Source organism: Sinohyriopsis cumingii, chromosome 2 (genome assembly GCF_028554795.1).
Source record: "Sinohyriopsis cumingii isolate HCF-2022 chromosome 2, ASM2855479v2, whole genome shotgun sequence".
In the NCBI taxonomy this organism is placed as follows: Eukaryota; Metazoa; Mollusca; class Bivalvia; order Unionida; family Unionidae; genus Sinohyriopsis; species Sinohyriopsis cumingii.
The window spans coordinates 76,929,781-77,073,959 of NC_142962.1; the positions used below are offsets into that span (position 1 = coordinate 76,929,781).

At 35.7% G+C, this 144,179-nt stretch overlaps 1 protein-coding gene across 3 annotated transcripts; it reads right to left on the reverse strand.

Annotated features, from left to right (window-relative positions):
• Positions 1-50,886: 50,886 nt before the first annotated feature.
• Positions 50,887-111,876, reverse strand: LOC149805226 (uncharacterized). Of its 3 annotated transcripts, none has more exons than XM_089948650.1 (4): positions 111,633-111,876; positions 78,152-78,543; positions 62,109-62,256; positions 50,887-55,204 (listed from the first exon to the last, which is right to left on the reverse strand). In XM_089948650.1, the coding sequence occupies exons 1-4, from the start codon at positions 111,654-111,656 to the stop codon at positions 54,473-54,475; spliced, it is 1,296 nt and encodes a 431-aa protein (XP_089804776.1). In that variant the 5' UTR covers positions 111,657-111,876; the 3' UTR covers positions 50,887-54,472. The 3 variants fall into 3 exon arrangements, with proteins under 3 accessions (XP_089804776.1, XP_089804784.1, XP_089804790.1); XM_089948658.1 differs by lacking the exon at positions 111,633-111,876 and adding an exon at positions 97,614-97,800; XM_089948664.1 differs by lacking the exon at positions 111,633-111,876 and adding an exon at positions 78,709-78,848.
• Positions 111,877-144,179: the final 32,303 nt, after the last annotated feature.

The window sequence follows — 144,179 nt, forward strand, 5'->3', positions numbered from 1 at the left end:
ATCTGTCTTCAATAACTTTAACTGAAAACAATTATATTTTTTTCTCCTAATAACATTTAAAAAAACAAAAACTTTTTATTCTATTTTTATTTATTGAGGTACATAATACAAATTGACTTCATAAGGATGGTTCGTATCATTTACGATTAAGTTAATATAAATGGAATTTACATCATTTCTTGGTTGGATGTTTAGGTTTATTAAAGTTAAATATATACCTGACTTATTTATTAATTATCCTGCTCGGATCTCCATATTATAACTAATTTTCTGGAAAACTTGATGGCGCATTGTTAAATTCATTAAGTAGTTACTGACGGTGGTATTGTGAAACCAAAAATATATCCAAAGAAAATTAAAGTAAATGCAGTGCATATTTCATATCTAGAATACACATACTGTTTTCTTTCGTTATTAACTAAGGTAACAGTGTTTTTGGTTTATTTCCAGCATAAAGTTTATTTTAAGTTCTGATCGTTTTAAGTTCTTTTGTTATTTAAATTAACAATTGGTAAATCTAAGATTCTTCTCATAAATCCGAAATTGTCTCACCCACATTATTCTTATTATTTACGACCTCTAAAAATAACGAATAATGATTACATGCTAGTGTATCGCCCAACTTAATCAAACCAGATTTAAATTCCACCAATAATGTTTTACTATTATCCTCCTTCTGACTTTTCTCATCGCTTAATTCTTGCTTCCATGTAACTCTCTAATGCTGGTATTTCAGTAATTATCCTTATTCAATCGGTAACTGTTGCATGTTTTCATCAGATATTATGTTTGGTACTGCTCGAACTGTTTGTAAAGCGGGTAAAGCAGTTGATAGAGTACAATCAATCTTAAGCATTCCAAATCTTATGTTATCTTCTTTCTTGTGCCCTTATAAGAATTTAATAGATCATATTGTGAAATTCTGATCCACATTTATTTTCATTTTTTTATCATCTCTCCATCTTTGATATCTTCCAAATATTTATCCTCAGAAGTCGTAGGCATCTCGGCGTCAACACGCTGTTGAAAACCGTTATTAGCAGCCTCAGATTTATCTCTAGGATTGCTTATATTTGTAATACGGTTTTTATTCATATTGAAGGCGCAGTTTAGTGTTTGACCTAATGCGTCTTCTTTCTTATCCTTCTCTGTGAATTTAAACTAATATCACCATTAACTTGTACAGATATTAACACTATGGTCAACCATTTAGCCGTCCTTGATTTAACGAAAGTAAATTAAATTGCTTGATATATTCTAAAGTTATATGAATTGACATGCCATTAAAATGTATTACTGTGGAGTGTTTTCATCTTTAATGCTGATATTAAATCTATTTATTGTGTTTCTTGGCCGTTGCTAATATGCGATATATATATATATATATATATATATATATATATATATATATATATATATATATATATATATATATATATATATATATATATATATATATATATAGTATGATAACAAATGGAGGTGAACTATATTTCAAAATGAAGCCACCCAATCAGAACATTAGGAACCGTGACAATAATGTTTGTGTTGTTTGGTGCTTAGTTGTTAGGTGTTGAAAGAAAGATACATGTATATGTTTTAGACCTTAAGCATTTATTGTCTATACGTATGTCTCTCCCCTCTATCTATGTATCTATGAAGTAGATTATATACAGTGTAATGTTGCAAAGATGTTAGTCATGTTGTTAAAATTCAATATATATATATATATATATATATATATATATATATATATATATATATATATATATATATATATATATATATATATGTCTCTGTGTGTGTGTGTGTGTGTGTGTGTGCTTTCTGCTTTGCCGTTATGAGCGGTCAATAACTCTTGCGCTATTTTAAAGAACGAAAATTATTTACAGAAACAATTAGGTTTGTGTTTCTGTCTTCGTTTTGTTTGTTTCGGTAAGACCATATATTGTTTTGCTTTTTTTTTCGTTTTTATTATTTGAAATATTTGAAATATTGTAATTACCAACCGAATGTGTTTTTATGTAAAGAAATTTGCGATTGTCCATCTCCGTTGTCTATAAGCTTGGGAAAATAAATTTCTTTATCAGACTGTCCTTTCTCCGTTATGTAACTTCTAAATAGGGTTCAACAAATGGCTAACGTATTTCCATTTTCCACAGACTTCTAATAAAGTAATTAGAATTCTTTACTGTCCTAGGTAAGCAGTCCTGGTTTTAGCAATGCTAACGTTCAACCCCATGTCCAGATCATGTGCTCACTATCACATTAAATTCATAGTGACTTACTTCATTTACGTATTATGACTTTATGGTCTTAATCGAAGTAACAAAAACGGGTGAAAGCGAAAAAGCTTTGTAAAATTCAACAAATAATTAATTTGTATAGAATACAAAGTGAAAATTTAAAATAACGTCACAAAATTCTTAATTAAATCCTAAAGAGTAACAAAAGTTCTAACACAAGTCCAACAGTATAGAGTTCCATGGGTGTTCCAAATGGATTCAAATATTGAACGTGCTGATGTACTAATATCCTGGAATGTGGCCATGTGTTAAGCGTCTTGACGTATTTCAGTGATTTAATCCAAAATGTCATCGATAAAATTTACAGTAATCCCAATATAATGATATAGTCCAAAAATTAGTAATGAGCACTTTGTAATACCAGTGAATAACTTAAATAATACATCCTTTCAAATTAAAATTGAACAGAACTGTAAGACCTATTACAATTAAGGTATAAATGAGTAATTCCAATATAATCAATCTTAATATAAAATCAGAAGACACAATCTCAGAACCAGGAGGTGGGTCAAAGGTTCATTTCCAGAATATTCTAAGTTATAGCCAATCTGATATAGTTCCCCACTACTCTATCGTCTTAATGTAAATTTCCATCCAATTGAAAATATAACTTTACTTCTAAAAGATTATTAGGTCAGAATAAGGGTAGTATCCAGAACGCAAACATAGTAAACATGTTATCCTCCATGGAATTAGACATGTATGCCCAACTCCTGTCTTCAATTATGTAATAAAGGTCAATCATACAATACAATGGCTTTTATTGCTATACACGCCGTTTCGTCGATAGTATTCAAAATATCTTTTAGCAGGGGTTCCAATCTTGTGTCCTTTTCAACTTAATTGTATAATAGTTGGTCTTTTCAAGCTTCTGCAACAAACCCATTTAGAACTGTGCCAAACGATCTAAAAACATTGAGGAATAATAATTATATTAATGTGCACAACGCATAATCTAGCATCCGGCTACAATTGTCACAGAAACCTATAAAGAGGATACAATTGTTCATGCTATTTGTCACTGCTCTCAGAAACCGCCATAATGTTTTGTCCCTTTAACTAAATAATGTCTAATCCCATTAATCTTTATTAACTTAAACTTAATAACATAGCCTGTACGTAAATTCATCTATCTTTAACTAACTCATGGATATTAGAATAGAAAATGTGTCACGCTTCTTCTGTGCACATGTTAGTTGGTGAACCTATTTTATATGTCTTCTTCATAAGCGTACTGTAACGTAATCTATGTGCTGATTATAATTACGTATAGGAAATATTCTTAATTATGTTACTCATTTGGTTTTCCATTTATTAATATAAATTGTACAAAATGTACTCGTCACTCCACTATTATTATACAATATTTCTAGAAATGATTTGCTTTTTTACTCTTTGGAAGATTTCTTAGTAGTCTGTCGGAGCAGTCCTAATGCTCCACTCATTGTTCTTTTATAGGCTTTATTTTAGAAACAACTATGCTAGCTATCAATTAATACCATATTATACCTGATAAATATGCTAATCTGGCATTTAAAAAAATATCATATACTTTGATGATATGTTTTAAATCAATTTTATCCAACTCTTTTTGGGTTAAGTTTTTACATGTCATTGCCTTTTATGTTTTATTTACAATGCTAATATGTAATGTTATTCCGTCTTCATATATAATACGCGTGTCAATATCTTGCTTAGATTCTAAAATACATATTAGTTTCTTAAGTTAAATTTGATTCATTTAAATTTTAAATAGAGTGTAATCGAGGCGAGTGCTTTCAGTTTAAAAGTTGAAGAAATTCTTAAGGTACCTGATCCTGAACCTTGCCATCCTCCTCCAGATCCTATTAGTATTCATTATTCTGCTCCTGATAATAATGGTCCTACCTTAACAGTTCAGAATCAGGTTATTGAGCAACTACACAAAACTATCGAACCAGTGGTAAGATGAACATAATAATAATAATAACAATGTTTCCAAATTATCAATAAATTATTTTTTATGAAGAACTTGGTAAAGCTGAATTTCTTCCTTCTGAGATTGGTAGTCTATCCACGCCCACAACCATAGAGACTTTTATTCTGAAGCTAGAAAGGTGGAAGTAGGTTTTGGGAATTAAAATGCAGGAGCGAAAGAACATTGATGAAGTAAGGCAGAATACATTTGACATAATTTGGTGGTGTTATAGCAGAGATGCATGCAAATTTACAAAAGGAAAATATATATTCTATGAATCAAATTATAGAACTGGAAATGACAAAATATTCATGACCATAGTAGATAATGTTTCCTGATTTTTTCTTGATCACGACGAATAATAATTAAGAGAACACAAGACTGTTGCAATAATGGGTTTCAAATCAATTTTGATAATACAACGTTTACCGGCCATTTTCACGTGATGCCTAGGTTTTTGGAAAGAGCTGTGAATACTCTTCATGATAATTTCATTTTATTTTTACAATGCCACTCTCACCAGTTCGGCAGACCAAACCGATCTGCAAAATAACTATTAAACACAGAATACATGCGTCAAAATAAAAGAAACTTTTATAGCAACTACTATACAACCAACGATAATAACGTATGAATGTGTCTTCACAACTACTTTACTCACACTATTAAATTCATATGACAGCAATCATTCTAGCCACAGCACCAACATCAACCATTACAACACCTCATCAACAGACGTTTGTACATATAGAAATGGGCTAATGGTTCACTATAATGATTTTGTGCTCTCTTAATATGTTACCTCCAAATCTATATCCTATGCTTTAGAAATCAAGATGACACTTGTCTACCAACGCTTTGACTGCTTGTAGTTTGTAATCCCACACCGTTCCTTCTCCTAGAAACTTCATTTATTTCATATGTCCGTGGCTATATTGGATTTCTCGAACACAAGAAGTGAAACTTTGCCAGCCTTATGAAGAATTATATTTTTCCAAGAGGAGAATGCAACATGTTCTGTTATTCCCCATTATGGTGGCGCTCTACAGTTTCGTATTTTGCATTGGGATAGAATTTTAAGGAAAAAGAATTTCCCATGATTTCTTCGCTGGTTATACTGGCTATATAATAAAGACTTTGTATATCTTAGGTGCTGTTAAAAGAACTTTTAATTCCCTTTATTTTGATATATGATTGATGGGTGTAATGTAGGTTCTAGAGTATACAGATTGGGCTCACTTAAGATGTGCTCGTATAAAAAAATTGCTAGCTCCGCATGGTCATTTTCACTTACTGGACTTCAGAAGTAAATTGTAAAAAAAAGAGCCGATAACTTCTTTTACTTTTCAGATATTTTGTACTTGGTTCATTGCACTTTCAGTAAATGCTATTGTCTACTTCAGCAAAATTCGTTTTCCCATTTTAATAATTGCTAAAGTTAGTGTACTTTTGATTAATTCTGGTTAATTTGTCAAGCACAGGGGAGCATCCATTTTGTTGTACCGTGTGCTTAGATCATGTACAATTTCCACAAGTACAGTATGCAAAGAAATGTCCAGCCACATTACATAAAAGTAACATAGAGGTATGCCAACATTATCTCCATTGTGCATGTTACAAATGCAAACAAATTCACCTTACCTACGTCACTCTCTCAAAAGTACAAAATAACTGGTGAGCGCCCCTATAAGTCTAAAAAAATAAATATCCTCGCAGACAACATTAAATAACGCCCAACACCAAAAATAACCAAACATAAAACAGAAACGGAACCTAGTAGGTAGCACAAGGGGTCTGATTACCCTATATAGTTGAATAATAGATCTGAGGACATGGATAGAGAAGAAACCTTTTCCTCATGGCGGTTCAAGACCTAAATACAAAATATTTAACACCGTACATTCTTGATGAAAAGCAGATGGAAGTGTTCCCACTGGAAAAGTCTAACCCAATTACTACACCATCGCTACTTTGAATTTATAATTAAAAACACCATCGTACAATGAAATTGTATAGGACTTTAAACCAACTACAATGATATTCTTCTGCCTGAACACGATCCTGCAGTGCTGTGTCTGCAGGGAATCTTTTAACAAGATACGGAAATCACTCTGTAAACTTACATCGTTTTTACACTTACTCTCAAAATGTTGACAAGGACTCAGGAGGAGCTACTGTCGTTGTGAACACTAGGGCACTTCATCATGTAATTCGTTTAAACGCAAATTTACAAGTTATCTACTGCAAGAGTCACTCTTCCTTGAGTGATTAAATTTTGTTCCATTTATATATGACCAAACAGTAACGAACAAATGAATTCGTAAAGCTCATTCAACCCGTTTGTTCTACTCGTATATTTAAATGTCCATAACATTTAATGGGATCAAAGTACATAAATGACTGAGACAAAAGGTAGAGATTTCATTTCCAGACACAGTTTGTGTTTACATAACGAAAGGTCACCCACATATACAGGTACATATACGTGCACAGATTAGACAATTTGTTCTCCTTCACTGCTTTGGGATTATAATTGGAAGGTCCTGTTGACATTCGCAACAGTGACCACTTCCCAAACTCTTTAAAGAAAATTAACTCTACTCGGTGAGCTAATTCCACAGTGGAATTTAAAGGGCTGAGTTTGCAAAACTAGGCTTAACAGGAACATCTTTATAAACGCCAATGATCCTGTTCAACATTTAACATCAATTACAGAAATGTATATTTCCAATGTCCTCGTCTAGATTTAAAAGAGGTAAAATAATCCCACGGTTCACTAAAGATTGTATATAACCATTAAGATAATGCCGTGAAGCATTAGGAAGCAATGGCTCGACGCCCGCACATTATGTAGGTGCCCCATATTCCGTGCTAAAACTCCCCATACAATTAAATGATGTGATAGAGCTTCATGGAAAACTGTTTCTACTTTAAACTCTCGTTCCTCTATAAAGAATGTATGAGACACGATTAGCAAAATAAATGCTAACGGAAACAACAACTCTTTCTGCCATCTAAAAATAAAGAATAAATAAAAGTCCCAAACATGACATAAAATGTACTGACTGATATTTTTTTCCTAATAATTAATCATCATCTAATTATTCAGCAGATTTTCCAAGGCTAAAAGGTGAAGAAGAGAAGAAACATTTAAAATAAAATTCACATTAGATAATTCAGAAAGTTATAATCAACCGTTTTCACTGTTGGAATTTATGGTGGCTTTAAACAATGTCCATGATACACCCACAGGGCTTGAGGAATTAAATTAAAAAGCTTTTGTAGCACCTATCGGAACCTTTATGACTATATTTTTGCAAACATTCAATAATTTATGGACCACTTGTAATATATCATAAACTACGGTAACAAATGTTCCCAAATAAGTAAGGAGAGAACAGATCCAATCAAGTGCCATATGTTTGTCAGTCTGTGTCTATTAATCGATGGAATGAGTGATCAATGTAAGGCTTGTTTGGCGTTTGGAGACTATCAGTATAATAACTCCTTTCTATTGTGGCTTCTGATATAGGAGTTGTGCTAGCTATCATCGTGTCAAACTTGAAACGTGCATTTTTGGGATGCTTTTGTCAAGAAAGAACACTCAGTTGCTTCGACTTGGAAATGGTTTATGATAAAAATGGAAATACGTTATAAAGAAGGTTTGTACGATGTGGGTGAAAATGGCCACATTATATTGAAATGTCATTAATATAGGGAATTCCAAGTACGAGTGTACTCAGCTCTCTGATATGTACGAGCAAGAGATGGGTGTGCTACAGGGCAGTATTTTATCCGTTACGCTTTTTGATATCAATTTTAAAAAAACATTGCCAAGTGTTTAGCTCCAGATGTAGATTGCACCCTGTGTTGATGGGTTACTAATATGTTGTCGACTGAAACACAGGCATACAATTGCAAACAAAATTGCAATATAATTTAAACAAGATTCGAGTCTGGTCTACTCTCAATGATTGCAAATTATCATAACCAAAGAAAACATGCGTGCATTTCTGTCAGCTACGAAAATAACTAACTATATGATACTAAACACACGCTGGACGGAACAACAACTACGGATTGTGAAGAAACAGAGGTGTATGTCTTGTCTAAGAAAGTTCTCCGTTCCATACATTATCCAATTTAAATCTAAACTCTTGAAAGCTATTGATTTACTTAAAGTAGTAACGCATACTAACTTTGGCACTGATGAAAAATTTTCTTAACCTGTACAGAACCTTTATTAAAAACAAACTGGACTGTGGTTGTGTTGGCTATGATTCAGCCACAACGCCATATTGAATGATGCTTGACACAAATCGCCATCAAGCAATACGAATCGCATCGGAAGCGTTTAGCACATCCCCATATGAAAGCATTTTGGCCGATGCGACTGGATCACCTAGCACAGAGAAGCAATGCCTTTACAATATGTCCTAAAATTATTACCCAACACTTTAAACTAAGGTTTTGCATCTGTTTTCCAACTCAAATACAAAACATTAAACCCAAATAAAGCAAATGCCTTCCTAATGTTGGCAATGTAATATCTTCCAGGCTTGACGATACAAAATTAAGTTTTCACAAATCCAAATGTCTTTTATTTCTGTAACACGAGACCTCCATCTTATAAAATTACATAACTTATCTTTGCACTTCATGAAGGAAAACAATATGACAAATCCTTATATTTTTCATAACTGTTATAAGAATTTACACTGACAGCCCAAAGAATGGCGAAAATACGGTTGCGGCCTTCATTAGAAGAAATCACACTACAAAAGATAGTTCGCTTTCCAAATGTTGTATTGATATTTTCAGCCGAAATCAGAGCTTTATACCTGAAATACATCGATTGAAAATACATTTCAGCTATATCATATTCTCCTAGTCGCTATCGGAACGTCAGCCACTACACAATAGGAAATGAAAAACCATTATTAAACAATATTATCGTGAAACATACAGAAGTAGTGAATGGAGACACCCTAGGGACTAAGGGGCTTCCATGTTAAAAAGGGTATATCCACTCTGGGGACTATGTAAAATTTAACATAGGAGAAAAAAATATCCACTCTGGGGACTATGTAATTTAACATGGGAGAAAAAAAATATCCATTCTAGGGACAAGGGGAATTTAACATGGGAATAGAGTGTGGGTCTGTCTAGGGACAAGGGGAATGGAACAGGGGACTAGAGTGTGGGTCTGTCTAGGGACAAGGGGAATGGAACAGGGGACTATAGTGTGGGTCTGTCTACGGACAATGGGAATTTAACATGGGGAATAGATCGTGGGACTGTCTAGGGACAATGGGAAATTTAACATGGGGAATAGATCGTTCGAGACCACAAATAACATCTAGGCAACAGCCGACTATACCTAACAAACAACCCACCCCGGAAAGAGTGGTGGCAGAACAAAGGGCCAATTATGTTAGACAAACGGTATGGCAAACTCAGACTCAATTATCGGAGGCACTACGTTCTTCTCTCAAGCCGATACTACAGGCAATCCCAGCTGAAATAACAACCACAACAACAATACCAGCGACAGACACCATAGCAGCGGATTTGAAACTATCTACCTCAATTGAAGAATTAGTATCAGAACCAGAAGAGGAAATAGAGGCGGTTGAGGAGGAGGAGGGGGACGCTGACCCTCGTTGGGAAGTAGACAGAAATGGGGCTAGATCAAGCATTGTATGACGTCAACAAAGCAAGACAGTGTATAAGAGCCATACAATACGTTGCCTACAAATCTCTAGACACCTTTAAACCAAGACCTTCTCAATGGGGATTTAGGGTCAGAGTTCTCCCCCCAGTTCTACAGACAAGCCTACACTGGATACCCCCTCAGTCAACTTGTAGAAGCCGCTGCTTACATTGTCGCCCATCATGGCTACGCAGTTTCTGATATCAAGAATCATGAGACTAGGAGTGCGGGAAAGATCGTGAGGGCGAAAAAGAGACGTGGTACCTTCTAGCAAAAAAAAAAACAGCCCTTTTTAGGGCTCCAAAAGATTGCCTTTTACTAAATAGGGAACCGTATTTGGCTTGGTATCCCTCCTTGACTAAACTATTCTCGAAACAAACTTGACCCATTGGAACACCACAACAAACTTAACTTGTTAAACCTAACAGTGACAAAACTTGTATATGTCGCTTAGACATATTAATTTAAATAAGACCAGTATGGTTATTTTTATGTATACTAAGTGCTAATATTAGATAGATACGTTAGGAAGTAGGAAATTTAACAGACTCGTTAGATTTGAACTATTTGCACAGGTGGAAAACACATTATTGGTACTTTTTATTGTCCATTAGCAAAAACGGGACTTAATTTGAAATAAGCACGGGCTGGCGTTTTGGGGAGTACTTAACATCCATCGCTGGCTTGCTATGCACCTTTTTCCCTCCTTTACCACGCTCGGACATCGTACACGTGGCAGAATGTGGAACGATCTCCACCTGCCACATGCCCATGTGTCCTAATGTGACGTCATCGCTACCGACCAATCGTAGCGGGCTTTACATACTGCTTGGGTTGACACCTGAAGCATTTCAAACCAACTAAGAAAAATGAGTGTGTGGTGAGACTATTCCCACTCATGTTTAAAGCCTTTCCGCCAGGTTGTTAAGGACAGATTACATTCGCCTACCTTTCCAAGGTAAGAGACATTTCTTCACATGTCATTGCCTTTGTTAAATTCGGTTTCATTGGTTAGTTATCGTTAATCTTTATTTTTTTTTATGCATTTCTTTTTGATAGAAGATTTAAGGCTTTCTGGTGTTGTAACGGTATTTACGTTGTTTAGTCTGTTGATGAAATTATGTATAGCAAAGTGCTTAAGATTTTTCAGTTTTTTTTATTTCAAGCCCTACAAAAGGAGACCAAGTTTGTCTTGAAAGAGGATTGAAACTCTAAATTACACGGACGTGAAGGAAAACATCGTTGTGTTCATTCTAATTATGCTTGCCGTATCTCTTTGTGTTTTAGAGGTCATATTTCTTCTTAAGTAAATACACGCATCATAGACAGACAGATTGGGTCATCATCCTTGAGGTTCACTGTACTTTCGGTTCTTTACTTCATACAAACCCCAAATTTATTAGTTTGAAGAAAAACAAAAAATAACATGCCTCTCAATACTGTAACACGTCTGTTCTGACTCTACCGATGTGAGTGCGAGTGTTTATGTTAAAATGTTTAAGTAAGATATAAAAAAATGGTCAGCTTGAAAACGCGAACCAATACTGTGACGCTCAGTATTTTGATGTGGTAAGAAGAAATGGTACAATACACAAAGAGGGCTTGTAAATTCACATTCCAGTCTGTCTGCACTGTAATGGTAACAACGCAAGAGCGTAGGGATTATTATGCCACACAGTCCTAGAACAAAACAATGCATCACCCGTTGTAAGCCATTTCATTGGCTATACTTATTTTCTTCGAATTGACTTGAGTAACTATTCACACAGTGACGAGAATGGCCATGCTTTACTGGATCTGTCCTATAGGCGATTTATATAAAAAATATTTTTAAAAATTAAACTAATGCGTGAACAATGGTACCATGGGCGATCCCATGGAAATTGTGTCCGTCTTATTGCAAAATACATCAACATTTAATTTAACCGTGCAGATCGCTAGAACAAACCTCTAATAATACACATTTTGAAAAGTGTTGTGTGACACGGATCGCCATTGTCGCTTGGTGTCTGCTTTCTTCTTCGAAAGGAGATCGTTTCGTCTTGACTATAAAAATTTAATTTGACTAAGTGTTACGCACTACTTGAACTCATACATTTCACGTTGTAGGTGTAAGCCGTCGTTCTCAGTTTTCTAGAAGTTCGTTTTTGCGTTTCTCAGATGTGATACTATTTTTTATGGACCGAAAGAAATTTCTTTTGGCGTGAATCAGGACTCGTGGTTTTGTGGCATAAATGGAGAGCATTGATTATAGCTCAGTTATGTCGTCTTCGAAATCGCTGACACGGATTTGAGCTAACACTTCAGGTCTTGTGTGAGGCGACACGGCACGTCATTGCCTTTTACTTTCTCAATGAAATCGTTTCATCTTATTGCAAAATCACATTTGACTAGGTTTCATACGCAGCAGGTCCCTGTATATAGGGAGAGTGTCTTAGCGTCAGAGTATTCATTCCACTCTCAAACGATCAAGAAGATGGAAGAGTCAGCACAGATCGACCTGCTGGTCAAATATATGCTAAAAGTCATACGAAAGCATAATTCACAGGCGAAAGTGGCAACAAAACTTACTCTTTTGGTCGTTGATTTGATGAGAGTCATACGAAAGTGTGTAAGTGCTGATGAAGTTTGCTATATCTGCAAATGTAAATGGGTATTTGTCTCCAAAATACCTGCTTCGTCTAAGAAAGAGAGACAAAAGTCAAGATACCTAATATCGTTGTCAGGAGAAAGGACACTGAGAATCAGAGTGCCCTAAGAGAAAAGAGAAGAAACAGAAACAAGACGAAAAAGAGAAGAGGGATTCAGAAGAAGAAGAAATTGAAGATGAGGAAGAACTTGTGCCAGTGAAGACATGGAAATGGAAAAATTGACAATGTGAGCCGATGCGTTGGCCCTGATGTGAAATTTCATACTACCTTCTAAAAGAGAATAGACCAGAAAGAAAACGTAAGTGTCTCTTGGTCTTGATATTGTATAATAAGGATGGCGTGTTTTGTTTTTACTCACACTTTTTGAAATTGTGCTCTTTCACCTCTGTCTATCCCTCTGGATCATGTTTTAGTTGGAATTGAAATGGAAGGATGTTTTCCTTCACGCACGCTCTTTAGGCATGCAAGTCGGTAAACAATAGTCAGTCTATTCATCCATCATTTTGTGTCTTGATGTTTCCTAAATCACACAATGATGCCATAAAATAACGGGTTAAATGGGTTTTGTAGTGTTGTGGGTGGAGTGTGGGGTGTAGGTGTTTGGCAGAGTTGGTCATTGCAGGTGAGGGCTTAGGTACTTTCAAAAAACCTTTTCTTCTTCACTCTGTGTTGATGGAATATAATGGATTATTTTCTTCACTCTCTGTTGATAGCATATATAAAGGGTTACATGTATTTCTTCACTCCGTGTGGATAGTGTATACTGGTTTTCTTCTTCCCTCTGTGGGGTGTGTGTGTGTGTGTGTGTGTGTGTGTGTGTGTGTGTTCGCGTACGTTGTGTAGATCGTATACTTGGTTGTTTTTTTCTTCTTCCTCCCGAGTGTGGATAGTATATTCGGGTTTTGTATGCGTTAGCGACGTTGTGTGGATAGTATATTTGGGGTTTGTTTTCCCTCCCTTCCGTGTGGATAGTATATTTAGGGTTTGTTTTCCCTCCCTTCCGTGTGGATAGTATATTTTGGGTTTGTATGCGTTAGCAGCGTTGTGTGGATAGTATATTTGGGGTTTGTATGCGTTCGCGTACTTTTGTGTAGATAGTATATTTGGGGTTTGTACGCGTTAGCGAGGTTGTGTGGATAGTATATTTGGGGTTTGTATGCGTTCGCGTACATTTGTATGGTTGGTATATTTGGGGTTTGTACGCGTTATCGACGTTGTGTGGATAGTATATTTGGGGTTTGTATGCGTTCGCGTACGTTTGTATGGATATTATATTTGAGTTTGTATGCGTTCGCGTACGTTTGTATGGATAGTATGTTTCGGGTTTGTATGCGTTAGCGTACGTTTGTATGGATAGTATATTTGGGGTTTGTATGCGTTCGTGTACTTTTATGTAGATAGTATATTTGGGGTTTGTACGCGTTAGCGACGTTGTGTGGATAGTATAATTGGGGTTTGTATGCGTTCGCGTACGTTTGTGTGGATGGTATATTTGGGGTTTGTACGCGTTAGCGACGTTGTGTGGATAGTATATTTGGGGTTGGTATGCGTTCGCGTACGTTTGTATGGATAGTATATTTGGGTTTGTATGCGTTCGCGTACGTTTGTATGGATAGTATATTTGGGGTTTGTATGCGTTAGCGTACGTTTGTATGGATAGTATATTTGGGGTTTGTATGCGTTAGCGTACGTTTGTATGGATAGTATATTTGGGGTTTGTATGCGTTGTGTACTTTTGTGTAGATAGTATATTTGGGGTTTGTACGCGTTAGCGAGGTTGTGTAGATAGTATTTTTGGGGTTTGTATGCGTTCGCGTACTTTTGTGTGGATAGTATATTTGGGGTTGGTATGCGTTCGCGTACGTTTGTATGGATAGTATATTTGTTTTTGTATGCGTTCGCGTACGTTCGTATGGATAGTATATTTGGGGTTTGTATGCGTTAGCGTACGTTTGTATGGATAGTATATTTTAATTTTGGTTTTATTCTTCGATCTGTCTGTGTGTGTGTTAGTGTAAGAACGTCTGGATAGTATATTTGTTGGTTTTTTCCTCTTCCCTGTGTGAATAGTATATTTTGGGTTTGTTTTTTCTTTTTCCCTCTGTTGTGTGAGTGTGTGTGTGTGTATTGGTCACTGTTTGTCCCTATAAAACTCACTTTATCCCTATCAAATACATTCTACCTACCTACCTACAGTAGCGCGTATTCAGGTCAGCCACTTGCAACACTGTTGCCTTTTATCCCCTAGTTTCCAGTACAGTGACCTCACTGACGCTGGAAATTTTGAGACTATAAATATGGACTTGGGGTTTTCCACAGGTTGTATCTATACATATGTACTAGAGTTCATAAACAGGAACGTCACTCAAGCTGAGGCTATGATAAGATAGTGGGGTTTTCCAAAGGAATAACCCACAAGTTGTAGTATAAATAGATAGTGAGATTTCATAGGAATTTCAGCTGATTATAGCTATAAATAGATACATGGGTGTTTATCCACGCTCGTCACACAAGTTGATATTGTAAGTAGTTACTGATTTTATCCATTTTAGTCTAATTCATTGTTACTTAATTTTCGGGGATATGTTTATTTTCCTTTAAATTCTGGGATAATTTCGTCATTTTAGCGTTACTTTTAGTCACATCCATTTTGTCGTTGAGCATTTCCTTGATTATAGCTATTTATAGCATCATTACAATTATGCAAATTTTTGAACACCCCAGCAAGATTTCAGGTCTTGGTAATGCTTTATATGTAAATCTCACGCTTGTACTAGTGCATGTATGTCTCTGTCTCTGTTGTGTTTGACCCTCTACCATCATTGTCCCTAGACAGTCCCACCATGTTCAATTCCCCTTGACGCTATACAGACCCACCATGTTCAATTTCCAAATATTAAATTCCATTGAGGCCATATCCCCCCAGGGGTTTCCGTAATGTTAAATTTCCCATGGTCCCTAGACAGTCCCACGATCTATTCCCCATGTTAAATTTCCCATTGTCCCTAGACAGTCCCACGATCTATTCCCCATGTTAAATTCCCATTGTCCGTAGACAGACCCACACTATAGTCCCCTGTTCCATTCCCCTTGTCCCTAGACAGACCCACACTCTATTCCCATGTTAAATTCCCCTTGTCCCTAGAATGGATATTTTTTTTCTCCCATGTTAAATTACATAGTCCCCAGAGTGGATATTTTTTTCTCCTATGTTAAATTTTACATAGTCCCCAGAGTGGATATACCCTTTTTAACATGGAAGTCCCTTAGTCCCTAGGGTGTCTCCATTCACTACTTCTGTATGTTTCACGATAATATTGTTTAATAATGGTTTTTCATTTCCTATTGTGTAGTGGCTGACGTTCCGATAGCGACTAGGAGAATATGATATAGCTGAAATGTATTTTCAATCGATGTATTTCAGGTATAAAGCTCTGATTTCGGCTGAAAATATCAATACAACATTTGGAAAGCGAACTATCTTTTGTAGTGTGATTTCTTCTAATGTTAAATTTCCCATTGTCCCTAGACAGTCCCACGATCTATTCATCATGTTAAATTCCCATTGTCCGTAGACAGACCCACACTATAGTCCCCTGTTCCATTCCCCTTGTCCCTAGACAGACACACACTCTATTCCCATGTTAAATTCCCCTTGTCCCTTGAATGGATATTTTTTTCTCCCATGTTAAATTACATAGTCCCCAGAGTGGATATTTTTCTCTCCTATGTTAAATTTTACATAGTCCCCAGAGTGGATATACCCTTTTTAACATGGAAGTCCTCTAGTCCCTAGGGTGTCCCCATTCACTAGTTACAGAGCTGTGTACATCTCACTATATTCTATCATTTTGGTTACCCAGGCATGTTGGTATTGAAGGTAATAAAAGCGCAGATGGCGCTGATAAAATAGCTATATCTCTACAATTATCTGATTTTAAAATACCAAACACTGAATTTAGACTTGATATAAAACTACCTTATTTAGTTAGTGACTGATATCTTGGAATGGCATTTTAGATTTCTTCAAATACGCGGACGTTTATTCTATAATAAAGCTTGTGTGCAACATATTTTGTTTGAGTATTTTTAACCAATCCGTTGGTTGGAAGCGTTCATGTATTGTCTGTCTTCGCCATCGCATCGTTATATTTTGTTTGCACTTTTCTCACTTTTTGTTAATAAACCCCTTTTAGAATCTTTATCATATAACCTTTCTTTTGGCACGATATAGCCATACAGTGCTGGTATGCCGTAAATCTACAACCAATGAATAGTTCCATATATATGCATCAACGTTTGCACAACCGTTCAAAATCCAAAAGTGGCAAGTCAAGACTGATTTTATCCGTCTAACTTCACGCTGGTTACCTCTGTAACTTTCAACATATTTTCAAATTCGTCAAAAACGTTATGGTGTGCTTCTAATCGCACAAAATCTTTTGGGAACAAAATGAAACTCGCTAATGAAGTCTGGATTGAAGTTTAAAAATCTTTATGTATCTGACTTGAAAAAAGAGATGCGTCTATTATGAATTAAACGTCTACTGTGAGGAGCGGTTCAAAAGGATATGAACATGATTCTTGTACTTCTGGATGAAATCTAATGATTTATGCTATTTGTCTCCTACGATAAGAAATGTATCTGACAAGAGGATGTATGGTTTTCGCGATAGCTTAGCAGCTTAGAAAATTGAAAGCTATTCTTATCTGTCAACAAGTTTGAAAAATTGTCCAGCCTTGCACAACAAATTGAAGACGAACAATATAGATACACTTCAATACTGAACTCGACCGCAAATCCGTCAAACCAAGGTTGCAACAAATTACTTTTGCGCACCAGAGACTATCAGCATCTTGTATATTTGAAAGTAAATAGTGATATAGATAAATTTAAAGAATACATATCCTTAAGAAATAACTTCAAATCAAGCGATTTCATTCATTCCTTTCCATGACCTCTTAACGTATGGTTGTCAGGCAATACAATTCTCAGAAACTCTTGCACTCCCGTCTGATTTAATTAATGTCTACTAATTGGAAATTCGTTCCCTGTTTCCACCTGCAGTATCTCTCTTGGATATTGATTTTATGAAAACATTACAATCTCAATAGACGATAAACGAGAAACTAGCAGACATTTGACTCCCATCCCTGAGATAAAATTCTAACGTGAAGAATTGCTCTGATAAGAGTTAACTTCTGGTCAGTAACAGTTTATTTTTCCGATATTTTGGAGCCATGTTTAGTTGTGCCTGCAATTACTGTGACAGAATAGATATTCCTGCGTGTATTGATAGTATTGAATAGGTAAACAATTTCTTGTAAATGAGCATTTGGATGTTTTATGAATAAAATAATATTGATCTATTAGAGGAATATAAAAACATTATAACAGACCATTTCATTATGGCTTTCAACAGTGTTGGAGAGCCACTGAAGCAAGTGAAGGGCGAAGCAAATTTTGACAAAAAGTAATTTCTGCAAAATCCAATGCTTGAATTGAATTTTGTCACATTCAGTATTGTAGGAGGACAGGTTCAGATAAGTTTCTGGCTGTTGCCATACCGCTATAGTTTTATGTTGACAATGTATATAATACAGGCCAGGGCCGTACTTTTCAAAGCAAAACAAACAGCGCATACATTTAATTTGTTAATACTGCACTCTCCAATAGATGCTGCTAAACGTGTACTGGATGCATGACTTGACCGCTGAATATTTAAACCGATTAACATTAAAGTTACTTGTGATTTCCCACCGTACTAAATTAATTTTAATATTGCACGTGTAGACTGTGTTTCTATAATGGAAGGCATATAATGACTCATTACTAGATGTGCAGCTGGCTATAAACCTTAATACTTGCAAGAAATAACATGTACAGTAATTAAAATCTAAACAATATTGAATGTAATGCTTTTGTCCAAATTTCTGTGGTGTATCGTGTTTTAACTGTTCATATCTATGACGGTATGACTATTTTATATGTATAAATGTCTTCATGTCGTTTTCTCTTTGTGTTTGATTCTTCGGTAATCAGTATGCTTTACGTACGAGGAATGTTAGTTATACATTTTGCATTTACTGTTGCAGTGTGACTTTACCTACCTTTGCCTTCCAACCCCCTACCCAAGTTGTTATAATTGTTCCCTATGCATATCCATTATAATCTTTTTTATGTACTGTTGTCATAGGTACGTTGCACATCTTTTTTATGGAACATCTGAAATACAACTGTTTTCCAATTAACAGGGTATTTAATATGAAATCTATTGAAATTCGGCTTTTTATTTTGTTTCTTGTGTTTAATTTTCATTAAGCAATAAATCACGTAAAAATAGACGATGCATACAATTTAATTTAATTTTTTTAAAGACAGCCAACATAAAATAATTGCATACGATACAATTTGTATCTTAGCCATAATTGTTGTTGTTGTTATTTGTGTTTAAGGCCATTTTGCAACTCAATATAGGCTATACATGGCAGCCAGCATTACTGGTGGAGGTGGAACCCATGGAAAGCTGGTAAGAGCCACCGACTCAAGGGAAGCTACTGGCAGCTTTCTTAAATGACCACATGTGCCGAGCCCGAGGTAATGATCGGTAAAGTAAAGATCTTTAGACCACTCGGACACCCGGGGCCCCGTAGCCAGCCATGTGTTACCTGTTGGACATTATCGAAGGTCCCGACAACAGCTCGATTATTCTCATTGGCATAAAGAGAACCTCACCACATCATCATAAACACCTCTCATATACTCTAATGTTATGCTAATAGCATACAAATTTGCTAGAGATATTCTGACATCCATTAATTTTAGGAGTAAATATACAGAGAGATGCAACAGGATTTATGTTGCATATAATTTTCACGTGACCAAAGCCAATGTTTCGCTGAGCAGAGCTTATGAGAGCAGGGAGAGCTGGTATTAACCTTTAGGAACTCAGTTCCGGCCTGTGGACTCATGCACTTCATATACTTGATAACGTGAGTGCGCAGTTGTCTTGGGCCTTAGATTATCCCAGAAGTATGAAGAATGTAAGGAATTTTATTTCAGTAGTTGCTAGTTGGTTCTATTGTTTCCCATGAATAAGTTTGTCATCAACGTTTTATAAGTAGCATTCCTTCAACCTTCTCAGTAACAAAGTCAGTCTAGGTCAATTGCTTGTTATCAGTCACGCATCTTTTCGGCTGCATATCTTTTTTTGTATCTGTTGGGAGAAATGCATATGGTCTTTATTAGTATAAGCGCTATTATTGCTCTCACTGCTTTAATAATGTATAGCCTGGTGTATATACGGTGATCTACGTTCATTCCTTGTCGCAAAACAATTTGTGTGTGCACAGCCTATTTGGACAGTCATTTGCTGTATGATTGCATATATTATCACTGATGTGTGATGTGTTATATTAGTACTCAAGCAATACATTCAAGATATACAAGAGTCCCAATGTAAGAATACAGCGAATTATATCTAAATCATGGCTTATACAACAATCAATTACTAGAACTTATTGCGGTGGAATATTTTGAGCACATGATGTGAAAATAGTATTTCATGAGCAACAGTATACTAATTTTGGTCTCATATGAGTTGTACCTAGCAGATTATTGAAGCAATATAACATTTGTGTTGGTTAAGAACAATAACAATAACACGGCTGATCATAATACATATTTAGGTGGAAGCTGTGTTACTTGGACTTGATAAATCCAGTGGTATTGTAGCAGTTCTTTCCTTTTAGTCAAACACGTCATCCAAGAAATCGTGCCATACTTGCTGCAGAGTGGAAAGTAGGATTCCCAGGGCAATGCAAAGGACTGCATAACTGACGCATACTAGAATGGGGCCTTGCTACTGATTCAAGTAGCAGAGGATGGTTTCATAAATTGACCCCTGTCAAATTTCTTAACTTAAGGCTATGGTGTGACCTTTTAAAATGGTATTGTTTACTAATTAAGGATATGGATATATTTGGGAACTATGCATTTCGGGTTTGTATCATTCTTGAACTTAATGTGAGTCATGTACACCTCCCGCAGTTACTCTGCAGTATTTAGATAGTAAATTACCAAAGGTCAGCTAGAAAGAAGACCTACCCCCCTAGAGCAGCAACAGTTGCGTTCAGAACTAGTAGAATATCTCAGAAACGGCTTCGATGGCAACTATTTTCAATTGCATCAGCCTCTTGAGTACATGGTTTCGCAGAATTATCACTTAGGAAGAAGGCTTGTGTTTCAACTGTGAGCATCACATGGTGTCAATAATGACCTTCGGATGCGGCAAATACAGGTATACATTTGGGATTGTGGTTCATAAACTTCTTTTGCTATGAACTGCCATTGACCTCTCTGGTCAAGTGGATAATATTATTGTTTTGTTTTAATGTAGCTGTCCAAAAATATGGACCTTTTGGACCTCACTTATGTATTGTGTTTGTTTCACGATTTTTTGTATACTAGACTATTGAATGCGGCATTAAATTTCTGCATTAAAACTCTCCATTGCATCATCAGCAGAGACGAAACAAGAGTCAGAGGCTACACAAACTCAGAATACACCGGATCCATCCTCAGAACAACAGATATCAGACGGTCAGCTGCTTGCTGTATCTATTCATGCTGGAGAGGCAACGGCTGAACGTTCTCGGCGACTAGCCAGTGGTGACAGCTGTGTCGAACCTGCCCAGACGCTGCATCCCTCAAATATTCGATCATATAAGCTTAAAATAAGAGCACATATCTCATTAGTTCTAATATTTGTACCCCTACCTCGTGGACAGTGTACTAACATGAACATATATGAGTCAACGGAGCAAGCCGGGTGTGAGTCACACCCGGCGCTCATTTAGCCTAATATCAACAATTTGAACATATTCCTTGTATATAATGAAAAGAATGGAGTAGTCCTCTTATTTAATACCGGAAGTATCGTAAATCATTGTAGAAATAGTTGTAAAATCTCGTTTACTTTTCTTATCCGATAATTTTGTTTAGATCGTCCGCCATATTAGTTCTAATAATGATTACTTACGTTCTCAGCCTCGTTTATCTGTGTGCCATATATGGCCATTGAGGCCTTATTTGGAAACGTAAACAACTCATAGTAAAAATATGGCCCTGTTTGAATCAGAAATTCTGCGCATTAAAAGTAAATACGGTTTATCGGCAAATTTGAAATTCCACCAATAAGCCATTTATTCCCCACTTGATTGATAATAACATAGCGTAGAATATCCTAATATGGACTGGCAAGCCTCGCATAGAAAAAGGGTCACATCGAGAGTCTCGAGTTATCTGCCATGGCGAACACGGTACGGTTAGTGTAACCATGCCAATAAATTCAAAATAAGCCAAACTTCTTTCACAACATGATAATACTTATGTAGTAGATTTCTACATTATTTGTTTTTCTGACTTTAGTGATGATTTGTTTTGCTCCATTACATGATATAGGATCAGTTCGTAGCCTCACCCACACCAAATCAAGTTGAGGCTACGACCTCGTAGCTAATATCTCCTAGGAGGTCATGACTATTTTGGGAGAAAACATTTGTTCCGATGTCTGTCATCAATCCTAGATTGGAACCTAATAATGATATTGCCTTTAATATAAAGGGATATGGAGGTGCTGTAATTTTAGCTTCAACTTTAACACAGACTGCGACAGAACTCTCAATTATTCATTTACTGACAGCATATACAAAAAAATAAAATCTTCACTAATGTTTATGTGATGATTTTTCATGTGCATTTGTGACCTTCTAGCCTATGCCAGACCCATCAGGGAACTGCAAAGGTTTGATGGCAGGAAAATAGTTCTATTATTATGACATGATGTGTGGGTCGCATAAACATTCTGTAAATCAAGCATTGAGGAGGCGAGGGAGTGACTGACGTCACAAAATTTGTAAAATGCGTTTGGGATTAGTATCATCACTGTAATGCGTCCTCGTTGGCTGTTAATTAATATGAGGTCCAACAAATAACATTTGGTATCAACAACTGACATTGGAACCCATCTTATTTCGTTCGTATTCGGTCTTCTAACAGATAATAGTTTAGCTTTCCTTTGCACTGGTAAAAATGACAGATGCTCGATCCAGTACACAATGAAAGACTTAGTATTTGTATATCAGCATACACAAGATGACCTTTAATATGTTTTAAAATAGAGACGAATCACTTTACCTGAGACGGATGAAATTTGCTCTTTGGTACCATTCAAACAAATCTTGTAATCCATCATATCCCGCACCAGAAATCGTCCTGGCACTTTGAGATCGGAAACCAAACTGCACTGGGCCTCTCGGCACACGAATCCGCAGTTATATTCTACAACACAACAACAATTCAATCTAGGCCAAAATTCTCCATACATTCATTGCCACCTTGGCAATTAAAGTCCTCCAAAATAATATTGGATCTTTACCATTATAAAAAGTGATAAACAAAGTCGTATGTGTTTTTCCCGAATAAATTAAATAAAATCAGTGTTTTTTCTCGTGATCACGCGTCCCTGTATACCGACGGTTCGAAAGATGGTGACAAGGTTTCAGCTGCCTTAGGAACAATCCATGGCACATTTTCGTGTCGGTCGTCGGATATTACAACCAGACTCAAATCTTGACATATTTGAACTATATCAAAACTGCTAGCATAATCTTTTCGGATTCTTATTCCACAATAAAATCCTTGCAAAAATTTATATTTGACAACCCTTCAGTATCCAAGTCTAAAAATAACACCAGTTCTTCATGAGATCTGTTAATGATTATCTTCCACTGTTTGCTACCTAGTCACGCTGGTATTACAGGTGATCAAAAGAGCAGATACAGCAGTCAAACCTTCATTCTAATCAACAATTTTTAAACGGACGATTCCTCATAGCTACTTCAAATATAATGAATTCGGAATATTTTATAAACGTGACAAATTATGTGGAATGAAGACTAAATAAGCTATGAAGCATTGTTCATTGGAGGGGTAAATCATCATACGGAACAAATCGCAGAGATGGTTCATTGGAGATGTCAACCTTCATACGAAACAAATCGCAGAGGTCAACCTTCATACGGAACAAATCGCAGAGATGATGTTATTAGCAGACATATCCTACCCATTTATACCTCTTGAACAAAGAGCATCGACAAGAGTGCATAACCTGTCAGTGTCCTCAGGAATTATGCTACATTCTTATAAAATGTATGACTTTCATCCCGTGAGACAGATTTTATAACATGAACTCGATGAAAAAGATTTGTAATGTTATACCACCAGAGAAGAGTTTAAACCTTTTAAAAGAATGAAGTGTGGTCTTTAAAACAAATTAAGACCTTTTTATTAAGGATTTATTTTATATGTGTTTGTTCTTTTTATTCTCCATGTTTTATATCTTCAGAGAATTTTAATATTAGTATAGTTTGGTATTTACCTTCTAGGACAAGTCTTTACGTTTATTTGGAATGTGAAAGCTTCCTAAAGATTTTCCGAACTTTACGTTTTCATTTATTATCCTTAACCTTTAACAGGATTGTGCTGACAACCACCTGAATCCTTTGCACACATACACACATACGTACGTACGTACTTACATCCATCCATTCATACATACTCCATCCATACATCCATCCATCCAAGACCAGATTTGTTTCCACTATTACAAGGCCGATGGAGGGGGTCTTGAGAATATGCTACACCCTGGAATACATTTTAGCGCATTTATCTGGAAATACGAATTCCCATCAAATATTCACAAAATTGTTACAACCCACACCTTGTAAGAAAATAAGTGGAACTGAAATTTATTTTGACCACATGGTAGCTAGTTTACAAAGTATCAAAGATGAGACACATTTGCGTCACTTTTACCAAAACTGCGCATTACACGAGTTGCAGTTTCCCTACGGTCATTTTAATTTTTTGCTTTCTTAGTGGTTGCTCCAGGCAATCAATTTTGCGTCGCGTGTACAACCTTACCCTCGTGTATCAGAACCATGTTCAAGCCTCGGTTTATCAGTGTGGCACTAGTTGATCCGTCACCTTGGAAAATAGGTATGACCTGTTTCGCTGGGAAGTCAATGTTTCTGCATGGTCATTATATCTCTTCAGATATATTCTCCAATTTTTGATGATGCCTTTCCAAAGGGTTTTGAAGCAGAACAGTTGCGGCAATAAATAAAAGGATGCATAGTTGCTCGTAAGGGACGAAACTTGTGAAGCCATAAACCATACTGATATTTTCAGCAGTTTATACATTCCTTTCAAATTAAACCTACGTTTTGATAATCTCTCGCTTTTATAATTTCAGGAAGATCGGAAAAAAGCGCAAAGGCAGGATGACGCAGGTTTTACCATTCATATTCCCGTCGACGAAATTCTCTTTTGCCATTTATTTAGCATTTGTGTTTCACCTTGGTCTTAATCACAATACCCTGTTTCAGATAAATCCATTGCATCATTTGTTCACACAATTCCGGACAACAAAATTCATTCGTGTTGATAAATTGCTTAAAGGTGTAAATACAATGAATATCAGTCAAGAATAGGCTAAATTTGACGAAACATATTTTAAAGAGAATAACTGATTAGTTGCTTTTCGTAATGTACTTTCTATTATTTATCAGAACCTGCTAAAGGCAATCTTCGTCTACTTACATTATCTACCTTTTTGCATATTATCATAAGTTGCTTACCATGTGGTTCTGCCACTCAGTGTTTGATGCAGCGATCTGACGATATTCGATTACAGAGCCCATTCTGGATTCCTGTTAGGTTTCACTTTGATACAAAGCATTATATAAACAATATAGCTCACACTTCAGTGCCTAGGTATTTCCCTGCAAACATTCTGCACACTAATTGCTTCCACATCCAAGCATTAAGGAACCACCTAGCCGTACATCCCAATGATTATGATCTCATCTGATCAATCTGCAAATGACATTCCTAACTCATATGCAATTCTTGCCGCGGAGATGCATTACATTTTCCACTTCTCTGCAAAACTATCTCTGAATAGGAACAAATGCTTTAAATGTACGCTGTTCAGAGGAAGCCATTCAGCGTGGGTTGAAGAGAATCCCATGCAGCTCAGCGTTATAGTTATATTACGAGCTTTAATTTCAATGCGCTTAACAAAACTTCGCCTTTGCTAGACATAATCTTTGCGACTGGAATGCCATGATACATACCTCTTTCCTAATACATTTGCTCATTGTGTACTGCAACAAGTTCATCAGATTGATGGGATGCCACTGTGAGACTGGTCCGGCATAACTTATTAACGCAGTTTTAAACACTTATCAAACCAACGCATTTTGCCTGCACTTTCTGGCATGCCAGAGTAACGTTTTTCTCCCAATTCATTATGTCTTTGTTTCAAGGGATATGTGTATGACGAAAACACTACCATGTTTCCTGCATACAGACGTTACTGTGATCTATTGATAGACTGTTTAAGACTATCACTCTGAATTCGCCATTTTGTGCAGGTGTTAGGGAAAGCCTTGCCTACTGAAAACAATGTATATACTCATGCTTCTTTCCACTGATTGGTATAGGTTCCGGAGAGTCCATTTTGTGCAGGTGTTATAAAAGTCTGACCTCTGAAGAAAAGTGTATATACTCGAGTTACTTACCATTGACTTGAATCTGTTCTTTGGAGATTATGATGATGATTTCAATTTCAGATCAGTCAATATGTATTCTTGAAGAATGTGCAACGAAGATGCGAACAATGGTAACGTCATCTAAGCCTCCGTTTAAAACTCAATACCCTTCAATATATATATTTATCGGTTGCTTTGTTGAATTTCTGTTATGTTAAATGGTTTAGAAATCGTACTCTTGGCTCGTGCAACCGGCTTGTGTATCAGATTTTGTTCTTATTTTACGACTTTTCTTTATAGACTAAAAGTGTCTAAATGTAATTTCTACATTTATAACAGTCTGCCATTTTCTGGTCACATCATAACAAGTTTTGACATTTCAGATACGATTTACATAGACTGGTATTGTGTTGCATTATTTTATTAATTGGGTGGCAATCTGATTTCATTATAAACTCTTCTTGCGTCAAATATGCTTATAATTGCATGATTGTTTCATTTATTTGCTTCTTCATTTTGGTGAGCTGGGGATGGTGATGGTAGTGGTTGGATAGGTCCTTGGATTGGTGAGCCATAACATTTTACGGAACGTAGCCAGTGGAGGAAATGTGCATTCCCTTTGTGAAGTTCTATGTGACCCACTGTTATGAGTTTGGGTGGGATGCTCCCAACATTTATTTGAAATGCTGTGGAATTCCCACCCTGGCTCATTTTGTAGGAAGTGAAATTAGTGATAGAGAGAGGTAAAGCTCCGAGCCCCCAGTCAGCAATACCGATAATTAAATTATTAAGAACACAAAGGTGAAATTCAAGAGAATAACAATTTAATGCAAATTAAACGATATTAATTTCTCAACCAATCTTCTTCCTCTCGACCATGTAACAACCTATTTCATCACGTGATTATAGTGTGAGATGGCTTTCCCCTGTACTTGGTTTCTACTCATCTGTGTTTACTTCGCCAATTCATTTCCTCCTTCCGGCGTTCTCCGTACTACGTGATTCCTGTACGCTTCCCTTTCTTGTTCCTTTTTCTCCTACTCCTTCTCTCTCTCTCTCTTTCTCCTGCAACTAGGCTTGTTCTCGGCCTAATACCTTGTTCTATCCTGTCTCTCTGAGACTCGGGACTTGACTACCCGGCAGTTCTGTTCCCAAAAGCTTCCTTTACGAAGCTTTCTGTCCTTTAGAATGTACGAAGTGTTTTCCCGCCAAATCACGAGTGGCTCCCGGAGTGAGTATATTTCTGCTTGACCAGTACGATGGCTTACAATCACTAATTCGTTCCCAGCCCAAATGACTGTTAAATTCTGGTTCGAATTGATGGCCCCACCCTTTCTCAGTTCTGATTGGATATCAATTCTACCCCAGTCGGTCCAGATTAACAGACGAGCCTCAGGCCATCTGTCAACGCGGGGAGATTTACAACAGCAACAAGGGTCCTTTGTTCTAGCACAAAGCTTCTAAAGTCTACATGTTAGTTTTGACACCTAACGAAGAGAACTCTTGTACAAACACGAATCGCCACGACAGTGCAGGGTCGACATACTCATGGCGCTAACCCATTCCTTTGTTCCTGACTTACGTAATCGCGGGCAGGCAAACGTGACACCCTTTTAGATAAGTTGAAGTTACATAATTCATGCCATAATTGATATAATTCATGGTTATGTTACACATTTGTCCCCTTATTGTTACCTTACTAAATCCATCTCAAAATAGCAAGGACCTTTCTAATTATTTTTAAATGATTTCAACACATAAATAAAAAATATTTTGTAGGTGAGTATGCTGCGCACGGTTGCCTATACATACGACGTTGCACATTAATTTTTGGCTCATGTGTACATGGTCCAGATGGTATAGGAGTCAGTGCTTACAGCCAAGGCGACTGGTGCCGTTTATCCGCTGACCCGGTTTCGAATCTCCGGAAAGTACGAATTTGAAATTTACTACTTTACGGCTCCACGACCATATTTCAGGATAAAAAATTCAGTGGTGATGAACGAAATTTCGGAACAAGTACAAGTATCCATATTCTCCCCAGCAAATATAATTACCTAACTGTAACCCTCTGCAGTATGCATTATATTCATATAACCTTGGACAAACATGTTTCTTGTCCAATTTATTTTGTTCCAGAACATAAATTCATGCAATTTTCAACATGTAAACAGCTGAGCAAAATATTGTATCCAGGATGAAATATTACATTCAGAATGTGAAATTTTTTTGATTGGGCAAACAATTAATTTCTGATCTACTAACACCATCGAATTGGGATCAGTTGCTACAGGTTATCTTGCCTTGCTAACACTAAACGTAACAACACTGAACAGCGTTGACATTTTAAGTTGCAAATAATTGTATATATTTACAGCAAACACAATGTAGACTTTGGTCAGTACTCGCAATTTTGTGCCTTGTTATGTTTTGGTTTGTTTGTTGTTGCTTTTTTTGTAATTGTTCTGTTGTGGTTTTGTGCCTTTGTTAACGGAATAAGTAGATTCCGAAAGCTCTTGAGCCGGTTTCGCTAGATTCCGAAAGCGCTTGGGTTGGTTTCGCTAGACTCCGAAAGCGCTTGGGCTGGTTTCGCTAGATTCAGAAAACGCTTGGGCTAGTTTTTCAATAGTTTTGCACTGTTGTTTGTCAGCTTTTCTGCCACATCGATTATGTTTTTAACACGATATTTTCTTAATCCAGTGCCACTGTGTGTGTGTGTGTGTGTTGTGTGTGTTTTACACTGGAAAACATGCCTTCCTTTTCTCATATAAGCCGATGACATTTTGATACAAATTTAATTGCTAGCCATTGTCTAAGAATACATTCTTTGTCTCTTCGTCTTAAAGTACTTAAATTTCATAGGTCAGTAATTTGTTACCTTGCAAATCATAAGTACTCTATCTGCCCAACATATGTATATGTTTTCAGGATAGTTGTTTTCTGTGGTGATATCTTATATTTAATACGGCCGAAACATACGCACGTCCTTTCCTTGAGCTGGTGTTAAATAAGTGATCACATCCTGAATGATAACTTCATAGTAAAGATGTGAAATTGTATATTTCATCATTTTGAATAAATGACATGTATCTATAGTTAGTCAGCACCAAGCAAGAGTATCGGCAATTATCATTTAAGCAATTGCGAAACACAAATAGAAGCGTGTCAATCGATTTGCTTCCTAGTTGTATATATTAATGCCACTGAAATATTTGCTGTAATGTTACTTCGGTAAATTTTGATCAGTTAATGACTTTACTGCAAGATACCTTACTAATATCGACATCAACGATCTGACACTCTCTCCATTGCAAATTCAATAAATTGGAAACTCTGACATTTTGACAGAAAGTTTTTAGCTTTGTTAAACAGGATAAACTGATCGCATACATTTTAATTAAAATTGTAATGGCCAAGTCAACATGTTGTGGAACTATGCTGGACTAATATAGACCCGATTCTCATAATCCGACGGTGTGGTAGAATATGAGTGCACAAATATGAATATAACTATGTCTTCTGAACGTTGGGTTTTGTGTCTGCCTGGAGAAAGTAAAAACTGGCCTTTGTTTAGAGACTAAGTTCTGTTTTCATTAAATCAGAAGAAGCTCTTCAGAAGGTACGCCTTGCGTAATTAGAAAACGGTAAGCTCAAATTCAGGTTCAAAACTTTAACAGGACCACTCCATGGTGGGTTCGAACCCCGACCGAGTCATATAAAACTTTTAAAAGTGGTGCTCACAGCTGCCTCGCTTGGAGCTCAGCATTAATAATAATAATAATAATAATAATAATAATGATAATAATGAGGACTCTGTATAGCGCCTAATCTTTAGAAGCTCTATGCGCTTTACAACATTAGACAACACCTATAAGATAAGAAACATAATAATATTATTACAAAAACAAACAACACGAAATTAGAAAAACATTAAAAAATAAAAAACATGCTGAGAATATTTCAGGTAGGAAACATTATTAGGTCTTTAAGTTTGTTCTTGCAGTCGAAATAAGAAAGTTTTGAGAGCCCTCTTGAATGTGATCACTGTGTCTTTGTGTCTATGTTTAGTGGGCAATTCATTCCACGTTGCTGGGCCCTGGTATGCAAAAGAACGCTGTCCATATGACTTTGTTTTCATAGTGGGAATAATGAGTATACGATTGTCAGAAGAGGAGCGTAAGTATCTTGCTGGTGTGTACACATGGGTGAGGTCAGATAGGTATGTTGGACTAGAGTCCGACAGTGACATGTAGCACAGAGAACAAATTTTGTGTTTGATTCTGGATCGAATGGATAGCCAGTGTAGGGTACAGAGCAGCGGGGAAGTTAGGGTTAGGACAGTTTGGCCTGGTGTCAGGATAATGTTTGTTTGCGGCATGATGCCCAGTGCTGTGAACTGAAACACTGCAGACATCGTAACATATGACTGAAATGTTTTTAGAAGCTACGTTAAAATTCCAAATAACACACACACACACACACACACACACACACACACACACTCACGCACACACCGTTAACGATCTTTATCCTGGTAGTGAATACCACTCGAAGGCGGTAGAGAGCGACTACTTGCGGTAGCCATCTACTGTTGGTGTCAGCTGAAGTTGGGGTTGGTGAGTGGAGTGTGTATGGTTGAGAAGCTTTATATCACTGGTTAGATTGATTTGACCAATATATTACACTTTATTTTACTTGGAAAATAATGTAAGCCGTTTTTTTTATGTCTGGGTCAAATTAACAGATACGTGCAGGTGTGCTGAATTTGATCAAACAGTTCGAGCTTTGGGTCAACGATAATGAACCTGGCCCGTCTGGTGGCTGCGTTATAGGTTACGAGCTTTTCAGAATCGGAAGCCTGATTTACCTTTTCGTGTTTATTGTTTGTTTTAATACCAAACAGGAACAGCGAGGGTGGTCGGTTAGAATTTGGGGGTGGAGTATTGGCTTTCCCTGGTTCTTCCTCCACCAGTTATACTGGCCGCCATGTATAACCTATCTTGTGCTGAAAAGTGGCGTTAAATCTCATGACAGCAACAAGAACAACAACCACGTGCACCAGTATACCACCCTGGGCTGTACGAAATCTGCAGAATCTGTGCACGTGTACATGCACTGATGCGTCACCTATCCTAGAGGCACTGGCCCAACTAGAGTATTAGTCATTGCGACACAGTTTGATAGCGACGCGAAATATAGTTCCGTCTGCGACTTTAACTACAGTTACTCTAATAGAACAGCTATGCGATATCTGATTTCAACCGACATATTCATATTAAATGGCGTCTCTATGTCCAATAAAAATATCTTTTGAACCGTTCGTCTGAAAACATGATGTTGTTTGGCTAAATTAGTTGATCCTTGCCGTCTAGAGCTCAACCCCGACCAATGTTCGCGTAGTGAATAATTACCTAAAAGCTTTATACTGACTTTGCAGCACAGGAGATGGCAACAACTTTGCGTTATTCATGCTGGACATGTGGCGAGGCTTTAAACGAGTTGGTTAGAGCAACTCAGCGAGTGTGTTCGGGCATATGTGATGACACTCCTTGGCTCGCAAAGTCAAATAGTAGATTCGATAATAGGGGTATGACCCAAAAACAGTTCATTGTAAACGTAAACGTCGAAGATATGGGTGCCCACAAAGAAGACTCAACAAAGTCAATATAACAGTACCAAGATGAGATCCGTTATGCTAACAACAAGCGAAATTACTTCTTTTGGGCACCCATTCATGATTACAAGCGACATAGATCTTGGCGTTGGCGCTTATGTGGGGTAGATACAACAACATATAATATTGTGACAGCCGACAACTTAAAGTTAGGCACCAACGTCGATAAGACACAGCAATCTACGGAGCCTGACGATAGAAGCAAAACGTCACAACAACGTATGAGGACGTCGAGTTGCGTCTGCGTCACCTGTGGTCGTGAGTACACTTGTGCTAATCATAAACCCCACCGAGCTGAGAATCGGGGTTATATTGGTTGCACTGTTGAAATAAGAGTGTTCGCAGTCACTCGTCTAGGGTTGTATCCTCATGGAGAATTTTGCCGAGGTTCTCTGAAAGCCAGGAAATTTGCCTTCGAAGGGCTTCTCGGTTAGCTCTGGCAATCTCTCCCTTCCCACTGGTACACAATGACAGAACATTTTTTCTCAACAAGTTTAAACACCCCATGTGCGATGCGTAACTTCCAATGTAATTATGTTTTGCCGTTACAAAAACATAAGCAGAAAATGATGCAGTAGGAACTTGAGCAAATATCTAACACACTTATCACTATCAATTTTTTAGAAAGCAGTTTTCTCGCGATAAAGTGAAATATTTGTTATTATCGCCAATAGAGGACAGTGGTCTGCATAATTTTACAGCCCAGACTAAAGCAGCAACGAATGTCATTTCCACCTTATCAACGGAGGCCAGATGTGTGTGGAACTTAAATTTGCCCTGTCTCTAGTGAACACAGTGGAACGTCATCTCGTTTGCAGAATTTATTATTATTCAGGAAATCGTAAGTTTGAAATATGTGATAATAGACTAATGAAAACTTTGAAGATGATGTTTTGTATTTAGAGCAGCTGACACAATCTACTAGTGAACAAGAGAGAGACAGAGAGACAGAGGGACAGAGACAAAGTGAGTGAAACAGAGACAGAGACAGCGAGAGTTATTGAGAGACAGTGTGGTGTCTCTATGGTTAGAACCAGAACAACGCATAATCTGTTCTTTGGCTCTCGACTTGGCTGAATGAATTACACACCTGACAGGAGAACATTATTATTGTTGTGAAATCAACCATCCTTTTCAAGCGCAACACAAGAAATCTTTGGAATGAACTCAGGAGAAACGTTAGGAGAGTATCTTAAGGAAGCATGGACACTCATCTTATATGAGAAGATTTTGAAAGAGTGGTATAAAAACATAAGTGATAATTCCCGACTTTCACTGTCCTTTTTGGAGACGGAAATCTTCGAGGCTCTCTACCATCAGGGTACCGAGATTACCCATTCGTAGGCTTTTATGACAGATCTTTTCAAGGAAAAGTCAAGTGTGAACTCTTTTCTTAACCATTACCGGTGAAAACTAATCCTTGGGAACTTCGTTCACAGCTTCTTGGAATCAACTGGTGTGTATTACAAATGAACTTCCTTACTGAGAACCTAAAGACTTTAGGCTTATGTCATCTGTGCAGAGGACAGTCATCGCCCGAGAATCTATATACTCATGAAATGTGTGACAATAAAGGTAACATCAGGTAAACTGGAGTGTATTTCACGTTCGTCTATGTCATCCTGCCTTGGCTTAGTAACCAGAATGGTCCATAGTCATAATGTATGTAGGAGACAAAATGTAGAATGAATATCTGAAAGATGTACCAAATGATGAACCTTTTGGCTTTCTTCAGCACTGATACGTAGTGCGTATCGATGACACAATGACACTGGACTAGATCATTGGAAGTCGATTGTTACTCCACATCCTTGCAAGTTCATGTTTCATATTTTGGTATGCATAGTTGAAAAGGAGTTAACCTTAATCGTATCTCTTCATTTATTAATGTTTTAGTGAGCAGGGTTTATAAGACATTTGATTTGAAAGACCAGGGGTGCAAACTATTTAATGTTGTTGTTTAGAACATTCTTTAACGTAATTCTCTCTCTCAATCTTTTTGTGGCAGAACAATGTAACAAAATAACTATGTTCTCTAGTTAACTTTTCACGTGGCGCATTGAATAAGCCAATTCGAGTCAGGACTAGTTCTGGCAAATGTGTAACAATGGGCACCAAAACTGATGAATTAAACTTTGAATGACTTGATACTAAAACAATTTGCTATCAGTAACATACATAGCAACTGACAATGAGAAGTTCAAATTTAGGAACGTGAGAATAAGTAGTACAGCTGTATTTAGGCAATTCAATAATTGCAGGGATAGGATGTAATACAGTAGTACAGCTGTATTTAGGCAATTCAATAATTGCAGGGATAGGATTTTAATAGTGTGTGTGGATACGATTTCGATTAGAACATGTACTGACGCAGACAAAAATCAAAACCTGTGAAACAAATTAAAGAACAAGAAAGAAACGGTAAGAAAAGGGAGAAATGGACACTTGTGATCAGTGTTTGAAATTACATTAGTGAATTCTATTCCAGAGATTATACCAAGAAACATAAGCGTTTCTATGTCTCAAATTGTTTTTCATGCACGAATAAGTTAATGAACACACATGCACATTTATAATGAAGGGATTTGTCTTATTTTTAGTTTGGTAAGAGTATTAGTGTGATTTGGATTTTAACGTAGCTTTTTAACAATATTTGTTACTTCGCTACGGTGTATGCTGTGTCACAGTTTATAATGACCTCTAGCAGACATGTAGCATGATGTCCCACCCAGTCACATTATCCTGACACCAGGCCGACCAGTTTGGTAAGAAATCTAGGCGGTCAGTGAAAAGTGACATTTTGGCTTTCATAAATTATGGACATGGCGCATTGAATAGTAAGTGTGATTGTAAAATTCCATTTCCCGTTAGAAGCTATAGAAAACCACACATTAAACTACGTTCATCCCGTTAAAGGTAATAGAGTCCCATTTGATATCAGCCATTCTATCAATGATCCGCTCTCTATATAGATGTCTATATACATGTCTATAAAAAATACATTAAAGAACTCGATGTTGGATAGTAGATAGCCAGGAATAGTAGTGGAATATGAACCATGGTGTCATTTAAAAATACAGTGTTAAATTTCCTACCAAGCAGATTTGCACAATTCCATCCCCCACCTCTTCATATGGTACATTTCGCTAATCCTATTAAATAAAGAGTTAAATGTCACAGGTAATACTTTCACTCCTCCTTTAAAATCTAGTTTGGAAAATGTAACATCAGGTAAACCAAAGAAAATCCAGTGTAGGCAGGTATAATCGGTAGCATCTATAACTAGGACACAAAACTGACTTCCGTCGTATTCTGATTTTATTCGACAATGGTGGTAACTGGAAGGTAACTCTGGTTTAAACATCATTAGTTTCGCTCAGAACATTGAGTAAAACAAGGTCAAGTGAGTGTAGGGATTTAAAATGTGTAATACAGTCCCATCATCAATATTGAGTAAATAAAGGTCAAGTCAGTAAAAGGCCTGGTACATTTTCAACATTTGTCACCAAATCTGATTAATTAAAATTTGCTTGACTTGATAATCAATGTGTCTGAAATACAACAGGCTGCCAATTACATTCGTAGCAATTATTAGTGAGAATCTTATAGTCAGAACTCTACCCATCCCTATTCCCTCTTGGGCGTCATTCATAATTTACAAAGGATACCACCATTAATATTTCTAACGCAGGATTTCCACTTGTATCCAGAAACCCACAAAATGGTGTACCAATATTAAATTCCCGCTGTTTCTATAATCCAGAGGAATTTTTCTAAATAGTATTTCCTTATGCTCCAAATCGCCATCCTGTACTACTCATATTGACAATGCAAGAGCAGTTTAATATTCATACGTGCCATTACATTGTATCTCATCCTTATTGCCCCTATCTGCGATCACTGACGCTCGACTCAGATAACTATAGTATAGTAGACATTTGTCCTAGATTTAATTAGCTATTTTACCGTCCCAAAACAGTTTAGCAAAACTCCAATTTTCGCGAACATTTCTGAAACAAATCTCAACAGAGCAATAGGACCAACAAACTTTTAAGGAATTTTAACTCGAGTATATATCATGTTTATATTATACGAACTATATTTCTGGAAGAATCAATAGCCACAAATTACCCGAATAAAATGAATTATGTCATTATAGCTGTTTAGTTTGATTTCTAAAACTGCCGAGTAGAACACGTGTGAAAACAACTTTTTATTATTATTGTTAATGCTGTAATATCATTCATGTAACTTTGATGCTAATTTTTTTAAATGTTCATATAAATAGGCTTTTTAAAATGATCGTTCTAAAATGTTGCTTTATTTAACTCGTTGATAAAACAAAACTTTTATTTTTAAAACAGTTAATGGTCTTAGCAATATAAAATAAGTTGAAAATGCATATTTGTTCCGTATTTTCTTGCGCTAGTCATAGCTGAATATCTACTCCCCCCTCAGTAATCGTACTTTTGCATAGAAAGTTATGGGAAATATAACGTTATTAATTTCTCACAAGATATAATCTGAATGAGTGTATCAGATTCATTATATTTATAGTCCGAATATCATAAACTACTCTTATCTAATATAAAAAGAAACGGGTACAGTAAGACACATTTATAGAGGTCACCTCAGTTTTACGACAGGTCGTAAATCTCAAAATATTTCCTAAAGGTATCGTATGCTTTTCGTTCACTATTCTTTTCTTTCTCATGATTGTTATAAACACTATTAAAATTGTATTGGAATTGTTCTGTTGCATTATTTAATTTCAGGCAGAAGTCGCAACCATATCATTTCCGCTCATTTTCTCACAGAGTTCTTAGTGCAGACAGCTTACTAGTGCGGACTGGGGTGATGCAAGGCTGCTTGCTGTTGCCGTTTCTCATCCTTCTCGCCTTCGGCTGGATTATGAAGATGTCCACCAATGGGCGGAGAAATGGCATCCAGTGGACATTGTGGAGTCTATTTTAGGACCTGGACTTTACCGATGACCAAGCGCTCTTCTCTCATAGTCAGCAGCAAATACAGGACAAGACCGACATACTGTCAGCCACAATAGCATAGATTGTGCTCAACATCCACGAAGACAAGACCAAGATCCTCAAGACCAATTATGTCAGTAACGACCCAGTCACACTGTAGGGAAGTTACCCTGGAAGAGGTGGAGTCTTTCACGTACCTAGGCAGCATTATGAACCAGCAGGGTGGCACAGACCCATACGTCAAGGCAAGGATCGGAAAGGCGAGAGCAGCTTTCATACAGCTCAAGAGCAACTGGAGCTCAAAAAAAAAAAAAAAAAAAATCAAAATCCGTGACTACCAAGATCCGATTGGAAAAAACCGAATACTTCCAGCGTACAGACGTGCATAATTTATAACTGTTGTACGTACTACCACGTTCATTTTTGTATATGTGCTAGGTAGCTTCGGCTTACGCATTATAGTGCAAATATTTTCTAATCTTGTTTGTGACTTAGCAAGAGATTTTTATTAGCAGTATAAAGTTGCATTTTTAAGAAATGTTTAGTTCCGTAGAATTCTTATCGGGCACTGGTAGGTTCACTTCTGAACGTGTTTATTTTTTTTTATATTATTATTGTGCCGATAATGTAACCTGTATAACTTACGGTATTTAACGTCATTACGTTTCAACGTATATGCTCGTGTCATGCATAGCACACGGTGTCAGATGTATTTCAGCTGATCGGAGTCGACGTTGTACCAGATGTAGAGCTAGAAACAAAGTTGACCATAACAGCTCTAAAGCTGAACCATAGCAGCCGTAGAGCTGAGTGAACAGTTCTGCTGGTCGAGTAGGAGGTGATCGGGCGTTGCTGACCAATTGGTGGGCGCTGATTGCTTGATTGACCAAGGAATTGAATGGTGGTCGGTGACTACCTTGAATATTGACTGCTTGATTGACCAGTGTGACTGGTAGCCAAGTGTGCTGGTGACGGAGAGTGTAACTCATTACATGTAATATTTTAACCGTGGGCTAATTGTGTGGTTTGTAATACCCAGTGTTTTGGGATTCTAAAGATATTTTGTATGATATTTGTCATTTTACTATTTGAGTAAAATACCTCATTTTTTCACTATCTGAGTGAATTCATTTGTACTAATTTGTGTAAAACAGATCATTCATTCTGTCGTGTGAAATTACTTTGAATGATTCACCTTTGTCCTTGTACTGTGTAAGGTCATCTATTTGTACTTTCATTTGTTGCATTATTAGTTCCGTGCGGATTATGTTAATTTGTCCAATATTTGGATCTTATACACGCACGTATTAATCATAATTCTTTTCTCATTAAAGTCATTCATCATGAAACGTTGTATTTGTATCACCATCAAAGGTAGTCTGTTATAAATTCGACATCCAAACCAGTTATCTTGTTACAATTGTTCGTTTCATAGCGAATCGTGTAAGTTGGGGTTGGGGAGGTGGTAAACCAGAAGCATGGAATCCACCCTATATACAAACATGGTTTAAATGTTAACTTTCAGAAGTAAATAAACTCGCCTCTGTTCACAGAAGAACGTGGACATAAACCAGTCTCCAAACTGACAGAACTTATCCAACCACTACATGTCCACTACATAGCCAACCACTACATATTTACGCGGGAAATATGTGATGCAATTCTGACTCGAAATGTGTTTACATAGTCTGTAGTCTGCTGTTCCAAATAAATTACTGTTCCAAATCAAATACTGCAAATATCCGGTTACAAATATATTACAGTAAAAAAGGAAAGTTCAGCATCTAAGAAACCTTCTTTCAAATGAAGATTGCAACAATGTAATGTTTAGTTGTGAAAGTGTCGTTAGGTTCCGTAAACATGGACAGCCAACCGCATTCTAACTGCTACTTTATCAAACAATGTGGCATTACGAGCATTGGGCATTTTGTTGAAAATGATTTTGTCTGTGTAAAATGATCTGTTTATTCGCAAGGACGCTTGTTTTTTTACTTATAGATTGTAAGAAACGTATAATCTACTTTTAAACGTTAATACTAGTTCAACTTCGTTTGAGACTATTTTTTACGCACAACAAATGAAAGGTGCGTCGTCTGAGACCTCGTTTAAAATCCTTTCTCTCTCTTTCTTTCTCTCTCTCTCTCTCTCTCTCTCTCTCTCCGCATATATATCATCGACAACAGCAGCGGAATAACAGTTGAATGGAGTAACATTTTTCATTTGTCTTCCTTGATTATCATAGCAACAGGGAAGGAATAACAACCGCAACCACACAGACTAAAACAATGGTCTCGGTTCATCGCAAGAACCAGTGATATTTTAGAAAGAGATACTATGGAATGACATGAAAACAAATGATAAAGAAAAATACAAGATGGTATATAATGAAAATTTACGAAAATAATAATGGATTCATATAATTAATACAAGCATACATATTGTTTAATTCTTAGAAACAACATCATCAACAATCGACCATTTAACTGGGAAGTGCATTTTCATGGCAGTAACCAAGTATTCACCACAACATGAATTTCTATCCGATTGGACAACAAAACATATTCACTACATCACAGCCTCCCACATAAGCATCAAACATCGATCGCACTTGCATGTGCGTTGGAGCCCATCAATTCCACTGACTTTTCGGAGTAAAATTAACTTCAGAACATGAGATGTGCATTTTCACATTCCATTAAATGTGACAGTTATGGTCTTATCTGACAACTTATTTGATGGTCATGTATAAATATTGTATTCGTTGCAGGGATCCATTTTGTAAATGGTAATATCTTTACACCGTCTATCTATATTTTTCTCCGACTGTATATCCAAAATTTACCCAGTTTTAATCTCTCACATTTGTTTCGTAAAATTAGGTATACACACACACACACACACACACACAATATATATATATATATATATATATATATATATATATATATATATATATATATATATATATATATATATATATATATATATATATATATATAAAATCTACATCTGAGATACGCACATCAGTGGGAGAATAGTGAACAAATAAACATTCCTTTTACATAAATCTGTCGTCCAAAGATCGAAAAAAATATCCAGGAGGAGGTTGCAGACGGAACAGTTGTGACAAAATGCCAATGCTCATATTCAAGCAAAACAAATAAGCACTGATATGCTATATTGTGATACCAATGTGCAATTTGATCTTTAAACAAGAGATACTCCTTGAAAGACCGATTAATTCAGCGAAATCGTACAGCAAACTATGTAACTCTTGGTAACACACACGCGCGCACACACACACACACACACACATATATATATATACGCACACACACACGCACGCACGCACGCACACACACACACACACACACACACACACACACGGAAATGCCTTGAAATCAGATGCAACAAAATACAGTATTCACTGGATTATGAGCAGAGTTCTTGATTAGTCTCTTTTATAGCACATACATTCAGGCGTTGATAGAGCCAAAATAGGTATTATTATTTTGGTTAGCACTTACATGATTTAGGCTAGAGGATCATGTGCTTCGTAGCAGAACGTTTAACCTATGTTCCAAGTGGCTATTCAAAGCAACATTTGCTGTCAATGCTTTTGTCTTTCTTTAAAGAGTATGGATACCATCATCCAGATCCATGGCTCCAACCAGTAGCAATTTCAGTCTATGCAGTAGTCCAGTAATCATTCGATCTCAGTTTCCAGTTTTGTATAGATGTAGTAATGTCAGCCTACATACTTTCCCAAAATGATAGGATTTCATGTTCCAGTTTTGTAGACCTATAAAAACTCTTAGGACATTAATAGCCTTATATTTATATAACAATTAATATTCCAGCACGAGTGGATAAATATTTTCACTACAAGCAGTTTAGATTCTTTACGTTACTTGGTATCGCAGTAGGATCTGTTGTTTCACCTCAAATTTTATTTTGTAATATGCATGTATCCAGGAAGATAATTTCAAAGAAGTAATGTAGTTCGAAGGCATTGTTTCAATCAGATGTTCTTTCTGCGTTTATATTTACATAATATTTACCTGGAAGCTGTTCTTCTTTCTGTGTTTCCAAAGAGGAATCATTATCTCAGAAATAAGGTCGTATTTCATACTTGCCATGTTCATAACTATATGTGGTGTCAAAATGTGCGATATTAAATGATAACAACAAACCCAAACCTAAGGCCATTTTCTTTCGTTAATCAAAACCATAGTTTTAAATACATTTGTTAGTTGAATCTGTTCTGGACTGCCCATTTTGTGTTTAGTGACATAGTTAAACTATGTGAAACATAGTGTCATCGTTAAACTGGCATGTAAAAGGCGCTATTGTTCTCTTCAACCCTGGTCCCGAGTATCGTAAGGCGCTATCGTTCTCTTCAACCCTGGTCCCGAGTATCGTATGCTACACCACGTTTGGTGGGGTATTTTATCCTAATATGTCACACGTATTTATCTTCTGGCTTGAAGGAGTATCTTGTTCCTTATTTTTAATTAAACCAGTTTTCCAACTTGCAGTTGATGAAGCAAGCATAAACACGGCTACAGCAATATTGGGTTTTGTGGATTTATTCTCAAAAAACACATCGAAATAAATAATTATTAATGATGTACGAGGTCATTAATAGATGTAACAATTGTCAAGTGAAAAATATTTTTTTTTAATAAATCACCTTCCAAAAAGACATTATTTATAATTCACGCATCCTCTCTTCAAAACTGTACTTTAGTAATAAATTAAACATGTATATCTGTGTGTGTGTGTGTGTGTGTGTGTGTGTGTGTGTGAGAGAGAGAGAGAGAGAGAGAGATTTCATTGCCATAAAAAAAACTAAGGTCACGCGACTATAAAAGTAGAGAGAATTAGTGTTAACGTGTCATTAATTTGTACAGGAAACTAATGGCTGGGGTTGGTATCGTCTAGTCCGTCAAGAAATAAATGTTAGATGCTCAAAAATATTCGTGTAGATTTTAACTTTTGCCTGCTTCTGAGACTGCTTGACTAGCACAGGATATGTACATTTAACCGAATAAACAAATTAATTCATGAACATTTAAGTAGTCCATATGTTTCTATAATTAGTCAATTAAACTCTTGATTGTGCCCAAGTATGTACAAGTTCATTTATGTTTCAATCAGCTGTCTGAAGATTTCCATAATTTTAATTTATTGTTGTCGTTGACTTTGTTTTAGTTTCAAACACGAAAATTCAGCCACAATTCTTATATTTTCTGTCGGCAATGACGCTCTGTAATATTAAGGCCACTCCATCACTGTTAGACAAGATCTGTTCGGAGACGACGAAGACGTGAATTTTGTCATTCTTTCGTCAAAAATCTCCACATATCACTAATTTATGTGAACAATCTAGTCTAACTTTAGTCTCCTTCGACTAGAAGCTCTAAACGATATCCAGATCAAAGGCACTATTAGGCTATTTAAGGTAACCAGAATCGGGTAGGGATTCGGCAATGACACTATCGTATCATATTCCAAAGATATTCCTCAAACATAAATCTGAAGAACGCCGTTTCGCTCCCCAAAATTCCATCAAGCATGGCAATTGCGTGATCTCTGTATATGGGAACTCATTTGTCCTGTAGGTCAAAGGTCACTAAGCTGACACGTCTTGATTGAAATGATCTACCAAGGTATGTCTTACACTCGTATTTAAACTATCCTCCCAACTGAAAATGAGCAGCATAATGAGAATGAAACTCATATTGCATACTAATTTGCAATTGGGCTGGTTAACTTCTGTGATTAAACAATGGAGTCTAATAATTCATCAAGCATAATCATACTTTTCCCTCAATTCTCTTTACTGGTGTTATGCATGCAAACATGACTGAAAGATATGCAGATAAAAGGAACGTATTTATTTGTCAATCTATTAAATTAATCTACAGAACCTTATTTGGTTACAAATCACAAATTGTATCACATATTAGCAATCATCTCGTATCATATAATGTCTTCAGCATCGGTTGAATGAACGGTTGACAGAATATCGTTTTGCTATCTTTCTGTGGCAAAAACGAGAGAATAAAAATAGGAACCCAATAAAAAAAATCAATTCCGATCTAGTTATATGGCAAGAAACAATATCATTTTCGTAAAGATTTGTGTGAAGTATCGAATTTTGAATTACAGAAAATTTTAAAGTTTAATGCATTGAGCATTAAAATATTATCGCATTTAAGCCAGAAAAGTCTTTGTGAAGGGTCACTTCGACCTTTTTTCGTTCATCTCCCCCAAGTCAGTGTAAACTTCAAAGGGATAGCATTCCGACTCAGTGAAACTGACAGGGGTATCTTAACACAGTCCTTAGAATGTAAATATTTGAGCTACCAACATAAAACGGTTGGTAGGAACCTATGTCCACTTATCATTTTGTCAAAGGTAAATTGCCACGCACTATCGTTTACAGATTCTGAGCTGTCTAAACCTGATGTAAGGAATTATTTCTTTGGAAAACATTAGGGACCGTTGCCTACGATTGGGCGGAATAAATTAGGGCGTACAATTTAGAGCAATCAGACTTTAAAGTGACGACCTTAGTCGAAATTCTTTTGTCTGAAAATTTCCTAGAAGAGGAATCTTAGTCTCGACTCCGGGGAGGCATAACGAGATTAGTGCTTTTCTCGTGAAACAAAGGTACCAGGTGGTCGTCTTGTAAAAAGAAAGACATGTTTAGTGCTAGGACGCACACGTTCTGAAAGAGAACAACTAAGGTACGCAATTTTAGTTTCACGTTGTATTATATTATATGATTGTTTGTTTTAGGCAAATGTGTTTGCTATGACTAGGTTTCCATATTATGTATCGTTTATTCAATTCATGGAAGTGTGTTGATGCTAGAGTTGTTATACAATTTAGTTTATTCAATTTCATGGAAAGTGTTGATGCTAGAATTGTTATGCAATTTACCTTTTAATTGTACAGTTAATAGTTCATTTGTAGAATTGATTGCATGCGATCCAAATGTTCATATGTGTAGGATTTCATAGGGTAATATGACATAACTTCCTTTGTTTGTTAGGACGATACAGATACCATGAGGTAACGATACTTACCTAATTATATCTGATTTTGTAATGCTTGGATAATCTTGTAGGTTAATGATTGCCGTGAGTTACATTTGTTAATTTCATGCAATAGTAATCGATCATGTAGGAGCATATGTAAAATAATACGGTAATATTTGGTAGACGTTCTCGTGGTAATATAAGACTTGCCGCTGGAAAGCGAGGTCAATGTTAGCAGTGTGTGGATAGCAACATGCTCTGAATAACGTACGTGAATCATATGTATATCAAAAGAGTGGGGTATACAGAATTATGGGTAATTTTGTCCTTTAAGGAACAGCTTTCTGAGAAAAAGACGAGACAGGCTGGAGACAGAAGTCCGTGGAAAGAAAGAAGGACGATGTCAGAATAAAAGGACCAGGAAGTCCATGAAGGAGCAAACCATAGAGCTTACGAAGGATTAACTAGGAGACGTTGATATACGGTCAGACAGGAAGGTGATGCAGATCGGTCGTGGACATTGCACTCTTTTCACCTTTCGTTATGATGATGAAATAAATCCGAATTAGACACACCTGTTAAATTCTGCTGATCTAATGTAACTTGCATTGGAATTGTCGTTATTAATTTTTTCTGATTAAATTTGTTATTTTCTTATTGTTTTATTTCTTCCCAGTCTTCTCGCTCAGTTCTCTGTTGAAATTCCATTCTTTTTTCACTACCGCCGGGCTATAATATCGAGGGATGTTACTCCCGCCAGCCAAATCCAATTAACCACCCCTCTTACTAAGAGGGCGACGTTACAATTTGTTTGAAAAGTAATTTTTGGTCAAAGACAAATAATAATCGGGGTATGATACAATATACAATAAAAATAATGTACAAAACAATAAATTAGTAGATAATTGTATCTTGATTTGGGTAAACTAAAATGTCCTAGTCCAAAGAAAATGTAATGGCAAAATGCACCATAATGCTGATAACATAACATGTTAGGAGACCGGCTTACATTTGAAATTTCACGAAAATGAGTTCTGAAAACACACATATTTAGCAAAAACTCATTACGTTTCGAGACTTGCTGTTGCATTTTTATTATCTTTGAGACAAAGAATTTGATGTGGTCACATGGTCTCGTGAAAAAGATTCATTAATAATGGAATAATACAGAAATATAATATGATAAAATTCATTTCTCCATCAAAGTACCCCAAATAAATGCGCCACAGTGTCCTGGTGAAAGTCATATCGAAGAAAGATTAATTAACTGACCCTTTTTTGTATTGTTTGCAACCTTCATATTAGAAGACACTGAGCTACGTGTGCATATTTATCGAAACGTTAGATGAGTAGAATTGATCATACGTTTTTTTCCCCATCTTGTTACCATCGCAACGAAATAATGACAATAGGAAATATTTTATAATGTATCAAATTTCTGCTTTAATTAAAAGTAGTCTACTCAGGATATGGCATACGGTTCGGAGTGAAAGTAACGATGACACATTAATAACGATAAATGAGTGCAAAAGACAAGACAAGAGACTGAAATAATTGATCATGACGATATATGATTTCGGTTTAAATGACTTGCACACGAGGCTAGCAAAAAAAATTGATTTCAGAAACCATAATTGTCTCTTCGAGCTAAACTCTGATTACAAGACTGAGTTTCATCAGATATTTTTCTATAATAAACTTTAGGGCAACATGTATAATATTCTGATCATATTTCGAGAAGACGTAACGAGTAATCGCAACCAAAAACTATATATAATATTTGAGTTTCTAATTCAGTGCAAAGATTACTATAAATGTATTTATTAATACAATTTAACATAATTGGGATTTCCTGGCCTATTATGAATCCTTATGAGAAAAGATATGAGGTTGTTGCCAGTAGTAATGTGGACTGTAGTATTTCCCTTTAGATTTTTATTCTTTTATGCAAACTTTAGAATGAAAATGTGATGTGATCTATTTTTGTTCAGTTTAATTTGTGTACGAATCTCATTAGTCTAGAAGCGTATTTAAAAACGGCAACCCATTTATATTATAATGCGATGTTTAATATTCAGTCCCGACGCTATTTTCGGCGTTATTTTAAAATATGTTGTAGTGTTATAACGGAGAAGAACTTGTGTGTTTGCTACACACGAATACCTATGTGACAGTATCACTTTTGGTGATTTGTACATGGTCGAGAGGTTAAAGAGGTTGCTACGTGCATGTGAGTACGAATAAAACATTCACTCTATGATACTATATATATATATATATATATATATATATATATATATATATATATATATATATATATATATATATATATATATATATATATATATATATATATATATATATATATATATATATATAAGAATACAAATAATATGCGAATAACAATCCATTCAAGTGCACTGGATCCAGCAAGGGATCATGGATTGATTAAGATAAATGCAGTAAACTGACAACGAACTGTGCGAAACTAGTATCTAGCTGGCCTGGGCGCTTTCGACACTTTAATGAGTCTTTTTCAAAGGCAAATACAAAGCATGTTTGTCTTGTCTGTGTTTTGTATTTGCCTTTGAAAAAGACTCATTAAAGAGTCGAAAGCGCTCAGGCTAGCTAGATACATATATATAATGTTAATAGGTATCTTTATGTACCTTTCATGTTTGCAGCTCTTCTTTTGTCATCGAGTGGAAGCTGTTGTAGAATTTAGCACAACTAGAGCAATATTACATCAAAAGACGATATCTAAAGGAAAAGCTATGATTTTGTAGATGACGTTCAAAGGCATGGAATAGATTGCGATGTATGGTACACGATCATGATCAGTCCAAGGGATTATTTTTATTCCTAAATATTCATGCTAAGAAGAAAACTGCTTCGGTAATGCGGTATAACATATGGTTAAGCTGACTGACTGAGTCGGAAATTGATTAGCGTAGAATATATGACCTTTATTTGAATTTTGGCAATTCCTGCTAGTTACGTCAGATGCAGCCTTTTCACCAGTCACGTTAGCAACCTCAGATGCAGCCATTTCACATGTCATGTTAGCAACATCAGATTCAGCCGTATCACATTTCATGTTAGCAACGTCAGATTCAGCCATTTCGCATTTCATGTTAGCAACGTCAGATTCAGCCGTTTCACATTTCATGTTAGCAACGTCAGATTCAGCCATTTCACATTTCATGTTAGCAACGTCAGATTCAGCCATTTCTCATTTCATGTTAGCAACGTCAGATTCAGCCATTTCACATTTCATGTTAGCAACGTCAGGTTCAGCCATTTCACATTTCATGTTAGCAACGTCAGATTCAGCCTTTTCGTAATTCATGTTATGGATATTTACTCGGCCCGTATTCTCCAAAAATTGAGTCATGACCAAAAATAAATATTGTGGTAGACATATTTAGACAACGTGTCAGAGGGGCACTGGATTTTCGTAATTTTTTCAACAATGGCAAATAAGGTACAATTGTTGATATACAAGATAAACAGACTTTGAATATTCAAAATAAACAGAGGAGTCATATCTAACACAGAGCTTTAAAATTAAATGTCTGGTTCAACTGCCTAATTTCTTTCAAACTCAAATTTTTCATGGTTAAATGGAAAGTATAAATTCACAAAATGCAAACTATAATAATAATAATAATAATAATAATAATAATAATAATAACAATGATAATAATAATAATAATGATAATAATGCACATACATATTTAGACAACATGTCAGAAGGGCATGCATAAAGGAAACATTACATTTATTTAAAGTTGGATTTTGTTTAGAAAGTGAATACTATATCAAAAACATTTTTTTTTGTTATAGACTATACGTTTTCTAAGTTAGTTGCTACTTTACATATATGAGTTCCAAATAAGTTTACTAAGGGAAATCATTGTTCAAAGAAAGGGGGAGGGGTTGGAGTTGTAAATCTGTTCGATTTATTGGCATATATTACATTCTATGACTGTCTCCAGGATTCCACAAACAAAGATAATAGATCATGTTTAATCGATTTCATGTTTTAAGTTGAGACTTATTTTTATCTTCCTGCTACAACAAAACAATTAAATCAAATAATTGAATAAAAGGTCATGTGAAATAGACGGAACGTAGTTAAGGTATAAAATAGAACAAGCATACACTTTCGATTGAATCCAAGCTATGCATCTCGTTCGTTTTGATTGACTAGTTGCCAATAATCCACCTATCTGTCACCAGCTATCATGTAATTGTTTTCTACGCAAAATTGATAATCTCATCATTAACACAAATTGTTTATTAGTTTCGTCGTAATGGTTACCAAAAACACAAACATATACAGCTACAGACATTTACTTGCCACTGTCTCTGCCACATCTTGTAAGCTAGAATGGAATCTTATCTGCTTTGTTCAATTGCATTTTCCAACTTCTTTCTTACAACGTTATATCTTTTGGGGGATTTTATTTTTTGTTTCGTAAGGGCGCGAATCTGATTTACTTATCTCTGGAAACTTCACACATGTTCATGAATTCCGTATCTGCCTGTTCAACACCTAGGTCTAGCAGCATTTTATGCAAAGCGAGAGCCTCAAGAGCCTTTTGCAAACTTGATCCCACATGCAGAAAACCCTTCGACTCTGAATATATACCAACTCCGTTTTCAAAACCCTAGTTGCTATATTAACTTTAAAATTCCGTGCTAGACTAATTTTTTAGCAGATCGTGACATTCGATTTTTTGAAATTTTTGGGGCTACTCAAGATTGTTTGTAGATTCATAATTGATGCCGAGTACCATCTTAATTTTTAAGTGAAGTGATGCAGCTCAAGAAGGAACAAGTAACATAAAAACGGAAAACTCAGTCGATTCGTGAATTACGCTAGTCAGTACCGTACGTACGTATCCTACTGAATCAATTTAGATCAATCAGAAGATAGTTTTATTATAAACTCGAACTTGAAAAGAACATTAATACATTGCATAAGATGAAATCACGTCCCATTATCGACAGAAATGTCTGAGCCCCTTCCGATTTATATAAATGCTGAACATGTACTTATCGCATAGTAACATTTCGTGAGATGGGGATTAGTGCCGTTTATCACGATGTCACAATGTACGGTAGACGTTACCTCATTCATGCGGAAGTAGGTTCAGAATGTAGTCAACTCTCTTGGTTTTATAATGACTCCTAATTGGAAGCCATCCTCTTCTATTTCAACAGAATATTTACTTTTGTGATACAGGGAAACGTTCAAAACTCATTCACAGCCATAATGTCGTCAGATTTAATCAATTATTACTCCATACAGATGATGTTTGATGCATTCCAAAATTGATTATATTGTTGTTGGTTTTTTGTTAAAAAAATAATGTTTATTTTCATTTCTTTTGAATGTTGATTTATTATAGTTCATAGTTCTTGCAATAAGTAATTTGTCAGTAACGCCTCACCAAGGGTAGTGTAAGTAATTATCGGAAATTACGTGATGTACACATTTTTTTAAAGTATTTAAACTTATAATCTATAAAAACGTGCTCTTGTTTCCATCAAAGGAGTAGACAGTACTTAATTTGTTAGGAAAAAGAAGGGTACCATATAAATATGTAAGGTTCATTTTTGTGTCATGGGTAGAACAATAAAAAGTAAAACAATAACAGAACGCTAAAATATTGCAAAACCAAATGGTATGGCCTATCAGTGCTAAAAACCAGCAAGTCTTGCATTTTATGTGCAGTCTTCTTGGGAATGTCTGATTATAAATTATGACATTATCTCCATTTGAAGTAATGATTAAGAGGGAGTTAACTTGATCTTATCTTCTTACTATATCACCATCTGAAGCAATGATTAAAAGGGAGTTAATGTAAATTTCAGGGAACGATACCATACATGGCAATGCGTATTTATTAGTGATGTCATCAACATTTTCTGTATTATATAATCTACAGCTAGAGTCAAAGCAGAGGGGAAAATTTTTTTATGACATGAACTATAAAGCTATTACAGATTCAAATACGTGAATTTCGAGCAATATCTCTCTCTTGTGTCCCCACTAATATGATTAAATATGGCTCTAAAATCAGTTTCAACCAACAATAAGAGACATTCATTTTCATAATCGAGATATTTGAATCTAGAAATTGTTTAAAGAACAGATTCCATAAGCTCTTGAATACTGAAATCAGAAAAATATTAAAGTATAATCATTTGATATGAATCAGCTTTTACAACTGATGCCACTGAGTAGTACACATTTTTGCATATAACTCCATGCGAATGTAAATTATATAAATTATTAATCACAATGAGAGAGTAAAGGTGGTGAATACAATAAATTATAATGAGATTTTTCCATTATATTTAAAACAAAACAACTTACATACATTCTTCTTGTCCTGTTTGTGAACTGTCATGTAAAAATTAAAACGGTACGAGTGGAAACTGCTAATCTGCCCGAAGAGGCATTTAAGAAATTGTTTTGCGAACATTAGGCAAGATCGAGTACAACCTTCAGCCATCGATTATTGGAGCAATTAAACTGAAGAAGTGTTTGTCCCGTTGTCAGTGCAGACCTTTTCGTTTGAAAATAACAGCAACAACAGCTGCATCAACTAGAACATATGATCCATAACAACAACAAAGTGACTTTTTCAATTGGTAGATTTTATAAACGCACAAAAGCACACATTCCTATAATTGTTAATGCGCATGCATGTGTGTATATATGTGTGATTGTGTGTAAGAATATATCAAGAGCTACGACATACATTGGCATCCCATTTTTTGTTCATCCGTGAAAGATAAAAATAATATTGAACCATATTCAAGTTCATTAGTCAGAGATAACCCAAAATAACAGATTATAGATGAAAAACTAACGATTAACGCACAAAATGAACTCTAAAAGAATTTAGACACGATGGAATTGGGAGCATGGCATTTATTAATTTTCAAATACGCATAAACATCAAGACCATCTGTTGTGCAAGATAAAACAATTTAGCTTGAAAATAGCGTGCAGTCAGACTTCAGTTACAAAAACAGTATGCAGTCAAGTCTTAGGTATACATGTGACTGCAATTTGTTTATAAACGAAAACTGAATGTTGAAGTATCGTGCTTCGGAGCAGGATTATTTGTTGATTTTTATATCCTTTGTTAAAATATATTTCTCCTCTTTGCATTCTGATAAAATGGATATACAAACAGCAGAAACATCTTCAAAAGATGAAGTAAAATAGCACAATAAAATTTAATTAGATTTTTATATTGGAGACTTTAATCGAAGAATTGAAACAAACAAATGGAAAAATATATTATTTAAAACAATCTTATTCAAATGCAGAGAACTGCAATGAGACCTCATTCGTAACCATATCATATGCTGTATTACGTAAATAGCAGTAAATACAACACGTTAAAATTACCAAATACATTTTGTACGCATAGTAATACAACTATTAAAATGACCGCATCTCCTTCAAAAGAAAAATATGATTTCGTATTCTGAAAAGTCGAATAAGCATCAAGTAAGCAGGCAAAGCAAAATCATAATCCGTACGTAACGCCGCCGCGCAATAGCAAGCTTGCTGTTTGCATGGACATGAGACGAACCAAATAATTACCTTCAAGGCCCGGATACAATGCCGATTATTTCATCCTTAAACACGTGAACATATTGTCTTGGAATAAATTTACGCCATCAAAGAGATAAAACTATTTTTCGTTCGGGTTATATGAACTGATTGTTTGGAGTTGATCGTAGGTCTGACTAGTTCTTCTATGTTTTTTCCAAACATCACAGATGGAAAATGCATAATGCTGAACAGGCAGACAACTTTAACAATGCTGAGACTTTGTGAACGGTTGTCATACTGATTTTGATTCAAGATAATTCCATATTTGTTGTGAAGCCGAACATGCCTGACACAATACTGCACATAAGAGATCCACGTATACTCACATAACAGATCCATGTACACTGCACATAACAGATCCACGTACAGTGCACATAACAGATCCAAGTACACCGCATATAACGTTCGGACGAACGTGAACAGTGCATTAAATATTCGTACGCTTATTAAAAGGTTAATTTGAAATATTTCAAGACATGCAAAGTTCAAAGAAATATGCATTCACATTGAAACGATTGATCGTGTGAAATGAACAGTGGTTGATAAAATCAAACTGATGAAAAATTGAACATAACCTTGATAATAGTCCCATTATATTTAAGCATAATAGCACTGAAGAAAATGGTTTCACGTTAAACGGTGCAACAAGTCCTACTGAAGCTGACAAACAACTTAACCCGGATCTGTTCAGTTGCAGAATAACATTTATTAATCCCAGTATGAACTTTACTGATAATAAATTTGTAAGTTAGTCAGTTCCAAATCAAAGAATATAATCATAGGTAAGCATGCAAATAAAGATAGAGACACAGAAAAAAAGAGTAATGTATGTACTATATTAGAAATTCATTGCCAAATTTTAATGCAGTTCTTCAACCTGCAAACCATATCTAGCAAAGAAATATTTTCCGACGTTTTGGATCGTTAACGCACCCATTGATCTCAATCAAAAACATGACCTTTCATTGCACATGCGTAGGAAGAAAGTTGTATTAGCACCTATAGTAACAACCGGCTCAATAAAATCCAGCATCAAAATCGGTATGTTTCTAAACTCAGTACACTGTAAAGTCCCACATATCTAACATGAACAATATGAAATACGCATATTTATTTATCAAAATAAATTTTATGAAGCAAACGCGAAACTTTTGCAAAAGCATATAACCGTGTATGCACACAACAAACTATGTAAGGAAACATATATTCTTCCCACTGAATTATTAAAGAAGCCTCTCCAAATTTCACATAATTATACAGACATACGACACCTGTATCTTTTCATACAATTATAAGAATTCTCATGCAGTGTTTTGAGCGTTCAGTAGTAACATGCTGAAAAATGTTCGAACAGCGACTTGTTTTAACTGCAACGGAGTACGAGTGTATCAAACAAGTATAAAAGTTCCTGTTTCGAAAATTCGGAGACAAAATATAACTATTCATCCATCCTATGGAGCTAATATAACAAATCCATTGTATCTTTCTTGCGTCGACTGTCGGGAATGGCGAGACATATCAGCTACTATACCTATATGTCCGTCTATCCGTCTGTTCGTTCGTCCACAATCAGCATTTTTGGTTAGAGCTTTTACTAACTTGCAATATCTTTTGTTTTCGTTCACGGATCATCATCTGAATTTTGTCTGCAAATGCATCATGTGATACTTCATGTGTGTTGTCAGTTGTTGAATGTTTTGGTCTTGGCAATACCATTTATTCTTCCAATGTATGAATGGTCATCAGACGAAAGCGTGCATTATGGGATATCAAATATAGCAACTGATGTGAAGATCAAAAGGTCCTAGGTCAAGGTCACAGTGACCACTTAAACTGTATTCCAAAAGCTTTTATAATGCAACTATTTCTAATCATTTCGTTGTGAACAAAATTAGCCAATGTGTTTACTGAACATTTTTTAAATGACGGACCAAGGACCAAGGTCTGGGTGAATTGTTGTTTAGTTTTCTAGAAAAAATTGTTTTATGACGGACTTATATATTTTGTTTCATACACGGATTGTCATCGGATATGGAACAACATTCAGAGGATACGAATTATCCTATGGGATGGTTCAAAGGAAAGAGGTCAGGATTTGAAGCGCTGTTCGATACTTAAGGACAGCGAGATTGTCACAGGCGATATATTAATTCTCCATATTTTTAACCGCGAACTAATGCGCAATTTAACTTGAAAGTTTTTCTTTAATATTAGGAACGCATTTGCAATTGATCAGTGTATATGTTTCTTCACTACAACAGTTATCAGAAGTAGCGATTCTTATGCAACAGAAATTATTTTTTGTTGTATCGTTGCACACGCATTAAAGAGCAAATATTCATAATTATTGTATATCATGCATGTTTGTGCATTTAAATTCTGAGCAAACAAGTATAACCAATCAGATTTTGAACACAAAGTAATCATCACAGTTTATTAACTTGACAGTTCATACAGCAATGAATTGACATTGCGTTCCTAAATTGCCATCAGGGATGGACGGGTAGAGAACCTTTGCCGGGTATCCTGTCGTGTCTGTTTTACCGGGTCGGGTTTCTCCACTTTCATTTTGTCCGGTTTCCATACCATTTTTCTCACACCAATTTCTTTCAACCATAAAGCAACGCATTTTTTTCAAAGATGTTTTTAAAATATTATTAATGACACCCAGAAAGACCGTTGGGGTGGGGTGGCTAACCAATCTGGAAGGGTGGGAGTCCAACCCAGCAAGATAGAATCTTTATCTTAAAACCAAGGGTAGTGCAAAACACGGTCGGTTCCAGTTGACTGAATCGGGTAACCGTCCATCTCTAATTGCCATGTCCTCATGACAGCGGATCACTATAGAAACGCCCTCGAATTTGAAAGATTATCATCATCTGTTGTTATAGTTATAATTACATCTCATTAAGGTTCCGTTTGTCATCGGGGTATTGGCTCGGTTTGAGCTGTCACTTAGCGAAGTGCTCTCGGAATGATTAGAGTTATATGAGCAAGAACTAGCTCGTCTCTTGACTCTATGTTTCCTTTTCGGCCTTTGTAAACTATGATTTGTACTAGATTTATGGGAATTTTCCATTTCTATTTGTTCAGGCTGTGGGTGACACATTCTTGTCTGTCTATATTCCGGAGAGAGATCCTCCCCTTCTGTGAACGTTGGGTTTTGCGTATACCTATATCCTCGTATTATTGTGTCACTTTCTCTTGAATTGTTTGAAATATCTGACGATGGAATGAAATCACTATAATTACTGCGTAGGGAATTTCTTGATTTAATTCTCATAGAATTATATGACATTTCATGATTGTTATCACTTATGGAATCATACAAGTGAGAAGTGTCTGACATACTTCCGGCGAATGATCTATCACGCTCTAATGCAGTCCTCTGCGGTATATTGTTAATATTAGGCACATGGTTCCTATCTGAACAGCTCCCCCAATAAATAGGTTCATATGGATGCCTGTACCGTCCGCTCAGAGTACTTTGTCTCGAAATGGGAATGGGTGGCTCATCAGGCGTTGGCAAATTAGAATCATGCTTTTGTGCATTTTTAATGTAGTCTAGAAGTCTCGATTCTACTTCAGAAGTACCCACTAATCGTGCCTGAAACATAAAATAACACAGTGTCTAACATGGATAATAGATCATGATAGGTGACAAATGCAGCAAGGATAGCTTCCAATCTAGTACAATGAATGAATAACAAACATTTAATAACGAAATTAAACCACTGTAAAAAGTTGACTAGCAACCACCATAAAAAGTTAACTAGCACCTAAACCTTCAGGTCTATTTTTAGTACATGCTAAAGACACCCATTACGTGCCGCGTTGATCCAATTAATATTCAGTATATAGTCTATGATGAGAAAAGCACTGAATTTAGCCACTTCCGGAGAAGATACGTTTACTCATACTATTAAGAAATAAGCTTATCAAGCGCGAAATAACGGCAAGCGATATGATTTTGTCTGAATTCCACTTGTGGAAGACTTGATCAGAAGATAAACATGTTTAAGTATAATTGGCGTCCAGGGCATAACGTAAAGAAAAGATTTCTTAGTATTTCTCAACGGAAGCAAGTATTCAGTAAATTAAGAGTATTTCATGCGTTCGGTCTTAGATCTCGTCTTCTAGGCAAGATGTGCGATTTATTCTAGCTGTACACATTATCGACAACTATTCGAGTATCCATACGCAAAATGGAAATGATGAGTGAACAAGCTTCAAAGACATAGAAAAGTAGATCAACCTATGTCTCGAGAGATACGTCTGACTCACAACACAAATTAATCATGAAGGAATAAACTGGTTGTAAATAGCTATAAATAATTGCAATGCCAGTAGCTGATAAAGGAAAGTAACATTTACATTGGTCAGAATGTTACCACGTGATCAAAATGAATTGCGTTTATTTCTGTATGAACTGTAAGGAGAACTACTTTTCTAAGAATACCTACTTCTATAAATATAGTCACGTGTACAGCATAAGATAAACACTGCCAGTGAAGGCAAACACGAAGTAAGCATTAAAGGAAAAGAAAATTCTAACAATTTAAAAAAAAATTGAATAAATTTTGGTTGTATTGGTTGAAGGACTAGTATTATGATGACCTTATTACCATCAAGCAGGACATCCCAAGTGCTATAAAAAACGCTACGTAACAAAAAACGTCAAACATGTATTACTACACTCAATTAAGATTTCTGTTTTTCAATGATGCAAACAAAATAACATAACCAATAATGGAAATTTCAATTATACGAGTTTAACGTTGTTTTTGTCTGAGTTTATCGTGGTATAAACTGTCAGTTGCCGACTCACACAGCTTAAATGACGCCCTTCGCGTGTAAGTTGTTGTGTGAGTCGGCAACTGACAGTTTATACCACAATAAACTCAGAAAAAAACAACGTTAAACTCTTAAATAAACAATTAAAAATTAATAAGTTTTTGGCAAGCCTTTGTAACAAACATCTGGACTGGTTAAAATAGCATCTTGTCACTGGAAGTTATTAGTTCATAACACCAGAAAGGAAATGACATGAGTCATTAATGTCTGCTTTAAAAAAATTGTAAAGAGTGGTAAAAATAAGGTATTGTTAATTATTTCTTGAGATTCTTTATTATGTTAATAATTTATGTAATTAATATAATTTAACTTTACATTTACAAATTTCATGAAGCCGTATTCCTTGAAATTCCATTACACACTTTATGAACGGCCGTTACGAAGCGAATGCCGCTAATACATGGTGTTTAATCGACTTTCAAAGCTTGACCAATCCTGTAAAATATGAAGTTAGAAGTGGATATAAAGTATGACACAGAAAATAGCGTACGCACCGGACACTGGGTACAATAATACGTCAAAATATCACATGCAATCCAAGTATGGCTTAAAACTAAACCACTAAAGGTGACAGTTTGGAAATATGTCTAGCGTTTATGATGTTCTTAGAACTTGATGCAGTTCAGAAGGTCAAACTGATCAATATTGGACATGAAATCGGATGGGGACATTATTCCACCGAATTATGTCTTGATCAAAATGTAATAGGTCGCATGAATGTGATAAGGTACTTTTAAATTAAATTCCGTCACATAATCCCTTGCCTTGTTGGAATAAATTTTACTGATACATGTATGAAATAAGACCGATATTATCAAAACGATACTAGTACAGTTATTCAAATGAATACGGCAGGTCCGACAACGAATATATCGGAACTCAGTTCCCGTTATTCATGACTTCAAACGATGCTACTTGTGATTTTAAAGCAGCACACGTAAACATTACTATTAACCATGTTCATGTCTTGTGATTCGAATTAAAATCTAGAAATAAAATATTTTCTTTTTGTCTTTTGTAACTTTTAATATGATTACTGCTGACTTTTATATGAATTCAAAACAAATATATATTTTTTCTGTCATATTCAATGGTATCTTCTTGACGTGTGAAGTCACGCAAATAGGAGCTGAGGTAGACGAAGGACATTGATTTTCAAGATCATTTAACGTAGCACGTAAGCATAGGTGGCAGGTAGATTACAATTTGAAATTAACTAGTTTGCATTTTCACTACGTCAACATAAAAATGGGGAAATCCTTGTATCAATCTTGACTGTTTTAAAATTACAAATAAGTGCTTTCATCCATATGCCAGAGTTTACAGGGGCGGATCCAGGAATATCATTTATGGGGATGCGTAAACAAGTAAGCAAAATGACTGTGGGATGGATTTGATTTTGTGGGGTTTAACGTCATTTGTTCAGTACACGATATATTGTTTTACATGGCGACCAGTATATTTGGTTTTGGTGGAGGAAGAACCACAGACCCACGGGAACCTACTGGCAAGCTTTCTGATATACCACGTTGTTCGAGCAGACTCGAGATATTTGAGTGATCTGTAAAGGCAATAAACTTAGGCCCCTCAGCCTCCCGGTGCCCCTCTGTAGGGTGGGAACCCGTAGTGTGGGATTTGGGGGGCAAACCATTTTAAGCGTTTCCAGGCCTAAATGTAACCATCTAATTGTAAAGAAAAATTACTCTAGACAATATTCTGGTTCGTTTCACTGTCATTTTTGCTGCCACCCTCTCCCATCCTCGCATGGATCCGTCCCTGGTTTGCTCTCTTATAATCGCCTCATTTCCAGTATAGATTTGACTTTTGACAAACAGTGTCTTGCGCACAGTTATTGCTTATCTTTGGAAGTCTGTGCATGTACCAGACATCATATCTCCTCTAAGATCAAACAAAATCAACTTTGAATATGTGCACAGCAAAGACAGAACATGTCAGCTGGTTCACTCCTATATAATCAAAACGTAAAACGCAAAACCAAAAAAAAAAAATGAAGTCCAGGAAATTGTTATATTATACCGGATATTGTTTGCATGATTTCGTGTGGCAGGAAGATACCGTTGAACATGACAGGAAATAGATCGAAATGGGGGATGTGTGAAGAATAAATGTTGAAAAATATACAAGTGTTTTGATTTAAAAGGGAAAATTCTTAGATTGTGTTAATTGGATTCAAGGTCTAAAGTTTCATCATGAGCATTAGCGCATTTTATGTACTCTTATAAACTTAATATCAAGTCTTCCACCTGAAAGGTCAAGGTCGCTCACATACAACTATTTTATGAACCACGGAACAAAACTATGTTCAATACAGTATTTAAGAGAATAAAGTCTGTTGATTGATTGGAAAAATATTTAATTTTAAAATTTATTTGGGAGAAGAAATTTAATTATGAACAAGCTGTAAACAACAGAAGGTTCCAATTCACACAAAAAAATCGTGTTTGGTATGAATTTGGTTGTGGGCATTTACAAGGGAATATTGCTCAAAAATCGAGCCGCACAGCATATAATTTTCGTCAGTTAAGAAGTCTACTCTCGGACAGATCTTGCAGAAGATATCAGCGTGTTTTGAGAATCTTACCATAAAAGGATATTAATTATGCAAAACATTGATGTTATGGTCTGTGGGTGTAAAACTGTTTTTACACATTGTGTAAAAGAACTATGATAAAATGTGCTCAACCGCCTTCTCACGCGCTTCGTCTGCTAATTAGGGTGAAATTGTTTTAAGCCTTTGAGAACATGATGTCTATTGTACAAGTTTTATACACTCTAATTTAGTTCAACAATTTTTAGGCGTTCTGGATGATGAAAATTGGCATCCGAGGAGAGATGCATGAACTCAAATGTATTGCAATTTTAGGGGCAGTGGTGTAAACAGTGCCTTTCCATACAGTCATTAATTTAAGTACACAAATGTGTGACGAGCAATTTTTCAGTTTCAGTTGTGGAATTATATGATTGCAGCTTAGAAAAGTAATGAAGAAAAACTGCGGCTTTGGGACCAAATTATATCTAACAAATATTGCTTTCTATTCCCTTTTCTGTAAGCAAGAACATGCATCCGATTAAGGAAACACACAGACACACAGAGATACAGACACACACAGAACTACACACAGACATCAAAAAGATTTTGTTAGATGATCATTATCGTTTAAGTTTGATATCTTGCTTCTGTAACTTTGCAATTAATTTAAAATCAAGTTTAATCATCTATTTCCCTAATTATCATCCATTTTATCAACTGCATGCCTGTCTTTATGGTATTTCTAAACATGGTGGTTAAAATTTAAGTACGTTAAGGAGAATACAGAGATACAGAAACACAGAGAACACAACTAAGTACATTGTTCTTACAACCTTTTTATACGGCAATCATTGAACACCCACACACCTCATATAGACCTTTGTAAGCAGGGCCGGTTCAATTAAGTGTTATGGGTGGGGGTGTTTGGAAAATTTCAAAAGGGCCCTAACATTCCTCGAAAGAGCACAAAAGCAAACATATATGCGTATATTTAATCACAGTGTGCATACATACTCAATCAATGTGCGCACGACTAAAACTGCTGCTCACATGTCAAATGACTACGTTTGTGGGTGTCATCGTGATTTTTAGCCTAGTGGTAGGTTTCCAGAAACCCAGGACCCCCATCCGGTTCTGTAGTAAGACGCACCTCTCTAACAGACGAAGGACATGTGAATCAATGTTATACATCTAATTTTTATGACATAAAGAAATGCCTTATTTCAACTAAGTGCATAGAAGCCTGTGTAAATGATTTGAGATTACTGTACTTCCTTACAACTATTAAAAAGCGTGACGGAAGCACAGTCAGCATTGCGTTCTCCTAAATGTACTAGGAAAAGCGCAGACTTAATAAACCTAATGAAATGTATCATCTCATAAGAGTAGTTGACATAAGGTAACCTGTTCACACATGTCTGAAATTCGGAGAATAGCCAGGAAGTGGAAATGACTGAAAGGAATTTTTTGAAGCAAGCACAAATGGTTCATTGCTTTTGGTAATGGCGCGTAGAAAAGCAGCTGATGATACCTGTTAGAAAAGATACATAATACACGTTGCGTGCTAGTAACCTGACAAAGATGTGAATACAATTTATGTTATCCTGCGTGCGCAAGTTCATAAATTCTTCACGCTTTCATCTGGAGACAAAGAACAAAACCCCAGCCTGCCAGTCAACGTCTTCTAAGTTTTAAATCCACGGGAATTCTAAATATATTACTATTTAGCAAACCATCTAACTATAAAGATAGGATACATTACTGGGTAAAGATAGGATACATTACTGGGTACATTATTTCCTCAGCTGTTTGACTGTAGTTACTGCTGCCTGGCAACCAAATGCAGGGAACGATGTGTGTGTGTTATTGTTGTTTTTTGTTGTTTTTGTCTTTATCTTAATTCAAACAAAGAAGGCATACAGCTACCACGATGCTAACTGTAGAAAAGGGTGAAATGTAACATTGTGTCCAGCTGTCCATCCTTTATGAAGAACAGTGGACGAGTTGTCGTACCTTGCATAAGAAGTCACTACTAATGAATACTATATCATATACGTGTTGTGCATACTTCATAGTGGGAAGCCACTGCAAATGGTCACTATATCATATACTTGCTACGCATATTTCATAGTGGGAAGCCACTACAAATGGACACTATATCATATACTTGCTACGCATACTTCATAGTGGGAAGCCACTGCAAATGGACACTATATCATATACGTGTTGTGCATACTTCATAGTGGTAAGTCACTGCAAATGGACACTATATCATATACGTGTTGTGTATACTTTATAGTGGGAAGTCACTGCAAATGGACACTATAAGATATACGTGTTGTGCATACTTCATAGTGGGAAGTCATTGCAAATGGACACTATATCATATACTTGTTGTGCACACTTCATAGTGGGAAGTCATTGCAAATGGACACTATATCATATACTTGTTGTGCATACTTCATAGTGGGAAGCCACTAACTAATTGACACTATATCATATACGTGTTGTGCATACTTCATAGTGGGAAGTCACTGCAAATGGACACTATATCATATACGTGTTGTGCATACTTCATAGTGGGAAGTCATTGCAAATGGACACTATATCATATACTTGTTGTGCACACTTCATAGTGGGAAGTCATTGCAAATGGACACTATATCATATACTTGTTGTGCATACTTCATAGTGGGAAGCCACTAACTAATTGACACTATATCATATACGTGTTGTGCATACTTCATAGTGGGAAGTCACTGCAAATGGACACTATATCATATACGTGTTGTGCATACTTCATAGTGGGAAGTCATTGCAAATGGACACTATATCATATACTTGTTGGGCACACTTCTTAGTGGGAAGTCACTGCAAATGGACACTATATCATATACTTGTTGTGCACACTTCTCAGTGGGAAGTCACTGCAAATGGACACTATATCATATACGTGTTGTGCACACTTCATAGTGGGAAGTCACTGCAAATGGACACTATATCATATACGTGTTGTGCATACTTCATAGTGGGAAGCCACTAACTAATGGACACTATATCATATACTCTCTAGCTCTGTAGTTCTTGTTTCCATTTTATTACTCACCTCAAACGGTATGGGTACTGGGGCGGGAGGGTAGTAACCTGGGCAGTGGTATTGGTAGTGTGCATAGTATCTATTATTCTGTGTGGTCAAAGAAGTGGTCACGTTCGGAGTCTCTTTGTAGGTTGAAGATTCTTTGCCATTCTTCCTCCTGAAACAGGAAAATTGAATGATTTCAATCATTTTTAATCAGCTTGATGACGTCATGTTAACATTGGTTGTTCCGCGCTTCAACAGACACGTCCTGCCACTGAAAATGGCAAGAAACAAACAACAACAACAAATGAACATGCACAAAAGACACATTACAATCATTTTGTATTAACACACAATGAATGCATTCAGCATTGATTAAACGGCTCTTTGACTGGTGGTGACGGGACCGAAATCAACGCCTCTTGTATGGAACACAAAATAAAACATATTTGTGAGGCGATCGACAAATGCACGATAAAGGGCAAATGCAAAACCAAAACATCATCAAAACATGAATACATAGCACAGCAGTGATTCCAAACCTTTTTGGCCGCGACCCTAACAATACTTGTTCTGAACCTCACCCCCCTCCCCCGTTTCCACACTTCTATAAGTTTTACCACCCTCAAAACAAAATATCTTGGCGACCCTCTAGAACATCCTCGTGATACTGATTTGGGTCGCTACTTGGGGGTGAGGAACCACTGTAGTACAGGATCATTATTCTATAAAGACATATAGCTTTATATAATATCGGGAGGCCATCATTGTGATGACACTTCTATAAGAACACCAAAATTTTAAAGTGCAAATATTTGCAATCAAAACTACAATGTAATCCACATGTGATTTACCCAATTATCAGCTTTTAAAGTATACTAGTTTTTGTTTTCTTATTCTCCACTGCCATGGAAAACAGTCAGTTTACACAGACCTTTGTTCCTAAGGTATATCAGAAATAAAGACAACTATGTGTAGAAATACGTCGGCCATACAGTATAATAGCAAAAATAATAACCTCATATACTCTCTTATAATTGAGATCTAACTGGTCATGGTCTATGTTGGTTTGTGTTTTCCTGATTAATCCAAACAAAATGCAAAGACCCAGATCTGCAGATTTGGATTTGTTTAATTCGGATTCGACATATAAACGGTATACACGATAAAACAAATGTATACGTGCATAGATGAACACTCAGTAGGGGACATAATATTGAGCGCGTTATATTTGGACAGTTAGTAGTGGACTAACTTTGAGCGAGGTGTAACAATAGTATTGGCATTTAAGCTCGGTGTACCGATCCGGCGGCTTAAGTATTTAGTGCGTCCGCCTAGGATGCGGTAGGTCTGCTTACAAGAAACCCATCTAACTCAGGCCGCTAAGACCACCCCCAAAATTCCAGGATACTCAACTGTATATACTAAAAATAGAACAAACGGTAAATTAAAAGGGGGGCTAGCAACTTATATTACTGACTCACTTCCAAACACCTCAGAAGTTACCGCATATCAAAACCAAGACACACCTGAACAAATAGAAATTCAAACCATACTGATTAACAATGGCCAACCGCTAAACGTATACGAACCAGGGGGAGATAATTCAACTGCACTCAATCACTCTACGAAAATGAGCACTGACAAAGAGGAAAATCTTATCATATGCGGAGAACGCTCATAACGTAAGATGGGGAGGAATAACTCAAAACCTAAGGGGAAAACTACTTGAAAAATGGACGACCGAATCCAATCTAGTTATTCTGAACAATGGAGCAGGAACAAGATTAAATCCCATCAAAGGCGTACTTTCAACAATCGACCTCACATATTCACTCCTAAATTCTCAGATTGGGTAGTTGATCAAAGCAGCACCCTTGGAAGCGATCACTTCCCTATCATACTCACCCTCAATTTAATGACTCAAATACACCCAACTAACAACATACCAAGGTGGAGGTGTGGCAAAGCCGATTGGAATAAATTTAAAATCGCCCTCTCTACAATAACTCTAGCCGATCTTTATAATGACATCATCGCGTGTAGTCTAAAGCGCTCTCGGTTATGGATCACTACCATCTCACCTGTCTGCGTGGGTTTTAGTCTCGGATTCGGACAATGTGGGTATGGGAGAAAGCTTGCCAGCAGCTTCTCGTGGGTCGGTGGTTCTTTCCGGGGTTTTCCCGGGTTCTTCCTCCACCATTAATACTGGCAGCCATGCATAGCCTATCGTGTGCTGAAAATGGCGCTAAACCCTACAACAACAACATCAACATGATAACATCCATCAATACAATCTAAATGTAATGGACGGCCTAACTGAGGCAGCTAAAATAAGTATACCCAGAACCGGAGGACAACAACTTAAACCCACCGTCCCATGGTGGAACGAAGAATGCAAAGTAGCTCAAAAAACTAAATAAGAAAGGCCCTTAATCGATTTAAGCACCCAAGAAACTCCAGTAACTTTTGGATTTACAAAAATAGGGAAAAGGAAATGAAAACAATAATCCAAAATGCAAAACGAAAAATTCTGGCAAGCCTTCTGCTCTAACATAAACTTCAAAACCAACGCAAAACAGGTATGGGACAAGATAAAAGCAATAAAGGGGAAAAGCAAGCAACCAACTCCCAAATTGACTGGAAATCTAACCAACAAAGAAAAGGCAAACTGCTTGGCATCACACTTTGCAAGCATGAGCAGCAACACCAACCATCCCCAAACATTCTAAGAGCACCGGCAAAATGTAGAACAAAAGTATCCAAACCCCTTCCCGACCTAGGATACAAACAATTTAAATTAAATGAGGACTTCACAATAGCAGAATGGATAGTGCACTTGATAAGAAAAGGCAACCTCACACGGAGAAGACCAACTTGGCTATGAAATATACAAATGCATCCCGGAAAACATAACCGAAATCATACTAGATCTACTTAATAATAGCTGGCGGAAGGGCCAACTACCCAGAAGTTGGAAAAAGCTATCATCATTCCAATACCCACACCTGAAGAAAAAAAACCCCACATATGACATCAATGCATATAGACCCATATCTCTAACTGAAAATATATGCAAAATAATGGAAACAGTGATTAATGACATACTAAAATACCATATAGAAAGCAGCAACTACATCGCAGAAACACAAAGCGGCTTTCGCAACAAAAGATCCACCCTGGACCAATTGTTCAGATTCGAAGCAAGCATCAATATAGCATTTAATGCAAAACGCAAATTCAATATACGTCTAATCGCAGTATTTCTCGATCTAGAAAAAGCATTCGATTTGGTCTAGACAAATGGTTTTATTGCGAAACTTAATCTATACGAAATAGCTGGCCGCATACATAACTGGATAGGAGACTTCCTAACAGATCGGAAGATACTGACAAAAGTAGGGGATCAATATTCAGATATATATAACCTAGAAAACGGTACGCCACAAGGTATCGTGCTTAGCCCCACTTTATTCAACATCATGGTAAATGACCTTGACACTATAATCAATAAAAAATAAGGTAGATTTATTCCAATTTGCTGACGGTAGTGGGATTTGGAAAGCAGGCAATCCAAACAGCAAAACAGTCATAGAGCAAATACAAGATAGTCTTAACCAAATAGATCGGTGGGCAGATAAATGGGGTTATAAAATATCCAACACTAAAACAGAAGCCATTATGTTCTCGCCACACACTAGAAATACCATAGAATACCCTAAACTGCACATACAAGGGAAAATAATTAAAGTTGTCAAAATAGCCAAATTCCTAGGAATGTTCCTTGACGAAAACCTAACAAGGAAACACACATTAAAGAGCTCACCCAAAAATATGAAGCTGATCTAAGTCTATTAAGAAACCTCAAGGGAACTGCATGAGGGGCCAACCAAGAAACGCTTTTAATATATAAGGCACTTATAAGAGCAAAAACATATTATGGATGCCAAGTCTATTGCATCAGCTAACCAAACATCACTTAATAAACTAGACTCCATACATTATAAGGCACTAATCATTTGCACTGGAGCACTAAACTCAACCTGCCTAGAAGAGCTCCAAATACTGACAAGAGAACTACCACTGCAACTAAGAAGAAACGAAAGCATATTAAGATATGCCGCACGAGTGTGGATCCACAAAACAAGCCACTCCTCCAGGAAAATTATCCAACAAAGTAATATCCCTTTCATCAAAAAACTGAAACCACAACCACCCAGTGCAAACCAAATTCATGAACTAACTAAAGATTTTATCCTACCCACTCTACAAGCTGAACAATGCAGTTACCCAACACCATGGATGGGAGGTAACCCTAATTGTAACACAATAACCCTTACTTATGGAAACAAACAAGACCAGCTACATGATATAAGGACAAAAATATTAGCCGAGCTAGAAGAACAACACATAAGGTACACCGAGATATATACATCGATGGCCAAAAATTACAAAACCGTACAAAACTTCTGAGGCAATAGTAATCCCTGAAACACAAAATTTGGAGCTAGATTACCTGACACCTGCTCCATTTACACAGCCGAATTCTGGGCCATCATTGAAGCTCTAAAATGGATCCAACTAAGAAACACAAGACAAGCAGTTATCATTAGGTAGCGACTCCCTTTGCGTCATCAACTCGATTAAATCAAACTACTATATCACAAGAAGCAACTTCCTGAAGGAAACCAACCACTTAATTAAACAAATGCTAAATAACAAACATATAATAGAGTTCATGTGGGTGCCCTCCCATATCGGACTAGCAGGTAACGATAAAGCAGACCAAGTAGCTACATAATATTTCCATGAACCTGACTCCATAGCATTTTACTACAGCGTCCAAGAATTGTACAGCATTATCAGAATTAAAATAAGACAGTAAGTGGCAACAGCTATGGGATAGCAGCAAAAAGGGACGCAAACTATACTCCATACTAAATAAGGTCGCAAGACATACCAATCCATCACAGCTCGTTAGAAATCAGGATCAAAAACTTATCAGTATGATACTAATAGGCAAAACTAAATTACCCAGCAGCTTTGGGAAATATTTGACAATCAACATAAACTCAAATGGCAAATGCCCACACTGTCCACTCCAAGAAGATTTAGAACATGCTTTTAACACCTGCCATAAGTATGGAACCCAAAGAACTAGGTTTATGACTAAATAACATAAAATATGGACCCCATCAACCTATCCAGATTTCCTCAAAGAACAAAACTTAAGTAAGGACATTACTTACAAAAATATTATAAATATTCTCACCGACATTGGGAAAAAAGGGGGGGGGGGGTTTAAACAAAAGTGTATGACCGCTAATCAATAAATAAATACCATTCAATTAATTAAAACTTGGGGACAGGCTTAGCTACTCGAGTATTCGGTAAAGATATCTGTCTTATCAAAATTGATTTAGCCTGAAAACAACATCACATAAATAACAATATCCACAAGCTAGGATAATGATCAAAACAAAATAAGTCCAAACCTACCAAAACTAGTAGACAGGCTAACAAACTTAAAATTAGGGAATAAATAAGAACAGATGTCTTTGACAAGTCTTAGCGACCCGAGTATTCGGCAAAGATATCTGCCTTATCAAAATAGATTTAGCCTGAAAATAAAATAACATCACATAAATAAAACAAAAAAGGAACTATTATCATAACTAGTAAACAGGATAATAAACTTAAAAGCAGGGAATACATAAGATCAGATATCTTTGACATGTCTTAGCGACCCGAGTATTCGGCAAATATATCTGTCTTAAATAGACTTAGCCTGAAAATAAAATAACAACATACTAATAGCTTCATCCCAACAACTAGGAAAATAAATCAAATATAAAGATAGATTAGCGAGTCCTTAGCCCAACCCTAAACCCACATATATAGAAAAACAAATAAGCTGCAATAACCCTTAAAATAAATTTAAAAAATATATATTTTCTTGTATTTTTTTCTCTTTCTTATAAAAAAATAATTTATTATTTTTCTAGGGCACCACAATCCTACAGCATGAAATTAAGAATATTAGCATCTTTTCCTACAGCAACGTGACCGCAGATTATATGTAGTTCAACAAGCGCAACTGCACTAAGGCACAACCTCTCCTCGAGACACTAAAAACAATTAGAGCACATAGATAAGACCCCCAAAACTAGAATATATAAGGTGGTCCAAAAAGCCCAAGACCATCAGGCCCCGCTGCACAAGGCAGCAAAGTCTATCAATATAGGAAAACTTACTATAACCCCAAAATTAATACCTATAAGGTGGTACAAACCCCAAGGACCATCAGGCCCAGCTGCACAATGCGGCAACCAAATACCTAGCGAAACTAGTTAGGACCCTAAACTTAAGAATATTTGAGGGGATCCAAACCCCAAGGACCATCAGGCACATCTGCACAAAGCGGCGCACCATTAAGCCTGGGAACCCAAACCGAGAACCACCCCACCCAATAAATAAAATTCAAATAACCCTACAGACTTTCACTAAGTGGTCACTGGTGCGGTACTATCTTTAAAAATATGGCACATAATATATCTCCAAAAATCCGTCAAGACGACAATTCATTAACCTTTTGGTAAGGGAGTCAAAACAATGTATACCCTGGATAAACCAATGTGCCATCCTAGTGAATAGGCCCTCCCTGACCGAACCTTCCTCCTCGCCACACCCCCCCCCCCCGACATTAAACTAATAAACGTGCATATTACATATTAAATACATGAAGGGAGTGACACTGTTCCTCTCTTCAGGAACAATTAATTGACCCTCCACATGGGAATAAAAACCTAGGTTTCCCGTATTGCCGTCATAGTGGCGACCAATCGCTACTGGCGTCACATACTGCTTGGTTGACACCTAGCGCAGCTAATGCAGACTGAATTGCTACCTTTAACTCCAGTGTGTGCTGGGTCTATCTCCACTCGAGTATAGCCTTATATTCAGGTCGCTAGGGTCTACGAAGCCAGTCATATTGACCCAAGACCTGACGGCTCAATTCAATAGTGCCTTTTATGCACAGTAATGCCTGGGGCATGAGGCTCTAATTCCTTCTCCCGGAATCAATTAAATAGTTCGCTAATGGACATTAGCCAGACGTACATGCCCATACGGGCGAAAACGTCTTTAATTTAAATGATAATGATGATCCGGCGGCTTAAGTGTTTAGAGCGTCCGCCTATGATACGGTAGATCGCGGGTTTGAACCCCGGACGAGTCATATCAGAGGCTTATAAAATTGTTATATCAGCTGCTTCGCCAACTGCTCAGCATTAAGAGGTTAGTGTTAGTACTGGTATCAGGATAGTTTGACTGAGTGGGGCATGTCTTCGGCATGATGCCCAAGTGCTAGTCATCACTATAAACTGCCACACTGCAATCTTCGTAGCAATATGTCTTAAACATTGTTAAAGTTACATTGCAAATCCAAATCACACACATAAACATACACACACAAGTTCTGTTTTTCTCACAACAAAATGATATCGACAGTGACCTGATTTAGATAACACTATGTTTGTGTTTGAATTATCATGAAATGACTATAAAGTACTCTAGATTTGTTGTAGCATAATTCTTTTGCAAAGAAGTACAACTGATCAATCATCCACGGATCAACAATTTACAAAACTGAAAACGTAATATTTCCCCAAAAAATGCTTCGTCCCTAAAACAAACAAAAAACAACAAAAGCAAAAAAAAAAAGCAAAACAAAACTCCAAACAAAACTAAATACCGGTAACCCAAAATTAAAATAAACAACAAACCAAAGATCAACTTGTCAAAGCTGGTGTGCTTTTTGTATCAAAACATGGGTTTAGAAAAAGTACCACCAGTAGGAAATACCCATAATTAAAGTTGTTAATCAACACCAGTTCGGAGATTTGTTAACAAGCTAAAAGCGAATAATTAGATACGCGGAGGGACAGAATACCCTTGCATACGTGATTAATTGCGGTACTTTTATTTTATGACCATGTCAGTTGGAGGGAATTAACTTAGCAAATGTAACATCCTAAACAAGGCCCCCATTGCGTGCCTAATTTCACACAATACGTCTTCTTTATCCGCAAACCTGGCAACTGCAAGAAAATGTTTTTACGATCAAATTACTTGATTTCATCACGTCTCCGTGTGAAATCCTAAAATTGCAACATTTTCTCGAAATGGAGCCTTTTTCTATCTGTCATCGCCTATCAACACGTCTAGCTAATGTCCCCTAAACCTGTCCTGACATACCGTTCAAGTTTATTGTCGGTGGAATTTATAGCTTTGCATGCCAAGAGCAATTTGCGCGAATGGACGACATTAAACGCCAGTAAAAGGTAGCAATCAACCCATGAACTGTTGCCGCTATCGAAATTAATTGCACATGTTTCCTTTCTACCACACACTTTAAGTCTTTTTTTCTCCAATATTCTGCTGGGGAAAGAACTACCGCAGTGTTGCAACGTATTAGGTTTCAACCTGGGACTAACTTGCCTAGTTACGCTAGTCCTATGGTTTCAACAATTAGTGCTTTCATGACTGACCTAGATGACGTCACGTTACTACACTGGGTGTCAAAAAAAAAAAAGAAAAGAAGAAAAAGCAGTAAAGGGCAGTGATAAGTACAACTTTAAATTTAAAAATAGGACAAATTTTCATATAGCATTTATTAAATTGTCATCGAAGGAGGTTTTAGCTTTATGTCAACCAGTTATGGAAGTGAACGAAATTATGTACCTTTGTAAATTTGAGCATTACATTCCTTGTTAATTGTAAGTCTTTATTTCTGCTGCACGGATTTTGTCTCTAATGTCCCGTCATGTGATTCAAACTTATCCAAAACATTTACTTTGTGTTTCTCATACATCTGATACTACGCAGATTCGAAACCCCGTTTTTCTCCACTAGCGATATTTGTTGTACTTTGTTAAACTTTCAGCTTCTACGATTAAAATGTTTAGATGTTCTAATATTTACAAATATATTTCTACATTAAACTTTAAGTGATTATTAATCTCAGTGATTGCTCTACAGTGAAGCTGTAGTATTTGCAAGTTGCTTTTTTGTTATTTTATTTAGCGGAACGAAAATAGCCACGCTCAAGCAAGGTGTAGATAACTCTAAGATGCTTTTTGCGCAAATACATGTTTGAAAGAAAAAAACATTTTGAACGTTTTTAAACAGTTTTAAAAATTGTAACTGTTACGCCTTGCTTGAAACTGAATTTTCAATTAAGATCGTAAGGCTGTCATTCAAGGTGTAAGAGGCAATGACTGGCAACATAACATAAATAGTACCTAATTATATTAACGATGCACAATCGCCGCTAAGAAACGCACCGGAAATGGTGAATTTTTTGTATATCATGTATGTATTTGGAGAAAAACATGAAACAAGCGTTGAACAAAATAGCCCACTCCATCTTTTTATATTTGAAATATCCCAATTCTCAATTTTGACAGGGCAAAAAAATGACATGTCTGATTATTAAATCTGAGAGCACCATGGACATTTCCGTACCATATCTCATTCCTATTCAAAACTAGTTATTATACAACAATTACATATTGTTCTTGAAAAATTAATAAACTGCTTCAGAAACTTATATTTGCAAAGTAAAAGACAGTTAAATTTATTGTTATGAATATTTGAAATTCTTAGCGAAAGAAAATTTCCAGTTGCTGACATCATTGCCACGGTTACTCTGCAAACTTATATGAACTTTTGAACCAAAATGGACACACCATATAATGATATTATAAACTTTCAATCACCAGATATTTAATTTGAAAAGAACAGTTCGGCGGCTTAAGAGGTATAAACGTTTGGGCCCCTACTTTGGTAGTTGTTAAGAGGTATAAACTGTTGGGCCCCTACTTTGGTAGTTGTTAATAGGTATAAACGTTTGGGCCCCTACTTTGGTAGTTGTTAGCTCCAACTTACAGAGTTATATTTAACTTGACCCCTTGGCCATCTTGACAGAGTGTCGTTAAGTATAGCCTCAATCTGAAATTTGCCTACTTAGTTTTAGAAACAAGGATGAGTGAAATTGAAAGAGTGTATAGTAACATGCAATTTGCTTTCTTTCCTCTTTTTTTTCGTCGCCCAAATTGTACTTATGTTTGGGAGCAAATCAAAGCGATGTGAATTCTTAATGAACAATCGGAGACGATTTACCCCAAATTACAGTACGTTGGACATAATTTGAATTAATTTCTTTTTTAGTTTTTTTATTTTCACAAATGTATAAATACATTTATAGGGTTTAAGTATTATAAAATACGTTTGTAGGTTTTATAATTTTGCCAAGTCCACTTTGTTGAAGAGAAAGCCGTTGACCTCCAAAGGTCAGATATTTTCAGGACAGGTTGTTTTTAGATTTGCATTTTTGGACAACTCTTGGCGTAATATCTTACAATTTATGTGGGAAAATTTAATCTGAAAATGAGACCGTGATAAAACAAGAAAAGTTATTATTAGAGTTAAAAATACATTTTTCAAAATAGCATAGCTACCGGAAGTGTGGGACGAACATTTTGGCCCGTTGATCCACAGATGCAGTCATTTTTAAAACCCTTATGTAAATTGTACTGCTGATCCATAACAAGAGCGATAAAAATGCAATATCTGACACGAGATTGCATCTGCTTGCAAAGATCACTTGATAATTTTTTTTTTATCAAATTGATCGATTTATCTGAGCTACAAAATTATTATTGATGTCTCATTTCTTACTATCTGGAAAATATTCCACTGTCAATTTTATATCTGGGATGACAGGTTGAGAGGAGACATTATTAAGGTCCGTGTGAAGGTTTTCTCGTCTGCTTTGGTTCTCGTATCCGCAGACATTTACAGAACGGTCGAAATGGACCTTAAGGTACGCCAATTTCCTAATGTTCGTGGTACTAAAAGGGCGATGTCTAAAGATAAGTGATAAGCATACAATATTTCTTCCACAGTTTAAAATTTAAAAAACCAGCCGCTTTTCCACAGTAGTAATAAAGTATTTCAATTACATGACAAACTCATGAAACAAACGACGAATCAAAATAAATTTTAAAAAAATATCCGGGGACATAAGATAATTCACGGGTATTGGAGCTATCTTCGATCATATTAGAATATTCGCGGACATCGAAAGATGTGTAAAATAAATAAATATATGAATAAAGAATTATAGATAACAAGGAGAAAGAAAGAAAAGGTAAAATGATGACATGAACTCGACATGAGATGGCACGCGGACAATGAGGAAGTTAAGGCTTTTTTCATATGTCTTTTTCTTTTATTTACACGTAGTAAGTAGAAAAGGAAACCAGTACTCAGGGGAAAGTTAGCTGGGACATCATTGTTCAACAATGAGGCAGCTGTCAAGTTTGATTCGCTTTGAAGTGCCTGCATCCGGTAGTAATACTATCTTCCAGGGTGTTTAATATGACTGTCCATTTATGTCCAGTTGCGACTCCGTTTCGCTGTTATTGCCAAGTTCTAGAACGGAACAGGCCTCTTCGCAACCTATGCCCTATCATAAACCAGTTTTGATTGACTAATTATGAAATTCGAGCTAACCGTTATTTTGATTTCCAGTACAAATCCTCAGATGGTATCAGTGCATTTCTTAATTGGTCAGTTTTCCTGAAATATATTTATCCTGAGATATACGGTGTTGTTTGGATACTTTACTGGTCTTGAAACTGAGCAGGCCAGTTTAGTAAACGAACCATTTTATTCTCAGTTTGCTTGGTTCTGGTATGTTCTGGTATTTCGAATTATTTCGTAACCCTCGCCCTTCTGAAAGTATATTTTTATTCAGCTTTGATTAGTGTACAATACATGGTTTACAAGCTGGACCGTTGCAGCTAAATTTACCCTAATCCATTTCACGAAAAATTGAGGAAACTACATAAAATCAACCGCCAGTTGCCTTTCCTATTCTAATAACTCTCAGTAATGAATAAGATTGCTAAAAAAATCTACTTTGATTTGAATGTATCATGTATTTAATACGCGTTGTTGCAAATAAATTTTCTTAAATTTTGGAAAACAAATGATGTCTTTTCAGGGAACAGATGGTAGGACAGGATTACTTATGCGGTATCATGTAGACGTGCAATTAATATGAACCTTTAATGATAAAAAAGTTAGTGTGATTTAACTGCTTTTACAATATAACACTTTTAGGCACAATTAAATCGCCTATTTTAAATAGAGGACAGTTCTCCAAGAGTAAGGCCCCTTGTTCAACTCCGACAACTGTTCTACAAATCCATCACAAGCATACATAAGAATATTGTTCAAATTAAACATGATATTCATTCCGGGAACACATTACTTTTATTATTGCATATCCGAACTACTAAACAGTTATGAATAGAATCACAAACAATATCTAAATCGTAAATACCAACTCATCTCATACTAAGCCATAACCACGGGTCACGCTTTACGTTCGTCACTTGTTGATAAGGATCGGGCTGGCTGACTATGGTGATTTCAAAGAAATGTCTTGTGACCAAGTGAGAGAAAAAATAACTAGTCCGATCTTTCATGACTGACCACTCCAGTGGTCTAATGGTTAGAGCGTCTGCCTCGGATACGGGAGGTCGTGGGTTCGAGACCCGGCCGAGTCATACCAATGTGTTATATAAAGGGTACATACAGCTGCCTCACCAGAAGCTGAGCATGAAGAAGTTAGTGTTAGGACTGGTCTGCCTGGTGTCTGGATAATGTGACTGGGTGGGACATCATGCTACATATTTGCGGCATTATGCCCCAGTGCTAGATATCACTATAAACTGCAGACATCGTAGGGATTTGACTGAACAAATGTTAAATCTACGTTAAAAATCCAAATCACACACAAACACACACACACAGAGACATGACTGAAGGGCCGAACGCGACGTTATTCAACATCAATCAGTCAGCATAGCCGCAAGGAAATGGGCCACAATCGTAGGAGCGCCAATGGTGTCGGAGTCTATTAGCTCCGATTAATTAGTGAACCACGATCCATTCTATAAATAAATAAACAGATGGACAAAGAGATAAATATAAATAAGGAATAACTACAACGTGAAAGATTTATTTTATCTTCAGATTAAGAAAAATGTTGCAATCTCTCTCTCTCTCTCTCTCTCTCTCTCTCTCTCTCTCTCTCTATATATATATATATATATATATATAAAGGCTTCCTTCTTCATTGCAAGACATAAACTATAGATTTCAATAAAATAATTTAGCAATCGATTTTCTCAATATGGCTGATTGCAATGCAAATCGGTTTGCTGCATTCAGGAGATTTCAGATAAAGGATATAAATGGTATATTTGTATGCTTTATCATCATAACAAGGAATTTTTTTGGCATGTTTCAGTGTTAGTTTGTGACCTTCTGGACAAATGAGTTTTTGACTCAGTTATTAAAATCCACTAATAAAAATCCTGTTGTATGTAGATATTACTCATAACTGACTGTCTCCAAACATTATTTGAATCATCTTATGAACATCTCCTTCCCGTTCCAATATGCTTCATGTTAAAATATAAATATGTACTATCTTCTTACACATTAATTCTCGATTCTCTGTATCTGTTTTACAATGTGATGTATGACTGTAATAAAACCTGATGATTTATGGATCATACGGTATATACTTTCATGATTACATTCTGCGTTGACGATAGGGATAATCCAAAGCGATTAAACTGAGATTAATACTATCTTAAGCATCACTAAAATTTCAATAAGCCATAGGAAGAGAGTCAATATACGTTGCAAAAATCGATTCCATACAAGTTTCCAGCAGCATTAATATCCAAGACAACGGTGATTTCTTTATAGTATGGGTTGAAAGAAACGTTGGCAAGTTAATAAAATGCAAAATCCCTAAGAAAATTAAGAGAAGAGTGGATAGAGTTGCGTTAAACCTGCATCCATAATGAACTCGAGGTAAATGTTTGACATATGTTATCAAAGATGTTGATACTACAAGGGCGGAGACGGAATTATTTCGAAAATGGCACGAAAATAAGTATGCTTGAGTAGCTTGACGCTGACAATACGTAGTTGATATTTATAACAAATAAAACAAGATTAACTGTTAATACATTTTATCTTCCTGTACATCTTCAAAAGTATAAGAATTATGTAAACTGACCCAGCCCTTTTTTATGTGTATAAACGATGCTATAAAATGGCAAAAACAATTTTCGATTAAAATAGAACTTATTTATGTTCAAGTCGGTTTTGGAAAATATACGTCCCCTAGAAATGACGTTAGGCAGCTTGTTATTGTATAACTCTTCAGGATTTCCACAATTAAGAATCTCAGAGACATGCAAACACGTGCAATGACATGCCTGCGTCTTTCCTGCATGCAGCTCTTCCACATCTGGGAGGCAGGTTAAGGTTTTATCTGGTTCACACTTATATGAAGATAGATCTAAGTCTCTTTCGTTCCTTCTCATGTGAAAATGGTGTAAGACAAGGGGAAACGTTATCTTCATTATTGTTTTCATTAATTCTAAATGATCTTGCACATGTTTAACTAGTAAATGGGCGTAAATTATGAGCTATACGCTTCAAACATTGTCACTATATTAAAAGGTATGTTGATTTTATACGCTTATACGCTGATGACACTGTACTTGTCGCAGATACTCTTATTTGGTTAAAAAACGAAGCATACAAATAACCTTAAGATAAACAATGCCGATATTGCTTTCGTAAATGAATAAAAGTACTTAGGTCTTATATTCACACATGAATGGAAAGTTCTCCAACAGCATAAATAATAATCTAGTGCCATAGCTAATAGAAGCAGGCATTTACTTTAAAGAAGTATACACAATTTCGATTTGACTTTTGATTGTCAGTTGAAACTGTTCGATCAAACCATTGTACCGATCTCAACATATACTTGCAAAATATGGGGATTTGTGAAATCTGATACAGTTGAAAAAATACCTCATCATTTTTTACTCAGAAGCATATTGAATATGAAACAAATGTACCCCTCTATATAAGGTATACGACTAACTTTTTTGTTTCCCCTTAATTATCAACATTAAAATTCGCATATTATTCAAACTATTGGGTTAGATTGGTTAGTTGGAATAAACAACACATGTTTTTTCTCTCATACAAACACTTTGGTAATAATTCGTATGACAACGAATAACGATTTAAAGTAAAATCTATATTAGTTGATGTCGGGTTAAGCTACGTATGGAGAGATCAAAGTTTTGTGTCAGTTAAATGGTTAACAAATTCGGCACAACAACGAACAAAAAAAAAGACCAAAACATACAAGCTTTGGCAGCTAATGTCAATACCCATCTAAAGGTCTTAATTATATGTTATTTAAAACTATTTTGGATTTAACAAAGATGTATTTCTCATTACCAAAAATATATCCCAAAAAATTAATTATATTTAGGACTGCAAGTAATCAGGATCCAGGTGAAACTGGTTGATGGGATATTGTTCCTTATAACGAATGATATTGTACACTCTTGTCAGTCTCATGAAATTGCTGATCAATATCTCTATCTTCCAGCACGTTCTTATGTTTGTGATGAAAGACAAACATTTAAACCTCATTTTTACGCTTTCAGGACTAACGTTCATAAATATGACCAATTAATAAATACAAGTAACATATGACTTGTTTAAAATAATATTTGGAGATTTGTAGATTGTGTTTTCAGAATTTGGTAATCCTTGTTAAGCATTATATATAATAAGATGAGACGCTATATTCCTGTACTTTTTCTTATATATTTCATATTTTGTAACATGTACAACCTGAGTGCAATAACGTCTTGGCGCATTTATATTTGATGCATGATATGGTATTACCCGTTAATACATACACATCTATAGGGATCCTAATGTACAAATTGATTTTGAAATACATGTTTGTATTAAAAATGTAATGCTGTTCCAAACAAACACTTGGACAAACCAAAACAACAAATGTTCTCCGTAGCAAACATAGCATGAGAGAGAGAGAGAGAGAGAGAGAGAGAGAGAGAGAGAGAGAGAGAAGTTTTACTTACACGTATCTGCAACAGACCACAATTAGAAGAATCACAACTAAAAAGAATATAAGAGCCAGTGCTACCGCTATCATACAATACATTCCACACTCGAAGTAAGTCGGAAATAATCCGTCACATTCCGGCACGCTTAAATGAACGAGATTAAAATTCGTTAAATCGACACCACATCTTAAGGCCACGCGTTTCAACGCTTCACATCCGTCCTTGCGTCCCATTCTCCTCGTCCAGTCCAACTCCAAAAGAGTTCTAGTTTTGTCATATCCTGGCGGTGGACACGGGAAGAAATCCCATAGATTGAAAGGGTCTTGTTTAACGCAGTCTGGTATTGCCTTCCATCGAAAACACCTATCACAACGGGAACATGTATTTTCCATTTTTTGTTTATCCATCTGAAAAATTGAAGAAGACAGCATATAGCATCACGTAAAAAAAGAATTTTAAATAAGTCCCAAGCAATATTTAATGGTTGCCTAGACAAGATTATATATATATATATATATATATATATATATATATATATATATATATATATATATATATATATATATATATACTAGTATGCTCTTGTGTGCAACAATATTAGCTTTGGATGGCTCTTGAAGGCCGCAGTTATAACTCAGTCGCTTCTATCGTATCACTTCTTTATGAGTACGTTCCTATGTGTTCCGATATGTGTTCGTGCAACGGCAACTCATCTGGGAGAAATGGACTCCTATGGGTCGTACTATTTTCCCCATATAAAGTTCTATGGCCATATCATGACGTCATAACCGTCGATAGTACATTCACAAACTGAATAATTTGTTTAACAATCGACTTTGGGTTGTATGATGCACAATTCAAGGGATGTTTCAAAAGAAATGTTCAAGCACATGGGACCATATATTAATACGATATTTACTGTGATACAAACCAGCCTTTCTCTGAACGGCAATTGAAGTACTTTAGTTTGGTGGTCTTTAAGATTCCAGTTATCAAGTAAGTCAGGAATTTACCGACTAGTTAAGAAAAGGAAATACGTTATACATTTCAAGCGCAATTTGCGTGAATACTGGATAGTCATAGATAATACTCCATCAGATAAGGGAAATATATGCGATCTGACAATTACATCTGCCAGCTATCAGCATGATTTAAATTCTATTCTTCTAACGGCGAGATGTTTTTCCATTTTTTGTCCTCTTTTTTTAGTTTACGGAACAAAGACGCAAAATGATGGAAACTGAAATTGATTTCAACCGCTGAGATCAGATGAGACTTCTTTTTCTCGGACATTTAACCTCAATTTTTTTCCCCCAATGCCCGCCTCACCGCCAACATCAAGAAGCAGTACAATGTATCCTAATGCGAGCTCCATTGTTTTGTACTTTTCTAAACCACAGTGAGGGGAGATACAAGAATTACTAATGACACTGCTGACAGTTTTAGACATTTGTTCTTAAATGTAATCCTTCCATACGAAGATGTGTGTTCACTAAAGTTACAATTACATCAATGAATGTAACTGATATTTTCCCGCTTTGTACAAATATTGAGATAGCTTACACACATTTAATCCTTACCTCAGTCAGGCGCAAGAAACACCCTTGTCGATCAGAACTTATACCGGAGTGTTATAAATCTTTATCAGTCGAGTATATATATATATATATATATATATATATATATATATATATATATATATATATATATATATATATATATATATATATATATATATATATATATATATATATATGTGTGTGCGTGTGTGTGTGTGTGTGTGTGTGTTTAGGTATAAGTGCCTGTCAAATTTCTTTCATACCCTATAACGCGTACAAGATTGCAAACAACGCTGAGTAAACGTTCCAGCCGTCCAATGCTTGATTATTTAGTTGAAATCATTGTGTCAAACATATAGCGTTGACGCTCCTTTATAGGCGCCTTGTGTTACCGTGCATTTGTGTGTGTGTGTGTGTGTGTGTAAATGTGCGTCACAGCCAAATGAAAGCCCCATAATTTGGTACATGGACTGACATTATGTCTTTGTTTCCTGACCCATGACAATATATGCGTTTATTGCTGATTGAGAGTTCATTAGAATATTTGCACCACCGGAGAATAATCTATCTTGTATCTAATTACCTTTGGTATTAAATCAAGTCTTGTGTGTAAAATTCGTTTGTCAATCTCCATGTACCGGCGTGCAGAGATTAAGGATAGCAGTTTTCTAAACATCCCTGTTAGGACTTGCAATTTGCATTCAGCAAGACTTGATATTTAGTATGTGACAATTTAGCTTTGATAGCTTACTTGTATCTTCAAATAAACTTTGTAATGTGCCTTTGTGTAGGTTTATTTTTGTTACTATTTTTAACTTTGTAATTTTGATATAACTTGCAGCGTTCCAGGTATGTTAAAGTCTATACAATGAAACTCCTTTCAGTTACTGGAAATCGGTCATGCAAAAGAAAATTATGTTGTCTCATTAATGACCTAAGCTTTTACTTAAAAACTGATTTTGTAGCCAGTGAAAAGTATGTTTCGTCTGATTTCTCCATAATCCAAGAACATGTACATAAACAAGAATATGTTTCCTTCAGTTGAAAATACTTTTCAAAATTATAAGTGCAACAAGACAAGTGAAATAGAATATATACGTAGTAAAATGATATCAAGTGGGAAAACAGAAAAGGTTATACCTACAACCAGAGAGAGAGAGAGAGAGAGAGAGAGAGAGATCAACATGCGCACATGTAAGTAACAAGAAAGACAGGCAGGAATAGACAGTGGCATGAATATTTGAGTCCCATTGAAGCGACGAGAGACATTATTTGTAAAAGACACCTTGTGTAATACACATACACAAACCACTATATGGAATATATAAGAAATGATAAAAACTGCAAGTTAAAAGGTAGAGAAAAAAGACAAAATATTGGTTGACATGAAAATTAGATTAAATAGGTTTGCTTTCTTCCCTGATGACAATTATTGCAAGAGTAGATTTCCGTACCGTATAAATAAACCCAAAACAAAGCCTTATCACCATAGTTTTTATATAAGGCCAAGCTGTCAATGCAAATCATGTGGGATCGCATGACTGTCATAACATGCCACTCTTACTGATTCTGGCCTATTACAGCCTATTTCGACCTATTACGGCCTATTTCGACCTATTTCAATAAGCCCAATTATGTACAGGCAAACAAAATCAGATCTTTCTGTCTGAACTTAAGACGAAGTAATGGATTTTAACGGAAAAGTGCATGATATCGACTATACATAGATCATATACATACATACAAACATACATACATACATACATAATTTGTAGCTTTAATAAAATCATCTTACATTTATACATTTAAACGCGATTTGTGTATGATACTTAGGAAATTTCAAAGATGAAATTCGTCTATCGAGTTTTGTCATTACCGAGAAGCTGTAGAAATTTATGTCTATATGTTTGTCAGTAATATTTAGTTTTAAAGATTTTCCTTTAAATTGAGAGAGAGAGAGAGAGAGAGAGAGAGAGAGAGAGAATTGTATTCAAGTCACAAAAGGAAGGAAGCTTTGTTGTTTTTTTCGGCCTATAGAAACAAAATTATAATTCATTTATTTGTAATATCTTTAGTTATTTGTTATAAAGAATTAAAGCAATGAACTTCATTGCTAAGTTATCTCCTACGTGGACAATGCCGAATGAAAATCCGATAATTTTCTATTTCGCTTTCTCTTTGTTGCTATCATGTATTAATGTATAAATTACATTTACTGTTCTTGTTTATTTTAAACCATTCAATTTATGCAAAATGTGTAAGTTTATATTGAGAGCACTGTTCACTTTTGCTGTCATCACTTGTATGATTTCAAATATTTAATTTGATTTATTTTGAACTTAGACAACTTTGAAGTTTAATTAACTGCATTAGGATACTGACTTTTGATTCTAATCATATTTAATGTAACACATAAGTAGATTACAAAGAAGCTTTGCCTATGAGCAATATTTAAGCATCCGCTTAATTTTGTTCAGGTTATTTGACGCATCAAGACATTTTACTTTGATATAAGCATTTCAATGTTTATAATTTCGCGCAGAATGTTTTCACCAAACAAGATACAAATATTTCCTATATAATAGTTTAAATTAATATTTCAAATATTAAAGGTCAATATAATTGACAAATAAGTTTGAAAGGTGATTTTAATCTTTGTGTGTAAAATAATAAGGGAGCAACATTTCATCGTGATATTTTGACAAAGGATAAAAAATTTGTATAGAGCTGTTAATATTCGGAGGAAATTTCATAACGAACTTTCGAATCACTGTATGTTTCTTCATTATTATGTTTTAAAACAACAACGACAAAAACAACAATAACAAAGACGACTAAAACAACGATTATATCAATAATAATAATAATGATAATAATAATAATAATAATGGGTTAAGACATTTAGCTCCTATTTCATCGGCCTGATGGAGCATATTTTGTGTTAAAGTTTCATTATAATCAACAAAAACAAAATAAATTTTGTTGCTTTTTAGTGGATCTGGTTTTTTTTTGGTTACGCCATCTACCGGATTAAATGTCTTCAACTGTTTTATAATTTAAAAAATCATGGTCATCCTTCTATGGCTTTGGAGCTCATTGCACACAGTATGCTGACCGAAGCCATAGTGATAACAAAAGTAGTTGAACAGTTTGAAATGTTAGTTCCAAGATTATGCAATAATATAACGACTTCCTTATGAGAGAGATTATATATATATATATATATATATATATATATATATATATATATATATATATATATATATATATATATATATATATATTGCATTTACTCCCTCCCCTCAAACCCGCGTGCCATGTGATATCAAGCCATATACTATCCAACATCTTGGAGGCATGCTCTTCAAAGAGTACCCCCTGCCGATTACCGGTCTCTAGGTCAAATCCCAGGCAAAATAATAGCCTTTGATGGTATTGTGGGTCATTTGACAATGAAGAAATCAAATCAATTCGTCCCCACAGTCAGAGGGTTTAAATCTGGATAAAGGGCTCTAGTAACCATCTTACTGTTATGTAATTGTCTATCAGAGGATAAGCGAAGCCCAATTTATTGCACAAAGATAATGAAGTGTAAAAGGAATTTCCGCTGTATCCTGAAGAATTCACAATGCGTGAAAATATAACCAAAGCCAATGTTACTAATAAAAACCCATAATGAAACAAAACCGATAACAAGATAACATAACGTAGAATGTAAAATCCAAACTACTTTAACAGAAACCTAGTCATTTTACAGGAAAGAATAAAAATTTAAAGGGAAATGATATAAGTTTTGAAGTAAAATGTCATTGTGTGCATCAGAGACGCACCAAATATCTGGTTTTGTTGAGCCAAGCCCGCTTTATGGTGTTTTGCTTAAGGGCTTCAGTTATTTTCTGTGAGGAAATCAGTGTACATTATCTGGCTTAAGGATACAACACGGCAGCGAACCTGGCCTGGTCTGGCAATTGAAACCTGTACTCTTAACTTAAAGTTTAACACGCTAATCACTGAGTTACAAAGCCTTAAAGTAAACGTGATATCGCTTACCACGTGACAACGAATTGCAAAATATATGCAACTACAGCAGAATCGTCGACCTTGATTTAAATAGGAGGAAGAAGTTTTATGACGAATTCAAGATATAATTGAATTTGCTATGCAAACATCACCATACATGATGAGCACGACTCTAATTACATTAGATTTCGCATGTCTTTTTATGCTGATATTTGTATCACAATTTTGTTTATGAAAATGCAACGTCTAATAGATTTTAGCCACTTTTTATGTAAACAGTTACTATGACCATTTTGTGAACGAAAATTATCATAAAGCACTTACTTAGATTGCCCCCGCCAATCCCCAACCCCAACTAAATTGCATTTTTTGTCTGTACCCGTAACTTGTTTTTCAATGTGTTAAAGTTTGACAGGCTAATCATAGTGGAAATGGTGGTTAGTTCTATGGTAATTTCATTTTGAAACGAAACATTTATATATGCAGTTTCCTTTCAGTATGTGACTACTATGGTTGACAGAGATGTTGAAATTTGCTGGAACAAACAAGAGTTTTGTCTAAATGGCAGATGCCTTTTGTCAAGGACGAGAACATTATTGATTTGCTATCGCAATATTTAAATTTAAGTTTTCATTAGCAGTTTGTCACATCCACAGGTATGAAAATGCACGTGCCTTTACTAGATCTCCGATAGGATTATTACACATCCAGTAAATCGTAAAAGTTACTATCATACTGGAGATATGAAATGTTGAAGTGTGTGGCGTCGAAAGATATAGGACTAGCAGTTACGAAAGAACGCTTTTTTGATTCCCGATATCCCTTGGTAGTATCAGATAAAACAAAAACACGCCGGCGGTGAGTAGAAACTATAATCGTGATTCTAGAGACCTTGATATCCTTTAATCTTGGAGAGAAAAAGACGGACAAATGTGCAGAAATTCGCGGTGTTTTGCAATTAAAGATTTGCTGTCCAGCATTCCGCCCACTGAATATGTATAATCCCTGCTTTATGTCTTTAAGTTTGCGGTTTGTAACAAACAAGAAATTCATGAAAATTAGTACATCACGAGAAATAATGAAATTCACATTATAACGTCAGTTGCCACGCTATTGCAGTCTCTGCGTCCATTGAAATAGTATGAGGTGCTGTAGCCGACAAAAGCTGGTCCAATCAGAATGTTGCGTTGAAATTTTAATGTCATATGGAATTCCAATTTCACGTGTTGTGTAAAAGGTTATAGTCTTTAAAGTTCCATTTTCTTGGTCGAGATTTTAGATTGCATCTATTGAATTTAACAGTAGTGGTTGAAAGTTATATTTTCTAATTCGAGGTTTTAGATTGCATCTATTGAATTAAACAGTAGTGGTTGAAAGTTATATTTTCAAATTCGAGATTTTAGATTGCATCTATTGAATTAAACAGTAGTGGTTGAAAGTTATATTTTCTAATTCGAGATTTTAGATTGCATCTATTGAATTAAACAGTAGTGGTTGAAAGTTATATTTTCTAATTCGAGATTTTAGATTGCATCTATTGAATTAAACAGTAGTGGTTGAACGTTATATTTTCTAATTCGAGATTTTAGATTGCATCTGTTGAATTAAACAGTAGAGGTTGAAAGTTATATTTTCTAATTCGAGGTTTTAGATTGAATCTATTGAATTAAACAGTAGTGGTTGAAAGTTATATTTTCTAATTCGAGATTTTAGATTGCATCTATTGAATTAAACAGTAGTGGTTGAAAGTTATATTTTCTAATTCGAGATTTTAGATTGCATCTGTTGAATTAAACAGTAGTGGTTGAAAGTTATATTTTCTAATTCGAGGTTTTAGATTGTGTCTTTTAAATTACACGGCTGTGGTTGAAATTTCAATGACATACTTCGAGAATTCCTAATTTACGTATTGTTTCAAAATGTTTATATGTTGAACATTCCATTTCATATGTTGAGTATTTAGATTTCAAATGCTGAATTAAACAGCGCTGGTTGAAAATTCGATGTCCAATGTCGAATTTTTGATTGTATCTTCTGAATTACACGGTGGTTGTTGAAATGTTAAAATCATATGTCGAGATTTTCAATTTTGTATACTGAATCACATTAATTGTGCTGAAAGTTCCATTTTGTATGTTGAGTTTTGAGATTGTATCTGATGAATTACACAGCGGTGACTGGACATTGTATTGTGCTTTTTAAATGGTGAAATGATATGTTGGTGTTAAAAGTAACATTACACAAGGTCCACTTCAACAATTCAAAATAATATCAAGTATTAAGATACATCATTCGTGTATTCAATTATGAGGCGCCGTTACATTTCATGCTGTAAATGTTTGAAAGTTATCCTTCACAGGTCGATAATTACTATGAAATTCTTCGCTAGAGGTCGCTGTAGTGAACGGACCGCGTTATTTTTAAACAAGGAGGCTGCTTCTCGTTGCTCTGAAATTCAACAGATGAAAACTAAATACTCGCCATATGAATTGAAACTTTCATCACAAACGTTTGCATAAAACGTGCGAATTAGGGATTCTCGACATATGATATTGAAATTTCAACCATCGATGTGTTATTCAAACTATACACTGTAAAACGTCGACATAGGAAATATAACTTTAAACCACCACTGTATAATCCAACATATAAAATCTAAAATCTCGATCTAAAAAATGGACTTTAAGGACATGCAATTTGATCCAACATGCGATATTGGATTTCTCGACATACGACATGAAAATTTCAATTGCAACTTTCTCATTGGACCAGATTTTTTTCTGCTACGGCGCATCATAAAATAGTCTAAATCCAAGCAGTCATGTCACCACTGAAACGAGCGATGTCATCTAGAAGATTCCTGCTCGGATGAACTCTTACCGCATACACTAAATTCATTCTGACACTTCCCTCACTGGAGAATTGGAATGATAGAAACTAAAATGTTAACTGTCCGACCTTATTAAATGTCACAGATACAAAGAATATGTGATCAAATATAGGGTATACACACTGGGCCGCTTATTTCATTTTGATGGTCTTGTAACATACCTCTGAGTCGCAGATAAAAAGCTAAACACATGCATGATGTCTTCGTAGGCTTGATATCAGAACAATGGCGCGGTCGCTAATTTATTGCAACCTCACATGAAACACAACTCGATAAATACAAATCAGGGTAGTAGCATATACATTTCAAACATATGTAATTTAACCACGTTCACTGAGTACAGGCTATGTGATTCCCGGAAACAGTCCCCGAAAACTGCAACAGTTGATGTAAATTATGTTATGTCATGCTATGTCAGATTCTATGTCATTAGGTCTTAACCTAGAGCTACAACATTATCACGCGGGTTACATAAAAATTTCGTTCTCTGACATACATCATCTTGTCAACCTTGCCTGTGAAAAGCGAAATCCTAGGATAAACATGTCATTTGATAACTCGCACTTAGCAGAAAAATGAGACCGAGCCTGATGTTTCCTTCATGGCAGAAGAGGAGTGATCGGAAGTAATGTTTTACTGTCCAAATACAATGAATAATATTGATATTCAGCACCAGCAATACCTCGCTGGGTATATACAAAAGACCAATAATTGAATAATTTAACAATCTCCTGTGTTCGTTTAACATATATCCGAATCGCAGACAAAACGCAAACAATACGTGATCCTAAGCTCATGAGTCTTGCAACGAGAACAAACAGGTCGCTAAATTATTGTGCAATTACAAAGAAAACACGATGTCTCCTAAAAACCAACCATGCAAGATAAAATATAAAAGATCTGATTGCTGGGAGAAGTTGACAACTCAGAGAAAAGCTTAAAAATGATCTATAAATCTTTGATAGACTCCTGGACAAATCATACTGCATTTTGTGAGGTAGGAAATTAAAGCATCACCTACCATCACACATGTTACATTATACATCTCGGTGGCTGAGCAATACCTTGGCGAAAAGTGATATTAAAGAAGAAACTTCCGAGTGGACGACTCGTTCTTGGAGATTGTCAACCTTTGGTTCAGAAGTATCTCCTTTGAAAAAGTGGAATAAAAGCAAAGACGTGTTTACTGACAACAAAGTGCTTTGTTACAGTGGGTATGTTACGGGGTACAAAAGTTGCAAACAATAACATCCAACACAAAGTATATTCCCAGCCAATTTTTAATGTTCACCCAAGCTAGGGCTCAAGACGACTGCCCTTTACAGAGAACAATTCTTTAGTTTTACACCAGGGCAATAGTTTATCAAAACAACAGTGATGACAACTGCAGACTCCAACTCCAATGGGTCAGAATCTTTATCAGTATCAGATGTGAACTAGGTAGAATTTGTTTCTAACATTACCATATCTGACCGCTTAAAATCCATTAAACTAAAACTATCATGTACACCACTGTCTCTTGTCTTAATGATAATCAAATATTTATACAAATAAATTAGAGGGAAATGTTAAGCATTAATATGACGGCAACAGGGTATGTACAGTACATTCATAATTTATTCCTGATGTGAGTTCAACATGTTTCTGCGCCAGAGATCAAAAGTAACGTGTTACATTATTCTTATCTATGTAGGCTTGTGATGAGAATAAAGCGTAAATTTGCAATTTATTGTGGAATACTATGAAAACATGGGTCTCTGTGAAATTAATTATTTGTAACTTACAACTTTAAAAAATACTGAAATCGGCTAAGGTCGATGTATTATTATAACCAATAGAACAGTATGTACATTTGTGTGAAAAGATGAACTTCATCAGTTGTTTCTAATGAAGAAATAACTATTTTCCTAAATCTACCCATTCATTTCGCAATTTATTAAGAACATTAAAAATTCATTGTTTTATTAGATGGTTCATAATATACATATCTGGCACAAACAAGCTGCTTTCAATAAAAAACAAACCTGAGCAAATGAGATCACCAATAAAGTTATATCGTATCATATCAGCTGTTTAATTTCCTTAATGTAAGTATTGTGGAAAGTTGAGTTGATTTATTTTATTATTCATGTAACAGACGTACGCACAAAGCTATTTTGAAACTGTTGAACAAAATCCTGACTATTAAAAAGTGCTTTGTTTATTGCTAAGTGAATGAATTTGTTTAAAAGTAAAAAAGAAAAAACAAACACATTTTATACTTACAGTAGTTTTAGTTAGCAAAGATTTTGATATATTTACCTAACTAGTCATTGATCCGATATTTCAGTGCCTTGCACTAGCAATATATATTGGATTTCACGACTTGCATCCCTTTGCCACTGCATACCATATGGGAACCTTGCCTAGCGGTGGTGATCTACAATGTCAGACCGTTGAAACGCAGATTGAATATATTTCAGTAGAATCTTCCATTTTTTCAACAGTAAGGGGCAAAGGGGCATATCAAAGGAAAACTTGGTTGAATAATTTTCAAGCCAAGTTTGTTTTCACAATATCAGGCAAAAGTAACGTTAGTTAGGTGGAGCTTTAAACAAGCAGATAATAGCAGAGTCCATGTAAATACAAATTAAATAAGCAAGAAAGAAAATATCTGAGGCGACATTTTGTATACGTTACATTTCTACATCATATTGAAGGTTACGCAAGTACTGAGTACAGCTGTGCCCATCGACCTAAGCTGTCATTTTTTTTTAGAAACAACACGTATAACCGTATTAATCAACTGTAATATCTTCAAACACTCAACAAATTTAACATAAAATTCAACCACTTCTCATCTGCCTTATATTTTAAAAAAAATTGCCTTGTTATAACGTATCATTAATCCTGCTGGTTCGAGTGTTTAGCTTCCGTGACTACGCATTTTTCGGCCAAATTTACTTACCGGAGGCCTACTGCTTAGATCGACAACCTCGGATGCGGGAGGTCGCGGGTCCGAACCCTGGCTGAGTCATACCAAAAACTTATAAAAATGATACTAACAGCTGCCTCGCTAGGCTCTCATCATTATCGGTATAACTGGACTGCTAATTGCATTTCTCACAATTTTGGTGATTTTATTTCTAAGAGAAAGTGTATCATTCAAATTTTCTTTTCATTATATTTATGTAATCGATTACATTGTTATAATTTAGATACGGGGCTAGTTTTGTTCTATTTTGCATCTTTCCTCAGATCTTTGTTATTTTATCCATTAATTTCATATTGCCATTTTATTGTTTGCTCCATCCGTGTAATTAACCCGGTGGTCGATCATCTCCTACATAATAATAACCATAGTACCATAACAGGTTGGGGGTCATATTACATTTTCCTTGACAATATCATTATAATGATAACAAAATTCCTCGTGAATTTCCGTACATTCCTTTGATGTGATTTTAGGGCCTCCAGTGGGACTCCCTACCCACCTACACACATACAAACACCTTGTTGCGGGGATTGTTTTGGCACAGATTGGATGCAGATTCTACCAACTTAAACTATGTTCTCCGATATTTCCTCATAACACCCATGTATCGAAATCCGACAACTATAACAGAACTTTGTATTGTAATACCAGTAGAAGTATGGAACAGGAAACGTTTAAGGTGGAACTATGGCAATGGAGAGATGTCAGAACATTGATATTTAACTAGAAACAATTGTGCATTCATTAATATATATTAGAATCCATCCATCCATCCATCCATCAATCCATCCATACATACATACATACATACATACATACATACATACATACATACATACATACATACATGGATACATACATACATACATACATACATACATACATACATACATACATACATACATGCATGGATACATACATACATACACACATACATGCATACATACATACATACATACATACATACATACATACATGCATGCATGCATACATACATACATGTATACATACATACATACATACATACATACATACATACATACATACATACATACATGGATGTATACATACATACATACATACATGCATGGATACATACATACATGGATGTATACATACATACATACATACATACATACATACATACATGCATACATGCATGGATACATACATACATGGATGTATACATACATACATACATGGATGTATACATACATACATACATACATGTATGGATACATACATACATGGATGTATACATACATACATACATACATGCATACATGCATGGATACATACATACATGGATGCATACATACATACATACATACATACACACACATACATACATACATACATACATACATACATACATACATACATGGATGTATACATACATACATGTATACATACATACATACATACATGCATGGATACATACATACATACATGCAATGATACATACATACATACATACACACACATACATACATACATACATACATACATACATACATACATACATACATGGATGTATACATACATACATGTATACATACATACATACATACATACATACATACATACATACATACATACATACATACATACATACATACATACATACATACATACATACATACATACATACATACATACATGCATACATACATACATACATACATACATACATGGATGTATACATACATACATACATACATGCATGGATACATACATACATGGATGTATACATACATACATACATACATACATACATGCATACATGCATGGATACATACATACATGGATGTATACATACATACATACATGGATGTATACATACATACATACATACATGTATGGATACATACATACATGGATGTATACATACATACATACATACATGCATACATGCATGGATACATACATACATGGATGCATACATACATACATACATACATACATACACACACATACATACATACATACATACATACATACATACATGGATGTATACATACATACATGTATACATACATACATACATACATACATACATACATACATACATACATACATACATACATACATACATACATACATACATGCATGCATACATACATACATACATACATACATACATGCATGGATGTATACATACATACATGCAATGAAACATACATACATGGATGTATACATACATACATACATACATACATACATATAAAATCCATGTCTAAATACTTCAGCAGAAAAGGAAATATTCTTATTCATTTCTTGAAAATATTCTTACATAGAACTTGTATAATTTAGCATTCAAAGATGACACAGAAGCGAGAGGTTGAAAAGACTGGTTACTGGTGTATATTTTATTGTTATATTTAATTCCTTCAAAAGTCAACATGTTAAATTCGATTTGCAGCTCGAAAACACTCAAAAATTGTATTATGTACCACTGTTGAGGAAAGACACTTTAAAAGTGTGCGTGTGTGTGTGTGTGTTTTGGATTTAGCTTTAACAATTTTTTCAGTCATATCGCTACGATGTCTGCAGTGTGCCAGTTTATATTGATATCTAGCACTGGGACATAGTGCCGCAGACATGTAGCATCATGTCCCACCCAGTCACATTATAGTAACACCAGTCCGACCAGTCCTAACACGAACCTGTTAATGCCTAGCGTCTAGCGAGCCTGTTGTTGGTACCATTTTTAAGCTTTGGTATGACTCGTCCGGGGTTCGAAACCGCGACCTACCGCATCCGAGGCTATTATAGACTGGGCTTCATAGTGTGTTTGAGGCTCGTGTTTTCCTTCCATACATCGCATAGAGATACAAGTAATATAGTTTAAAATGAAACCGAATTGCCATCTTAATTATACAGCTAGTACCTTGTCAAAAGAAAACAAGCTGCATTGCAAGAACAACTTTGACGAGACATTGGTTGCGCATATACAAACTTATGAGATAAAACATAAAATTAACTTTAAAACTTAAAATAAAAATGTAAAAGATTTTAAACGTTAAATGAAGACATGAAGATGTAATACTGGCGCGCTAAAAAGCGAGATGTTTTGCTGTTTCTTTTAACTGAAGGATAATAGTGGTAGCAAAAGTTATGACTAACTGAAAAATTATCTATCTGAAGACAGAAGAAAAGAAACACGAGGATTCTTTAGTAAAGAAATTACAGAGTAATGAATGCGCATTTACTTAAAATACCCTAACATAATAAAAGATAACGTGTAGCAAGCCCTAATTTGAACAAAATAATGAATATAAGTGGACAGAAACGTCTAATAGTTATATTTTAGGAACGGTTACAATGAAGACGTCCGTCTTACATAAAAATAATCACAACATGTCTTAATTGGCATGCGGTTACAGATGATGATTTTGAATCACGTCTATCGAGACAGATTTAAAAAAAGATAAGAAGAAATAGAAACATTTATCATTTGCAGGCAATCTTAAAGATTCCGTATTTGATCATTGTGTAAAAGACAGCAGAAATCATTTTCAGAGATAACCAGAACATGTTCGATCTCAGCCAGTATTTTCTGAGTACTTAAATCAAAGGTGTTTGGAAAGACTCAGGGGTCATTTTGATCTATCCTATTGTATGTATCGTGATGATTTGCAAAAGATTACGACACGGTTTATATTCCGTCGAAAACACTGTATCAGAAATGTCAGACTCTTTTTTTCTCACATTAAAGCCGTTTTATGTGTCTATTAAACAGTCAAATCAGTGGAATTAAGATGGCAGTTTTACTTTTGTTATGTTGGTATTGAGAATACATTACTTCCACTGATCCATGCCAAAAATTTCGAACTCTCAAGAAGCGGTTAAGATAGAGCAATTATCTTCCCTTCGTTAGTCACAATAATTCTAATAATATTTCAAAAGAGTGTGGCAAGTGAAGGCAAACTGAAATATTAATGAAGATTGGTAAAGTGGCATACGGCTTCCAGTATATGTCGTCCGATGACATTTAAATAAAGTATACCAGTACCAGTATCCGCAAGGGTAACTAACAACCTAAAATGATATACAACTGCATAATATGGAATGAAGTAATAATGCTTTATTAATCTAGTATATGAATATATCCATCTCGCTTGCATATGCGTAATATGGAGTGAAGTAATAATGCTTTATTAATCTAGTAAATGAATATATCCATCTCGCTTGCATATGCGTAATATGGAATGAAGTAATAATACTTTATTAATCTAGTAAATGAATATATCCATCTCGCTTGCATATGCGTAATATGGAATGAAGTAATAATACTTTATTAATCTAGTAAATGAATATATCCATCTCGCTTGCATATGCGTAATATGGAATGAAGTAAGGATGCTTTATTAATCTAGTAAATGAATATATCCATCTCGCTTGCATATGCGTAATATGGAATGAAGTAAGGATGCTTTATTAATCTATTATATGAATATATCCATCTCGCTTGCATTTTACATCAGCTGTCTTTATTATTACAACTTCAGTAAAGCTCGAGACAGGCTTTGGAACAGGTTGCTGCTATAACGAGACATGTAGGCTACAGCTGCGTGAAGCATGAACAATGGATTGAATGTCTGCGGCAACTGCAGCTGTTTCCTTTCGTTTGTAAATGAGCTTGATGTACATGCAACTATATTTTCAATACTGCAAAGAAAACGGGTGATTCCTTCATTACTCTAGTCTGGAGCACCATTTACTCAAAAGATAAATTTACTTTCCCTCCGGATATATTAAATATTAATACATTTTGTCTGTGGAAAAATGAGGTATCTACTTTTTATGATGAAATATAAAGCCGCAATCAGTCCGATTTCAAAATACAGAAGACGTATTTAACTACCGGAGATTAGTTCCATGAAAAAATAGGCCCGACACTGTTTGTTTAGTATCGTTTTGTATATACTTTACACCTGCTTCATTTCAATGTAGATTTTCCAAGTGTTTTCTTCAAATATAATACCACGCAGTAGTGTTATAAGTAACATTTAGACTAACATATGAAGATTGTCTCTGGAAAACAAAACCACTGCTCAAAAAGACATTTGGGCGTCAACAAATGTCAGAGAAAAGCAGACAAGGGTCACAGTTGCATCAGATGCGTACGTACAGTGTACTTCACCGAAGAAAAAAAACGTGCATAGAATGAAGCTTTGAAGTCTTTGTTAGCATCTGTTTCAATCTTTTTCTTAGAAGACATTCAATCGCATTTGTATGTTTAGCATCTCTATTAGGTGAAGTTTTACTTAATAGTTTGTGTTGTACCTCGAGAGCGTCAGGTCATTAGTACCAGTCTAACGATGCGTTTATGAAAGAAATAAGATATAACAAACAATTAACATTCGAACGGAAGAATGCCGTCAGTAAGTAGTGAAAGAGCCAAAACAAGTCGCATTGCTAAAGAATGAAAGCAACCAGGATAACCATTGAATTCGTTGTAAACAATCACAATCAACTGGTTGACCTTCCATGTGGACACCTTTGTCCATTCCATGTCCCCCCACCTTCAATCTTACAAAGCATGTAAACAACAGCGAAAACGTGGAACAGAAGCAAACAAGAAATAATAAGGCTTTAAATGAAAAGGGATTTTGATTTTACGTGTGTGTTGGGTGTCCGCGCATACTTTTGTTTTGAACTGCATATTTTTACTTTACCTTTTAATTATAAAGTATTCCAATTTGACATATACATTAGTTGTAGTAGGCATTGCGAAAGTGTTGTCAACAGCCGATTTTTTCTTCAATGCCTAACATCGCTGATAAACCTTTCTGCACTTTATAATTCACTGCCGGTCAGTTTGTTTTCAGAGATTATGCATTCAACAAAAATAAGAAAAATACTTTGTAAGAATACGGTAAAATGACGAATGATTGATGATACATGAAAACAAAGCGTTACAATACTTGTCATGGACAATTTGTGACGTTTACTTACAAATCGCATTGTGGATTAAATGAAAGAGTGCAAAGGAACAAACTATTAGTACAGTAATTACGTAATTACTTACACATGACATATTGTAATGACATCATCACTTTGGATTATTTCCTAAAATGCTTTGGTGGTTTCCAATTTGTTATTTTGAAAAAGATATATAAGTTTACGGACTACTAATAATATAAACTATGGAAAGATTTACACTAAGACACAAATATCCTGATACATTCAATGAAATATAAAGCCGAAAAGGCAGACAGAAAGATCGGCAGATGGATTTTGGAAGAATGAATTGATCTAGGCATGAAGAATAGCTGACCAACACAAAGAGACCTGAAGCAGAACGATAATAGCCTCAGACAGATTAAGCTGATATCCATTGCCTTTGTTTAAATACATAAAACAAAACCAACACAAATGTACAAATTACTACAAATATTAGCAAAGAACTATGTCAGATGTCAATAGGGGAAAAATGAAACTGTAACTTCTTCAACTTGGAAATCACCTTTGATTACCACTCACGAATTTCTTCGGCAGTTATCGCGATAGAAGGAATTGCACCATAAACTAGCAGACCAAATTATAGATGAACATCAGGAAGCCTTGACTGTGCAACACTGTATGCAGCTTATATAGCATGTGAAATGATATGTTAAAAACTTGATAACATTTTCAGATACCGTTTAATGTAAATGCGTGCTGCAATGTTTAGACACTTCAGCTTCAAAACACACTTCGAAATCTCCATTTACATTTTATCTAAGCATAAGTGGATGCATTCATTGAATCTGTACTTGTAAGTATAACAAATTACACTATTGTGAAATACATATATTTTAGAGACAGCGATTGTATAGCCATTCTAAATGTACAGACAGCAAAACCTATCGTAAAGAACGTTTAAGTTTAAAAAAAACCGTGATTATACTAAATAGTGTACCTTGTTATGAATAAACGACATACTTCACCAAATAATCAACCTCAGGAACATGTGCTTGTAAAAAGATGAATAATATGAAAGTATGATCCACTAAATACATTATTTTAAATTGTACTTTAACATTTATCAACAATCCTAAATTGTTTAAAAGAGATGATCTATATATAAAGATAGCAAATACCACTGTCAGTATCACCTTATATGTTTCTATGTGAATTTCTGTCGGACTTGCAATAACCTTTACCTAGGTTAAGGTCATACAATACATTAGATTATATCGGTTATCAATCACAGATATACATATTTTGAACCTCTTCACGGTGAATACGCTTAAAAACATATTAACACATTCCCAGTGCTGTAAGAAAATCGACATTCACTATCAGGAGAAATACCGAGAAATATTTGATGTATTTGCTATTTTCATTTATTTTTTGCATTGGGTAGTGTATTTTAGGATTTTTTACTTATTATTTTTTATTTTTGCTTGGTGATCGTCCTCTCTCTATGTAAGCGTGTATCTACTTGCTTTTTGTCCGTTTGCTAACAATCTCACAGCATTCAATTTTTGTTGCTTTGTTTTTTTGTTGTTCAGTATCTCTATCAAAATGTGATATCTAAAGAAAGCTATGGTGGTAAGAAAAGCTGACTTGGAATCAACTGATCATAATCTTTAAAGGCAATCGTCACAACACAAGTTTGGTACATTAGTACTAATTTTGATTTGTTATGTATGAACCCTTTCCACCTAGACGAAACCTCTGCTAATCTAAGTCAAATTATTAGAGAAATACAACATCTTAAAGAAATATTTTCAAGGCGTTAGAAGAGACCGAACATGGCGATGGAACAACATTAATATTTGAAAACAGCTTGCTTCATCATCAACATTTTATACAACAATAACAACAGTATCTGAAGAAGATGATGATTGCGCTGTAGTAGCAGTATTAGTAATATATATATATATATATATATATATATATATATATATATATATATATATATATATATATATATATATATATATATATATATATATATATATATATATATATATATAAGATCCATCGTTTAAATTGTTTCTGTCAAACTGCAACCTGAATGTTCTTATAAAATGTACTTACCAGCATACGAATTCTTGAACGATTATTAGTTTCAGGTTAAAATTATCTTCCGCACCTATGACGCAACAAAACGTACTCTCTCATAGTGTACGTGCACCATCAACAAAGGAAACTAATATTGTGCCGAAAAATATCAGAAATATATTTGAAGCTTCCAAATTTTGCAAACGTTGCATGCACATTACATAGTCTAATATGTCTGGTAATATCACTATGATCTGTAAATGCCATATGTCTTGAGACGCTCGCCGCAGGATGACTTGCTTTAAGCAGAAGATGAAATTAATTCCGACGCTTCCCTCCTCGGCAGGATAGTACCAAGAAGAACCAAGTGTTATCTGTCCAAACACATTGAATGATATTGACATTCAGCATATGTAATGCCGTATATGCGACGGATTAATAATACCTCCTTCATAGAATCTTGGATACAGTCAAATGCCACTGTGTTAAGATTAAAGGTACGGTCAACAGAATATGCTAGAAAAAATCTCAAAGACACCTAGTGTAGGATATTGACACAGTTGCTATATATATATATATATATATATATATATATATATATATACACACACACACACACACACTGGATGACCTTTGTTGATATATAATTTATGTGAGTATCTTGGAAAGATCTTTATATATAGTACTAATATTAGTACCTTTATTCCTACCTCGTGGACAGGGTACTAACATGAGCATATACGTGTCAATGGAGCAAGCCGGGTGTGGTTCACACCCGGCGCTCTTTTAGCCCAATAATAACAATTTGAGCATATTACTTGAATATAATCCAGCAGTCCTCTTATTTAATACCGGAAATATGGAAAATCATTGTAGAAATAGTTGTAAAATATCGTTTACCTTTTTTGTCCGATATTTTCGTTTAAATCGTCCGCCACATTAGTTCAAATAATGATTACTTCCGTTCTCAGCCTCGTTTGTTTGTGTCCCATAAAAGGACATTGAGGCCTTATTTGGAAACGTAAACAAATCCTAGTAAAAATTTCGCGCGGTTTGAGTCAGAAATTCTGCGCATTAAAAGTAAATACGGTTTATCAGCAACTTTGAAATTCCACCAAGAAGCGATTATTCGCCACTTGATTGATAATAATATAGCGTAGAATATCCAAATATTGTCTGGCAAGCCTTATGCAGAAAAGGGGTCACGGCGAGAGTCTCGCGTTATCTGTCATGGCGAACACGGTGAGGTTAGTGTAACCATACCAATTTATTTATCGTGTAAGGGCTTAATAAATTCAAAATAAGCCAAACTTCTTTCACAGCATGATTATATTTATGTAGTAGATTTCTACAATGTTTGTTTTTCTGACTTTAATGATGATTTTTTTTTGCTCCATTACATGGGATGGGATCGGTTCGTAACCACAACAAACCAAGTTGAGGCTACGACATCGTAGCTACTTTATATAGTGACATTATACTACATTCTACAAGAAATGTACCACACGTAATGAAAAGAATTCGCACGGGTTACACATGAATCTTGTCTAATCAATAAGTACTTGTCAAAACGGCTGCTGAGAAACCTTCTTCTGTTATCAACCGATGACCTGTTTCTAGCAGAAGGACAACATTAATCATGAAGTTCTTCCAGAAGGAGAATGCGAACGATAGAAGTAATTGCTTTTACCACCGAGGTAAGTATAATGGATCGGTATTTCTTTTTGTCTCTTCGTTGAAAAACAAAATTCGGTCAAATAATGTATTTCTGTGTTAGCTTCTGATAAAATATTATGTATATTTATAGTGTGTGTCTAACGCGTGTCCATGGCTGTAGATCATATCTTGACATAACGATCATTTGTAAGCCTGTTGTTAGCTATAAATAGTGTCTTTACTTGATTATGACCTTAACAAAATGAACATGTTCACAGTTTGATGTAATTACTTGTTGGAATGATTGAGTACTGTGACAAGAGTCCGGTGGAGATATAATGCAAAATAAATTCAGATAGGGATGTATTGCAACATATATCAAGCAGAGATGCAGTGCGACATAGAGACGTGAGGATCTATATAAAAAGACACTTATTCATTCCTACCTCGTTCTTATTCCTATTTTAATAAGTCTGCAGAAGTATTTATTGTTGTGTTACGATTTCATTTGAGATGAATCAATTATTTAAATTATTTGCTGGAATTACAGAGTGCTCACACGAATGTTCGGAGTCAAACATTATTTTGGAATTATTGTGAATTCATCAAAAACATTTTGGTCGTTGACACATAGCCACATTGCAGACATAAATATATTCAAGGCATGTAATTCATTAGGAAGACTATTCTTTCGGACTTGTGATATAACTCCTAGGATTATTTGGGACTGAATTATAATACTGTAAGTTATTGTTAAATTGTGATTGTAAATCTTACATAATTAAATTATTTTTTGAATTGTATTAAACGTATTGGTTTCGCTTTTTCTGTTACTCAATTTAAGATGATTGGGTTGTAGGAAACGAAGCAAAATATCGTTTCTGTTTATTGCAAAAATCAATGATTTTTAACAATAAGAGAAGGAGAAAATGTCATTAGATTGATACATACTGAGACGCCGATAACTTTAATAACATAATAGAACAATAAATTTACGGTATATATACAATCGCAAGGAAAGAACAGACAACATCAGAAAATGAGCTTTAAATATATGAAGAAGTATGTCGCCATTTTATATTTGAAAACAAAGAAAAATCTACAATAAATTTTTAGTTACTTAAGAAAATGTAAATAAATTAGTTGCCTGTTAAATCGCAACTGATATGTATAGATTAATGAATCGTTCTCGAGGCCTTTCGAATCTGAAATCAATGTTGGTAATAAACATGCATCAACACAACCGATGTATTCCCTCAGTGCTATGCACCAGTTTTATTACTAAATGTAAATGAAAAACACCAAATAACTGTTTAGAATGGCAATAAAGCGCTGCTTAACATTACGTAACGTAATATAATAAATGTATTAAAGGGCACTTGCAAACATCCAGTAGCGGATCTTTTATTGCACGGCCCATAAATGAGTAATATTCTCTCTAAGGTTCTCTCTAAGGTTTAAGGCTGTTAACTAGAGGCTGACTTTGAAACAGTCGTTAGCTTCTTTTTTATTTTTCATGTTGAAAATTGATAAGACAATTGACAGCCGCTAAACGAGATAGTACTAAAAAATCTCACAGTGATGCTCAATGCGATATGTCGGTTTATTTTTATACGTGGATGACATATTGGGTTTTATTGGATTTTAAGCTTAGAGACCTCGTGTAAAAATATGCCATTTTCGAGACCTAATGACGTGAAACGAAAATAAATAACGCACAGTGGAAAGATAACACTTTGAGTTTTATTCCTAAAGTTATATGAGGCCTTTGATTTGCACATAATCTTCGGATTGTGGTCAACTGTATTGAGTGAATTGAGTTTATCATAGGTATTGTTTTCAACCGCACAGGACCTCTTCTAAAGCTATTTTTATCTGGTAGCGGTTATCGCAGTTTTAAGATAGAATAGAAGTGGTGGACAGAAGGGTTAGTTAATGGAAGTAATACCAAACGTTTTTAGGAAGCATTAGTTACAAAAATTTCATTTAAATACTTTTGAAAAATTCACTTTTTATCTTTAGTTCAGGTGATTTGATTCCATGGAGTATGCATCTTTGATGATGCATTTTAAAAATAACGTTTTAACAGATACACAAATGGAACAAATACATTCATGAATTTGAAGAATAAATATCGTAGTATTTATTATTATCAAAACTCAGTTCACGTAGATGTCCGGTATTAAATAAACAACTTCAAAATCAATGAACGTGAAGTAAAGATAAATACAAAAATCATTTTATGTACAATTTTCAAATGACATTGCAGTTAACTGTTTTCCTTGTAGTTTGAAGATGAACTAGTCGCAGTACAGAATACTCCTTATCGCCGATTCTGGCACGAGGTTCTGATGCCCTGAGTACATGCATGACTACATTCTGAAGATATACGCTTTGACTAGATATTACTGTCGGATACGGGTTTAGTAAATTCCCAAGAGGGCTTTCGAACAGGCTGATTCTAGGATGAGACATTCTGATACAAGTAATTAAAACCTTTAAAGATCGAACATCAAAAGCAAGCAGACGAGACTGTGTCTCGTTTTGGGGTCTTTGATGTATGCCTGAATAAGTTTTCAGTTGAGCAAGGAAGCCTCAGTGATCATTTCATGACATCATCTTGCTGCATTTGTTTGGTTATCACCTCATGACATAATTTTGCTGAATTGTTTTGTAAAAAAAAAGAACTTAATAAGTACCTCCCTTTATGGAAAAAGATGTTCCTTTTCTTCTTTTCTGTCGTTCTTTTAACTTATCTCAAAGATTAAAAATATTCGCTCGAGTGGTAAATTTGATTAATTTTACGAACTAAAATTTAATGCAATAACACTTATTTAATAGCCAAAAGGGTCTAATGTCTTTGAATAACCATGTCTTTAGCACATTTATCTTTTCAGCCGTTATTTTATAATTTGCTTTATCTTAAATTCTCAACATGCCTTATAATGTAATGATATATTTTGCCACTGAACAAAATAACATTAGTTGCACAGTCATCTTGACAAATGGGAACTACATTTACGTTTAGACAAAACTATAAAGTACCAAAACATTTCTTTTTTTGTGGTTAGTTGATGGGGTTAAGTACATTTTACAGCTAACGTAACTCACACAGGTTGAATGACCGCTCCGGTGGCCTAGTGTTAGAGCGTCCGCCTCGGAAGCGGGAGGTCATGTGTTCAACCCTGGCCGAGTCATACCAAAGACTTACAAAAATAGTACTAACAGTTGCCTGGCTAGGCGCTCAGCATGAAGAGGTTAGTGTTAGGACTGGTCGGCCTGCTGTCAGGATAATGTGACTTGGTGGGACATCATGCTACATGTCTGCGGCATTATGCCCCAGTGCTACACATCACTGTCAACTGCCACACTGCAGATGTCGTAGCAATATGACTGAATTTTGTTTTAAAGCTACGTTAAAAATCCTAATCACACACACACACACACACACACACACACACACACACAGGTTGAGTGTCTAGAACTTTATCGTAACAACTCATAACTTACATGTAATCGCTGCCTCAAACTTATATTACTGACAGGTAAAAAGAAGTATTTCATACACAGCTCTTTTCCGTTATGTAGTTTCACCCTTCATAAACGTATTGCACTTGATGTAAAGTGAAAGCTTAATTGCACTTTAAATGTAATGCATGTGATTTGACCACTGTTTATTGTCTCTGACAAAACCCTTTCCACATATAAAGAACGATTTAATAATATAAATACCTAATACATGATATACTTATAGGCCCTCCCCATGCAGTAATATGAACGGGTACACATTGAAAACCACCTTGTCTGAGAGTTCATGGATTTCATTTACTCTCAATGCAAATGTGTGTATATATATATATATATATATATATATATATATATATATATATATATATATATATATATATACACACACACACACACACACTTGTCATCTCCCCACTCCTTGTGGTCTTTGGTTATCTAGGAGATTATCGACATTGGTGTTATTGCCCGGATCGAGTTTTTATGAGTCTAGGCTCTTACAAAAAGTAACAGAATAAAGTTAAGACGCAAAGAGTTGAAAAATTTAACAAATGATTTATTTCCTTTGAATATCAAGTAAAAAATTAGAGAAAAAAGAACATACGGTTTTGCGAATCAAATCCAAAAAAATCCAAGAATAAAAAAGATATAGAAGTCCTATCAATAAAAAGTCCTGAATGAAACTGAGTTCGAATCCCGATATAATCCAAAAATAAAAATTGTTTAAAAATTGAAGACGATGAAGTCTGTTACAACCGGCCAAGTGAGGTTATGTAAACATGTTGAATCACAGAAAATATTATTTCACTCTTGAAATCAGTATAACTTTCAATAAATGTTTTTATCCAATAATTTTGTAGAAGCACTTATCTATTTCTAGGGTAAAGAATCAGTTGCAGTTCAATAGAATAAATTCTCAACTAAAACTGGTCACAACATATGTTTGGAGCCCGACTGATTAATCTCTATAAAGACAACAGTCATAAGATTAACTACAACGCAAAACAGATTACCCGATGGAGGTCAAGAGTTCATCTTTCCAAAAGAAATGGAAGTTTGTTACATGATAATTATCAGGTCTTCCAGGTATGGCCTTGACTTAACTTAATATTCCTTACTCTGAGAAAGAATTAAAACAAAATTGTTCACCAAAACTATCACTGGATCTGAATCAAGGTCAGAAACTAGATACAATGTTTCTATCATTAGGTGTTTATCAATAACAGTCAGAACAAACAAAGCTGAACTGAATTAATGGACAATGTCAAATCCAGTAAATAAAGTTACATTTAAATACAAACAATTAAATTAAATCAAATATACATAACAGAGTAAACAGTAAAACAGAATATGAAATGAATGGACGGAATAACCGAGATCTGAGGATTATATATATATATATATATATATATATATATATATATATATATATATATATATATATATATATATATATATATATATATATATATATATATATATATATATATATATATATATATATATATATATATATATTAGCATAACATGAGCCCCAGTGCGTTAAAGATAACAACTTAATCAAGTGCTTAAACAAAACGAAAATGAACATGACGATTAAATGATTCACTATCACTTAAAAATAGAGCTAAAACTTTATGCGCAATTCAATTCGCAGTTCTTTTATTCAGGTAGAACAAATTTCATCATATTTCAAGTGACCGACCGAACTCAAGTTGCCGGTATGTCAGCATCACCTGATTGTTTCCTGTCTTTCCCAAATCACTGCTGATAATAGTCATCGTTTCTGTATTTCTTCTCTCTCTCTCTCTCTCTCTCTCTCTCTCTCTCTCTCTCTCTCTCCTCTACTCTCTTCCGGTCATTAACCTCTTGGTTGCAGACTGCGTTATCTTTCCACTGTGCAGTCAAGTATGGAGCTATTTTCCTTCAAATAAAAATATAGTACATAAAACTAAATAGGTGTCGTCAGATTTTTCTTCTCTTGGGATCAGCCGGTATTCAGAATCTATTTTGCGTCAGTTATCGTCTATCAAAGGTTAACAGAACTAGTTATGGTCAGCTCGTAACCTAATAATGATGCACAATCCTAGTAACATGCATTTACGTCTCTTTTAGCCACTATCGCATTCCTATTGAGGTCATGACATAATTAGGCTTCTCAGATACTGTGGCCATAACTTACCAGCTAAACTATGCCAGTCCACACTTGCTGCTTGATTCTCTGATGAAGGGAATTCACAACTTAATTACATCCGAATTAATGAATTTCACTTCTTTCCTAACCTGGTTACTTCGATAATTAGTGATTCATTGACATACATTTCTAGACATAACAAAATCAATTTTCAGCATAGCTTATAAAGGCATGAAATCTTTGTGATACCTGATTTTTTATTATATACAAAACAACTACATCCGAACTCATTCATATAATGCAATAAGTCTTATAGCATTTGAGACAAAATGCATGCAAGAAATCTACTTCTGAACGCAAGGAAAATTGATGTATGAATTTAAAATGAATAAATTCAACAAATAATTTCAAGGTAACGTCAATGACCATTTCATTGCATGCAATCGAGACAATACCTATGTGCGTTCCCGAGTCCTCACTAGCGTATAATTATAGAATTCCCTCCGTCTTCTCTGGCTCCAGGTCTCTCAAAGTTCCAAACCCCTATTCACTCTTACGATTTATTTAATGAGAGAAATTACTTCTTCATTTTCCTCTGAGTTCCTTAGACTTTCCCATAGGTAGAAAACTTGGACTGACTAATATCGCGAGGGAGATTACTTTAAAAGCCCGAATTCCCTCGGGAAGATATCCCCCTCATTTAGCTTAGTTTGTCAGAATTACGTTTTTAACCGCCAAACATTTATAGCTATCATCGAAGTCAGAATAATCCCCAATAGACGCCTTTTATTAATAACTATTCTGCAAAATATAATTTTATGACACCTGTTTCAAATAGCCCAAGTCCTCTTTAGCTTTTCAATTCTTGACATTTACCGATGTTGACCATGTGTTAACATTGCACTCTAGTAGTCCCTAATCGTTAAACAAACTAGTCCTGATTAAAATCCACCCATACTTCCATACAGAGGTTAATTAGTACAAGTTGTCAATCTATAGCTTTCCTAGCCATTACACCAATCGTAATGGTTACGTGTCAAGCTGACCACGACATAATTTACTGTGAGTTTTTCTACTGAAATTTACAAACTTGTGCACCATTACAATATATAAGGATTTTTGTAATGGAACTTCTTGAAATGGACCAATATACACCGGTGTCCCTTTAGGCTATGTATAAATATATATATGAATTCCATTCATCCCTTGAGCTGACAGTGTCACAATAACGTTTTGATTAAAATCACGCGAACATAAAATGTCAGATTGGCCCAATAAAACGCAATTAGAAAATATAACGGAGGAATTTGTTCAGATTCCATGAATCCCTGCTGTTGATCGTCATTTGTTTTAAATGACAGCATAATCTTAGCACCATGGCTTATATAAAACTATGACGCAGGCATCATTGTGAAGTTGAATGTTGGGATGAAAGACCTCGCAATATTCTTTATAGCTAAATGTCCAATAAAATGGCGCAACCTTAGATTACAAATTGTTTATCAATAAGGAAACATGATCAGCACAATATACAGTTCCGGCCAGGTAATTTTGGAACCCCTTAAATACTAAGTACTTTTTATTGATTCCTACTAACAATAGATAATGCTTAGATCTTAACTGCATACATTATCTTCTAAATACAGTGTACTATGTTTTTGTCCACAAAGTTGTACGAAGAAAAACCGAAGGAATTCTTATTATGAGAAAAACTACCAAAGACATTTTGAGTTTACTATGAAGCAATAAAATGGTCGACGTGGACACGTGATGAGTAAGTGAAGAGAAGAATGTGGCAGCAAAATCAATAAGTAGTGCTGTTAAGACTATGTTCGTGTAACTGAGTGTATCTATAAAGAAACCTTTTTAATATCATTGTCACCTGACAGCAATAGCCGAAGACGTTAACTGAATAAATAAGTGTTGGTGTCATACTCTTCCATCGAGCAGTTCTGCGTCGTATCAATAAATTGATTGGGTTAAGAGAGCTCCCAGTTAAGAGTTATACAATCTTTATTTACTTTCAAGCATTGACATTAGTATTTGCGAGAATACCTGAACACCATTTGTTCTTGATGTCCAAAATAGAACCCGATACTGATATTCCAAATCTGGTGAAAAGACAGTATTGATTTAATTCTAATTCCTTTGGAAACCATAAAATCTCATAATAGCTAAACATGTCAAGTAAGAATATAAATGTTCATCGTTAAAAAGGTTGATATGAATATGAAATGTGAATGTGACCATGTTACTTACCATGAAAATCAGAACTTCGGTCGAAGAATCCATTGGCTAAAAGACCATGTAAATACGTTGTGCAATGAAAAGAACAGTCCATTGTAGTATCATCAAACGAACTCCGACCATACTATGTCAACCACCAGCTGTAAACTTTGGTCTTTGAGATTGTTGAAGATACTGAATATAATATAATCTACATATTTAAAGTCTAAAAGTAGACATGTATGTTCAAGTCACCATTTCGGCTGTAACACCATATGGCAGGGTAAATCTAATAGCTCGGCGCTTGCTATTTGATGAAAGAAGAAACTAATTCTAACGTCTTCTTTTTCAGAGAATTTGATGCGGTAGTAAGAAAAGCGTTAATTGTCCAAGTAGATTAGATGAGCAAATTCTCCAAGTAGATTAAATGTCACAGACATTCAGGATGTGCAGTGCCGCACATGATATATGAACTTCAAATACATTTTCTTCACAATCTCATCTTGTTGGTTCAAACTATTTCAAATTGTCCACGTTTGCGATCAAAGACGAGAAGCAGGATGTTTATGACAGATTGCGTCTAAGGACATACCTAGTATAATTGCTGTTTTACTCCATAGTACCATGATCTTAACCAAGATATTTCAAATGAAGAAAACGTTAATTACCTGTAACATCGCGACTCGTCAAATCAACATTTGACAAACACTTCTGGCAAAGTATTAAAAGTAATAACAATAAAGATAGCACGGACACACACACACACACACACACACACACACACATTTTAAGAACAAAAAAGAATATTTCAATATCAACAAAAGCGATTACATTTCTATAAACATCCGTAATATCTAATTTGTATTTATGAAAGAACCGTACAAGCGCTGCCAACACATTTCGATGGGACGTACTGGGTGAACTATAATAGAAAACCAAAAATTAAAAGTCCCTTCATAAATGCCTCTACATGCAAACTGTTTTGAACCGCTTGATGATAGTCGGAGTTGCCGCGAGAACGACTGCATGCTAGATGCTTGGATGAATATATAGTAAGACTGTGTTAGTCTGCTGGTCTTGCTCTGTGCAATACTAAATACTTACTCCCTTTTTCAACAGTTCATTTCCAATCGAAGGCATCAACGACTAAAGAGTCAATCATACTATATGGCCCATGAATGTTTAATGGTAATGTTCTCTCGTTTCTAGATGATACATTTAATGTGTTTTGATTTATTTTCACCATGATTATCCAATTTAATTTTGATTGTATCGATTTCCAGTCTTTGTCTTGCATATTTACATTACAGCTGAAACCAGCTTTTCAAGAGCGCACAAGAGAATATCTGATTGATGTACGACTCCGTGTAGTTTCGAGTTACCTTTACAAGAAGACAAATTAGGGATTTAATGAATTGAGATGTATGTGAAAGTTAGATTATGATTGCAGACAGGCGAACAAAACACCTTCTGTATTTGAAAAAAGCTTGGCATTAATAATCCGAACTCTACATATGTAACTTGTGACAACGAAAACTAGGATCATGGACCCAAATATTTGGTATTATTAGCTACACGACCCTCTAAAAATAAAACTGTATTTGAAAAGACGAAGCCGTAAAAAGGTCGAAAAATGACAGTAGAATGTTCTTTATCCTTAGAGATCCGTTTAGTGTCTCCACTTTCAAATTGGACCGGTCAAATCTTTCTACTCCGTGTTTAACGTTTGAATTTTATACATAATACATCATGCTGATACATAGATCATGTTTATTTCCATGTGTCGAATGAAATTGACCAGTCGATGATTTGAATTTAAACAGACTCATGCATATTTGAATAGAAATCCGTTTTGTTCACTTATATATATATATATATATATATATATATATATATATATATATATATATATATATATATATATTCACAAACGTCCTTACTTAACCATTAGCTACATGTATACACCAATCAAAAACTATAAATTTTCTCCAAGTGGCAATTATGCATGTTAATACATTTCGTGCATCATATATAATTCAAAGAGCACTATAATTGGTTGAGGTCATAGAGTCTACGAGTGGCATTGTTCCGATCGATCTTGTAACGAATATGTAAACTATTTGTAGCGCAACCTCATCCTTGATAAATGTGATTCAATCAGCATTTATTTGTGGTACCAATTTAGAAATTAGATATTGATCTTGGCAGTCACAAAAAGGTTCTAGACTCTAGTACAACAAGTGAAGCAACGTCTCCACTTTGACACGAAGCCTTGTTGCCAAAATCTGTCATGGTTGTTAAGCCAAAATCGATATGAGAACGCAGTTTATCGTACACAGAAATCTGGACCAGGTTTTGTAGCTGTGCATCTTTTTTTTCCATAGAGACAACCTTACTTACGAATATAAATAATCAAATTATATTCCTGGAAGTAATACCGCATCGTCGATTTGATCAAAAAGATTGTATCGTATAAGTTGATTACATGAACTGTTTATGTTATATGATATATGATTTAGGTGAAAAAGCTTTGAAAGTTTTAAGTATCCGGTTGTATCGAAAATTTTCGTTTTCTTGGTTTTCTTATATGGTTTTCTTATATGATCAAGTGAAATAATTAGTCTTTACTTTCTTCCAATTGCTAATTTTAGATTAGACTATTTTTGCACGATATTTTCTACCGATTTCGATATAACAGTCTTTGTATTCGGTGATCGCTCTGGTTTGCCAAGGAAAGGTTTTGACCTCGTGATGACATTCCGATTGGAAAAGAAGCCGAAAAGTATATTCTAGAATGATAAAACATAGGATAAACCCTAGCTATAATGTTCACAGAAGAGAATGAAAGTTCAATAATAGTTAATAATGAATGTTGATTTAAATTAAGATAAACCAGTATATACATTCTAAGTTTAGAATAAGTTTATTGTGTGGGAATTCATTCTGTCAGTGGCAGTCAGACTTAAGAAATCATTTAAGCGCAGTAAAAATGACAAAGCATTACCCTGACTCGACCGTTTTATTGTTTTCAGACTCAGTATATGTACTGCTAACTCTACTAGTTAGCATTGGGTTACCGGTACTAAGATAATTTACTTTGCTTGAGAGATCTTTAGTAAATATCGCGTGAGACTAAAAATACAAGCTTTACATTAATGAGAAAAAAGTGGAAAATGATGAAAACTCTTAACGTAGTGAACGTGTACATGTAAATACAGGGTCAAGTGTTCTTTAACCAAAATATAACAAATGAAATGTAACAAAACGTATGACACCTGATACTAGATGAAAACCAGTTTTGTCTCTAATTACACTATTACGTAAGCGAGAAATATATCACTTCTTTCACATTATCATCAGAATACGGCAATGAGATTATAAACCCTTATGCATTGTAACTATTAGCATGTATGCAGTACAGTCTCGTTCAACCAGACCTCTTGTTTGGCCCTGGTGGCCGAGTGGTCTCACTCGCCGGCCTTTACCGATCACTGCCATCTCACCTCTATCTACGTGGGTTCGAGTCTCTGACTTGGGCAATGTGGGTATGCGAGAAAGCTGCCAATAGCTTTCCGTGGGTCGGGGTTTTCCCGGGTTCTTTCTCCACCAGTTATAATGGCCGCCATGTATAGCATATCATGCGTTGAGAAATGGCATTAAAGCCAAAACAACACGAAAGCTACAACCAGATCTTTCGTGGCTCTGTGTGATTTTATCCATACGAGGGACTAGGAAAGATATATACAGACAATATTAACTTTCAAAACAAGGCTGATTTGTTAATATGTTAGTTTGCCTTCTTACAAAATAAACAAACCCTCCCCCCACCAAAAAACAAAAAACAACAACACAGGAACAAAACCCCACCAAACGTGCATCACTTAATTGCACAAAGTTTCTATTTTTGTTTGTTTTTTGTTCTGAGAGCATACAATATGCATAGCCAACATTATTTTCACTTCAGCACGAAACGTTTGCAGATCAAAGGACATTTACTTCCCGAGGACATGCGAGGGACTTTCCACTTCTACCATTTCTTCCCATTTCTAAAGTATATCATCAATCAGGAGTCACGTAGAATCGGAGATAACCCTTTGCAGTGTAGTTTACTTCACCATATGGCACGATCTGTTCCCATTTTTATTCAGGCCGTATATTATCGATCGCAGTTATAGTTACCATCTAAATCAAATAAAGTACTAAAAATTTAGAGCTCGTTATTCGGATAAAGAAGAAAAGCTCATTTCAATCTTATTGAATACTGGTATGAGGAATGATAAAGTAAGTCATCTTCTTATATCTAGATGAACGATTGAATACCCAATTGAAATGGGATAATAAATCGATGCACTATACGCACGCCGATGTTTATTATTGACTCAAAAGCATTTAGGAACAATAAATCTAATATTTTGATTGATGTTCATATCAATGCATTTCAACAAATTTAAAGATCGAAAAACTATCATGGTTATAAATTTAATTTAAAAAATGCATATTAATTTTATCTGTACCTGAAAGCTTCCCAATATCTCCATTCCGTGAACTGAATACACTGTGTATATGTGATGATGCTATCAAAAATACTTCATTTCCAACGATCTGGAAATACAAGTTCCGTAATATAAAAGGACAAGGATACATATAACGAATTTCCACTCTTAATCAAGTCTGTAAAATTATGTAAGGTCCCCTTTAGGTTATACTGATTAAAGAGAGATGGAAAACGTTACTGCGATGTAAAGAATGTAGGCTCATAACATAGCATGAATGCATCCAAGCTAAAGCTGTAATCTGCAGTACCAGCAACCTCCTTGAGGGGAACAATAAATCGCAATTAGATACAATGCAATGATGACATGAAATTGTAGAATGGTTGTGTTCTAGCAGCAATAGCCTCAAACGACTTTGAACTGCTTGATGCTCTGGTGTTGGTATTGTCCGTAAAGACACATGCAAGCCACACCAGGGTGAAATATTAAGGAACTTGTTGCTAATCGATCGGATCTCAAAAGAGAGCATATGTATCTATGTCTTTTGTAATGAAGTTTGATGTAGATGTAAATTCGTTTTGCAATCAAATGGAAAGTTTCGATGATCTTTTTCATTGTCCCGAAGGTGATCAAGTTCTAATGTTCTAATTACGACTTTTGATGCATTAGATCCGATTGCAATTAATCTCTGTGATCCATTAGGTTGCAGATCCCTTAACGTCTTTAACAGTAATGCTAATTTGAACTTCTCAACTTGAAATTTCAACGACACATCACGTATTTCATTATCTGAACAGTTGTCAAAATGATAAATTAATACTCGTCAATGGTGTGCCTTACTACCATATTTGTACACTTTTAAATTCGTTTATGTCTCTTGGAATTGTCCAAGTTTCATGTTAGTTTTAATATATCACAAATTAGTGTTTTAATTCATCGACTAACTGTGACAATCACGTCTTGTATCAACATTGATCCCAAAATGTGTATGATTTTAAATTAATTCCTCCAATAGAGTAAAAGTATATCGTACATCTGGATACACACAAGATCTACACACAGCTCTATACGGTAAAGTACACGGCGCAGTTTGAATGTCTGCAACGACTTATGCATCATTTATAACTGAATAATTCTCTCCAATGGCTTTCAACGGCATTCATTTGCTAAATGAATAATATTGACTTGAACCTCGTCTGTTCTAGTTTCACTGGGACTTTCTTTGTATCCGTAAGTTTAGTTGTAAAGTAAGATAAATCTCCGTCAGAGCTGAACTGTCTTGCAAAGATAAGTAGTAACAAGTATTCTGTAAACGGCTAGTCGTGCCAAAAAATGCAGGGAGTGTGATTTTAGGTCTCGCTTGTCAGTTTATATTTGTGAATTTTCATCAAACGATGACAGATTGCAGAACATCAGAATAATCATGCATTGAAAATAAAACATTGATTTTCGTTGAAAGCATGCCTGTGTGATTTTATTATTGTATACAGGTCAATTTATTGCATAACATAATGTTTTTATACTGAATCGACATAAACCCAACCGATCTTTTAAAGTGTTGATTTCCGACAGTCAAGTACTATTTTTGACATCTTCCTCTAGCAAAGCGACTGAAGTATACAATATGATCCGTACGTTTCTTATTACCCACTAACAATCTCGATTTAAAATAGTTAAATCTATTGCGAACATGTATAAAAATGTGGGAAAACAATAGATGGCTGTTCCATTGAAACCCAAGTCATGCATTTGATCTCCATTTCTAGTCTATCTGTGAAACACAGTCGCCTAAGATGCCAATCCAGTCTCGAGCCTAATTGAAGGTAAATGTAAAACCAATTGGCAGAGTTAGCCCCTGTTTCAAGTAATGGACTCAAGGCTCGTGTTAATTAAGTTTATGCCCTCTACTTTTAAAATTAGGGGATATTAGAATACAAGCCTATATGGTTTTCACTTGCCTCATTGTATTTTCAAATTATATGATTAAAACCAAATGCCCATGAGATACGTACTTATCAACAGGGTTAGTGCCTAGAATTGATATTGTGGGATTTAAAAGGTTTGATGCGAACAGAAGTCTCACAACCTAAGAGATTTATTTCTGGGAAACAAGGCATCTCTCTCTCTTGGAATCTTAAACCTTCGCTAGTGTAATGGCCGCCTAATCTATTCAATCTAACTTATAAATCGATTGGAAATTTAGTATTTGAAACGCTCGCGTGACCCTGTCCCCCTGAATTTATCTGAACAACGTGCACATACGTAAACCACTCTGGGATAGTGTATGTACTTTTTCTTTCCAGAGTAGATTATTCAATCATCTCAGAGATAGCCTTGAAAAGGAAATTAGAAAACAAAGAATAGGAAAGCGCGAAGCAAAGAACAGTAAAGCAAAACATAGGAAAAGTATGAGAAAGCAGCGAATAGCAAATCAAATGAGAAAACAGAGCATATTAAAGCAAAAGAGAAAGCAAAGAATAGTAAAACAAACGAGAAAGTGGAGCGTGGTAAAGCAAAAGAGAAAGCAAAGCATAGTGAAGCAAATCAGAACAAAAAATGAACCAGTAACTTCCCGACACAAGCAAAAGTTCAAAATATGACAGCCTTTGATGGAGTTGCTATCTGAGCAAACATTGAAAGAATTTATATGACACTAGTATGATTTACATAATATGTTTTTATCTAAGGAAAGCAGAACATTTTATTCGGCAGATGTCTTGATTTTCTTTCTCTTTTTGCGATAATCCTACAAATAGAAGCTGCCAATGTATGCAAACAGTCAATAGTTGTGCTCCAAACCGCGCGCCCATGTCCCCAATGATTAGTTGAAGCTTGTCGTTTGATGTCTTGTTGTTGGCAGAAAGACGAAATTAATTCTGACACTTCTGTCCTTTGAGAAACGAAATGATAGAGTCAAGTGTTAACTGTTATATCCTACTTAATAACAATGGCACTTAGAATGTGTGATGCTGCCTGCGCCACATGCCATGGACTGCTGATTAATTTTTGATAATCACGTGGTGTATGTGTTTTAAATCCCTCCGTGGTGGAGATCAAAAGTTTAGCTAGTACAATCAATATATTTGTTAGCTATTGATGTGATCTAAACTATTATCACAATTGTTTTGCTATTGGCACGAGACAGAACAGTTCCCAACAGAAAATAAATCATGGAAGATATGGCTGTTGGTTAATGGTATTCTACATGAACCAGCACTTGCTGCCTTCCGACAGCGACTGTTCAAAGAACCAATAAAAACTGTTTAAAATCTGTAAGATTCTCAAGTTCGAAAACATGTATGATTCCATAACGAACCATGCTTTATTTCCAGTTTCATATACTTTTCCCAATAGTGTTACGACCCTAGGACTTTAACTTATGTAACAGAAAGAAACAAAACCAACGAGGTGAGTAAAATAAAAAATAATTTATTTCTCTAATAAACAAAGTGAATATTTAAGGGAAACATACAGCGTTGTGAATGAAATCACGAAAAGACAAAAAGAATCATATCACAGGTCCAAATGAATATAATCTTTCGAATGAATTCCAATAGTTTTGAATGTCCTGGTGTACCATATTGATACAATCCAGAATGTATTTGAATGAGTAATCAGTAATCCCAAAGTGGTCTTTGAGTCCAAGGTTACTGAGAACTCTGCAATTGCAACGAACAATTTAAATAAATAATTCCTTTCAGATTATATATATATATATATATATATATATATATATATATATATATATATATATATATATATATATATATATATATATATATATATATATATATATATGCACAGCTTTAAATGATACCACAGACTGATTTTAAAACAGCAACAAATAATTATTTATAAAACCTCTGTACATATTTCACTTGACCTTATTCGCATTTCCATTAAACGTCCACTACTCTTGAACTGACATTCTAGTAAATCTTGATTATTGCCTAAATTCATGCGAGGTATAAGCTCTATTCATAACTCTCTATCACACTCATGACAAAAGTCAGGCATGCAAAACCTCTATTCACAACCCTCAATAACGAGCAAAGGTCAAGCACAAAATGTAAATTAGATATACATAACACACTTATAAGAGTGACAACATTCTTTAATTTGTTCTTGTTTCAATATGAGTATCCTAGTTTTTAACAGAGGACAATTTGAACGATTTGCAGAAGAAAGAAAAAAATGAGACCAAGCTATTTGATCTGGACGAAAAGAACCACCGATATCGAATTGAGATTGACAGATGTGGAGTATATGCTTTATTAATCTCTTAACGGCGTTGCTGTTTCCCAACGTCCAAGGAAACGTGCAATTTAATTTAATGCCAACGTAAGCTCAGAAAAAGATATCAAACGAAGTTAAGGTTAAGATACATTCAATTTTTTAATAGATTAGTTTTTTTTATACCTTTGACATGATTCTAATATATATATATATATATATATATATATATATATATATATATATATATATATATATATATATATATATATATATATATATATATATATATATATATATGTATGTATATATGTATGTGTAAACTGATGAGAAAAAAAAAAAGGAATTTTTTAACAATGCGCATATTCAGTCGCTTTTTCTTACATGAAAAGGCTGGGCATATTGATCCATGATTCAAAACAAAGATTTCAAAAATGATTATTCTTACCTGCTACAGCCATTTACAGTATATGAAACTAAAATAGATACCTGTCTGTTGCAAATAATAAATTTCTTTTGTTAATATTTTACTTCTAAGCTTTCGACCTTTTCACAAAGCCTTCATCAGAGGAATGACGTCAGGACTCACATGACGAACTAAATTTTGATGACGTGACAAAATTCTTCTTTACAAAGACGGGAAAAATAATGGAAGATACTAATTAAAGAAAGACATTTCCTTTTTCTGTAATAACATATTTTCATACCATGCTGTCAAACATTTAAAAATAGCTCAATATTTCTTCAAGGATCACGTGACAAACATGTGTATAATGCTTTAACCATCTTGGACGAAAACACTGCGGATACAAAAAGAAGGGAAAGCTACTTGATTAATAAGATTGTCTAATACTATCAAACTGCCTTTGGAATGCAGGCTTCAATGCAATTTGTGATTAGCATAAAACACCCGTATTTGGAGGTCATTAACTATGAATTAAATTTGTGTGCACACTGGTATGAAAATGAAACCTAAGATTCGGCGCTTGAAACAACAAATATAGCACATCACAGAACAAAGAAACATGATCCACAGGATTTAGGTGGGCAAAACTTAAACTAATTTGATTTTATTTAATGAATTCAAATAAAAATCACACTATCACTGCTTAATGGGGCATTTGGAAGATTATAAAAGAAGCATAATGGCGGTTCAAACACGTCATTAACTGCTATTCCTTTTTACTCTGAAATATTTGTACGGTTTTAGAATGTAATTTGTAGAAAAACAATATATTAACATGCAATATCTTCCAATTTCAGATTTTGGTGTCTAAAACCTGGTTCTTTATTAACCATATCATATAAGCGTACGCTTATTAATGATCTCGACAATTTAGTCGATCTGCAATTTTGTAGCTTCGGAATGACCTACGAGACCATTTCATTGTACCTCGAATGCCTCTCACGAAGGCTGTTATGACCATGAAAACTGGAGACTTGTTGACTCAGTATTGATTAGATCCTTCCTTCTTTGAGTATATGGCACCATAAAAAGCAAATGGTTTATGAAATTGCAATTATAATACTGATTAATTACGCAACCTTAACATAGAAATATAGGACAGACGTCTTTTGCATTACATACAAAAATAGCAGGACTACAACAAAAAAATAAGATCAATGTTCTAGAGGCATCAAAATGAATGACAACAAACTCTGCCAGGGATACATGCCCGATGACTTACTATTCATTAAACTCTGTTTCGATTGAATATCCGTCGAAATAATTATGAGCAGATGTTCAATATGTATGAGTTCGAATGATACATCAGTGTATGACACGACACACATCTCTGGTTATGCAGATTTTGTCCAATAATATCTTTCGTATCTTTGATTTTTGTAATTTTCTCTTTTTCAGTACAGATGGCTTCAAAGACGTATGACTGCTTCCAGGTGTCATAACTGAATGCGATATTGGAAATAAGGTGATGATGAATGGAGACATGTTTTCATGTAAATCAAAATAAAATGACTCCATCGCGTCGGTTTATTTTCAATTTTTCTTTCGTTTTCTAAACGTTGATGTCGTTCAAAACTATGCTGACAAAATATTTTAAGGATATAAGAAACATATAAAAAGAAAATCCCATGTACAAATAGATTAAGAAGGTCATAATTAGACTGCAAAAGTTTTGCACCAATTTGCACATATTTCCACTCAGGATCTAGTTTCAAAAAACTTCGCGAATCATACAATACCGCACTTGTGCACTTCATCAAAAACCAAGTCATTATTAAACAACACGTTGATCTAGTTCTATCCAATCGTGTTTTCATGGTACTCTTTTATAAAGGAAGCCACTGGAATTGAAACAAATACAAACATTTCCCATTTTCTCATATAATATAATCAATCCCTTCAAATTCTGAAAAAAATGTGATAGTGGCTGAGAGAGAGAGAGAGAGAGAGAGAGAGAGAGAGAGAGAGAGAGAGATATGGTGTTATCGAATTTTAAAACAATTTACACAATCAGCGACGGCTAGCACTAGCACTGTTAAATAAGACAGTCACTGAAGACAAGGACTTGTAAAACAAGATACTCAATCAGTGAATACATGGACTTGTAAAACAAGATACTCAATCAGGGAATACAATGACTTGTAAAACAAAATAATCAATCAGTGAATAAAAGGACTTGTAAAACAAGATACTCAATGAAGACAAGGACTTGTAAACAAGATAATCGGTCAGTGAAGACAAGGACTTGTAAAACAAGATACTCTGTCAGTGAATACAAGGACTTGTTAAAGAAAATAATCAATCAGTGAATACATGGACTTGTAAAACAAGATACTCAATCAGGGAATACATGGACTTCTAAAACAAGATACTCAATCAGTGAATACAATGACTTGTAAAACAAAATAATCAATCAGTGAATAAAAGGACTTGTAAAACAAGATACTCAATGAAGACAAGGACTTGTAAACAAGATAATCGGTCAGTGAAGACAAGGACTTGTAAAACAAGATACTCTGTCAGTGAATACAAGGACTTGTTAAAGAAAATAATCAATCAGTGAATACAAGGACTTGTAAAACAAGATACTCAATCAGTGAATACAAGGACTTGTTAAAGAAAATAATCAATCAGTGAATACAAGGACTTGTAAAACAAGATACTCTGTCAGTGAATCAAGGACTTGTTAAAGAAAATAATCAATCAGTGAATACAAGGACTATTAAAACAAGATACTCAGTGAAGACAAGGACTTGTAAAACAAGATATTATATCAGTTACGACAAGGACTTGTAAAACAAGATAAACAATCCATGAAGATGAGGACTTGTAAAACAAAATAATCAGTGAATTCAAGGACTTGTAAAAAAACGATACACAATCAGTGAAGACAGGGGCTTGTAAAAAAGATATTCAATAAGTGAAGACTAACGCAAGGAACTGTGAAACATAGTACACAGTCAGTGAAGACAACCACAAGGACTAATGAATCATTATACACTATCAGTGAAGATTAGCACAATGAATTGAAATACATGATACACTATATGTGTTGAATAAATAGCACAAGGCATTGTAAAAGAAGAAACTCAGTCAGTGAAGACTAACTAGGAATTGTATAACAAAATACACAATCAGTGAAGACAACCCCAAAGACTTGTTAAACAAGATACAACACAATTAGGGATAAACAAAATAATGAATCAGTGAATAAAACTTTTAAAACAATATACACAATCAATAAAGACTGAAACAAGGACTTTTAAAACAATATACACAATCAATGAAGACTGAAACAAGGACTTTTAAAACAATATACACAATCAATGAAGACTGAAACAAGGACTTGTAAAACAATATGCACAATGAATGAAGACTGAAACAAAGACTTGTACAAGATACACAATCAATGGAGACTGAAACAAAGACTTGTACAAGATACACAATCAATGAAGACTGAAACAAAGACTTGTACAAGATACACAATCAATGGAGACTGAAACAAAGACTTGTATAAGATACACAATGAATGAAGACTGAAACAAAGACTTGTACAAGATACACAATCAGTGAAGACTGAAACAAAGACTTGTAAAACAAGATATACAATCAGTGATGACTAGCAAAAGGACTTGAAAAAGAAATACACAATCAGCGATGACTAGCAAAAGGACTTGAAAAAGAAATACACAATCAGCGATGACTAGCAAAAGGACTTGAAAAAGAAATACACAATCAGCGATGACTAGCAAAAGGACTCGAAAACGAAATACACAATCAGCGATGACTAGCACAAGGACTTTAAAAAATATGCACTCTAAGCGAAGATTAGCACAAGGAATTGCTAAAGAAAATACACAATCCGTGAAGAACATACCATCATTGAAGACTAACACAAGGACTTGCACACTATCGGTGAAGACTAAATCAAGGAATTGTAAAAGAAAATACACAATCAGCGAAGACAAACACAAGAACATTTACAAGACAATACACAATCATCTAGGACTAGAAAAAGAACTTGTAAAAAAAGAAAACACACTATCGGTGAAGACAAGCACACGAAATTGTAAAACAAGATACTCAGTGAAGACAAGGACCAGTAAAACAAGACACTTAATCAATGAAGACTAACACAAAGAAGAGAAACAGCTCACCATGTGGCGATCTCGCTTCTCTTGAACAGCAAGTCAATTTCAGCGGTAAAGTTATTTCTTTAATTCTGTGTAGATTAACCCTAACCCTAAGGCACACACATACACACAGATACATATACAGACACACAGACATACACACACACCATCTACCTGTGAAGCATTTCAGAAACAATCATTCATATTAATTAGACTAGACATATGTATGCATATTATTTTGTTAAATTATTCCGAAGAATATGTTCTAATGTAAATAATAAACGCAGCTGTTATGAGGATATGATCTGTACAGCTTTCAGCTCCACATAGTTTACTAATTTTCATGAAACTTTGAAATATATACTTTAGGGAAGCAATTCAAAGTCTTGGACCATTTGGCTATTTGATTCAAGACATGCCGCACTGAATATCAAAACACATGATAATGATCTCATTCCCCAGACAGCATAAAACACAAAAGAAATGAAAACTTTGTCATCATATACAGAAAGAGCTTTCTTCAATGTGTACATGCAAACACAATATTTAACTGTTGATAATCGATCGATAGGTATTGCATTGACTGAATACTGAAGTTCAGTTCAGCGCTTTTCTCAACTATCGTTTAATATTGCTGGTTTTATGACCGTATTGTTATAACAACCTTTCAAGACACACGATATAGATTTGGAATAGATTTTGGGTTCTGGCCAACAATATTATCTGCAAAATTTCAAGCAGACACAGGCCTACTCATTACGTCGTACAAGAGAACCTGACAATGAAAGTAAAATTTTGATCATGAATGCAGAGCATATATTTATTGCGCTGTTTACATCTAAAATTTTACAAAATTTTTATAACATTTGAAAATAATCTAAACCAACCTGTAAAACGGAAAAGCATCACGAACATCTCTTCCTCTCTTGACAACTAGACGGCTACGTTATTTTGTGCAGGGAAATGTGTGTGTGTGTGTGTGTGTGTGTGTGTGATTAGGATTTATAGCGTAGCTTTAACAATTTTTCAGTCATATCGTTACGATGTCTGCAGTGTGGCAGTGTATAGGAATGTCTAGCACTGGGGCATCATGCCGCAGACATGTAGCATCATGTCCCACCGCGTCACATTATCCTGACACCAGGCCGACCAGTCCTAACACTAAGCTGTTAGTACCATTTTTGTAAGTCTTTGGTATGACTCGGTTCGAACCACCGACCTCCCGCTTCCAAGGCGGACGCGCTAACCACTAGGCCACCGGAGCGGTAAAGCAGGGAAATGAATTTCAGTTAAAAATGGGAATCCGCCTGGAAATGGGTGAACATAAAATAGAGCATATATGGGTTTGGCTGACCAGGATTGGTTAATAATGTAAATTATGTCTTAGGAAAAAGAATCTTTTGAGAGCTTATCCAAGTTGTAAGTGAAAAAGTACAGATATTGTTTTAGTGATGGGATTTCAGTCCTCTAACAGTTTTGAGATTGGAACACTCATTACTAAAATTAGCACCTGACTCTTTGGTGCGGAATTGAAAGCACATGATTCAAACACGTGTATGTCCAGAAAATGCCGCGGCTCATATCCTTTTATTTTACAAAGAAGCTGACTTCCAGGTTTCATCTATACTGATAAATATAGGTTTGATTATGAGCACTCAACAATTTTATGTTATTGAATTTGTAATATCATGGTATTTGCATAGGTGTACTACGGAACTGAGTTAGTCCCGTGAGTCCTATAGTAGGCCACCTAATACACAACGAAAATACCAGCACAAATCAAGTCAACTTTACAAGTCACTGGCGGTAATTTTCAACAAGGTATTATCAGTATGATTGTTATTAGGTTATTGATTGGAAAAAAGTTTGACTAATAAAATAGTGAACTAGTAAAAGTATACCAATGAACCGCATTTAAATTACAATGTAGAAAAAGACCATGATATACAGGATTTTGTGCGTGTTCCTTCTTCTGTTATCAGTCATACTTGTAACTGATATTTATTTACCGGCTCAAATTCAAATGAACTCGTGTTGCAAAGGTTTGGTAAATACTTTTAAATTAGTATTTTTCTGAAAACTGAAAGGATACACCTACTTGTAGGCAGACCTTAATTTAATCAAACTAAGTGAAGATGAACCACGATTGCTTAGGCTTTGCTGCACTACATCATTATGGATCCGCAGGCTTTCCAAAGATTTCTTATTTATCAAGAGTGGCGTCAATTTCCAAGACCATGACTGATTAATTTTCAGCTTATCATTTAGATCTTCCAGCACACCATAATAGTGGAGGCCGCTGAAACACACGTTCGCAAAATGTTTCACAAAATTGTCATACAGCTCAAATTGATTTATATTATCTATCAACGATAATGAGATATTGACAAATAGTTGGTAAAAAAAAGAACAGTTTTTGTTCTATCTTACGGGATAGTGTCAATGCAATGTGATACAACGAAAAGGATCCGTCCATATATTTTTAGAACTGTTTGATGAACACATTCTGCCGATAACAAGGTTGAATCTGTACTTATCAATTATGCAAACGAAGAGAATATATATTTACTAAGAACACGAACAACTATCTTCATTCAAGACCTCTTGATTGTAAGGAAGCATGGATGGAAGAATTTGTAAGATGGGACGTATCTGAATAAAGCCTACACGACCAATTTTAACACTAACTTTAGAAAGTGTATTATATTTATGCAAATATTACAATTATTACAATATATATATATATATATATATATATATATATATATATATATATATATATATATATATATATATATATATATATATATATATATATATATATATATATATATATATATATATATATATGAATGACGCGTGAATAACATATATTTTATCGATGTATATGATTACATATACCACCGCTATATGTCACAGAAATAATTATTTTAATACATTCTTGATTAAATAATTTAGGAATAGATTTTTTTCTAGGGCAACTGACAACAATGATTTGATAACTATAAAATATCATACAACATTAAGTGGTACAAAGGTATGAGGCACCGTAGCGGACATAGCAGGTCCAATCAGAACGTTGCCGTTAAAATATTAATGTCATATGTTCAGAATTCCAATATCAGGTGTTGTATCAAAAATGCTTGTCCTTAAAGTTCCATTTTCTAGGTCGAGATTTTCGATTGTGTGGTTTGAATTAAACAGTAATATTTTCTATGTCGAGGTTTTAGATTGTGTCGTTTGAATTACACGGCGGTGGTTGAAATTTCAATGTCATACGTTGAGAATTCTTAATGTACGCATTGGTTCAAAGAGTTCATGTTGAAAGTTCCATTTCATATGTTGAGTATTTAGATTTCATCTGTTGAATTGGACAGCGCTGATTGAAAATTTGATGTCCAATGTCGAGTGTTTAGATTGTACCTTCTGAAGTACACGGCGGTTGTTGAAATTTTAATGTCATATATCGATAGTTTCAATTTAACATGTTGAATCACATTGAGTGTGCTGAAAGTTCCATTTCGTATGTTGAGTTTTTAGAGTACATTGGTTGAATTACACAGTGGTGGTTGGGCATTTATTGTGCTTGTCAGAATTTTTTTATATATGTTAAAATTATGTGTTGGTGTTAAAAGTAACATTACACAATGTCCACTTCTACAATTCAGAATATTATTGAGTATTAAGATAAGATAAATCATTCGTGTATTCAATTATTGAGGCGTCATTTCGTTTCATAAATTTACAGTTTGAAAGTTAACATTCACAGGTCGAGAATTACTATGAATTTCTTCGCTGTGAAATTCAACAGATTAAATCTAAAAAATCGCCGTATGAAATGGAACTTTCATCACAAACATTTACATACAACTTGTGAATTAGGGATTCTCGACATATGATAAGTGACATTTCAACTACCGCTGTGTAATTCAAAGTATACACTGTAAAACGTCGACATAGGAAATAGAACTTTAAACCACCACTGTATAATTCAACATATAAAATCTGAAGTCTACATCTATAAAATGGAACTTTAAGGACATGCAATTTGATTCAACACGTGATATTGGATTTCTCGACATACGACATAGAAATTTCAACTGCAACTTTCTCATTGGACCAGCTTCTCTCCGCTACAGCGCCCCATCCAAAGGCATAAATCTATCGAAGTGAGTTTTGGACGGATGGTAACAAAAAGACCCCTTTAACTTTTATCACTTTATGTTCCTGATGTGGCTTGTATGTAAAAGTTATCGCATACTTCAATTTAGATAATTGGATGCCGCCTTAGAACTGTAATGTGCGCCAGAGTTCTAGGCAACATGAAAATGATATCTCCGTTTCTGATAACTTGCCCCAAAGAAGAATTAGATTACCATCAAGCTCCTCGAAAATTAAAATCGATCTCAAGTAAAGGAGACTTTCTGTGAAATGCATACTTGCATTAATGAACTACGACAAAACACAAAATATCAACGAATCCTACTGAAGCAAAGTGATTATTTTCGAACTTTATTCTGAAAATAAGCGCATTTAGAAGTCAGTGCGAACTAGTGAACACTTGTAACTATTTCATTAACGAAACTAGTAATTTCTCTCGCATGAAATTAATAACTCAGGTACAAAATGTTAAAGCCGACAATTTCCTTAGAAAAAGCAGTTCAAGCGACAGCTGTACCTATTTTTTTTTTAAAAAACTCATTCAGCCCCAATCCCGCTTGTAGGCGTGATGAGAATGTATCCTCTACTTCCGAGCTCTGCAGCATCAAGATCATTTAAGATACGCCAAAGTGGGTGGTATTATAAAAAAGCAGACAGATATAGCCCTACAATAATACAAAATAATCTGTACGTTCTTATTGCACTACAAAACACAGAAGGAAAAACCTTTTTTGGGCCCGATTTTTTTTCACCCAAAATTCGCCCGTGGTCGCAATCCGATTTTGTGTCCGGATTTTATACTTTTTGGCCTCAGATCTAAGGCAGACCGGTCTGAACTGCACTCAGACAGGTGAACCTTTGCAAAAAGAAGTATAAGATTGGCATTTGGAATAAATAGTGGTCTCGATACGAAAATGATGGATTCTTTAAGCAAAAAACCCCACAAAAAAACCAACAAAACAAACACCAAAAAAAAAACAACAGTTTACCCTTCTGCTCATGTGCGAGCAAAGTAACCAATGGAAAACTGTTTCTAACACAACTAGGCATTAGGCTAATGGAAAATCTGTTGGAAGTCGATGTATTAGGATGCATTCAGAAATAACCCCCCAAAATGTGTTTCCTACTCGCATTTCAGGCGAAAACGACAAGAACATACAGGGCTTAAGGAGTTAAGAGCATATATGCTTCAAAATTCTTTCAGCGCACTCACACTATTTTTTTTGAAAACCTGAAGGGTGCTATAAACGTAGTGAATCATGAATGTCAATTATATGTATCGTTATAAATAATTCTGTATTTGACATCAACGTTTTGAGATAATGGACATAAGCGAGAAACGTAGGGTTTGGTTAGGTTTTGGTGTTTAACGGGGCAGCAACAAAACCAGGTTATTTAATGTTGAGACAATTGGATTGCCTTACCCAAGGATACCAACGTAGCTGAACTGGTCTGAATTGACGGTAGGATTCGAACCTACACCATTTCGGCCACAAATCTGAAGCACTAATCACTGAGTTGATTCCATTAGTTGTCTCATACGACATGGAAGCGGGCGTATAGGGTCTATTCTGCATAACCTAGCTTGCAGATGTTTTCGAGGATTCTGCATCACAGATCCTGCAGACGGTGTCGAGGAAAGACAATTGGGATGGGGGAATTATAAGTGCCTATTCAATGCATTTGGTTTCATTCAACACTGTATAAGAGGCAATATCCTAAGGCAAGGATTAGGATCCAAGAGTAAAATTTCATCATTGAAATATGGTTATGTCTTGGTACAAATTCAAGTTTCAAATACTTTATCAAATTTGATTGCATCAACAATGGCATGTCTGAGAAAAACTCACCAGGTTTAAGTAGTTATATTTCGGATGCAGGTGCCACACGGGCGAGAGTTCATCTAAGAATATATATTCATTCAAAACGAGGAAAACAATATTTCACATATTTCGTTATGTTAATTTCAGAAAAAGAACACCATTATTAACTTTAAGAAAGAACACTTGATAAGAAAACAAAATATGTAATTTCTGAAATAATTATGCAAATACAATAACACAAGATTGTATGCTTAGTAGAAAGTAGTCAAAGAAACCATTGATGAGCGACCCAATATTCAGCTCTGGTAAATGTATCTTCAGGCATCTTTTAAAGACAGTTGTTAACTATGAATATAGAAAAAAAAGCCAAATAAGCACAGACACACAGACACACACACACACGCACGGACACAAAAGAAGGGGCTGACCGCGGCCTTCATGTAGAGCCCAACCCCCAACGTTTGGTAAATCGACGTCGTACACATCAAAATATATCCACATACCAATTAATGACAAACTGACCACATGATACAAAACGTTAACATTGAAGTTAATCTTGAGTGTGGCGTTACTGATATACTTACTGATGGACATGCAAACAGACCACAGAGTGATCGCATGTCGAGCTTCCGCCAAGGTGGGTTCGACAAAAATTTATTAAAATAGATCTGTTAACAAAAACTGCTGTACTAGTACAGTAATTATTTACAATATAGCTCGGAAGGTAGACCATATGACACATATTCAAAGGATTATAGTTCGATACCCGCCCTTGACAGCATAGAGTGTATGACATATTGTGTCCTGGGGGGAAAATACATTTTACTGCAATGTTGTCCCGATAATATGTTGAAAGTGCTGCTAAATATAAACAATAACATACGAACTGGCAATGTTATCAATAACAACAAATATATATTAAGCTAGTAGTGCTCCGTTGGCTTGCAAAAACTGAACATCTTTTCAAACTAATTCAACAATAATTTTTGGAGAAGAAAAACCCCGCAAGTCTCCCTTAAAGGAAATACACGTTCGAAACTCTTTACAAAGACGCTAAGACACTGCAGTTGAATTCAAACAAATGTCATTGAGGCATGGTAAACCAATAAAACTGGTAACTATGAGAAAGCTAATCAAACGAAAACCAACATCGAACACGCGACTTTCAACGACAGGAGGTGATATAAATTATCTTTGTTATCCTCGAAGCAAATTTATAGCAGTTTACAATGCTCTTAGAAAGAGGAAACTGAAAATAAACAAATAACTCCCGTGTGCATGTACGGCTGTTTACGCTTGTTAATCAAGTTAATTTAATTTATACACAAAGAAGAACTAAGTGAGGCGTCTTGACATGCTTGAAATGATTGCTTCCGTATTGAATATCACAAGCTAAGACTATAAACAATGGCTTGTGAAATTGAAAATCGATCAACTCTCACATAATAGCATGTGTCTTTGTGTTGTATGAACAGTTCCAAAAAAAACCACAGTATCGGCGCTGGTTTTTATCAGGAATATCAGGCATTAGATTTTTAAAACATATTAATTACATAATAGTTTATGTTCTGGCTTTAATTTAATACTAAAACAAGACGTCTACATTGTCAGGAGTGTGAAATATTACTATTTGCCATGCAGTCTCTCTTGGAAGAAATCAATGATTCACTGAGTCACACATCTTCAAACCTAATAAAACATCGTCCTTATTAACATGTTGTTTCGAATGCCAGCTCATACACTTAGCGTAAACCTAGGAATATAACGAAGTATTTTCATCAAAGATTAACCATTTTGTGATAGTACAATGTCTAGATAGTTGATAGATAATTATCAAAAATAGAAGAACTAGATTTTCCCTCACTAGTCAGGTTGAGTTTACTACAGTGTATAGATATCCCCTCACTGGTCAAGATGAGTTTACTACAGTGTATAGATATCCCCTCACTGGTCATGATTAGTTTACTACAGTGTATAGATATCCCCTCACTGGTCATGATTAGTTTACTACAGTGTATAGATATCCCCTCACTGGTCATGATTAGTTTACTACAGTGTATAGATATCCCCTCACTAGTCAAGATGAGTTTAGTACAGTGTATAGATATCCCCTCACTGGTCAAGATGAGTTTACTACAGTGTATAGATATCTCCTCACTGGTCAGGTTGAGTTTACTACAGTGTATAGATTTTCCTTCACCGGTCAAGATGAGTTTAGTACAGTGTATAGATATCCCCTCACTGGTCAAGATGAGTTTAGTACAGTGTATAGATATCCCCTCACTGGTCAGGTTGAGTTTACTACAGTGTATAGATATCCCCTCACTGGTCAGGTTGAGTTTACTACAGTGTATAGATTTTCCTTCACTGGTCATGATTAGTTTAGTACAGTGTATAGATATCCCCTCACTGGTCAAGATTAGTTTACTACAGTGTATAGATATCCCCTCACTGGTCAAGATGAGTTTACTACAGTGTATAGATATCCCCTCACTGGTCAGGTTGAGTTTACTACAGTGTATAGATATCCCCTCACTGGTCAAGATGAGCTTACTACAGTGTATAGATATCCCCTCACTGGTCATGATTAGTTTACTACAGTGTATAGATATCCCCTCACTGGTCAAGATGAGTTTACTACAGTGTATAGATATCCCCTCACTGGTCAAGATGAGTTTACTACAGTGTATAGATATCCCCTCACTGGTCATGATTAGTTTACTACAGTGTATAGATATCCCCTCACTGGTCATGATTAGTTTACTACAGTGTATAGATTTTCCCTCACTGGTCAAGATGAGTTTACTACAGTGTATAGATATCCCCTCACTGGTCATGATTAGTTTACTACAGTGTATAGATATCCCCTCACTGGTCATGATTAGTTTACTACAGTGTATAGATTTTCCCTCACTGGTCAAGATGAGTTTACTACAGTGTATAGATATCCCCTCACTGGTCAAGATGAGTTTAGTACAGTGTATAGATATCCCCTCACTGGTCAAGATGAGTTTACTACAGTGTATAGATATTCCCTCACTGGTCATGATTAGTTTACTACAGTGTATAGATTTTCCTTCACTGGTCAAGATGAGTTTAGTACAGTGTATAGATATCCCCTCACTGGTCAAGATGAGTTTAGTACAGTGTATAGATATCCCCTCACTGGTCAAGATGAGTTTACTACAGTGTATAGATATCCCCTCACTGGTCAAGATGAGCTTACTACAGTGTATAGATATCCCCTCACTGGTCATGATTAGTTTACTACAGTGTATAGATTTTCCCTCACTGGTCATGATTAGTTTACTACAGTGTATAGATTTTCCCTCACTGGTCAAGATGAGTTTACTACAGTGTATAGATATCCCCTCACTGGTCAAGATGAGTTTACTACAGTGTATAGGTCTCCCTTCACTGGTCAAGATGATTTCACTGCATTTTATAGCTTTCTCCTCCAGGGTCACACTGAGTTTACTAGCTTTCTAACTTTCCCCTCCCGTATCAAAATGATTTCACTGGACTGTATAGATTTTCCTTCCCTAGTTATGCAGATGTCCTTACACTGTATAGCTTTCCCCTCCCGGGTCAAGCTGATTTCCTTACATTGTACAGCTTTCCCCTCCCGGTTCAAAATGATTTCCTTAAACTATATAGATTTCCCTTCCTTGGTCAAGATTATTTCCTTACACTCTATAGGTTTCTCCTCTCAGTTCGAGATGATTTCGCTATACTTTATTAGTGGCGCCGTTTTGGATAATTAAACATTGTTTGGAAACTGGAAAGGTTGTAAACTCTCGTGCAGCACGCGAACTATTTTCCAATTTTCGTCAGTTCTGATACAGCCACGCCAAAAATGTAAAGCCTTGCTGTCGAGCGATAAACAAAATGATGATTTATTCCACCATCCAGTTCAATCTGATATTATTATATAGTAGCTAACTCATATTTTACCAGTTTATGCGTTTTTTCCGTGATGCATGCACGCACACGTAGATCATGCAGAAAGATCAATGGGATCTTCTGACATTGGAAGATCCACCGCCGTCAATGACTTCGTGCGCATTGTGAATATGGAAGTGTTCAAAAGCAATTACGTAAACATCCGTTCTGCACAGACATGAATTTCGGTAAATCTAAACACAGATGCATTCATCTGAGTCGTAAAAAAGTTTCTTGTAAGCAAGTTAGCTGATAATAAATGGTTTTGTGCGGCCCATAAATGCATCAGATTAAGTTACTTTCGTATGGATATCATGAATAGTTATTACTCACTTTAAATGTATATTTATCAAACTTTGTACATATCATCAGTATCATCAAAGCGGGTAGAGTGTCCGCCAAGGATGCGGGAGGTCGCGGGTTTGAACCCCGGCCGAGTCATACCAAAGATTTATAGGAATGGCACTAGCAGCTGTCAGCTGCATCGCTTGGCGCTAAGTATGAAGAGGTTAGTGTTAGGAATGGTCATCCTGTTGTGAGGATATAATGTGACTGGGTTGGTTGGACATCATGCTACATGTCTGCGGCACTGTCAAAGCCACGTAAAAAATCTAAAATCACACACACACACACACACACACACACACACACACACTAAAATGTGTATTTCTTTTATATCTTATATTATTGCTTACTAGTCGAGTCAAACTGCAAACCATAAAGACCGTGATCTGCCGTAGCATAATCGGCCTGCAAATCAGAGTCCATGTTATTTGTTCTACTAATTACTCCTTACAAACAGACTGAACCATATCTGCCTTCGCAGTATTCACTGGCAGATCAGGGTATGTGCAGTTTGCAGCTGAGCTCGTCATGTAGGCGAGTATATACGGTACGTAACTTTGACTCTAAAGCTGGTCGTCGCATGGAGAAGATAATAGAAAACTTACAGATTCAGTTTGATGTCTATCATGCGTAACCATGTAACATCATATGAGCTGAGTAATGTAAGCAGTCAAAACCTGCGCACTGAATAATATCACCATTTCATATCTTCTTTTATGCCAAGAAAAAACAAGTTATGTTAGTTTCTGAAAATATTTGGCAACCTCGACTTATTGTCTAGTTACCAGATAAACTTCTGGCACGGTAGGAGACAGGATAATTTTTACTTTCAGATTATCCAGATTGCATCTGCATATTAAATATTCCTCATACTGCTATCTTCACGGAGCGGATATGTTTTGATTTCCTCTCTAGAGAAAGTGTTGATTACACTGGCATGATGACATTGTAATAATAATGTACATGACATCAAAACTACTTTAAGTTACTGTAAAATAAAAGTGTTCTTTCAATATTTCTCATAACTGGTATGCATATTTTTGTTTCATCAATCACAATAATTTGCCTTCATTATTTTTTGTCAGTGTACCCCAGTAAATGCTCACAGATCAGTCAAGCGGCCAGCAATTTTGGAGGTATAGTGTTCGTAAATTTTTGTTATTTTCTCAAGCAACAACGTTATTTATTTATTGCACGTTGTAGTTTCTATACGTTTAATATAGTTCATTAAATCACATAGTGGTAGAATAAAATAACATGAAAATTACCTCTAATTTAAGGGGCCCCGAGTGGCCGAGTGGTCTAGAGCGCTCTCCGTTACGGATCATTGCCATCTCACCTCTGTCTGCGTGGGTTCGAGTCAGCCAATGTGGGTATGTGAGAAAGCTTGCCAGTAGCTTCTCGTGGGTCGGTGGTTCTTTCCGGGGTTTTCCCGGGTTCTTCCTCCACCATTAATACCGGCCGCCATGTATAGCCTATCGTGTGCTGAAAAATGGCGTTAAACCCTACAGTAACAACAGCCTCTAATTTAATATTTTTTTAGAACAAAAGACTTAATCGGCACTGTGTAGCAAGAATTGTGATGTTACACCATAGGTATTTCTCTATTAAGCGCGAAATTTAGAAACTTATTTGCGAAGTTTCATATATTTTCAGTCTTATATTTTCACATGTGAAATTTATATCCTTATATTTTCATTCGCGAAAATATCAGATTCCCCATTATGGCATGCGTCGTTTGATCGTGTGCCTGCAGAGATTATACACGCATCATCAAAAAGAAGCATTTTGTGAGCTAGAATAAATAAATGGACACCGGGATTCATTTTTGCAGATGAAACTGGATCAAATTTCACATTTTGTATCACACGATGAAATGAAAATTATCCTGTATTTATGTATTTAAAAATTCACAATTTCGTTCTCAGACACAAACATCATTTGCTTTTTCTTTCTATCACAATGGCTTCAATTATTAGAAGCTTTATGGTTCTACTCAATGCATACAGGCCGGGCTTATTTATTATTACATCAAACGTGTAGATGAGCATTACATGTAGCTCTACAATACGTTACATATCGATACAAGTACGAATGAAGAGGAAAATAATTAATTATTTATTGCTGTTGAATATTAGAAATATCCGTCAAGCATCCTTTTGTATTGATTCTCTACCATTTGTACCAATGTGTTCTTAAACGGCAAAGTTATAGACGCTTCGATTTATCAACGAATTGTTTCATCCATACTAACAATCTGAGAGTTTCTTTCAAAATGATATCAACTGTTCTCCATTCTGATTATTGTAACTTCACAAATACTTGACAATACATCTATTTCTCTAGAATTTAAAAGTCGTTAGGTACGATCCTTATATTCTCCGGTATCAGTGCGAGAAGATGACGTTTGTTGTTAAATTAAGCCTTTTAACTTGATGACTTGTCAGTTTTTCTATATGCTCTGTTATGTATATTTGATTTAATTATATCTGATTTAATTGTTTGCAAGTTTTAAAATATTTTTTGTAAAAAATTTATTATATGTAAAATAATGTAGTTCTGTTTGCTAGGAACTCATACTTTTTCCAGAAAATAGATTGATCATGATGGTTTTTTTTTTAGTAAACACGTAAGGCTGACCTGGTCCCGACCTTGATTCAAAATTAGTAGCAGCCACGTAAATAAGCTTAGTTTTATTTTAAAATAATTGATTGTTGTGAAGGTCATGATGGGACTACGTCATTTATGATGTAAACATCTTTTTTCTTAAAGTAAAATGATTGGTTTTCGTCAGGGTCATGTGGGGTGTACGTGATATAAACACGATCACGTAACCCCTTTCGATTTCGCAACTTGCAGATTTTCGAAACTGCGTGTTAAAATACGATATAACCTTTGTTTTAGAGAAATAATATCAACTGGGATTTTTCCTTACACTGGAACGTGTCTGTTGTGTCGTTTGGACCAATCCGGTGGCCTACTAGTTAGAGCGTCCGCCTCGGTTGTGGGAGGTCGTGGGTTCGATCCCAGGCCGAGTCATACCAAAGACTTATAAAATTGGTACTAATAGCTGCCTAGCTTGGCGCTCAACATTAAGAGGTTATTAGTAAGACTGGTCGACCTGGTGTCAGGATATTGTGATTGGGTGGGGACATCATGCTACATGTCTGCGCCATGATGCCCAAGTGCTAGACATCACTATAAACTGTCACACTGCAGACATCGTAGCGATACGTCATCGTCTTCCATCTTGGATCCTTCGTCGGGACTCGAACTTGAAATCATTAGAACATTTTATTATTAGGACTGCTAAAGTTTTATTCGTTTATTATTCTTGGGTTAGTTTTGGATTTGATTCTTAAAACCGTAAGTTCATATTTTTTCATTTTTACAGAATTTTTCCAGGGAAAAAAATTATTATATTTTCAAAGCTTCTTGTTTTCACTCTTTCTTGTGTTAATATTTATTCGAGCCTAAACACGTAACATAAGAGCTCGTTGAGTAAAAATGAACTGTGACATCGATATAAAAGAACCAGTTTTTTAAAGAGGTAAAATAGATATCATATTATCTCATTTGCATGTCTATAAATTATACTCTGTCATGTGTGTCTATATATATATATATATATATATATATATATATATAATTTTGCAAGTAATCCTTTCAAATCTTTTTCTGTATTATGTATAGAGCCAGTATTGTTTGTAAATTCAGAATTACTATTGGTTAGCAAAAACTTAAAATATTAAGCTTATGCAAAATAAACTTCGTTGGTCGTTGCATTAAAAAGTTTATATGTTTCATTTACTAATATTTTATTGTTTGTTTTATACAGCTTTTTACATTTCATTTTATTAAATTTTTTCTCCATATTACGCTGCATATGACTGTATCATGCAAGTGGCATAATCTCTTTTGTATGTTAAATTATCTATAAGTCATACCTTGAAGGGCACAAATACAGCCATAACTGGCAACGTGTGCGTGCATACAATTATGATGTATCTACAGGGAATTTGAAAGAGTAATTACCCCATCCACATCTAAAAATTGAAATAAATGTGCTCTGCATGATGTGGAGGGATTGAAAACACATACAATCTCAGTATATGGATGTGTAAGAATGGTGGCTTAAGTGAACTAAGATAAGATAAGAATTGTTTATTTCAGACTACAAAGTCCATACCTCTAATTAATTACATGAGTATATATATGGTTCTGGTGTCTCCACTTTGTTGTTTTGCAATTTGCTATTCAATGGCAGACAATTGACAAGCCTCTTACATTGAAGTTAACATCTGGCATTAGCCAGCCCTGAATCGCCATGTGATGGCAAGCTTTGCATGTATCATTGTCTCTGTCAGGTAGATTTCATATGATTAGTAAACATTAACACCTGGCGTAAATAACAACTTGCAGACCTTTATACTTTGGCAATATATAGACTGATTTTTCATCACAGTAATCAGAATAATTTAACACCATATTCAAATCTAAGGCTGACATTGCCCGGGGGTGGGAGTGGGAGACAAGCGCCCCAATCTTCCAAAAAATGCCCCATACGGCTTGCGTCTCTGACTGCCTCTGTCAACTAAAATCCAGCTCCTGGCCTTCGCGAGTGGCTTAGATTTTAAGCCCGGCAGACCATGTTTCCTACTAACAGGAGAAGGGGTGAAGGCAGCCCACTGGCGCCTTAAAACCAGTTGCTTCGGGTAGATGGGACTCGTAAACCTTGGATGGTAGCTCATCTAGGAGAAGGAAAACTCCGATTCCAAACCTCTGCTGCCTTGTGGCTATACCCACTCATGGGAAAGGCTAAGGGAGTAAACCCCGACAGAAAATCCGGAGATGTAGTCCCTAAGGCGGTCTGACATTGAATTCAACGTCATTCCGGCAACTCCTGCGACGCCGTTGGTGCCAAGATGTATCGGCATTCGTCGTTCCCTTGGGCCCACCAGCTGCGTGAAGAGGGGGGATCTGCTGCATGGACAACAGCTGATTCTCCATACCACCCTGCCCAGGCTTCATAGCTCCACTGGAGAGGACACCCCAGCGTCGTCGTACGGCGTCGGCACAACACGAGAAGTAGCAGTTTACCGGTTCTAAGTCAAAGCTCGATTGGCGTAGAGCTTGGCGCCAGGGGTTACTTCTGACGGTGGGAGAGATCACCAGGTCTCACTGGACAGCTACCGCTCGCCTCAAGCTGGGCAGCCCCCTGTCAGTAAGGTGCTGCCTGCCATGGCCTGCCTGTTTCACTGGGTGCGTGGAGCTTAGAGAACCTTCTCGACAAGTGGGCCACAAAACTCCGCACCAGGAAAGACTAAAAGAAGAAATAAGAAGACTCCAACTCTTCGTTTTGCAACCTGGAACATCAGGACTATGTGTCATGGATTGACCGCTGACCTACAGCAGATCGACGATGCACGGAAGACTGCCGTCATTGACAGAGAACTCTCCCGACTGAACATTGACATTGCCTGCCTCCAGGAGACCGGACTGGTTGACAGTGGCACCATCAGGGAACCCAATTACACGTTCTTTTGGCAGGGGAAGCCCTCAGATGAACCCAGGCAGCATGGTGTAGGCTTTGCCGTAAGAACACGCTAATCGCCTTCATTGAACCTCCATCATCAGGTACTGAGAGAATCCTTGCCCTCCGGCTGTCAACATCCTTAGGCCCGGTCAACATCTCCAGCGTGTACGCACCAACCCTCTGCTCCACCTACGAGGAGAAAGATAAGTTTTATGAGGCTCTGGATCAGGCAATATCCAGTATCCCCAACAATGAAAGCCTTTACTTACTAGGAGACTTCAATGCTAGAGTGGGAGCTGACCATGAGGCCTGGTCCACCTGTCTCGGCTTTTACGGAAGGGGCAAGATCAACGAGAATGGTCAGCGACTGCTGCAGATGTGCTGCTCCCACAGCCTATGTGTGACCAACACTTTCTTCAAATGCAAGGAGATCCACCAGGTGTCGTGGAGACATCCATGTTCACGCCACTGGCACCAGCTAGACCTCGTCATCACCAGGCGTGCAGAACTGGCCAGTGTCCTCCTCAGCCGCAGCTACCACAGTGCCGATTGTGACACGGACCATTCCCTCGTGCAAGGTGCGAATATTACCCAAGAAGCTGCACCACGCCAAGAAGAAGGGTCACCCACGCATCAACACCTGCAGTCTAAGCAACCCAGAGAAAACACAACAGTTCATCAGCAAACTGAAGGAAGCCCACACCAAAGTGACACCTGATGACACCATTGACTCCAAGTGGTCCCATATCCGTGACTCTGTGTACAATTCAGCCATCACAGCTTACGGGAAGAGGGAGCGAAAGAATGTCGACTGGTATGAGGCAAACTGGGAGGAGATGGAGCCCGTGACTGAGGCAAAGAGGAAATCCCTCCTGGCATACAAGGCTGCACCTAGCCCCAGAACACTACAAGCCCTCAGGATTGCAAGGAACAATGCCCAGAAGGCTGCCCGCCGCTGTGCCAACACCTACTGGCTGAACCTTTGCAACAGTATACAGACAGCTGCTAACACCGGGGATACAAGAGGAATGTATGAGGGTATCAAAAAAGCGACAGCCCCCCCCCCCCAGCTACAAGACCGCCCCCCCCCCCTCAAGTTCAAGACGGGCGAAGTCATACAGATCAGGGGAAACAACTTGTGCGATGGGTTGAGCACTATCTCGAGCTATATGCAACCCAAAACAATGTCACTGGAACTGCCTTAGACGAAATTCCAGACCTGCCTGTCATGGAGGAGCTAGACACACAACCCACCCTGGAAGAGCTCGGAAAAGCCATCGATTGCCTTGCCTGTGGGAAGGCTCCTGGAAGCGACGGCATTCCGCCTGAAGTACTCAGGAGCGGAAAACCAGCACTGCTCTAGCCCCGACAGACACTCCTCTGCCTTTGCTGGGAACAGGGATATATTCCACAGGACATGCGTGACGCCAACATCGTCACTTTGTACAAAAACAACGGAGACCGTAGCGACTGCAACAACTATCGGGGCATCTCCCTCCTCAGCATCGTTGGAAAGGCTTTCGCCCGTGTTACCTTGGCGCGCTTGCAGATCCTAGCCTCCCGCGTCTACCCAGAGTCCCAGTGTGGATTTCGAGCCGGCAGGTCAACTGTAGACATGATCTTCTCACTACGTCAGCTGCAGGAGAAGTGTCGCGAGCAGCAGATGACCCTCTACATTGCCTTCATAGACCTGACGAAGGCGTTTGACCTGGTTAGTCGGAGTGGACTATTCAGACTCCTGCAGAAGATCGGCTGCCCCCCACGTCTGCTTGCTGTCATCATGTCGTTCCATGAGAACAAGCACAGCACAGTGTGCTTCAATGGCGCAACATCTGAAACATTCCCAGTCACCAGCGGAGTCAAACAAGGCTGTGTCCTTGCGCAGACGCTCTTTGCCATCTTCTTCTCCATGCTTCTCCAGTATGCATTCAAGGACTGCAGCGAGGGAGTGTACATCCATACCAGGGCTGATGGCAAGCTGTTCAACATCGCCCGTCTCCGTGCTAAGACTAAGTCACAGAGGTACTCATCCGTGAATTGCTCTTCGCCGACGATGCAGCCTTGACATCACACACGGAAGATGGACTTCAGCAGCTGGTATGCCGCCTCTCCCATGCTTGTAAGGACTGCAGCGAATTTGGACTGACCATCAGTTTGAAGAAAACGAACGTCATGGCGCAGGACGCAGACTCCCCTCCCTAGTGTCACCATCGATGGGTACAACTTGGAAGTTGTCGAGAACTTCACATACCTCGGGTCTAACATCAAGACACGAGAGGAAACTCAACAGCTTCCACCTGAGATGTCTGCGGCGCATTCTGCACATCCAGTGGCAGGACAAAGTACCCAACACAGAGGTTCTAGAACGCGCCAACATGAACAGCATGTTCTCCATTCTCAGCGAGAGGCGCCTTCACTGGCTTGGCCATGTCAAAAGAATGGACCCAGGTCGCATTCCCAAGGACCTGGTATATGGGGAGTTAGCAGAAGGTGCACGACCAACTGGACGACCACATCTGCGCTACAAAGATGTTTGCAAGAAGGATATGAAGACGGCAAACATCAATGTCAACGACTGGGAGAGCTGTGCAAACAACCGTTTCAGCTGGCGTCTAGCTGTCAGGCAGGGAGTTCAAAACGCAGAGGAAGAGAGAAGAATAAAACAAGCTGAAAAGAGAGCTAGAAAGAAGGATAGACAAAAGCTTACTTTGGAGCTACGCCATTGTCTCCCGTAGACGGACGGATGCCAAGAATATTAAAATCAAGTTGACAGATCGGGATAAGACTGTGATGACCATGTCAGCCCAAAGCGAGTATTTAGTTGTTCCGGAAAGTTGTTTACTCGGATAATAAATAAGACTTTAATGACTGGACAGGAAATTATCATGTAGTTATCAAAGAGAAGACAGAATTTAGCGAAAAATATTGTACATAAGCTTCTTTCAAATATAATTTCATCAATAAAAAAAATTGTTCGTGCTTTTACCGAGTTTACTAAAGCATTAGATTATGTCGTAAGAGATAATTTACGATGACATCTCATCAAATAGCCTCTTTCGGGAAATATTTATGATAGCATTATGATACTCTTAAGTTCTGGGTTAGATATCAAAAATATGATTGGTAATGCATTTTCATATATCCTTGGGATTAGGCAGGGCGAGTGACCGTCACCTTTCCTATTTTCAATGTTTTCAAATGATCTAGCGGTTGAATTTATATTTCATAGTATAGAGAGCAATCAAACTGGCAAACATTCAAGTTTGCTGTATGTCTATGATCTTATTATATTAGAATTCTTGTACTGGTGGTCTAGACATTTTGAATGAATGTTGCAATAAGCAAAAACTTACAGTTCCATGTGTAAGCCACAAGATATTGTGATATTTGGAAAAGGTGTTTCGAGACTAACAAGGTGTGGCGTTTACATAACGATTGACAACATTAAAAATAGTAACAACTTGACATACCTTGCTATTGTGTTTTACTGATCAATTGATGGACCAAATAATATGTTAGCAGGCCATGCCAGTGAAATTATTTATATCACAAAGAGATTTGTCTTTCTTTAAGATAAATGTACTACTTAAAAGATAATTCATATAATGATAACTTTTGCTGAATTAATAATGCCAGAATGGAACTATTACAGTGAGATATGTGGTTTCTGCCTCTTAACAAAACCTAAGATTTACAATACTGTATCAAGTAATTGGGACTTACAAAAAGATGCACAAATGATTATATTTAGGGTGCACCTGGAAGAACCTCTTATATTATATTATATTATATTATATTATATTATATTATATTATATTATATTATATTATATTATATTATATTATATTATATCATATTATATAGTCAAATGTAAGACTTGATTCTCAAAATTTAAAGTACATAAGCTCTATTTATAATAAGACGCTAAATGATTTAGTAAGGTTACCACATAAGGGAAACTGGGCTTATTTATTTAGACACAGGTTGTCTAGAATGGAATTCGATGAAGTTTGGACGAATCAGACTGTAGGTAATGTTGAGATTTGTCTGGGTACTTTCAAACGAAGACTGACTGTTAGCTTCATTCAGAACTGAATGGAATGGTTCGAAATTCTAAGATGGCTTCGTTTTATGCAAGCAGTACTTTTTTCAGCCAAAAGCGTAACTTTATAATGTTAATATTCAGTACCAGACTAAGGCCTTCCAGGGCCCAAAGCATGTAAAATATTACGACTCCCCTCCTTAAATATGTGTAACTAAAACAAAATATTAAAAGCTAAAAGGGAGGGAAAATATCAGTGTTACCATTATTTCCAAATCAAAATACTCGTACATGCAATTTGACTATTTTTCTGGTACCCTTGTTGGAACGGTGCCCTAAGCACATGCTTAGTGTGCTTAATGGGTAATCTGGCACTGTTCATATTTAAGAATTTTCGTGTACTATAGCTAGTATCATGAGATATAAAATGATCTGAGGCATGTCAGTGGCCAAGACGGCACCAACCATTCGCATCAATACTATGTTCCATAAACGATATACTGGACGATGAGTATCATTTTATTTTATTTGTATGGAAGATCGAATAACGTTGTAGTTTAAATGTCTCTCGGTTGACCTTGGAGTGTGTACACGGTTAGAAATGATAATACAATAAATTATTGATGCACTTATCATTATAAGATAATCTGAGGGGACAATACAAAGTCGGGATTAGTTGCTTTCATAATATCCAGTCGTGCATTGTTTAAAACTGCAAGACAAAACAGCAACTTGTGTGGTCTAAGTAGTCTGTTGAAATGTGTTTCATAGGATGATGACCACAATATGAACAAAGTTAAACGGCGATCGACTGAAAAACGAGAGACTAGTTGTGTTCAGAGGTTTCCTCACAGAACTGACTGTACTTATCTTATGGACAACTGGGAACAAGCCTAGAAAATAGATTAGGTATAGCTGGGTTACTTGGCGTGCCAGGAATGGTTAACATTGGAAGCACAGTTTTAGTGGAAAGACATTTTTGAGAGTTTATCCTTGTCCTGACTGAAAAATATAGACAATGTTTTCTTGATGGAATTTTAGTCCTTTTACAGACTTGAGTTTAGAAAACTCATTACTGAAATTATCACGTGATTCTTTGGTACGGGTTTGAAAACGCATGTTTTAAACGCATGTATGCCGAGTAAATGTCTTGACTCGTATGGTTTTCTCTAAACCGAAGTTGTTATCTAAGATATGTGTTTACCGATAAGTGTAGGTTTCATCACAAACATTCAGAAATGTAAAGGTACTGAACTTTTAATATCATGGTGTTTTCATGGGTTTACTAGGGGAGTTGAATTGGTACCCTGTGCCATACACTAGATCCATATTGAACCAAAAAGGGCAATAACTCCACAAAATTGCAAGTTTTCTAAAGTAAGGAAAGGAAACGCATACATTCTCCGTGCTGAATAAACCAGACGTTTGAAAAGAGCCTTAGACATTTCGTGACATAGTGGCTTGCATCACAAGGAATACTTTTGTATTTACAACTCTTCTGGTGAAACATGCATGAAGATGTCTAATAAACGGTCGCAAATGGAGAAAAGGTAAACATATGCATTTCATTCATCAGTGAGGTGACAATTGTACGAGATGTCACGGCGAGTTTTATAATCGATTTTAATATAAACCAAAACTAAATTACTATAAAAGTGTCAAAACTAATGACCAATACTCTTAATCCCCATATTAGTTACGGTCATGTATGAATTAATGATTTTCAATCTATCATGAGATTATTCGCTACTAATTACTACTCTAAGAGCCACTTTCATTAGCGTTTCTTTTCAGCAATGTTTTAACTCAAACGTAAACAGTGCTACTGTCTATCACTCCGTTACTGTTTTTACATACCACCTATTAATTAGAAAAGGACTCGGACAAAATCTCTCAAGGACGATATCATATATCCGTTTTAACAGTAATTTATTTGCAATGGAAAGCTAAGGTTAAAGAGGAGAGAGGTGTTTGGACAATATACATTTTACTTAGATTGCGATAAAAGACACCCATGTATATACTCTAATAGACACAACTGACTCACAAGAAGGAATATGGGTCATAAAGAAGTCCCTTGGGTCTCAAAAAATGCTCGGCTATGGTGGGTTTGTGAGACAGCTTTCTAGTAGCTTCCCCTAGATCGGTGGTTCTTTTCCAGTTCTTCTACTAATTGTACTGGTCGCCATGTATGGCTATCTGTCATGAGCTGAAAATTGTTTTAAACCCACAAACAAACAAGACGAAAGATATCGGTGATAGCTTTGAAATTAAGTAATCGTGTGCAATCGTTTTTTCAAGCCGAAGCAAAAGAATTGCTTGCAAGGATCCAATGGAATTTGGCAAATTATAAGGGGAAAAGGATATTAATAAAATTAATAATTAATATAAAAGAAATTAATGAAATGAGTCTAATATTTTCTATTTGCTGCGCCTTGGCGAACACAACACTGAAATTACTGAATGAGTTTCGTGTATTTCATCTGAAATAAACACAAATGTAAACATCTATTTTATCGTCTTACGAAAAGTACTGATCTTATTTGGCTAAATCATAGATCAATGTAGTGAAATGACTTGAAAGTATACTCAGATGTTTCAGTCAGTGCGTCTTTCTTTTTCGTGACAATATACATGTTTTTTCACGTCATGAGTTGTTACAACCATGTTATATATATCGAAATTATGACCTGACTATATTTTGACCTAAATAACATACCTGTCATGTTATATGGATATTTCTGCCACATGTAAAACTAACTTACAATGAAGGAACACTTCGGTTTTAATAAATGTTATCTGATAAACAAATTAATTTGCAATTGAGGGATAAAATGCCCCCAAACCAATAATGTTTTATATGTCAGTTGTAAACATGGGCGCTCGCAGAATTGTTTCCAGGTGACGCAGTGGGGGCAAACATTTAGTGGTCAGCCACTGATTTTTACGGATGAAGGCCAAAACATGTTTAGAGGTGAAATCAGGGAGGGGGAGGGGAAATGCTCCCACCCTTGCCCCAATTTACAGGTGCCCATGGTTGCAAACGTATAGGTTATAATCATCCTTTGATCACATCGTCAATTTAACGTCCGTTCCAATAGTTATTAAGATCGCATGAAATAATGTCATACAGTTCCATCTGAGAGTTTTAAAATGTTCTCAGCAATCATTATCAACATATTAATACCGTGTATTCATTATCAAATTAATTTCGTTGACCCTGAAGAGGATAGTGTACAGCGCCAGGAACATCCTCGAAACAACTGGATTGATTAATTTCCCCCTTTCCGTACTAATACGACAACTGCCTGTGAATAAATGGATCAAACCAAACACCAGCTTGACAATAAAATATCTCAATTCAAGCATGCTACTGTCAGGAGAAAACATTAGTATACAGGTAGGTAATGCTTTTATTGGATTGTGAAGAGAGATACAGATTCCAAGAAAATTGCTCCATTTAGTGAAATAGAGTTAGAGAGGAGAATGCAAGATCGATTTTCTCATTTAAACATCTGCCAGCATTGAATCTTATATTTTTAATCCCGGGTTTATATAGTTCCCCGTGTACGTCCGACCGATATTCGCACAATCTTTTAAACTGTATTAGAATAACAAGATTTGACGGACTGCAGTGAAACTATGCAAACATAAGGGTCATCAAGTGAATGTGACATGCCGAGAAGTTTCTATGTTCCGGTCAAATATCCTTTTTTCGTCTTGCAGATAAATACAAAATCTTGTGAACACATCGAATCAACCAGTGGTCAGTGTATCAACATGAAACTTGGTACCTATTAAGGACATCATATGGACATGTATCTGTCGACCAAGCACTATCATCCCTAACATTTGAAAGAGATTTTGCTCTTTATATCTTGAACACA

Bases quoted from the DNA above. Each gene is read 5' to 3' on its own strand.
- LOC149805226 (XM_089948650.1), bottom strand. From the start codon at position 111,656: ATGGAGATATTGGGAAGCTTTCAG. The intron at 62,257-78,151 runs GTAAGTAAAACT...TTCCTGTTTCAG, and splicing joins GTGGTCTGTTGCAGATACGT to GAGGAAGAATGGCAAAGAAT. The intron at 55,205-62,108 runs GTGAGTAATAAA...TTTATGTTTCAG, and splicing joins CAGTACCCATACCGTTTGAG to GCACGATTAGTGGGTACTTC.